Source organism: Psittacula echo (genome assembly GCF_963264785.1).
Source record: "Psittacula echo genome assembly, chromosome: 18".
NCBI classification, from domain to species: Eukaryota; Metazoa; Chordata; class Aves; order Psittaciformes; family Psittacidae; genus Psittacula; species Psittacula echo.
The window spans coordinates 2,058,958-2,198,349 of NC_137754.1; the positions used below are offsets into that span (position 1 = coordinate 2,058,958).

The 139,392-nt window shown below is 53.1% G+C and overlaps 7 protein-coding genes across 10 annotated transcripts; 2 read left to right on the top strand and 5 right to left on the bottom strand.

The window, feature by feature from the left end:
* Positions 1-4,054: 4,054 nt before the first annotated feature.
* CBL (Cbl proto-oncogene) lies at positions 4,055-42,365 on the top strand. 3 transcript variants are annotated; one of them, XM_080631771.1, is made up of 17 exons: positions 4,055-4,408; positions 11,305-11,552; positions 24,004-24,150; positions 25,415-25,571; positions 27,055-27,176; positions 28,140-28,277; positions 28,903-28,990; positions 29,451-29,582; positions 29,674-29,877; positions 31,171-31,302; positions 32,276-32,653; positions 33,498-33,592; positions 34,094-34,249; positions 34,661-34,764; positions 35,167-35,424; positions 36,019-36,139; positions 37,742-38,012. In XM_080631771.1, the coding sequence occupies exons 1-17, from the start codon at positions 4,262-4,264 to the stop codon at positions 37,878-37,880; spliced, it is 2,766 nt and encodes a 921-aa protein (XP_080487897.1). In that variant the 5' UTR covers positions 4,055-4,261; the 3' UTR covers positions 37,881-38,012. The 3 variants fall into 3 exon arrangements, with proteins under 3 accessions (XP_080487897.1, XP_080487896.1, XP_080487898.1); XM_080631770.1 differs by lacking the exon at positions 36,019-36,139 and having other exon boundaries at positions 37,742-42,365; XM_080631772.1 differs by lacking the exon at positions 36,019-36,139 and having other exon boundaries at positions 35,242-35,424; positions 37,742-42,365.
* A 4,574-nt stretch (positions 42,366-46,939) lies between these two features.
* On the bottom strand, positions 46,940-54,824 carry MCAM (melanoma cell adhesion molecule; the record flags this gene model as incomplete). Its single annotated transcript, XM_080631614.1, has 15 exons — positions 46,940-46,969; positions 47,515-47,632; positions 48,039-48,180; positions 48,918-49,053; positions 49,138-49,259; positions 49,351-49,489; positions 49,611-49,732; positions 49,822-49,984; positions 50,129-50,256; positions 50,337-50,516; positions 50,686-50,773; positions 50,885-50,955; positions 51,048-51,258; positions 51,348-51,475; positions 54,758-54,824. 15 exons carry the CDS (start codon positions 54,822-54,824, stop codon positions 46,940-46,942), a joined length of 1,845 nt encoding a protein of 614 aa, XP_080487740.1.
* An 8,332-nt stretch (positions 54,825-63,156) lies between these two features.
* On the top strand, positions 63,157-66,818 carry RNF26 (ring finger protein 26). Its single transcript, XM_080631657.1, has one exon. The coding sequence runs from the start codon at positions 63,273-63,275 to the stop codon at positions 64,683-64,685; it is 1,413 nt and encodes a 470-aa protein (XP_080487783.1). The 5' UTR covers positions 63,157-63,272; the 3' UTR covers positions 64,686-66,818.
* Positions 66,819-71,047: 4,229 nt separating this feature from the next.
* C1QTNF5 (C1q and TNF related 5) lies at positions 71,048-72,134 on the bottom strand (the record flags this gene model as incomplete). Its single annotated transcript, XM_080631676.1, has 2 exons — positions 71,918-72,134; positions 71,048-71,565 (listed from the first exon to the last, which is right to left on the bottom strand). The coding sequence occupies exons 1-2, from the start codon at positions 72,129-72,131 to the stop codon at positions 71,048-71,050; spliced, it is 732 nt and encodes a 243-aa protein (XP_080487802.1). The 5' UTR covers positions 72,132-72,134.
* Positions 72,135-74,714: 2,580 nt separating this feature from the next.
* Positions 74,715-78,317, bottom strand: MFRP (membrane frizzled-related protein; the record flags this gene model as incomplete). The annotated part of the gene is made up of 13 exons (XM_080631635.1): positions 74,715-74,939; positions 75,017-75,144; positions 75,246-75,380; positions 75,748-75,878; positions 76,041-76,189; positions 76,313-76,389; positions 76,539-76,664; positions 76,788-76,918; positions 76,998-77,241; positions 77,322-77,483; positions 77,768-77,896; positions 78,067-78,178; positions 78,264-78,317. 13 exons carry the CDS (start codon positions 78,315-78,317, stop codon positions 74,715-74,717), a joined length of 1,803 nt encoding a protein of 600 aa, XP_080487761.1.
* Positions 78,318-80,532: 2,215 nt separating this feature from the next.
* USP2 (ubiquitin specific peptidase 2) lies at positions 80,533-89,941 on the bottom strand (the record flags this gene model as incomplete). Of its 2 annotated transcripts, none has more annotated exons than XM_080631698.1 (12): positions 80,533-80,620; positions 80,731-80,851; positions 80,977-81,084; positions 81,186-81,264; positions 81,410-81,490; positions 81,569-81,672; positions 81,755-81,819; positions 81,950-82,060; positions 82,143-82,254; positions 82,399-82,522; positions 82,804-82,854; positions 89,234-89,941. In XM_080631698.1, 12 exons carry the CDS (start codon positions 89,939-89,941, stop codon positions 80,533-80,535), a joined length of 1,752 nt encoding a protein of 583 aa, XP_080487824.1. The 2 variants fall into 2 exon arrangements, with proteins under 2 accessions (XP_080487824.1, XP_080487825.1); XM_080631699.1 differs by lacking the exon at positions 89,234-89,941 and adding an exon at positions 85,266-85,406.
* A 6,487-nt stretch (positions 89,942-96,428) lies between these two features.
* Positions 96,429-97,662, bottom strand: THY1 (Thy-1 cell surface antigen; the record flags this gene model as incomplete). Its single annotated transcript, XM_080631733.1, has 3 exons — positions 97,614-97,662; positions 97,153-97,488; positions 96,429-96,541 (listed from the first exon to the last, which is right to left on the bottom strand). Exons 1-3 carry the CDS (start codon positions 97,648-97,650, stop codon positions 96,429-96,431), a joined length of 486 nt encoding a protein of 161 aa, XP_080487859.1. The 5' UTR covers positions 97,651-97,662.
* Between the last annotated feature and the right edge of the window lie 41,730 nt (positions 97,663-139,392).

Consider the following 139,392-nt stretch of genomic DNA (forward strand, 5'->3'; position numbering starts at 1 on the left):
GCAACACAAAGAACAGTCTTACTGCAAGTCCCGTTCTGCTCCGAGTAGTAATTCTTTGCCTGACCCTATCTCCAGTGGTATGACAAGCAGCTATGTTGTTAAATAACACCCTTCTAAGTTGCCACAAGCTGTCTGCCTCTGAAATTGCCACTTCCCAGATTTCCAGCCAAGGTTCTCCCTAATGCATGCAGGTGACACTGGATTGTCACCTCTGCTTTAGAGCAGAGACTTTAGAGCAAGGGGGAGTGCAGATGTTGGGTAATGAGGACTTAGCCCCTATGAAGTCTTAAGTAAAGCATTAATGTCTCCCTTTTAAAGAGTCTTATCAGGTGAAATCTATATGCACAGACAAAACACAACTTTGTGCCTATGTCTTTCCAGAGGTCCTGGCTTTATGCTCATCTTTTGAAGGGGGGGTCAGTAAGGGTTGCACAGTGGTAGTAAGTTGCTGCACCAAACCAAAACCAACTTGAAAACCTGCTGTTCCTCTTTACCTCCAGAAAGGGACAGACCCTCATGTGTACTCTGGTCATCAGTACATTGACTGAAGCATTAGGAAATGTGGATGAGAACCTGTTTTGCTTCCCTTAGAGGCAGCTTAGGAGAGCAGCAATTTCCCCAGAGCCTCGTGCTGCAGATCCCTGATGGTGAAAGGCATGGTCTGGTCTCAACAGACATGAAACCTGTATGTGTGGAGCCTTGCCTCATCCGGTTGTGGGGAGGGAGGAGGAAAGGGTTGTTTTGCAGTTCATTTTCCTGCTGTAAAAGACTTGATTTTTCTTTCCCTGAGCCGCATGAGAGAAAAACCTCGCAGAAAGTCTTGGGTTCCCTTCACTTTAATTTATAGTGTCTTTTTTTGTGAACTGGTGTAAAATGTATATGCTGACAAGCTCCTGTATTTTTATGTAAATATTTTTTGTGGTTTCCCCCCTTGCCCTTCTCTGTAAATATTTAGAATTCTCATCTTCTTCTCACCTTGTATGATGCAGATGTGGTTTTGTTTCTGGTTTTTATTTGTACTGTAATGCAACAATCCAGACTGAGGTGTCTTGTGGTATTAAACAAAAGCAACAGTCCCACTGAGCTCACACTCAGATGTGCAACTTGACAGCATTAATCAAGCCAGGTTAAAAACTATTCCGTTGTGTTTGTGTCTCTTCTTGCCTCTGCCTCATCTGTTAATTGTATATCCTTAAAGAGTAGGAAAAACTGCTTCAGAGCCATGTTTAGGAGGCATCTCCAAAGACAAACAAGGAGGGAACTTTGTGCTCATCCACCAAAGCCATCACAAAACACCTTAAACCCTGCTCATCTCTGCAGTTGCTCCTATGGCCGTGGCATACTCTATACCCACAAATAAACCATCCTTGGGGTTTGAGCCTCCCTTTATTCCCACCCAGCGGGACAGTGCAAGGAGAAACAGCTTGGTGCTTGCACACAAGGCAGGTGGCAGATGAAGTGAGGACTAACAGATGGCACAGGCCACCTTAGAGCTGGCCAGGAGTTATTCTAGTCACCAGTGTAATGTTGTTCCTAGTTAATTACAGCAAAAGGATGATTAAAGGAAGCTGATTTCATACTTTTTTTAACATTGTAAAGGACTTCTGTCGGTCCTCAACAGAGGACTTGGGGTGTACAAGTAGCATTGAGAGCGTTTCTCAATCACACACCCTTTTGTGTCACCTTGGTGACACAGGAGAAGCAGTTATCTGCATCCTCTCCCTGCCTGGCAGGGCTGTGACGATGCCGGGGGCAGGGGGAAGCCCTGGAGGGAAAGTTTTACCTCTCTGTCGGGCGTGGGAGAGTGAAAATGAGCAGAGTTTTGCATGTGGCAAAGACCGCAAACCTCTGCCTGAGGTTTTACCTCTGCTGAAAGCAGCTCTTCTCGAGCACTAATGGAAATGGCAAGGGAATGCCTTTTGGAAGCAGGGGAATTTCTGCCTGTGTTGAATACAGGCATCTATATGAGTCTGTATGCAGAGCCTTCGCATGCTGAAAGCATAGGAGGCAGAAGGGCTAGCCAGCAGCAGGGTGGTTTGGGGCTGAGTGGTCAAGGCCGAAGGGAAAGGTGGGGTAAACTTGTCTGGCTTTGTGCCACTGCCCCCTTCCACTTCTGCCCTCACCTTCATGAGCATCTCGCTTGTCTCTGTGCCTGCTCCAGTGCCTCCTCCAGGTCCCACAGCCTGTGCCTGAGCCCTTCACTGTCAGCTTTTGCCTGCCAGGTCATGTCCCTCCAAGGAACAGCAAGCCAGAGACGCCCAGGACTGCCCTCGGGACAATGTGCTTCCTGCCAGGTGAGCCACACCACAACCTTGGCCTGAGCACAGGCAGGCAAAGGGCACCATCCACACCATACTGGGTGGCTATTCCCTGCCCAATACCTTCTTGGTGCATCAGACCAGCAGTGATTTGTTCCTAGCCTCTCTGCTCCCAAAGCCAAGGGGATGTGGACACTGCCTCAGCCCATACCTGGCTCCAAGCCTTGCCTGAACGAGAGTGAATCTCATAGCAAGAAACTTCCCCTTTGTCTCAGCCCAGCGCTGTGCTAAAGAAGCACTTCCAGGGGGGTTCCCCACCACAGCATCCCTTGCTTGGCCCGGCCCCTGGCTCCTTCCAGCCTTACTCAGGGGCTCTTTTTGGCACGTTAACCTCCAGTGCCATTTCGCAGTGCTTCTCTTTCTGCAGCCAGAGGGAAGAAGGAAGGGGCAGAGCCAAGAGCAGCTCTTGGCCCAGGGGAAGCCTGCCTTGGGACCTAAACGCTGCTCTTGCCCACAGCCATACATACATGAGATGCACATGGACAGCCAGAGGCACCAAGACACACTCGACCAGCACGATGTGGCTTTCCAGTGCAGCCGTGGCGAGGGATCACTGTGCTGACAATGGCCCCATCCCCATCATGGGCCTGAGGGATAAAAGCAAAGAGGTGCTTGGCTCTTCTGTCCTGCAGGGAGGGCACAGTCCCAGGCAGAAGCACCCTTTGCTTGAAGCCTCATATAGAAACACAGCTGTAACGAGGAGTGAATCATACCCAGGGAAGCAGATGGTTGGGAATGCAATTGCTCAAGCACGTTCCCTGATCTCTTTGGATTGGGGCCATGGTGATTTTTGCTCCACAAAGTTGGTGTTACCCTCCCCAGCCCTCTCGCCAGGTACTTGTGGTATTCCGGCACCCTCCGGTGGTCAATCCGGCTTGACTATTAGCCAGGATCCATTAGCACCTAATGGGAAAAGCCTCAGGAACACGGCCTCAATAAACATTGACATATTTGAGGTCGATATAATCCTGAGGAAAATTTGCCCAGGTAATTAAAACCAGACGAAGCTTTAAAGCCTGTCCCAGAAATATTTACCAAAGGCAGTAAAATCAAGACAGTTTAATAACTGATGTATGCAGGGCTCCTCTCCTGTACCTGGTGCTGCGTGCTGCAGCTGCTCTGCCCTGCTCATCCCATACCTCAGCACGCCTTGCGCTGTGCGAGAACTCACCAGGAGCCAACAGGCAGGAGGAAGGAGGCTGAAAAGAGGATCTGAAGGCAGCGAAGACCCAGAACTGAGCACACGCCATGATCTCTGCAGGTTTGGTGCTGTCAGCTCTAAAAGGTTTCGTTTCTCTCCCTGCTCTGCCTGCTCTCACCCTGTGTGCACACGGGCTTGCCTTCCCCTTTCGGCCCTTCGAACAAACGGGAACCTGCTCCTGGAAACGGGAACCGAACCCGTTCCGCACCCTCGGGAACGGAACCGCGACCGGTTCCCTCAGCCAGGCCCGGCTTTGCCCTCCCCAGGCGCGGCCCTCGCCGTTCCCATGGCGACCGCGCCCCGCCCCGCCCGCCCTCATCAAACATGGCGGCCGCACCGCCCTCGTCGCCGCCCTGCGCCTGTGCTACGGCAGCCGGGCGGGGCCTAGCGGACGGGCCGAGGCTCTCCCCGCTCCCCCTCCCTCGGCCGCGGGTACCGGCCAATCAGCGCCGGTTCGTCCCAGGCGGAGGGGGCAGTCCAGCCAATCAGAGCGCAGCGTGTCCGGGGAGGAGGGCGGAGCCACGCTGGAGCCGGGCGCCCCCGCTGCTGCTGCCGCTGCCGCCACCGCCCGCGGCTCCCGCTGCCGCCGCCTTGCTCTGCCCGGCCCGGTCTGGCCCGGCCCGCGGGAGCGGCCTCACGTCCGGTTGTCCTGCAGGGCCGAGGCCCGGTGCAGGACGGGGGGGACGGGCCGGGCGCGGGTGTGGGCCCGCTCGCGGCCGCCCCCCGCCCCCGCGCCGTCCTCATGTCGGCGCCGCTGAAGAAGGGCCCCGGGGGGCTGATCGGGCTCATGAAGGACGCGTTCCAGCCGCACCACCACCACCTCGGCCCGCACCAGCCCGGCGCCGTGGACAAGAAGATGGTGGAGAAGTGCTGGAAGCTCATGGACAAGGTGGGCCCGGAGGGGGTGTCGGGCCGTGGGGCGGCTCCGGGTGGTCGGGCTGGGGCGGAAGCGGGACTTGTCGGTTGAGGTAGGGCTGAGGAGAAGGGCTTTGGGCTGGGGAGGCGGGGTGGGGATTGGGGTAGGGCTGTCCTGGAGAGGCTGGGCTGGATCTGGGGACTGAGGTAAGCCTGGAACTGCAGGGGTTTGCAGGGTTGAATTGGGGGTAGAGAGCTGAGGGGCTGGGGTGAGAGCTGTATGGGCGCAGGAATGGGTGCAGTACTTTGGCGAGGGGAGGAAGTGGGAGCTGGTGGACAGGTATGCGGTGGAAGAGACGCCGGAAGCGGGATGGGAGTGGGATGTGGAGATCGGAAGGTGTGGACAGGGAAGAGCAGCTCTGTAAGGGATGAGGTGCGTGCAGGGCTGTGGAAGGGAGCAGGCTGGAAAAGGAAGGGAAGGTTTGAGATGGAGGATGCCGACCTGCTCAAGAGGATCAGGGGTTTGTACCTTGTAGGTGCTGGGGTATGGGCGAGGCGTGGTAGGGAGCTGCAGGTGTATCCTGGTGCCGGCAGCAATAGGAATTCCTACCTGGGTATAACTGCACGAGGGAGGAATCTAGGATTTGTTTGTCTGAAGGTGAGCTTTGGCCTGTGGCAGAGCCTGGTGTGTGGGTAAGGCTGAACATCTGCTTTGTGCCGGTTTGGGTTATTCTTAATCAATGGGGCCGTGTTACTGAGCTCAACACAAAACCTTTAACTGGGACTCTGATAAAAACCCCCATAAAAGTCTGAATAAAACCCTACCTGCAGTGAATGCGTGTAGTTATGCAAAGATAAATAGGTATGAAATCTAACGTTAAGTAATGAGAACCTGTGGTGCAGGGATTGGAAAGGCCATCTTACAGCCCTACACCTTTATGCAGGGCACTACGCTCTAGGGTCATTAAGACTCTCCCCTTCTCCACCTCTTATAATGCCAGGGAATGGCTACTGACAGGGGCAGGACACCAGACGGTTTGGCCCAGTGGTGTGATGGAGTGAGGCAAGTGATGTACTAGCCTGGCTGGGTGTGTTGGTAAATCCATTGTTTCAAGAATGATGAGATGTTAGTGAATGCTGGCATTGCTTATCAGAGGCCCAGAAAGTGAGCATCCAGAAGTGGGCATAAAATAAATATCCTCCAGTGTTTTTCCTGGGGTTTTGATTGATCCTTTCATGTTACTACTGTTCAGCCCTGAGAATTGAGGCTAAAACATGCAGTGCGTTCTATAATGCTGGGTTCAGGGCCCTAAAAGTAGTGCAGAGTAAAAACATTGGCAAAGATGCCTCCGGTCCTTAGGGAGTGTCACCTTGCTGCCTTCTTCCCCTCTGGGAGCAGAGCAAGCAGGGCTGATGGGCACACTTCATCCTGGTGCCCTACAGGCTTATGCATGTCAACTTTTCTTTCTCTTTTCCCTGCGTTGCTTATCCATGCAGCGTCTGAATCTCCTGCAGTAAATCCCGAAGCAGGCAGAGCAGGTGATGTTTTTAAGGACATACTAAATCGTGTTCATGCCAAGAAATCACTTTGTGTTGGCTGGCTCAACAGAAGACATGGTTTATAGTTGTGCCTTGCTGTGCTTGTGATGAGCTTTGATCACCTTCTACAGAGAGAGATTGGGATAAAGAAGAAAGTCTTTTGAGAGGTGCCAGTGGCTCTCTTACAAACATTGAGGGCAAACATAACTGCTACTGTGGGAAAGGTAGTTTGAGCATGGAAACGTGATCCTCAAGTTTAACTTGCAGGTACAACTTGTAAGAGTGCACATCTTCCTTCTCGTGCATGTGATATGGATGTGAATGTCAACCTGTGTTTGACCTCGTAACCTGGTCTGGTCAAAGGAAAAGGTTGGCCTGAAAACAGCCTCTTCCTTACCTTGGCATTTGGAATTGCAGTGGGATGCTTTAGTGTGGGGTGGGTACTTTCACAGCTTTAGATCTGCACAGCCAGCCTTTGGCTGTATACCCTCTCCGCCGTATCACTGACAGAAAAGCCAAGGCTACTGTTGTAGTTGTCACGAGTTAAAGAAAACTCTTTTAAATGTGCCCTGACAGGGCAGCATCTGAAAACATTGATGTATAGGCTTAATTTTTAAAGGCTTAAAGCGTTGGTTGTTCAGTCTGGTTTGTACAAGAGGAAAGATCTGGTTGTGAAAAGCCTTTCACATTTCAATTAGACTTCAGTTGTACTCATGCACACATCTGAATTAAACATCTTTTTAGTAGTGTAGCAAGTTGCCAGGCAGACATAGTCCTTGTGAAACCAGTGGTGAGAAAGGGTGAACGCATGGGAAGTATTGAAAATGGGTTGGTTTTCTGGGCCAAGAAATGAAATTATAAGTGCAAATCAAACAAATGCTTGTGAGCATGTTTAATAGATGATGTGTTTGCTTTTCAGAGCTGTATCTATGTGCGTACGGTACATTCATGACCTGATTCGTTAAGTCTGCATAATCAGCTGGTGCTGTCACAGCATTCGTGCATCTCTGTTTTCAGATGTGACTGATGAATTTCCTATGCAAGTTGATTCTTGTCCAGATATTTTCCCCATAATGTTCTCCATAAGCTGCCTGACATGGATTCCTTTTGCTTCAAGTTCTAGTGTTTGTCAGCCCTGACTGTTCCTGCCACAGTTGCATGTGGACACATAGAAAGCATGGGCATCAAGTAACCCATTTCATCCCTGTGCAGCAGGTTGTTCACCTTCAGTGATGTTTTTGTGGTTATCTATGGAATAGGGGTGAAGTGTGTCTTTGGAAGCTGAATGCATTGTCAGATACCTTGTGAGCCTGCAGTGACGAACAGCAGCATAGCAATTTCCTTGCAGTGTCCTGAACCTAGTCAAGAGTATAGATTAGTGCCGGTGGGAGGAGCTGCTATTAGTTTGGCTTTATTATGCTCATAATAGACTCATCTCCTCATTGTGTTTAGCAAATAAAACAGTGTTTAGTGTAAGAAACATACAATGTATTGGCTGGTGAAAACAATTCCTATTTTTTACACCAAAGGATGAAATTACAGATCAGTTCTTATGAATGTGATCTGGGCAGCAGATAATGCAAACCCTTTGAGTTCATTGCTGTGGATTCTATTTGAAGAATTGGTGGTGTGTACTTGTGAGCCACTCAGGATGAGGTATAAAGGATGTAGCAGAAAAGTGATAAGAGTACATGCAGCAAGACATGGAGGAGGAAAACAAGCTTTGAGATAAAGCTTCTCCAAACAGCGTACCGATACCATTCGGTTTCTAAAACTGATACAGAGAAATGCCACTGTAGGTCACCTTCATTGTAAGTAGAGGAGAGGCCAAATGCAAATTCAGCAGGAGATAAGAGACTTTTGAGTAGGTTTTCTTTTTGCTGCTGGCTTAAGATGAAATGGGATGTGATTTTAGTAAAGAAGGTACTTATTTAGATCTTAAAGGAAGGAAAGGACTATGGCTTTTCAGAACTGTGCTGAAGAAGGGGTCTGAGCTGGAAGGGGAAAACGATCATTCGGCACGGAAGTACATTGGGGGCCTATTAAGCACTGTTGCCTGTTTGAGGCAAGCAGGTAAGTGGTGTCTGTGCTGGGGGCTTTCTGCCTGAACAAGAAGTGGGGTGCTGTACCAATGGCTGCAGCAAGCAGGCTGGCACCGGCTTTTTCATGTGTGAGGCTGGGGATGAGCAAATGGGGAAAGAGGATGGGATGGGCAGAGAGGAAGCTGAGAGGGGGGGATTCAGGGTGTGTTGGAGGACAGCAGGTGAGTGACAATTTGTATAGGTTTGTTAAGCTGCATTCTCTGCCCTTCCTAACAAATACTGGGCATTGTTAAATGAGTGCATTTGCTTAGGTATCTTGTTCTTTCTCGAATGCTTCTTTCTTACTTCTACTAACATGCTCCTAATCCAGCTGCATAACTGGACTGCAGTGTTTAGATTAGCTGGTTCTTGCTGTGTTCTCTCAGGTTATGTACATGTTGTGCCTGTGACAGCGCTTGCTATCTAGTGTCACTGCTTCCATGCACTGGTTACCCAGTTCCTTTATTTGTGCAAGCCTAGTGAAGCAGTGCTGAATGGGAATGTTTTACATCCAGAGACAAGTCAAGGCAAGCTGAAGAGTCTTGAGGGAAAAGACTCAGTTCCAGGCCTAGAAAATCTGCTTGAGACTTTTTTCCTCGAGTGAGGAGATAACAGATTCTTGCCTCAAAACTGAGGGAGGAAATGGTTTGTTTCTAGTATTTTCTTCTCTTGAGGTTGGAAAATGAAAATCAGTCAATTTTAGGCTTCTTCACAGTCTCTTAGACTCTTTGTGCTGAGTTTGAAATGCTTTATTGGTGTTTCTAAAAACCAAAAAATATCTCCATAAAAGGCTTGTTCCTGAGCGAATAAAGTGTAAGCCAGGCAAACGCGGATGAGTTTGGATGGTAACGGATTGCTTGTGTGTGTTGCCATCCCACCTAACTGAAAGTACTTGCTGCTCTTTGCTCAATTCCCTTCCACGTTGCTGGTCCCTGTGCGAGGCAGGGTAGCTTACTGAGGGGCAGCTGTTCCCAGGGCTGGGAACATTCCTTTTGACGTTGTCATGATGCTGCAAGTGCACACTTTGAGAAACAAGCAGAATACAACTGGTTTTGTTGCTCCTGTTATGAAATGACCAAGTCTGCTCAAGAGGCAGCAGTTTCTGCTTCCGTAGCTTTATTTAAATGCTTCTCTGAGTAAATTTTGGCCTAGGTGGCAAATGAAGCAGCTCATTTGATAATAAAATCACAGCAGTTTTGGCCTTTCTGTTAACTATTTGAGGTATCTTCGCAAATCACTGCTTAGGAAACATTTCTATGGAGGCTATGAGGATGCGGAACTTGCTCCTGCTGTGGGGAAGTTTTTCCGCATTGCTACTGGTTTGTTACATGACAGCAACACAGTGGGTCTGCTGCTTCTGTAGCTGGGTATTTTCACGGGGTAACAGCCAAACTGTTTCCTATTACAGACGACAGGGAGACGTGTATGCTTGCTTAATGTGGCTGCTTCATCAGAGCTATGTTTCTGTTAAGGGTTTAAAATGTGTAATAACCGATTTCTGTTGGATAAAAAGAGAAATAAATTTCTGAAAACAAGGTTTTGCTGTGCACAGCACAACTCAGCTGTGTCTGAGGAGCAGATTTTGAACTTATTCATGCTGCACAGTGAAGCAGGTTCTATTCAGGGCACAAGTGTGTTGACTCAGTCTGTTGATGTTGTTTGTTGTGCAATGTTCACAGAAGTTCAGGCATCAGAATGAACTGGGTAAGTCAGTTGTCTGCCCATCCAGCTCCTTATCTAGACTGTGGCAGCCTCTTCAAAATGGGAGGAAAATTGTGGCAGGAGTTTTCCATGTGTTCTTGCAGAGGCTTTTTTAGGCACGTCATCCTTTTAATGGCAGTCAGATTTTTCTCTTTGACTTTTGATCCGCGTTCTCTGCACTGAGATTGAATCTTTCTCAGTGAGCTCTCATTAGAAGCACTACTGTAAGTCGGATATAATTGAAGATGTCACTTGACAAGGTTGCTTTTTGCATATACCCTGAATGGCAAAGTTAAATGCTAAAGCACTGTTTCAGAATAAATTACTTTGTTTGCCATCAGCATGTAAGTGTTTAAGGGAAGTAGGTATTTAAGTATGCGTTGTAGGGAACTAGTCGATTCCGCTTGAAGGTTTCACAACATGTTGTGGAAATGATGTACTGCAAAAGGACGTTAGATGGTTCTTTCACTTTTTCTTATCCACTTCCCTTAAGCTTTGCGTTCTGCAGCACCACACTGATACCTGCAATGCCCTTGTACCTTGCAGTGTCATTAGTTTAGACCTCATTCGTGTGCACTAAGACTATACCAGCTTCTGGTTCTCTGCCTGTAAACTCCATCTGAAACTGGCCTTGCGGCTCTAGAGTTTCAGCCCTTTTTATAACAGAAAGTGCACCACTAACTTTGCTGTTATCTCTATCATTCTCTGAGTCTAGATAATGGAAAATTTTGGCTATGGTGGATGATGAAGTGGTTTCCTTTATCCTCCCCTGTTACATAAACTTACTATCATGAGCTTTTGGCATGTAAGCTTCCTGTATGTTAAAGACTTGTATTCAGTTCAGCTTGCATCCTGATTTGAGTGTGTACAGGTAGGACTATTGTATTGCTTGTGAGTCCTGAACAGGAGTATTCTACTTGTTACTTGGGCCTTAAGTAAGGAATGCAAAAGTGCCTGAAATTATTTTGTCAATGATCCCATAAATTCACTGTAGAACACACAAAATGTGGGTTAATAGATTCCAGTTCTTAGCCTTGAGAATATGTGATCTTGCTGCTAAAATATAAATAGAGCACATGTGGCTTGGAAGGAGGAAAAGTAAGATGTTTAGTTGTATGCCAAGTGGAAGACAGGTTTAGGTCATTTAATAACTCTTTAATCTAATTCCTAGTATCACTGTGGATGTGTCATTAGAAAAATAAAACCAAGCAAACCCACAGAAATCACTGTGAAGAGTCTGGATTTGCTCTGAAATTCATCCAACAGAAGTTAGAAGCATAACTGATGTTCTAACAGTAGTTCTGATGTTCTAAATAACTGATGTTCTGAGTATGCTTCTGACAGCATAACATACGTTGATGCATAACTGTGGACATGAGTTCTTGCAAGCTAAACTTTTACCCAGACTTTTCTTACCACATCTACTATGCTGCAGCTTACTTCTCATTCTAGCACAGAAAAAATTCCTTTGAGTTAGTTCTTTCTTGCTGGTTTGTTGCAAGTGAACATTTCAGTGTGTTGTGTTTGTAACACTGAATTGTGTTTCAGTATCTGATCACTGCTTCCTATTCTCAAGTTTTCAAAATTGGTTTTTCTTCATTAACCGTAGGTGGTGCGTTTGTGTCAGAACCCAAAACTGGCGCTGAAGAACAGCCCACCCTATATCCTAGATCTGCTGCCTGACACCTACCAGCATCTCCGAACCATCCTGTCGCGCTATGAGGGGAAGATGGAGATCCTGGGAGAAAACGAGTATTTCCGCGTGTTCATGGAGAACTTGATGAAGAAAACCAAGCAGACCATCAGCCTTTTCAAGGAAGGGAAGGAGCGGATGTATGAGGAGAACTCTCAGCCTAGGTAATGGCGAGAAATGATTTCCAGTATTTATGATTTTAAGTAGAATTTGTCTTGAAAATGGTGTTGTGTGTTGCTCCCAAGCAGTAGAACTGGTGTTACTTTCCAGAACACTTACTGTTACCTCCCAAAGTAGGCTAAAATGGTATATAAACCCCTGTGGAATGTATCTGTGGTATTTGTTCTGATTAACTGTGTGTGTGTTGTGAACATCTGATGGGTAAGCGATAGCTATGTCAGTCCTAAGTCCAACATCTTGCCTCCAGTCCCTTGTTCTTTTCAGAGAGAAGCAAAGAGAAAGGATTCCAAAGAGTTAATCATCCTAGTCAGTTTGTAGTCAAACTAATTGATAAAAGGGGGTGGGTGAAATCCAAATCAATAGATAGGAACTTCAGAAGCAGAGTTCCAATAGAGGCTTGCTTTCTCACAGCAGTGATGGGAGTCTTTGGGGAATTGCTAATTGCACCACTTATGAATAAACAGCTTACCGGGGAAGCAGCTGTGGTGAGACTTGTAAACGTAAGAGTAAAAGCAGAATCACATTCTGGCTAGTTTCAGTAGATCTTCATTTGCTTTCCGCTCCGCCCAAGAAGCAGCAGTTACTGGTTTGTCACAAAGGGGAAATACCGGACAGCCTTTTCTGGATGCTGATAGTGAGCATCTTAACTTTCTTAAGTCCCTAGTTTGTCATACAGACAAATAGAAAAGTGGTTGGAGCCATCAGTGCGTATGATTCCAATACCAGTTCAAGAGATACCTGCACAAAGAATGGCCCTTTTGCCTCAGCTGGGGATTCTGTTCAGTGCCGCGCTTCCAGGATCAAACTCTGGTTGTGTGAGCTTTTGGAGCCTGATCACTCTAAGTGCAATTTGTTTCACCTGACATTTAGTTAACTGAACTGTTGCTATGAAGGCACCTTTACATTTAAAATGTGTGTAATAATTTAAGGTGAATAAATTCAGCAAAACCTCTCACCTTGTCAGGAATTGAATTAAAATAAGGGTTTTTTTCCTTTTGTAAGAATCAATGACTTCAAATATTCCAAGTGTGTCAGACACTTCAGGTATTCACAGTGTAGAGACAATCTTTCTCGAAGATTGTGGGCACCCTATAAAGCAAACAAATATAACCCGAACGTGGTATTCACTGAACATGTACTCATGGGAGTGTATGTATATATAAAATAATCTGGTTTGCTCTTGATCTCTTCCAAGGTGAAGCCAGTGTTAGTCTGCAGTGTTTTGAAGCCATGCCTTTAAACACCTAACCTGGTGTACTGAAGTGTCGCTTTGTCTTGACTTTTCCTGACCTTTTTTCCTTGTTGTCCTTGAAGCTTCTTTCTTCCTTTCCTCCAGATTTACCATTCATTTTGTTTCCTGTTGTCTGAGCTCTTATTTTCCTCCCCCAAATGTCTGCTGATGTAGAGCAAATGCACTACTTTGCTAGTAGCAAACACCTGCACACTCCACCTTCCACACTAGTTATGCAAATGCTAAACAAACCAGTAATTAGAAATGCCTGAAGTCTCTTTTAGACTATAGGATCAGAATTGTCTTGCTCACTTGATAAATTCAATATTTATTATTTCTATATTTATTATATTTATATTTACTATATTATTCTATAATTATTATTTCTATATTTATTGTATTTATGATCTTTATTATTCTGTATTTATTATTTCTATATTGCTCTTTGCGTATTTCCTCTCAAACTTTTTAGAGGCTCTCCAGTGTGTTCATCCAAGGTGGACTGAGGCACAGCTGTTGCGAGCACCGTGTCTTGTAGCTGCTTGTCCTGTTTTGAGAGTTCTGATAGCCACAAGATGTGCGTCGTCGAGCGTTGAGCAGTGTGGTACATTGTTGTCTGTGTGTATAGAATGTGTGGCAGTATAATCTGGATGCTGTTTGGTGTTTGCTGTAAGGCAGGCAGTTTATTCTCTGACTTTCAAAATACAGTTAGAGGAGCAAAGGTGCTGTGAACAGGGTGAGAAAAAGCTTGCGTGAGCATTCACTGTGCTTACGGATGTGGGTGAATGTTTGTTCCTTCAGTTTTTAACTAGTTGCAGTCATAAAGCTGGTAAAAGTGAATGTAGGTCTCCTGCGTCATACCTTAACCATCACGATGCTGAAGGCATCCTTCTGTTGTGGCTAACTCACAGTTAGGTGATACTCAATGCTGTGAACACTCAAACACTCCATGGCTTCCTTTTCTTAGGACTGTAACGGCTGTTTTGTCTCTGTAGCACTGATGTATAGACTTTCAGCTGAAATTGTTACTCTTGCATAAACTCATACTGCGATTTTTGTAAAGAGAACTCGCTTATTTTCTTAGGAGAGCGTTAAAGATGCTATTTAAATTCTGCTCCAAGTCACTTCCATATCTGTTTAAAAATTAATGCTGTCGAGTGTGCTTTTAAAGCTGTGTGTGCATTTCCTGACTCATAAGTACACACAATAACTTCTAGTTACTGTTTACAGGCTGAGTTTTAGCAAGCACATGAGCTTGGACTTGGTGACTTCTGAGTAAGGTGCGGGTTTTTTAGTGGAGATATATATTGCTTTTTTTTGAGTTTTAACACCTTAGGAGCTTATTTGGATTATCCTTGCTAATATATAGGTCTGTAAAAACAAATTATATATTTGAGGACCTGCTAAAACTAAAACACTGATAACATCTGCAGGCCTCAATACTGGAATCAAATCGTATTTGATGAGTTAGTAATTCTGGATATTGTCTATGCTTGCAGTAAGCTAAGTTAGTCAATAGTTAGTTGGCTTTGCTGCAGTAATTAGCAGGTATTGAGGCTATCCCCTTATCCAAAGCTGTTGTTTCCTGGTCTTTAACAGATCCACAGTGCTTTCTAATGCAAAAGGTATTTTAAGACTCATCACCTTAAGTTTTAAAACCAAAACAAAGACCCACCCAGAGGTCAAGTTTGTAGCCTTTATAGCTGAAACAGCGCAATAAAAGAAATCGTCTACAGGATCCTTAGCAGGTCTCTATGCAGAGCAGAAAGGTACAGGTGTTTAGCACTGAGTAGCTTGCTGTGCTGCTACAGTGGTAAATATGTGATTTCTCTGACCTTGTAAATATGGTGAATTTCTTGAGTTTACTTTTTAACCTGTGATAACAAAAACTGGTTAAACATGCATATTGTTTTTCCTGCAATGTGGTGCTTCCATTGATTGATAGTGCCATTGCTGCTAATGCCACGACTGCTCTGAGCATGCTGAACTTGCTTCAGCTCTTGATTACAGTTTAATTTAGAGGCACAGTGGTTATGCTGGAATAGTTCTCGTTTCTGTTGCAGAAAGCTTTTACTCCTCCAGACCTCTTACTTGCACAGGGGAGCTGTCATTTGTCAGCTTTCCCCACTTCATAAATTACTTCTTTGCAGCAGCTCTTTTGCACTTGTGTAAATATTCTTCACATGGCAGGACAGAAGAATAGCTTGCTGATCAGTAAACAGGGATAGGAATTGTCACATAGAAAAGAATGAATTAGGCTGAAGAGTCCCATTTTTCTCCAGTGAATCAAATTTACTGATTATGTGAAACCAGTCTATTAGGAGAGAAAATGGTTTTCTAAATCAAATCAGACCGTTGCAACTGTTTCCACATTAGAATGCAGTTATGTAAGCCAGAGGGTAGGGGTTAGGTGAAAGGCTGAGAAGAAGTAATTACTCAGGATGTGGACTGGATGTTTGAGAAATAGCACAAGTTATTGTACTCGTTCTGCGTGCATACTGTGGAAAACAAACTGTTAACAAAACGGGTTAACAAAGCTAACATATCTGTAGAGGAGAATGGGATTAGGTGGGGAATATGGGGAATATCATAAACCCTCTCCATAGGACATGAAGTTGCAAAAAAGCTTTGGGAAACTAGTCTGTATTTAACTGTCTTTGTGACAGAAGCCTTATGGGATGCTGGCTCAGCAGGATTTCATATTCTTCTCTAGCTCCAAAGTGAAGACGTACTAATTTGCACAGGAAAAAGCTACCAATATTTAATGTCTCCTGGAAATGACCGTGCCCTAAAGGGAGAGGAAATGCATGAAGAATGACTTGGGGAGGGGGGGGATGTTGGATTTTATAGAGGAAAAAGTTGGAAAGCACTTGTGCTAAGCCATGAACCAGTAAAGGCCTTTGGGGGGAGGGCGTCAGTGCTCTAATCTCATATTTTGGAGTGCTTGCACATATTGCTGTGCAGTGAAAAAGAGACGGTGTAAGATGTGGAACTCGAGCGGTGCGTAGTGTGCGAGTCCTCTTTCTGTCACTTCCTTCTGCTACAGCTAAGACTGTTTTTTTGGTAACAAAACCCACTAGTGTGAAGAAGTCTACATCTGCATTTAAATTAGAACATCTTAAAGAAAAGAACAGGCTCCAAAGCAGCCCACAAGAAAGGTTCCCTTGCCAAGCTTCAGCATATGAACACTAACTAACTGCTTATTGCCCGAGAAGAAATCCATTATCATTTAAATGTTGTTGGAGGTCAAAATGTGCTTATTTCTTTCTAATTTGGCTTTAAATTGCTAGTTTAGGTGGTAGTTGTGGAACTTAAGTAACACTTAGCATAGCTGGCATAAGCCTGCATTTAGTTTAGTTTTCTTTCTGACAAAAATTGATCACAGTCTTAAAAATCCACTTATGGCCAAATGTAAGCTTTCAAACTTGCATAATCAGGAAAGAAGATTGCTTTATTCTTTGTTCTTGGAGCCCATAACGTCACCGAGTTTAATGGAAGACTAACTCTGAGGACTTGATGATGTGGATGGCAGTGCAAGCATGTTACTTAGTTTGCAGTAATTACAATTTGAAGTGTGGTTAGGTTTCTTGATGCTGGCAAAACTGTGTTGCAGCTACTTGGCTACCGTAGCCTGTTTCTTGGGTGCTTGGCTTGTGTATTAGGGGCTGAGATACTATGTGTTGTATTTCCATACTGTTTAAATCCAGAAAAATAAGTGGATTTTTAGCCTCTTGACTTTGAAAGAGATCTAGCTTGTTAAAAATACAGCACTAGCATGTGTGCCTAGAGTAATAAAGCCAGATCCTCTAAGGGGTCAGTGGATTTGGTGCATCTGCTCTGCCTACTGGACTCTTGTCCTCTCTGCTTCAGATCATCCTTGTGCATAATCATACAGGTATACCAAAATTTGCTGGTATGTTTTGCATGACACTTTAAACTGATTGGCATTTTCTACTTGCAGGACTCAACGTATTTAAATACATATATATATGTGAGTTGAAAAGTGCCGGGATTCGGAAGACTATAAGGAAACATATGTTTCATGTAATAGCTCTGTCTTGTAGTATCTAAACCACTGATAAAGGAATTAGACCAAAATATTTCTTGCTTCTTTAAAGCTTCAACTGGTACCATTAAAAATATATACAGTATTTCTTCCCATTCTAAATAATACTAGTCACCTATTGCAATTCATGAGGGCCAGCTTAGGTGCAATGCCTTATGAAGTCTAACTTCCAGGTGCAGTTAGATGGGTGTTCTGTGCATGAGCTGATGTCCTTAGCCAGGCACGCTGGTGTTCATGGCATCCAGTAATGCAGACCAGCTCCATTGCAGAGGCAATAAGCACTGCGTTCAGGTTATTCCAGCCTGCTGTTGGGACTATGTAGTGGAGCTGGGATTAGACCTAGGAACGACAGAAATATCTACTCGTGTGGTTTATGTGTGCCCATTCCCATTTTGCTGTTTCAGTAAGCCAAGTCTTGAAGTTGCAGAATTAGTAACTGGTTTTATGGCTCTGCAAATAATGAAATGGTGAAGCCTATAGTTCTTGAAATGGAGAAGTGTTTCTGGAGCTGAACCTTGTATGAACAAGAGGTGATAAACATGTTGCATGTTAGTTTCCTGTTTTCCTAAGGGTGCTGGGATGAGCTGGTCCACCAAATCAGTGTAGCTTTAGCTGTCAAGTTTTACAGTACAAGCATTTAATCTGCTGATTCTGAAATGTTTGGTTTGCTGTTGGTCTGCTCTATTAATGGTCCTGTGTGAGCATTGGAAGTGTTGGAGCAGTGGCCCAGCATAACTTTGTAAGGTGACTTCTGTTGGGCCAGTAATAGTTAAATAGAATTTCATTCACTTCCTGTGTTGCAAGTTGTGTTGAAAGTAGTTCCGCTGCTTCTATTTTTAACACTGATTACTGTGTGTGGAGAGGACTGAAGCTGTCTCCGAGTTAGAAGAGGCATCTTGGGATCACTTGAAGTGTTTCCACTCACTGTTTATATGCATAGGCTGTTTCTGTTAACATGAAGAGCATGCAGAAAACTTCTTGCTGGTGTGGTAGGAGCATATAAGGTGCAGGTCTTGGAACCAGGCTCAGTCAGCTATCTGCTGAAATTGGGTCTAAATGCTCACGTCTGGTGCATATTTGGTAACGGCTGTGTTATGTGATAACCTCACACCTTTGTGGTTTCCAACAGGTACATTTTACTTGTTGGAGACTTGTGAAAAGAGCTGAATTTAGGGGGTTTGGTTGGGTTTTTAGCTCTTAAATCTTCACAATATCCAACTGTAAGATGTAAAATAGTCACAGGAAAAAATAACATGTGGCTGCTTGCAGGACCCAAGACCTGTGGTTCTTGCAGTAGTACTTAGTAAGGGGGTGACATTCTGCAATCATGAGCATGTGATAAGGAATTAGAGGTTCATAGAATGCATAGACATCGCATTTCTTACTGTGAGCTGCATTTTTGGGTTGTGCCTCTTGAAACAGCCAAGTTGATCTGTAGAAAGAGCCTTCTCTTGAGTTTTGAGCAGAACAGTTTTACAGTAACTGAGGTCCTCTGATTTTAATTCATTTTGCACATCAGCAGTGAAGATTCAAGAGGGAAATCTTAGCCACTTTGGCACTGATTTGATAAAATAAAGCATTTTCTCCAAAGTGTATGGAAATGAAGTCAATTTGAGCTTGATTTTATTTTGGGGCCAAGGTGAAGGTGTGGCTGTGCAGCCTGCTCTTAGCTGAACATTAGTGCTGTAAATCCAGTGTTCACAAGTGTAACTGAAGTCAGTGGCAGCGCAAATACGAAAATCCCCATGAAAATCTGGTCATAGATCCGAAATATGCACATTAACTGAGGAGAAATGAAGTGTTTTCTTCCAGCTCTGCATTCCTCTGCACAACAGTGTTTGTAGCACACTTTCAACAGCACAAGCTGTACAGACATGACAGTATGTGCATGTCAAATGATGGCATGTGAGCACAATATTGTGACTAAGTCATCCAGTGGAGCAGTCTCCCTGCTGTGTGTGAGGAGCAGAATTACACCATTGCAGTGTAAGCTGGGATGTAGTTGAGAAATAGTGGAGGAAAACGACTGAATTCTGCCTGGTAGTGGCAGAAGTGTTAGGACTACATTAGCATCACCTTGAGGTGAGAAAGGCGCTTTAGTCATGAAGCGCATTAGGTGCTGTATGACTTTGTGAGTTAATTTAACTAATGGTGTCAAGGTAGCTGAAAGAGGCAGCACTGATTTAAGCTGTCCTCTGCCCTTTAATGGCTTTGCGAGACTGAGCCTGGAAAAAGGCTTTTGTCCAGCCAACAGGAAGCTGGAAAAGCAGAACGTGCTGTAGGTCTGGGGGAGGCAGCAGCACCAGAACCCCCAGCTGGGGGCCAGCCTGCGACGCAGAACTGGTGTGAATGGAAGAGCCTGCTCGACCTTTTGACTTCCGCTAAGATGCGCGGAGCAAACACAGGCCTGAAGCAGGAAGGAAGTAGCACAACCACAGCGGAGGGGGCACTGAGGAGGGAGCAGGAAGGAACGTGCCTGCTCAGCCTGCGGACCCGGCCTTGGGGAGCCAGCTGATTGATAACCACAGGGTAACTGAAGGAAGAGTCTTGCTTCATGCTGGTTTTTGTTCCCCAAAACAGCCGCTTTCTGGAGTCCTGTCAGTGTCAAGGCAGTGCAGTTTTACAGGCGACTGTAACTGCAGATGTACAGGCTCTGGTGATGTTTCTGGGTTGTTGAAGAAGCTGTTTTGTTAACACTGTATGCGTGGAAGGAACTGCAGATGTCTGTTAGGAAAATATTTGGCTACTGTATGGAGTGGAAAAATGTTTGACTTTCTGAGCTTTCACCTTTTCTGTCCTGCCTTGTTTCACTGTCTAACAATAATACTCTGCATGGATGTGTGAAAGCACTGGCAAGGATGTGAAATCCCACCTAAACTGAAGCAGTTGCTCTGCATGGACGTTAACCACTGAACACAAACATGCTGTAGTTCTGTGTTTGAAGCTGGTGCAGGTGTTACCTTCAGCTCGGTTGCAAACAGCGAGAAGAGCCAACTGATACAGCCTGTGGTCCCTGGGTGATGTTTTCAAGAGTGCTTATATGACATGTTTAAATCCAGTGGGATTTAGGTGCCTAAATCAGTGATTCACAAACTGTGATTACCATACCTCAGCTGCAGCTCTTGGTAACAGTGTCTGTGTTCATTACTGTGTTCAGCTAAAGTCTGAAAGAGGGTCATCATGGGAAAACGCTGGAGTTCTGTGGCCAGAACTGTTTGGGAATCTCTGGTCTAAGTCACTTAAGTGTTCACTGAAAATAGTATGCTCTGTTTTTCTGGGAGAACACTTCCTTCTCTTTAGTTGAAGCAAAGGAGATGAGGACAATTGTTGATGTTGCTAAAACTAAAATACAATCACTGAACTTCAATATGCCAATAAAAACATTCACTGTCCTTGCAAGCACTTACTTGGTCTGTATTGACTTCCAATTGTGTAACTTGCCTGATTGAAATAAACGAGCACACTCTTGAAGGGGAATGTCCTTTTGGCATAGGATTGGTAACTGGTTGCTGGATGTCAAAGCTGGTTCCTGACATTAAACATTCACTTTCTGTGCTTTTGCTGTTGTTGATTTAAGGTACAGCCGAATATTTGTAACTGAACTGAAAATGTTCAGTTAATGGAAACTTCCTTGGAAACAGAGTCCCTTGCTGTGTGTCTGTGTAAAACGATTTGCTTATCGCCCTTGCAGCCTGTGCAAGTTCATTCTTCTCTGGCTGAACTGACATGCTCAGCTGAGTCCAAGTGCTTCCTGAAACTTGGCTAAGGGAAAAGGCTCTAAGGCAGAAGCCAATAAGCAACTCAACACAGGAAGATACCGCGTCGTCATGCAGTGCTGTTACTTTAAACCATGCACTTGTCCACTTAGCAGCTTGTTTGAGAGTCAGAAATGGGTTAGGGTGCTTGTTTTTCACACTCTGCTGGGCAGCAATAGGAAGAGTATATGCCTGAAATGACTTCACTTCCACCTACCAAATATTGCATACATTCGTTTCAAGCATGTTAAGAGTACCGTATAACTAAACAGCTTTAGGGCTGCTGACTTTGTAGTCACTTGGCCTTAATCGATTGCTGTGAGATGCCACGGTAGCTGCTAAGATGGCACACAAATATTGCATGCTGACCCTTCAAGGAACTAGTCGGAATGTAATTCTTACCAATGACTTCCATGTTAGTGTAACAAAGCCTCAATTTTTATCAACTTAGGAAAAAGCAATCTCTCTGTTCCCGAGTTGTGTGTGATTCATAATCCACAGCATTTGCTTTGTTCCCTTTCACTGCTATAACCTGTCATCTATTCTGCCGGCTTATGGAAGTGAGGACTTTCAGCAGCCAGCTTGGGGAACAAGCTCTGCAGCTGGAACCTCTGATTTGCCTCTTTTCTACTGGTTGTCAGCCAGAGGCACTGCAGGGACATGGTGGGAACCTACCCTCTACAGGGAGGGAGGGAGCCGGGCTGTGAGTTTGCACTGAGTCTTCTCTATAGCGTCAGCCAGTGGCTGTGCCTAGGGATCTGAGCCTTCCCGCTAACTGCACAGTTGCTTATCTGCTCCTAGGAAGAGGAATACACAGCCTTGAAATACTTAACATTACACAAGGGTGGGAAGATGCACAAACAGGCAACAGCCTGGTTTTGTGCTGCTTTGTCTTTGTGTATCTGTACATTCTAGGTCCTAACCAGTGATCTTCATAAATGCAATTGCGATCACATAGGAAGCCATTACTTTGCTGTTTTGATACAACTTAGTTTTCCCTACACACGCATCCTGTATAGTTTGTTTTAAGACATGTTGTATAAACCCTCCTAAGTACAGAAGGTGAGGAATTACTGTAGCACTCCAAAGGTGTAATAAACTGCAAAAGCAGATGACTTGCAATTGAGATGCACTAGTAAGGCAAGGGGACTTTCTGCCAGCCCCTCTCTGTGAGGGGGGCAGTTAACTCACCAAGAGTGGTAAACAGCAAAGCTTTTTGGTCTGTGTTTGTAGAATCAAACAAGCAAATCGTATAGCTGCTTTAAAACACACCCAGTTTGAATGCATAACGCATCCAGTAGAGAGGTGCTGAACAGAGCAGCTGACGGAAGAGCATCCGCATGCTTTTACTTTGTTAATCTTGAGCACCTGTTGTTATTGAGCATGTATGAAATGACAAAAACCAGAGCCCCTTGCTGTGTAGCTGACACCTTCTATAAACACTTGGAGCAAATGTCCTTGTTGAAACACAAAATGTAGTTGAATAAATGAGGGTAAGGGACGAGAGCTGCTGTCCAAGAAGATTTACAAGGTTGAGCCATGTATACCTCCTAGTCTACCCACACTCTGTCCCAGCACAGAGAAAGAACTCACATGGAGTGGAGTAATTAGCTGAATATATGTCAAGCAAAATGGGCCACTTCCAGTTGAGTTTAGACTGTGTGAAAGCATGGTATGGAGCCAGAAGACCTAAGCCCAAATGTCCAGAGACTCTTTGCAGAAAGTCTGGAGGCAGCTCCCTGTCTCTAGCTGGGGTCAGTTCTGCAGTCAGGCAGAGTAACAGGATCAGTGCTTCAAGTAGGAATGGCCTATCTGGAGTAAGAGGTATCTGAAAAATGGCCAAGATTAAGTAAATTGGACCCAATCCAATGGGAAGTTGTTGAAAAGCTGAAACCTGGGGGGAGCATAGTGTGCTGCCAAGCTCAGCTGTCTTAGGGGTGGTGGCACACTACAATAGTGACATATGCAGTGAGAGAATTTGGAATCAAAGCATTAAGAAAATGCTGTGTGACTGGGGATACTTTTAGCCCTGAGTGGTTCAGTCTTCTGCAGTCTGCAGCATAACTTGTTGCTCAATGTCATAACTGACTCCGTGCAGTGCCTTCCTTGGTGGTTGTGCAGTCTTCTGATCAGCTCCAGTCTGTTGGGTGTAACTTAGAAGTTATCCTTTCTCACATGATGCTAGTTCCTTCTTTTACCTTCAGGCATGTCACATGGGGGTGAAAAAAAAGCCTCTGGCCTAGAAATAGCCCTGTCTCTTTTCAGGAACTACATTTTCCTAGCATCTGGATAATGTAATGGAGTGGAAAAGAAGAGAATCATCCGTTATTTGGATAAACGAGTGATACAAATAGATGCCGCTAGTGATTTTTTTTTTTCCCCCATCTATGAATAGAAGACTACCTCTCTAGTGTGTAATAGTGCTATTGTTTGACTCTTAAATAGGAAGACTGTTATTCCTGTACTGCTATAGTAGAAGTATTCCTGTACTGCTATAGGCACTTTGAGGTACCCAAGCTAGCTCTATTTCTGCTTAGCAGAGTTACAACATAGAGCTTACCTCCTTGTGTAGTTGCTCCCAATGCTGCTGTGTGCTCTCTGCTAGGCAGGAGTCCTTCTGTCTTCTACTTCTGGACATCCTTTGCATGTTGACTAATTGTCTCCTCCAACTTTCCCTCTCCAGTTTAGAAAAGGTCCTAACCTGATGGACTAGAGCACTTCAGATATGTGTGTTTAGGCAGAGAAGGGATCCGTACCAATTTGTAATTAAATTGGATAATTACTCAGTACAATATGGTTGAGAAGGACTCTCAAGCTTTTGTATGTAAGTTATTCCCATTATAGATAAAAACTGCAAGTGTTTTGACCTTCCCTGGAGAGCTGGACCCGTTGTTATCACTTAGATGTTATCTGAGCAGACCTGCTCTGTTGAGACCCTTGGAGACTTGGAAGGACATTCAGCTTGCATGGTCTAAGGCAGTAGTAGTTTTATGTGCTGTCATAGGGAAGTCTTAGACCCAAGAGCAAAGGAGTCTGATGAGGTTTTGGTTATAGTATTATTGAAGGTAAGGTCTGAATACCAGTTTTGGACATCTTCTGTGCATGTGTTTTCCTGGGAGGCTTTGCCATGGAAATAACCTGCCCACCTCAAAGAGATTATGCAAGGTTAGTCTTGGTGGAAAATGTCTTCACAAACACAGACCTTGCTGATAACAGTGTTGTGGTGGATGTGTTCTGAATGCTGAGTAAACAGGATCCAAGCAAGAGGAGTTTTCTAGGCTGGGATGCTTGAATAGCAGTAGGCACCGTTTTTGTTTTGTTCAGTGCTAAACCACATCTGTCTTTTCTACAAGAGACCTTTGTCTTTTTGTGCTCCTTTGTAGGCGTAACCTGACAAAGTTATCCCTGATATTCAGCCATATGCTGGCCGAACTCAAAGGTATTTTCCCAAGCGGCCTTTTCCAGGGAGACACGTTCCGGATCACCAAGGCAGATGCTGCTGAATTTTGGAGAAAGGCTTTTGGTGAAAAGTAAGTTTCTAACTGTGATTAAAACTGGAATTGTGGAACAAATTGCACACACCAGTGTGTAGGTTTAAAAGCTGCTCAGAAGAGTCTTTGTAAGGTTCAAATGAACAATGGCAGAGACCTACAGTCATTTGATCCACTCTCTGGGGTGAGATACAGGATTGTTCCTCCGTTATATTTCCTGGTTCATTGTCCTGTCTGGTTTTAAATGTGTCGGGTGATGGGTCTTTCCTCACTTTCCCTAGGAAACTCGTGTACTGTCACAGAGTTTCCCTCTATTATTCAACTTCAATTTTCCCCTCCTTAATTTAATTCCTTAACTTGTAAGTAACTATGCAAACTAATCTGCTTTCTTCTTCCAAAGGTTACCATGCCCTCAGTATTAGTTGTCCTTTAGCTAAGCCATTTCGTCTTCCCTCCAATTATTTTATCTAATCACTCAGTCACCTTTCTTCTGGCTTCTCTGAACTTCTGTCAGTTTGCATAATGGCTTTGTTAAGGTAGAATGGAAGAGAAAGTGAAGCGCAAACGGTTGAAATCTCAGTTTTCACTTTTGTATCTATTGAAAGATGACTGAATGAACTGTAGACTTGTCAAAGCAATGTTTGAGGGTTAAAATGAATGGATTTGGCTACTGCTTTCTAGCTAAGGTAACTTCAGGTACTTCACATAAAGAGTTTAATTAGTAGCTGTCGGAACAGAAAGCAATCATATCTTTAGTCATGAGGAACATGCCTGAAGGTAGGCATGTTCTTTCTATGTTTGTATTCCACTGGATATTTTGAAAGAAGGAAAATATTCCTGTAAACAGGAGCCTTGGTTTTGGCTTGTGATTATCTTCTCCAGTTAATCCCTCCTTGTGCAGCTTCTTTTACTGTTTTTGAACTATATAGACCTCTACTAAAAGACTTACTGTGAACTCCTTCCCTACCAGCCACAACATTCTGAAACTCTTACCTAGTGATAGCGTGTTATGCTATCACAGGCAGGCATTGACATGGTCAGAGTGCAGAAAAAGGGAAAGGAGAAAGCAGAACTGGGCTTCAAACATTCTGCATATGCAGAGAAAACTGTTCATTTGGCTGCTAATTTACTGCAGTAACAAGAAATCTGTGCTTGGGCAACATGAACAAATCTCTTGTGGCTAATCCTGATTTTCTTCGCTTTCGTTATCATGAGGTGCATACTCACAATTAAAGTGTATAAGGTACGTACATGGTGGTGGTCTTGAGATACATCACATTTACAGATGGCTTGGTTTCCCCAGGACCATTGTTCCTTGGAAAAGCTTCCGTCAGGCCTTGCATGAAGTGCATCCAATCAGTTCAGGGCTGGAAGCCATGGCCCTGAAGTCAACGATCGACTTGACGTGCAATGACTACATTTCAGTATTTGAATTTGATATCTTCACACGACTTTTTCAGGTAAGAATTGAGGCTTGGCAGTCACTTGAGATGTGGCTCAGTGCTTCAATTTAGACCCCTTTCCCAGGACAAAGTGTCTTTTACACACTGAAATGATTTATGCTGTAAGGGATTTGGTTGTCTTGCCCTTCATCCCCTAAACAGCTGCAGTAATACTTAGGACCCTGTATTGCAGTAAAAGTGTGTGGTACTTCTGGTTGTAGAAGAAAAGGTTGTCTAAATATATACTGCAACTATAAGGCACATTCACTGTCCTGTGAATCAGTTTTTCCCTTTCAAAGGTCACTTTAAGACACAAGTTCTGTAAGCCAGGAAATGTGAAGCTTAGTTTATCACTTTGTCTTTCCTTGTCCTTTGCTTTCTTGTCAGATTTATTTTCCATGGAGGAGTTGTTCAGGATGGAGTACAAGCATGGAAGTTTGAGCTTCCTAGCTTTTGAACTGTCCCAGCCAGGATGTTGTGGACATGTCTGTGTTCTGTGCAGGAGAAATACCCTTATCGCTAGTAGCCAAAATTCTAACCCATAGTCTTTAATAGTGCTAAACTCAAAACCACAGCTTCTGATGGCACAATTGGGTATTTACAAGAACAAACACTTATTTCTTTAGCTCTGACTTGCCTTTTCCCATGTGATAGGGTGGGTTGTAATTAAGATATGTCTAGATGAAAAATGCCCATGTGCAGTGTTGCAATGTAGCTGATCTCATTCAGTCCTTTTTCCAGCTACAGTACATAAAGAGCAAGTTAAGAGCTGCTGCAGCTTCTCAGAAGTGCAAAGTTCTTAGGGAGAGCTAACATCTTTTAGATGAGTTGAGAAAATCGGAAGAATTGGATGAGATTGAGACACCCAAACCCTTCTCAGGATTGAAAGCTTCCAAACGGTTGTTACAGCTTTTTCTGCATCATTTTAAGGAATATTTAACATGGATGTGCTGGTTTATTTATTCAAATCTTAGAGTAGCCTGTATTCCTTAGCCACACCCAAGTGAGGTTAAGTGGCTAAGGAATAGTCACAAGCATCTTACACATAGTGAAACTGAGACAGAAAGGGGAGGTCACTTTCCTGAGGCCATATAGGAAGTCGGTGTTAGAGATTGGACCAGTCATGGTTTCTGGTCCTGTGCATAATCTTATTAAACTCCCATCTTTATCCCTGTCTCAGGAATGAGTCATTTTCTCTGCAGAAGCAGTACAAATTGGTCGCTATTGTTGAGCTGTCTTTATGTGACCTCAGTGGCTTCTCCTTTAGCATTTATTAAAGGAGTTTTGATTAAGGTCTCTCTTAAGTGATGTTTTTATCACCAACAAGAAACTCAAATGCTAAGGCTGCTGCCTGGGAATGTAGTGTTCAGTTCCTCCACTGGATTTATGGTGGATAAGAAACCTGCTGCTTTAACTCTGTATCCCTTTGATTAAGGAATATTGTATGTGTTCATACCTTTTAGAAGCGGATGGTTAATATACCTCTTTGTTGTTTCTATAGCCATGGTCCTCTTTGCTCAGGAACTGGAACAGTCTAGCGGTGACTCATCCTGGCTATATGGCATTCCTAACGTATGATGAGGTGAAAGCCCGGCTTCAGAAATTCATTCACAAACCTGGCAGGTTAGTGCTCGGCAGCAGTCGCTTTTCTGATCGTTCTTGCTAACGTCACTGATTACTGCACCAGCTGCGATTGGATTTGGTTTGTCTTTGTCCTCCTTTCTCAGAAACCTAGACTATGACAAACCCTAGCTTGCCCTGTATTCATGGGGTGACTTACCTCCTGCCCACCCCTCCCAGCTGTCACAACAGCTCCCTCAGGCATGAGCAGGACACAGAGGCGGACCCTGCCAGAGTGTGCCTAAACAATGGGCCATTTAGTACCATAAATAAGGGTGTGTATCTATAGGCCCCATAACTTTCTGATGTGTACACATAAAACCAGGAGAGCTGAGTGGATTGCAGCCCTCAGAGCAGTTTGTACCTTTGAAGCCAACTTTAGACAGACAAAGAAAGCAGCATGGTGGTAGGCAGAGCAGACTGCAAGGTGATGCTGCAGGATGGGCACACTTCAGAGGCTCCTGGGGGGGGGCAACAGTTTTGAGCTACCTAATGTCCCGAGTAGAACTTGGCCCAGTGCAACAAGGCTAACAGCCCTTCCTTTATGCCTTTATTTAGGCCTAGTGTTAATTTCTGGAGGCTATTACTATGTGATTAATTCTGTGCTGGTTTTAAGAGTGGAAACCTTGTGTCGTCTGTTGGGTTTGTTGTTTGTTGGGGGTTTTTTAAAGTTAATTTGAAACAAATGATTTTAAGGCTGCTAACACTTTTCTTGCTCTGGATTCTGGGTTTAATTTCACCTGGAGGCCAGGGCTTGGATGCTTTCCTCATTTTGTATCAGATTGCAAGGTTCTTTGATCTGCCTGGGGGATAATTAAGGAAAGCTGGTATAAATCATCAAGTTATCCCTACTAGGTTTTCGTTTGCCGTCTAGAGATAGCCAGGCAGAGGTTGCCTACTTGACATTCAATCTTCTCTGTCTGTTGCAGTCCAAACTGAAGTTTCCTTTCCTTTGTGTGTTCTTAGTTACATTTTCCGATTGAGTTGTACACGGCTCGGTCAGTGGGCCATTGGCTATGTCACTGCAGATGGGAACATTCTCCAGACAATCCCCCACAACAAACCTCTCTTTCAAGCACTGATTGATGGCTTCAGGGAAGGCTTGTAAGTAACTTTATCAAAATCAAGGTTTTCACCCCTTTTTCACTGTTTGTTCTATAAATGTTCATCCTGTGATGAGGGCTTGAAGTCAGTTGAATGGTAAAATGTACCTTCTGGGTTTATCACGAGAGAGTCAGCACATTGCAGAGGTCAAACAATCACTATTGGAATCACTGAGACCCTTTTGGACATCTCTTGGCTCTTCCTTTTAATTTAGCTGTTGATTCAGCAAAACAGTTCAATTGCCGAAAGTGCCTAATTTGAGCCACTGCGACTTACATTATGGTATCAGGATATTACAGTTTCACTACAGGCTGATTTAAGAAGAGTAGTCTGGGACCATAACATCCTGTTTGAAAGGAAGATTATTGTCAGGAAGGAAAAGAAGTTTTTATTTTGAAGAATGACATTTTGGGGTTTTGTTCCACAGTGAAATCCTTCCAAATCTCCTTTTGAGTTCAGAGTACCTTGAATTCCCACCCCTTGCTTCTTTCCCACCCTCATTCTTCTCTTTCCTCCACCATCCCCAAAAGACACCTTGTATGTGCATTTGTGTGTGTGTGTGTATGCACATGTGTATACGCACACACAGAGAAAGAGATCTGTTTTTTCCCCCAACTGCTTACAGTTATTTATTTCCCGATGGCCGGAATCAGAATCCTGACTTGACTGGCTTGTGTGAACCCACACCTCAGGACCACATTAAGGTTACACAGGTGAGCAAGGTATTCTGTCCCATCAAACTTGCTAACTTTCTTCCTAATTCCTAGTCTCCTTAGCTGTTTGTAAGATTCTGGCTTACTTGGTACCCCCAAGACTTTGTTTTTAAGGGTGATGTATTTTACAGGTGGGGATTTGAATGGTAGGGATGAGCAGAGGAGATCGCAGAGGTTCGGTAAAGCTTTATGCAGCGCTGACAGTTTTAAGATTTATTTGGGTTTAGAATGTTTCTGACAAATATTCATGCTTTTGTGCCATGCAGCATGTCTTGAGCCCTGCTTTTGGGACACCTAAATGAAAATCTGGCCTAGCTTGAAATCTATTCTTTTCAGACCTTGACAGATGTATTTCGTACATAAAACTGTAGTGAAATCTTTGCAGATCTCTGTTCTCCTTTGCACTGTGTTCTTGTGTTGGGTTTACAGCATTAACCATGTCTGTCTGTCTTGCCCCAAGGAACAATATGAATTGTATTGTGAGATGGGCTCCACGTTTCAGCTGTGTAAAATATGTGCTGAAAATGACAAGGATGTGAAGATTGAACCATGCGGCCATCTGATGTGCACGTCCTGTCTCACTGCGTGGCAGGTGAGGTGTTGCCTCTTGTTAATCCCTGTGAGTAAGGCTGGTTGCTCTTTTACAGGAGCGGTATATAACAGCTCTCCTCTCTTCCATGAAGGAATCAGAAGGCCAGGGGTGTCCTTTTTGCCGCTGTGAAATCAAAGGCACAGAGCCAATTGTAGTAGACCCATTTGACCCCAGAGGAGGAGGAGGATTGTCACGACAAGGGGCAGAAGGAACTCCCTCACCCAATTATGATGATGATGACGACGACAGAGCTGATGATTCCCTCTTCATGATGAAAGAACTCGCTGGTACCAAAGTAAGGTCACCAGAGCGTGTGCTAGTAGATGTGGGTACACAGACTGCGTGTTGTCCATCAGTTTTCTGTGGTCTTACTGATTTGTGTAGGTGAGGGTTGTCAGACCTTGTAACAGAAAAGATATCACACAGTATGGAAAACATGGATTTAGAATCAGTTTTGTCAGTTTAGTTCCCTCTGTCACTTCTATTAAGCAATGGTAATTGCAGTTGGAAATCTTTGATCTTTTGTGTGTTGTCTCGAAAGAAGGGTGAAAAGGCTGGTTTGACCTGTTGGAATGTAAGATCTATGTTTATAACACTTCTCTGTATACTTAGCAATGCTGCTTTTGATTTATTAGCCATAATTCACTCATATCAGCAAAAATTCATCCATTTTCCCCAGTGATTAATACAGCCAACTAGATAGAGTCTTACCAAGGTCCTCATGACTAATGGGGTAGAGGGCAGACTATTTTGCTCTGCAAGTCAATTTGACTGTCATTTTTTTATATGGTGTCTGATAAATCTGTATAATAAAGGTATGATAACTCTCTGCCATTAGTGCTGCTTCCTTCCAGGAGATGGGCACAAGACAGACATTCTGTATGGATTCCTGCATGGTTGTTGCAACAGTAGCTCGTTGCTGCTCTTGCACACCCGCACTTTGCATTGTTTCACTGCATAGGGAAGTGGGTTTGTACTTGGCTAATTTTTAGTAGTTGAATACACTAAAACAGATGCCTTTCCTGGTCAGAAAGAAGCCTTTACACTGGTTTGCCTGTGGACATATTCCTCTTTAGCTTCCACCATGTGAAATCGGGTACTAAACAGTAAAGCATATTCCCGGAGGTGGTTTTTTGTACCCATAACTTGAGAAGGCAAAGCAGTTTCTCAGTGTGCCATCCTGTCATGGTTTGCAGCAGCCTCTGTTGGCGCTAGTGAGCAGAGTGGCACCTGCAGTGGGTTTTGCAGCAGATCATGCCCTCTTGTGTTGGAAAGAAGCTTGCTCCTGCTCAGGGCCCAGTAAGGCAGCAAAACAGCTTTTCTGTTATTGCACCACTGCTAAGTGTGCATTTTCGATTGTGTGCCACAACTAAAGCCATTGGTGATCTTCAAGACTTGAAAGTCAAACGTAGTGCTGGGAAATTGCCTTCATTCACTGGTGTCTGGTGGTTACTGATACAGTAATTATTGTTAATTCAATAGCAGTATTGAAGCCAGTACAAATCACAGAGTGTGAAAGCCTCTCTAGAGGAAAGGAGCTCTGCTGGGGTTTGTCATTTGTTGACTTTCCCATTCTTTTCTTCCTCAGGTCGAGCGTCCTCCTTCTCCGTTCTCAGTAGCTCCACAGGCCACCCTTCCTCCCGTGCCACCGCGACTGGATCTCTTGCAGCAGCGAGTGTCCAACCCACCTGGGGCTTCCAGTCCTGGGACCACTTCAAAGGTCAAACACACTGTTTTCCCTTTCAGCTGTGATTTTGGTGGGGCAGGCAGGAAGAAGAGCATTCTAGTGAACCTTTCACACAAGACTTTTTCTTCTTCCTTTTCCTGTTAGGCCATTTTCCTTCCATTCCCCATGAGAGTCCAGTCTGTCCTGAAAGCAAATGCTTCCTTCTGGAATCCATGGTGGGAGAGCCCCTTTAGGCTGTTTAAAGGGCCTATCTTTTCTTCACATTTGCCCATGCAATTGGTAGAAAGAAGCCAGTCCTAAGGTGAAATGCTTGCTCACTTAGGGTGACTGGTGTCCTCCTGCTGAACTACTAAGTTATTGTGATTACCAGTATCTTCACTGAGTTTCAGCCTGTGCTCTTTGGAGCTGCATTTGTGGGCTTGTGTTTTGTTCTAGCTATCAGGGAAGGTGTCGTATTAACTGCTTTTCTGATTGACTAGCAGAAGGCAGTAGTATGGTCTTGGTGGCATCACTGAGCCATCAAGAGCCATCACTGGCTCTTGAGATACAGCAGCAGTTCAGCTAGTTTGGATGAAGTAGTGAAATTATGCTTGAAAATTCAGGCAGAAGAAAACACCCATTTCTATGACTATTCATGGCTGACTGATGAACGTTAACTTGTATAAATAACCCAGAGTTGCATCAGTTTTGTAAGTGATGGGTGTCCTTTGCAATCCAGTCTAGTGCTGATGTGAGCTTTTTTCCTTCTAGAAAAATCATCTGGGGTATTTAGTGCCTTGCTGTAGCTGCACGTAGGTACCCTGTTATCTCTTCAAGCCTGTAGAGAAGGTATCTCTGGAGGGTTAGCTTGTGGAGAGTTATCTCCACACCCTTTGAGATAATTTCATGTAAAAATAGATAAAACGAAAGCCAAAACTCACCCTTGTGCCGCCTGCCTCCCTCTTTTTGATGTTTTGTGGCTGAACTACCTTCGTTAAGCAATATTTTACATTCCTTTGCCCTGCAGGCTGCTCCTGGTGCTCTACACAAGGATAAACCTCTCCCAATCCCTCCCACGCTCAGAGATCTCCCACCACCGCCGCCTCCGGATAGGCCACATTCCATTGGGACTGAAGGTCGACCTCAGAGACGTCCCTTGCCCTGCACACCAGGAGACTGCCCTTCGAGAGACAAACCACCCCCTGTGCCCTCCAACCGCCAGGCAGATCTGTGGCCGTCCAGGCCCATTCCAAAAGCCCCCTCTGTAGCTCTCAGTCCCGGTGACCCTTGGGCTGGGAGAGAACTGTCAAACAGGCACTCCCTCCCTTTCTCCTTGCCCTCTCAGATAGAATCCAGGGCTGACAGCCATCGGCTTGGCAGCACGCTCAGCCTGGACAACCCAGTGGTGAGTAGGCCTATTGGAGGTGAAGGTAATCTGTAAGGAATTAAGTCTTCCAAGGTGACCTCATAATGAATAGAATATTCATTTGGATAGGGTGATCTTGCACCAAGGGAGAGATGGAAAGGAACTGGTGAATGATGGGCAAGGGAGAACAATGGGAGGACTTCTTAGGGAGGTGCTTTGGTGCCTGTTGGGAGCTAGGCTGAAATCCCAGTTTGAACAGTCCTGAGGCACAATTTCATGATCGTAGCTCACAGTTCTGAAAAACTGGGAATCTTACGTGCTGGGAGCTGGTATTACTATTACCAATGTCATGATGTTAACTTAATAGTCCAACATATTGTTCTCTAAAAGAAATCCCAGGCAGATTTGCTCTTTTTTGTCATTCCATTCCCCTTATCTTTCCTTTACAAACCTCCAGCTTTCTCCAGTTGAGAAGCAGTACATTTTGAGCCAGATTGTCCAAGAAAATAACACTTGGACATTTGTCATTCTGTCTTGGGATGTGTATGCTTGTCTGCATCCTTTTCCTCTTGTCCCCTGTTTTGGCCTTCTAGCCTATTTCAGCTGAATTTGCCAAAGCCATTGGAATCTCAAAAGATACGAAGTTCCTGCAGGTTTTGTGTAAACAAGCAGTTGGATACAGGAGGAAAACCCAGCTGGTACCCCCACTGAGGGAAAACTGTCACAGAACTCTGGGATTTCTAAGGCATTAGTAAATGCTTTGGCATAAATGAAGATATTTCATTCCCACACGGGATGTTTGGAATGGCTGGCTGACAGCTTGGCAGCTACGTTGTCAGTGTCTGTGGTGTTTCTGATTCCTGGTTGGAATTTTGTCTTGCAGAGCTTGAACAGTGGTCCCCCAACAACCTCAGAGTGTGAACACCCCAAGATTAAACCCTCCTCATCTGCCAATGCGATCTACTCCTTAGCTGCCAGGTCTGTTGTTTTCTAGCTCAAGTGCTCTTTTGTACCTTACAGAATGGTAACTGTAGGGCTCTCTCCGTGCTGGTGCCAGGGACAGGATTTGACACAACTCTGTCAGCCTTAATTTCAGCCTCTGACAGATTCAAAATACACAATCTAAACGAAGTAGATGCAATCAGAATCCCAAAGGTCTGTGGATAGTGGTAGTAGTTCCCCTTGGCTGTGGCAGTAGGAAACAGGCTACAGTTGCTATTAGCTCTTGTATGAATTCACTTTTGAGTTGGTATTTATGCGAAGTAGGTGATGTGTGATGTGTATGATTACATTATGAGCTTGTGTCAGTGTGACCGTGTACCTGGGCTGCTAAGAATACTGAAGGCCAGATTATTTCTGTAGACAGAATCACTCTGAGTGCTTGTTCTAGCCATGTGGATTTTAAAGGCCGCTTTGGTATTAATCAGATTTGGTGTAAATGTGTTTCTGATGTTTGTATCTTGTTTCTTCTGCCTCCAGACCACTGCCTGTACCAAAACTGCCTCCTGGGGAACAGTCTGAAAGTGATGAAGACACTGAATACATGTCACCATCCTCTCTGCCTGTAGTGCCTCCAGGTCCTGCTGTACAAAAACCAGAGATCAAAATGCCTTTGGAAATGGCTCAGAGTTTACGGTGAGGTTCTGTTTATACGTTCTGGGCTTTCTCCTCACAGCTCTGGGAAAGCTTTTGCTTATTTGTTAACTATGGGAGGAAATTTTGCTTGCTGAATTCCCCCAGTGATACTCACCAGATCTAGCCTAACACAGTAACTATACATTCTGCTTGATAGCAGAATCCTTACACAGTATTAAAGGAGTTAGATAACCATTCCCCTGTCTTTCTGATAGTAACCTTTGGAGAGCAGCAGCAACTGAAACTCTAAATTCTATTAAAAGGTGGTGTTCTGGTGGTATCAAACTCCTTTAAGCCAATACACTGCATTCCAATAGACGTTACTGAGCATTTTCTAGAGTCACGGAGACTCTGTATTGGTGGTTTACTGCTGCCACTTGTCTGAAGGGAAATACTTGTTCTCTCCCTCAGAGTTTTAGACTGTGACCAGCAGACGGATGGCTGTACGTATGAAGCAATGTACAACATCCACTCCCAAGCAGCATCATCAGCTTTCGAGACTGTCAACACTTGTGGTAAGTGGATGTGCTAAAAAAAAGCCCTGAGAAACTGGAGTACAATGGATTGGTCCCACTTGACAGTTGGAAAGGCAATTCAGGCTAAATTAAATGTTACGTGCTTTTGCTGCTAAAATAGCTAGGGTGCATGGGGAAACATCTGGGTCTCTGTACTGCAGGCTGCATAGCATGTGGGGATGTTGTTGAGGAGCCTGGTTGGAACGCGTTGTCAAAATAACAGTTGTTAAAAAAGTTGCTGTTTGGAAGATTCTTATGTTTTTTATGGGCAGCAGTTGTCAGCCCGCATTTATCATAAGGGTTTTTAATCTAATACTACCTTCTGGAAAGAGCTTCCGTTGAATGTGGGGTTTTGGCAGCAAAACCTTTGTTCTGTGTCCTGTCAATGTTTGTGGACTACAGGGGACCAGAGTCTGCCTCGAGAGACAGAAGCTCTGTTCAGTGCCAGAGCTCATCAGAATGTGCCTCTTATTCTAGACGAAGGGGATCTGGCAGCAGCCACTGCCAGCAACGGCCCTGAAGAGTCAGAAAATGAAGAGGATGGCTATGATGTCCCCAAACCACCACTACCAGTTGCCATTGCTCGTCGCACCCTGTCTGATATCTCCAATGCCACACCTGCCTTCAGCCGAATGTCTTTGGAAAATGACCCTGTGACAGGTCAGAGAACATGGTATTCTTCATGCTGTAGTGGGTACTGGTGGCTTGCTATGCACTGTCACTCACTCAAGGGTTTGTATGTAAGCTGTGAAGGTTTATGAAGCAAATTACACTGGTTTCTTAGGTGTTCAGTTGAATGCACTGCCTTGGTCATTTAATCACTGATCTAGCAAACAGCATTTAAATCGCTGTTAGGAAGACCTTTCCTCAGCTTCAAGGATATTCCTTAAGCCACTGTTTCCTACAGGGCATGGCATACCTTTTGTGCCAGGGTGTACCGGGGCATGTAACAGATCTTGAGAACATTAGTGCTTATGGCTGTTGCAAGTAAATGACGTTGCTGGCCTTGCACAGCTTGGCTCGGTCTCGCCTCCGTTTTCGGCCAGCAGATGGCACAAGTGAGCTGTTAGAGGCCGTCAGTTCCCTTGAGCAGGGACCTAGTGGCTCAGCAAGGTCAGCTTTTTGTCCCTGGGGGGTAGAGGACATCTTGTCCTTGTGGCTATGAGCGCATTCTCCGAAGGGAAAACTAAAGCCTCATCTCTCCAAGAGCCTTTCTGAATAATGCTCGACTTATTCCCTACAACTGCCCGGCAGCTCTAAAGGAAGCTCTGAAACGTTTCCTGTCGGGGGGCTTTCCGCATTGTCTACACACCCTGGTGATTTGCCAAGTAAGAGGAGTGAGTTTCTTGTTCCTTATGGAGGACCACTTGCCCCAGTGAGTGTTTTGTTCACCTCCTTCACCACTTCCCCTTCCCTGAGCTTGCCCTGCTTCAGCACAGAGAACGGTTTAGTAGTGCAGAGAAGTTTGTTAGCTTTTGCCACTCCTCCCTGCTCCCTGCCTCATTAAGTCTCCCTGTGCTGTAGAATGTTGCTGAGAGGGCTAAGAAAGGGCAGAGAGAGCTCACATCCTCCTCCCATGTGAAGTACTCCGCTTAAACATTGACTCTTCTTTGTTTTTACAGCACTGAAATAACAATGCTATTGTCCTGATATGTAGTGGTAGGAGATCTGCTAATGAGGAATGCTGATTGTTACTGCTCTGGGGAGCATATGCACTTCTGTGAAACACTGGGTATTGGTCCCTGCTGTAGTCTGGTGTGAAGCAAACGTGCCTAGTCTGGGATACATTTGGGCAGATTTATGTTCTCATGCATTGTGCCTTACAGTTTGGTTTCTTAATCATTTACCAGAAGAGCTTTGCTAGTGGTTGTCCTTTCAGATTGACCCACGGTCTCTGAAATCTGATCCAGTTCGAGCAGAAAGAGCCAATTCAAAAGGCACTTTAGGGGAGACAAGTGGGTAGTCCCTTTTCTCCACTCTACAAAAAGCTTTTTATGTGTCAGAAGCTTGGAGGTTGAAGAGCGGGGAGTTGAACTGCATTGTGGTTGGGGAGGAAGCTTCAATGAATTTGCTTCTCCATCTTAATGCTTTCAGTGCAAGTGTCTTCAGAAAGGCTCTGCAATGACTGCTTCTCTTCTGACCAGTGCTGCAGTGCCCACTCTTAACAAGGGCTTGTTTGGGCATTCTTAGCCTTATGGATTGTCTGTTGTACAGCTAGAAAGCTTTGTCTTGATTGCCTTGAGGAGGTTTTCCAGGAGATAATTACAACTTTAAGGTGGTGTCAAATATTCATGCAGGAAAGTTGCTTGTGATTTGCAGAGTAGGGAGAAATGCTCTCTGTGATGCTAGATGAGGTTAGAACTCAAAGATCTGTCGGATGTTGAATTAATGCATTAAGCAGCATTGGTTTTCCCTAAGGCCTTGGAGTGTTATGTCTCTCGTTTGGTTTATTGGCTATTCTTTTTCCTTCCCACGATGTGGCTACTGGCAAGTAACACGTCTGAATGACTAAGGGGAAAGGCAGAACAGGCTGAGCTTATTGATCTGCCATAGCTGCCAGCCATTGGGTAGGGTGAGCTTCAGCAGGAGCTCTTGTAGGTGGCTCTGGCCTGCAGAGGAAGAGGAGAGACCTTTCAGAGACCATAATTCAGTTGCCGGAGCAGTTATGGTGGATGAGTTGGAACTGATAGATCTGGTTTTGTGCATCCACTCCCTCAGCACGCTTCAATGTGGACAGCAATGTGAGGCAAGATCAGCATCTCGGCAGTTAAACTGGGGGTTGCTGTCTGATCCTAGGAGGAAATGGGATGTTTGGTGAAGTTGCATATCCTTACAGGCTGGGTTGGTTGGAGAAAGTGGCGTAGCTTTTAGTGGCGTTCTTTGCAGTGCCATTTATCAGTCTAATGTCATGGCTGCTTTGTTCCAAGCAAGAATTGCGTATCCTTTTTTGAAGCGATGCCTTTGGTTCTCCTTCCAGGTTTCTCCGATGGCTCCCAAGTTCCAGAAAGGCCGCCAAAGCCACTACCACGGAGAATCAATTCCGAGCGGAAAGCAGGGAGCTGCCAGCCAGGCGGAGCCAGCAGTGGGACCAGTGCATCACTGCAGCTCTCCAGTGAGATCGAGAACCTAATGAGCCAAGGCTATTCATATCAGGACATTCAGAAAGCACTGGTCATTGCACATAACAATATTGAAATGGCCAAGAATATTCTCCGGGAGTTTGTTTCCATTTCCTCCCCTGCGCATGTGGCCACATAGCACATTACCTCCACACCTACAACTTCTGTGGACCAACTGCCTGGGCAGCTGTAGCCCAGCTCCACACCAAAGGGGAAGGGGGTTTCTTTAGAGACTTCATGCTGAGGTCAGTCCTGCCTCTCAAGAGAATCAGTTATCAGGTTTTTGTGGTTCCAGATTTCAAAGCAGTGGGATGAAATGGAGCAGAATGATGTTTTATACAGTGTATGTTTTGGAGTCCTTTACCCCTACCTCTTGTTTGAGAGAACAGATTTCTTTCCAGGGTGTTTGTAGGGAAAGGTATCGCAACAAGGGATTCCCAAGCTGATGCCCTGGAGGATGAGGGGAGTGTTTTGTGCTGTGAATTCTAAGCGAATGCTCTGAAAAACCGAGTCTTGAGGTCGGCGTGGTGTGTCCTGTGGTTCATGGTACTAGGTTGGGATCTGTTCGCTGCTGTGTGTCTGGCTCAGGCTTTTTAGGCCAGCTGGGAGGTCACTTTCTGCTGGGAATAAATAGGAGACCTTGGAAGAATCTTTAGATTACTTCCTGTTTGCCATGGTGTTTCCCTCTTGCCTGTAACAATAGCATTAATTGCTCTGGATTCAAGTCCTCCCTTTTTGCCTGGAGATAGCTTGACGAGCTTCTGTCAGGCATTTGGAGCTCAACAGGGCAGGGAGTTAGATTTCTCTCCTATGTGTCCTCTTGCCGGCAGCACTGTCAGATCCCAGGCAGCTCTACCGGGTGCTGAAAAGGTTTGCATGTTTTTGAGGGGTGGGAAGAATTGGAGCCATGATCTGGCTGCTGCTTCTCCTTCTTTAGCCTTGAGCATTTTGAGCTTCGATGCTCAGACTTGATTGTGGCCCTGCTGGGCCTTGAGCAGCCGTCACTGGGCGCTCCCACACGCTCTTCGTCTGGGAATGGTGTACCTGGTAAATATGATGTTTTATTTATCTTAATTGCATGGTGACTCTGCAGAGTAGTGGCCTTCACGCACATTCCATCATCTCCCTCAGAGAGCTTTTGTGGGAGCCAGCTGTCTTCATGCCAGGCTGTGTCGTGGAATTGGTGAGTGCAGCTGATGTGTTCGTAGGTGTCTTTCCTGCTTTGCAGTATAAGAAGTGCAGCAGTTCTCTGCATGGCTGTCACATCAACATGGGGGGCTCTTCTTTCCATTGCCATTACTCTAAGGTATTGCCAGAGCCTGTGCTAAAACAGATCTGGGCATATTCTGTATTTGTAAAGTGATCACATGGCTTTAAAAGTCAGTACTCAGCTGTTACTTTGGAAAAACCTGACTTGCATACTTGGCTACTTGACTCTGTTCGTATGTGCTTGACGTGTGAGAAGTGTGCAGTTCCTTCTGAGAAGAGTTAAATCAAGCAGGCACGCACACATCGCAGCCTGACATGAACAAGTGCTCTGTGTACACTGAGAGGCTCTTAGCCTTTCGAAGCACGGCTAACATCACTGGCATCTCTCAGAGGGCAGCAGTAGTCACTCTAGGCAAAGGACTGCAGCTTGTAATACTGGTGGGGTGATTATTGGATGCAGGTTAGCCTTTTTAAGAGCCTCGTGGCTGGGCCCAGATCTCTGCTTGCAATTGGCAGAGAGGACTGACCGACTACTGGCAAAGGGAACTAAGCATGAAATGTGTGGTTTATGTAGAGTATAGGTTTCTCTCTGGGCCTACAGCTTTATAAACTGATGCAGCGAGTTCCAGGCAGTCTCAAAGCAGGAGCTGTCTCTCTTTACTCCTCTGCATTCTGTAGTAAGGAATATTTTCTCCCATGCTGTAAGGAGATCTCCTGCAGCACTTCCAGGCTATCACCGCCGTTGCTATTTCAGGGTGAGGGCCGAAGCTTGGAAATGCAGCACACTGGGGAGATTCATGTCAGCGGGCACGGCGCTCTGCTGTGGTGCACAGAGAGGTCAGGCGCAGGCAGGAGCAGGGTCTGAGCGCTTCCCCAGGTGCTGAGCTGAGTTGCAGAGGTGGTATCAGTGCATGTGGCACTTGGGGAGGAAGAGCTGTTCTTTTTCCCCTGCCCGTACATGCAGCATTGTGAACCAGTCGTGCTCTTGCTGTGTGCCCTGCTTTGCCGGTTGTGCATAGCAGCCTTGCTCAGTGCACTCAGCCCAGCACTGGTGCTGCTGAGGCAGGAGCATGGGGCAGCTCTGGTTGTTCCCTCTGTAGCTCTGCATGTTACACTTGTGAGCAGCTAGTCCTAGCGTGTGACAGTTACTTCCTTGGCTTTGTACTGGAGAACCAGGTAAAAACCCTTTTGTGAGGGAGCACTACTGTTTTATAGCCCTCTTTTTGTGTATCCTCTCCAGTGCTGCCACTTAGTCTCCGTTAGGTTTGGAGCCACTTTGTTCCCGATTTGCTGTGTTAACTCAGTGCAAGTGTGTTCAAGTGTGGTGTGTGACTCTTGCCACTGCCAAGGCTGCATAAGAGCCAAGTCCAGCCAGCTAGAAAGCCTTAATTCTCATCTTGCACAGTGTGTGTGATCAGACTAGTGATGCCCTGTCCCGTACAAGCCATTTATTACAGGCTTCTTGTCGTAATGTTAAATGAAATCATGCTTAGCAGAGCTGTTACGGGCCTGTCTTTGGGGTTTATGTGCCGAGAGATGTTTCTATGGGTATTGTTCCAGGTATTAGAGGTTAGAGAGAACAGTCTTTGTGGCATGTGTCACTGATTTTTCTGCATGTCCTTTCTGTGCGCTGTTTGTGTCCCAACCTGATTAAAGAAACTTAAATCTTGGCTTTTTGTCCTTAGACGTGTTGGCATTTGCTGGTACTGCTGAAGTGCAGCAGAGTCCTGACCATGTCCTATGGCTGTGCTCTGTGAAGTCAGTCTGGGCACTGTACAGTGTATTTTTCTTGTTCTTTCACAAAAGTAAGCCCAAGATTGATTTTTCTTTCTTCCCTTCACCTTCTTGATCTTTATTCTTAAGAAGTTAACGTTACGATGCTACTTTAAAAAGAAATAAACCCCCACGTCTGGTGCCTTTCTTAAGGGAATACTGCATCTCTAGGCTGGACCTGAGTACCCACCCCTCTGTGAAAATGAGGAGCCCAAAGCAGACAAGCTGTAAAGACAACCTTTGAGCATGAGGCTGCTTGGAAAGGGGTGAAAAGAAGGGGCAAAAAGAGGTGCAATTGTCACTTCAGCTCTGACACTATTTAGTAGCATTTCAGCTGTGGAGGTTCCTTACTTCACCTGTTACTAACAGTGACTTGTCTGGACTGGTGCTGTACTAAGCTTGGTTGTGAAGACAGTAGAGTTGTAGGACAGGATTTGTTTTGCTTGTAACACAGGATAAGTTCTGCTCATACAAGATGCTGGTTTCCCCCCTGCCTGTCAACCATGGACACACAGCAAGCAGAGAACAGCACAGTAAGAGCTGGGCACAAACCAGTACGAGTCCCTGCCCAGCGAGCAGCATGTAGCTGTGGAAAGCAGGCAAGTATCGACTGCTCTGAACAGGGTTTCTGACTGACTTCCAGTGCCACCATAGCTGAATGGGAATATGAAAGGAGACATATCCTGCCAGGGCTATGGGAGAACCCATCTGCAGCACTGCCCCTGTGTGTGTGCCTCTGCAAGTGCTGCAGCTTGAGGCTGCAGGGTCTCTGCTGAGAACCAGCGGCCTTGCTTTCACTATGAACAGCTTTTCTGCATGCCTTTCACTGAGCCCTTCCTTCGGGGGAGCCAGGTAGGCTCGGAGTGCAGCATGTTGCTTCCTGCACTAGGCTGATTCCATTACTGTAGCTAATCTTGAGGCAGGGTCATTACTGTAAATGGGTTTATTTCAGTTGAGCAAGAAAAAATGCAACTCCCAGGGCCCTTCCTTAAAGGTGCCCCTTTAAAAAGGAGTGGGGAATAAGGACACTTGGTTTTAAAGTTCCTAAGAGAAATGTTGCTTGGAATTTGGGGGGGGGGAGGAACAACAAGTTCTTCTTCCACTTGAATGACAAATAAATACCAATTTGTATAATATCAGTGTTAAAAGTGTTGAGATTTTCACAAACTATTTTAAGAAAGCTATAATAGTGTTGTTAATATAAAACTATGATAGCAGTATTTAATCCTTTCAGATCTGTAAAGAATAAGGAGAAACAGAAGGTAAATATTCTTACAGAGAGTAGCTGAGCTTTAAGGTTCACTCGGTTTAAAGGCCTCGTTTTGTTGGCGAGTGCACTGTTCCTGTTTAGAGGTTATACTAATGTTATTTATTAATTGTTTCCATTCTCGTCTGCTGCCCACTAAAGAGCTGCTTTCTTTGGGATTTCCTTCACCTGTGTCAGTACAAAAAAGAAAACAAAAAGGTTTATTTTTAAATAAAATCCCCTTTGTTGTAGCACATGGTCTGTGTCGTGTCACTTCTCTCCTGGAGGAAAGGGTCTCCTGCTCGTGCCTGCCTCAGTCACCTCCGTGAGGATAGGAGGTGTTCACATAGCCTCCTGCATCTCTTGCACATCACCGTTGTACCTATTTTAACTAACTCTGTATTGTAACAGTTATCTGCGAAATTCACATTCATGTCATGGATGCTAACAGAGGGCAGAATTGATTTATACTAAGTTGATACTAATAATTCTATTGATAGAGATATCTAGCACAGATAACTAGATAGATACAAATAACATAGATAGTAATTGATACTAATAATTCTATTGATAGAGTTCTCTATCATAGATAACTACATATCTAGATAACATAGATAGTCTATTCTAATCAAATCGATTAATAGAGTTCATAATCCAGCAGGACCTATTGGAGTCTGAGAGTGACATGAAGAGATTTGTTACCTCCCCTGAGGAGGGTCTAAGAGAGTCCGTGGAATTTGATGGAGCCTAATGCAGTGTCTGCTGGGGTCCAGTGGATCCTGAAGCTATCATCCCATGCTACTGGAGTCTGTTAGGCTCCATTTGCCTCACACAGAGTGGGTTAATACATTACTATAGACTCTTAAAGACTTGTCTAATTATTGCATAGCATCTCTGTCACTCCGTATATTGCACAGGTACACACTATGACTATATATGAAATATAAAGGAGATAGAATGACTCCAAAATGACATCTACACAGGCAGTAATATACACTTCTAACAGTGCGTGTTCTAGTGGGTGCTATACAACGATAAACACTGTTGGAGCCCAGCATCTCGGAGCCGGTGAGAGGCTGAGGTGTGAATCTGGTACCCAGGGACACTGTGATGTTGGATCCATGAAGCCTGGCGAGCCCTGAGCATCCAAAGAGGGGCCTGTTTTGGACCCCGTTAACACGGAAACACCTCAAGAAATGGAGCCAAGAGAAAGCAAACTGGTCCAGCTGAACCCCCCAGGGCATTTGGGGGGCAACTGAGAGTACATGGGGGCAAATAAGGACACACAAGTGGCAGGGGGTTGAGGGAACCCCCAAAACCAAGTCACATTGGGGTCAGATGAAGGCAAGGGGGTTACCTGGGGTCAAATAAACCCCCATACTCACACTGGGGGGGGGAGAGGGGGGTGGTGGTGTCAAATGAGAGCATAGGGGTCGAATGAGGACACAGAGCAGTCACCTCAGGTCAAATGAGCCCCTCAAAAGGTCATCTCGGGGTCATGTGGGGTTAATTTGGGGTCAAATGAGGTCACAGGGGTTACTTCAGGTCAAAGTACACCTCCAAACTTCTCCTGGGGTTACTTTAGGTCAAAGGAGGGGTTACTTTAGGTCAAATTCACCTCTCAAAAGGTCAACTTGGGGTCATCCGAGGTCAAATGAGGTCACAGATGGGTTACTACAGGTCAAATAGGTCCCAGAGGGGTCATTTCAGGTCAAATGACCCTCTCAAAAGGTTATCTTGGGTCGAATGATGGTAACTGGGCTCAAGTGGGGCTATGGGGGTGAAAGGAGGATAGGAGGGGCTAAAGACTTAAGTCCTCTGTTCATCCATTGCATTGGGCTGGCATATTCCAGCTATCAGCTAAGAGCTACTGGAGATCCTAACCATTAGGACCAATAATCCCAGGTTTCAATTCATTCTATTCAAAACAACGGTCTATGTGTAATTATTAGCATCTACAGCAGGGAGTAGCAAAGGGGGTTTTTATGGATCCTAATAACAGAACAATGTATTAGTACCTCCAGTAGGGAGTAACACAGATGGTAACTACTTCAACCTATACAGTAGCTACTAGAACCTAACAAGTTTTCTATGAAGAGTAGATGGTCCTAAACAGTAATTACCTTGACTTTTGTACCTATTTTATACATTAACCCTATATTCTAACAGTTATCTGTTAAATTCACATTCATGTCATGCATACTAACAGAGGGCAAAGTGATTTATACCAAGTTGATACTATTGATAGAGTTAATCCAATCAAATTGATTAACAAAGTCCATAATCCAGCAGTTGATTGATCAGAATCATAATCCTAATGGATCAGAATAGACTTGTAGACTTGTGGCTTTATTAGTGCCTACAATAGCTGGTGATAAGATTTGCTTGTATGACCTACCAGTACCTAATAACACTGTTATTCATATTGGAGATATTAGCATCTCTAATAGCTAGAAGCAGTCGAATCGATAGCAGAATCTACTTATCCAATTAACTATAGTAGTTATTAATGCAATTACCTATCACTATTGCTAGAATTCCTGAATTTCTTATGCTTAACAGCTAGCCATACAATTTTGCCTCATAAACTAGGAGACTCTTTTAACAGAATTATCTATTCTTACCTGTATTAATATCATTGCAACTGTTCATTTGCAATATTTTAATAATGGTAATAATTGATAAATAATAATAAATAAATAATAAATAATTACACATAATTACTAAATAACCATTTAATAAATCCCCTAGTTGTGTATATTATCTGGAGTTACTATTAATACAAATTAAAATGTATTAGAATATATCAATAAGAATGATCGATTAGGATCTAGAGTAGCTAGAGCATGAATAAGCTACACTTTATTGGTGTTCCTTAACAGAAAAAAGGCATTACTACCAGTTAGTGTCTATAGTAGCTATCAAAACAACTATCTACTATAATGTTAGTCATTAGAATCTAGTGCTAGACTTAACTATGAGTAGTTAGCAGTATATGTATTAGCTATGAATGCACCTAATAGATTCTACCATTGAGATCTATTAAATTCTATTGGCAGCATTCTTTCATTATCTACCATCGCTAGCAGTAAAAGTAAGTATTACAATCTAGTACTAGAGTTATCTATTAGAATACCTAGATTACCTATTAGAATATCTATAGAAGTATTAGTATTGGTAATTGTGTCTGTATCAGATGTCAATGCAATTACCTATTAGAATCTATAGACTTCTCTGTTACCAGGTACAAGGGATATATACACATTATCTGCCCTCTGTACCTCATCTGCCCGTTCGGTATCAGACTTACACCTGTAAATAGCATTCACCTATGGCCAGTGAACACAACCCATTTTCCTGCCCCAGCCCCGGTACAAAGGCAGGTTGAGCCCACAGTGTTCTGTCACCCATGTGCATGGTGCCACCACCCTTGGTAGGGTTGAAGAGCCCTGCAACGGAGGAGGGACAGGGCAGATGATAGGCAGTCCTTAGCACTCCAGTGGAGCTGGCATCAGCAGGAACACACACTCAGACCCCGGCTTGGAACTTGGTACTTTTATTTTCACATATATAAAAAAAACCTCGCAAGTATCAGACAAAACTTCTGGAAATGTACACACAACCCAACAAAAATATATATAAACCAAAGCTCCGGCTTTGACAACACTTGTAGCTCATGGGTATAGCTCGCTGCTTTGGTAGGGTGCTGGCTGTGGCTCCCCATCACCTGCAGAGAGCTACCCCAAGGGCTGGGGCTTGTGGACAGCATAGCACTGAGTACACTGCTTAGAAGAAAGGGGCTGCAGGGCGCTGATCTCTCTAGAGGAAGGCAGGAGAGAGCCATGTTGCAGGCAGAGGGCTGGGAAGGGCCAGGGCAGCAAAAACTGAAGGCAAGCTGCTTGCCCATCCATCTCCCCTCCCCACCATTCAAGCTGCCTGGTGCCACCGAAGCACAGAAACAAACCAGTTTAACCTGGGGCTGGTCACTGTTCAGCATGAAAAACATAAACCCTGAGACATGGCCAACTGGCTCTGGCCTAATATTCCTTAAGCTTTACATCTGGGGGGGTCTGGGACCTGCTGTTGCCAGCCCCTCTAAAAGTAATCCAATTCCTGGGGAATGGGGAGAGGGAAGCCCTCCCGCTTCTGTCAGCGAGGCCACACTGCAAACCAGAGACCCTAAGCCTTTAGTCTGGCATGTGCCTGAGAGATGGGCATCCCTGTCCTTGCTCCACTGCATCCTCGCCCTCCCCATAGGATCGCAGCTGCCCATCGTGGAGCTGTGCAGCACCACCAGGACACGCCGGGCTAAACCAAGAACAGGTCAATGGGAAAGCAAAGCACCAACACCTCCCCGCTCTCACAAACACTGCTCTAACCCTCCACTTCCATTCCTCACCTTGTCTAACCTGCACACCGCTACACCTAAGGTGCCTGGGACATCCCAAAAGCACAATTCCACCCGCTTTGCTAAGCAAGTCTGGGGTAAAACACATCAAAACCTTCCCAACATATGTACAGGAGAGATTTCCTGCAAACGCCTCCAATCCTGCCATCAGGCAGCTTAAATGGGGTATTTCTGTCTAATAGCGCTGTTGGCTTCCCTGCAGTAGTAAGCAAGTCCAGCTTTGCTGCTGCTAAGCCAACAACCTGCAAGCCCACGGTTGAGGTAACAGAGGTGAGTCAGGGAGGGGTCCTGAGCTCAGCACCGCGACGCAGTCATTGTCTCTGGCCGTGCTCCCCAGGTACTGGAGCAGGGGTGGGACATGGCAATCCAAGAGCAGGAAAGGTTTGAAGGAAGAAAGCACTTGGTAGCTTCAAGCCCTCTCTAGTTTCTCAGATCGATGTATTTCTCGCTCTTCAGTCCACCAAAAGAGAAAGAAAGGGAGGGGGAAAGGCAATTAGGGGTAATCCTCTACTGCAGGTGTCTGTGTGACAGACAGCAACGTGATGGGGTTGAGCCCAGGAGACTCATCCCATCCTGCACTGAGAGCTGTGGCTTAAAGATGCCAGAGCACAGCCCATTCCTGCAGCCTCTGACTCTTGGCCAGAGGTGTTTAAGCAGTTCCTCCTCCCAGAGCTCCTTAGGGAGCCCGGCTCCTGCTCCAGGGAGCACAGAAGGAGACGGAGCCAAGCAGGAGGTGCCAGGGGCTGGCACGGAGCAGAGCTGCACGTGCGCAGGGAAGCGCTGGTGCCACATCCTCAGAGCAGGAACCCATGCCGTTATCACCTCCCCTCCCTCCCACAGCCCCTCTGAGCGCGGATGATGATGGAGGCCCATGCAGGGTGGGGAGGAGCTTGCGGAGAGGAGGGAAGCGCAACCTCGATGCCCTCCCCGTACACTCCTCAGCTCTGTGCCCAGCCCTGGCCCTGGGTGCAGCACACGATGATGCTCTGTCCTACCTGGTCAGCGGCAGATCTCTTCTCGCCGTTGGCGCCCTGCAGGAGCCCCGCCTCTTCGGACACTTTATCTGACTTAACTTCTACTACAATCTTGTCTTTACGTGCCTCTGGCCTTGTGCTAGGGGAGGGAGGTGACAGCTGAGACAGGATCGCGATACCAAAGAGGGCAACGTGGCCGCTTGTGCTCGGCTCTATCTCAGGGGATGCTCTGGAGCGGGGCCGGGGTGAATGAGGCTCTGGCTCACAGGAAGCTTTGGGCTGCCCATCCCCTCTCCCCTGGCTGCTCTACCCCTCTGCTCTCCTCCTCATCGCCTCCCTGCAAGGACGGGGCAAGCAGTGCAGTCCCCAGGCTGTGGGAAGCTGGAAGCGCTGCCGAGACCCCAGCACAGTGCCCTCCGAGGCTGCACTATTGCCCCTCTCTGCGCTGGGCAGGGAGCAGCCGGTGCAATGAGATGGGAAGCATGAGTGATGGCAAGCACCTCTGTCCCCAAGGGCTCCCTGGTTGGGCAGGCAGCAATGCTTACATGTCCTGTTTCCCAGCACGGCCACATGGGATCTTGCCTTTCTTGTGCAGGAAGTAGATGACAGACCCCAGCACAGCCACCACGAGGATGCAGACGATGATGGCCACAATGATCACCCCTTTGCTCTCTGGTACCTTTTGATCTAAAGACAAGGCGAGAGGAAGAAGTTAATGCCTGACCCACCCCGAAGCTCTCCACCTTCTGCATTGCTGCACTCCCATGAGGGCAAGGAGAGAACGCGTGCCCTTAAGAAAACATCATGGAGAGCCTGGTTCCTGGTGCTTCTCCAGATCCCTGCAGGATGCAGATGTCAGTACAAAAGTGCAGGGTTTGTATTTCTTGTCCATTCTATTTCATCCATATATTCTGTATTTATACACAGATAGGGCAGTTTCTGTATAAATACACTTTGCATTCCACTCTGGGCTGCCATGCCATGGGATAATGGCACAGGCCTTCCTGCAGGCCATCAGGCCATCCCTTTGCTTCCAGCAGGCCTGTGCTGCAGGAAGCAGCACTTGATGGCCTCACTGGGCTACAAGCTGAGGACAAGCAGGCAGCTTCCACACCGCTGCAGGAACGGATGGAGACAGAGCCCCTGCTTCCCTCTCAGCTTGGCAGGGAAGAGAGGAGCAGCGAGAGATGCAGTGCAGGAGCCAGCAGCCAGAGGCGAGCATGACCCCCATTGATGCTGGGCTGAGGGACACATGCACCCAGCGCAGTCCAGGGACTGACCTTTTCTGATGGACTCCACTGGTAGAGCAGAAAGGGAAAGAGACAAAGCTCAGCCACACCACGGCCGCAGAGCACACACGGTGCCTGTGTGGAAAGCACTAATCCTGCGTTGGGTTCCCTTAGAGAGCAGTGCCCAGCACTCACCCAGCAGCTGGATGTGCTCCTCGCTGACACCCAGCGCATTGGACACCCTGCACATGGCTCCTGCCCGCAGCAGGTCGTGGCTCACACGCACTGTCAGGTTGCTGGTGATGTGCTGGTCTTCCACGTGCTCATGAGTCTGCGCACGGGGGGAACAGCAAAGGATTCAGTGCCCGGAGCAATGCGCAGCCCCTCCGAGACCAGGGTTTGAGGCAGCTCTCACCGTGCCATTGACGCTCCAGCGGACAGAGGGCTTGGGGAAAGCAATGGCCTTGCACGTCAGGTTCACCACGTCGTTCTGCCGCACGTACAGCGGGGAGCTGATGGACACAATCCGCGGCTTCCCTGTGGGGAGGCCATGGGGGGAATGGGGTTGATGCTGGGCAGGACAGGCTCCCTCTGGCACTGACAGGCCTGCACACGCACTGGGTCTTACCCTCAACAGCCACAGCCACCCGCTTGCTCTGCTCCAGCCCCGGCACGCTCGGTGCCATCACCTTGCAGCTGAAGTTCCTGGAGGTTTCGAAGGTGAGGTTTCTCAGGAAGAGCTGGTTCCCTTCCGCGACCTTCCTGTCCTGTTGGGAAGGGATGTCCCCCAATGCTGAGCCCCAAGCACTGCACCCTCCTGCTTCTGGCTCTGTATAGCCCCGGCTTGCCAAGCCCAAGCTTGGTAACAGCACCTGAACACCTGCTCACCTTCTCATCCCTCCACTGGTAGTCCAGGGACAAAGGGCTGTGGGCGTTGCAGCTCAGCCTCACGCTATCCCCTTCCCGAACAGGCGAGGATGGCTCCATCTTCACACGGACCCCTTCAATGTCTAGGAGAGGGATGGAGACCAGGGCAGGGTGAGCTGGAGGGATGAGACACCCAGCAGGAGGTCCACAGGGTCCCGTTCCCCTGCCTTACAGTTCACAACGAGCTCCACGTCCTTCTCCAGCTGTCTCATATCATCCAAGTCCAGGGTCTGGCATCTGTAGAGGCCACTGCTGTTCTTATTCACATCATGCAGATTCAGCACCCCACTGCTGGTGTCTGTCAGCGATGACAGGTCGTGCCAGACGTCATCCATCTGCAGGCAGCGGGAAGCAAGCAGAGCCCTTAGCCCCACACAAGCATCCCCCACCCCAGCCACTGCATCCTGCTCCCCAGGGCCCTCTGGAAGGGGACAAGGAGCCAGAACACGAGGAGGTGCCCAGGTCCCCTCTGGCCTTACCCCTCTCTTAAAGAAACTGAAGACAGGCGCCGGGTTCCCATCTGCCTCGCAGACCAGCTTCACATCATCCCCTTCCTTCACCAACGCCGAGGACGGCAGGACCTGCAGCTTCACGTGCTCTGCGGGGTCTGCGGGAGGAGGGAGCGGGAACGCTCGCTGTGCATCCATCCCTGCCCCACAGTGCCCACGGCCGCAGCCCCCGACTCACAGAACACGGTGATGTTGACTCGCCGCGACTCAGCCGTGCGCCGCTGGCCCCGCAGCCGGTAGTGCACGGAGCAGTGGTACAGGGAGTGCCGGTCCTCGCGGGTGACGTGGGCAAAGAGGGTGCTGCTCACCGTGTACAGCCCGCTCGACTCGCGTGTCAGCGTCGACTGCATCTTCACCGCTACGGGGGACACAGGCGCTGCTCACAGCCCATGGGAAAAGACCCAGGGCATGGGAGAGAGGAGGGCTCCCTTGGGAGCACAAGGCTCCTTTGGATGGCCACAGCCTGGATAGCGCCCCAGCCCCTCTCCCAGGCAGGCGGGCATCATCCCCATCCTCATCCAACTCACTGTTCTCCTCCGGCTGCAGCTGCTCCCCATTCTTGTGCCATGTAATATTGGGGGGTGGGAAGCTGTTCCTGCTCACACAGCGGGCAATCTGCAGGCACAGAGATCCCTGAGCACATGGGGTGCCCCCATGGGGATAGGGGAGCAGGGAGCTCGGCATAGCTTGGAGCCTCCCCCTTCCCCATATGGGGCATCCCCTCACCTCTGGGATTTCACTGCTCTGCACAGAGGCACCTCCTGAGCTGGCCACGATCTCAGGGGCCTCAGGAACCTCTGCAAAGAGAACCCACCCCACACGTGTTGGAATGCACAGAACGGGGTCCCCCACCAGCACGGCCATGCTGCCCTCCTGCCCCATCACTCACTGTACACATGAAGCCTGGTCTGGTTCTCGCCCAGGATGTGGCTGCCTTCCCCGACCTGGCACACGAAGGTCCTGGCATCTTGCACCGTCACCCTGCTGATGGACAGGGCTTGGTCCTCCCCCAGGGACAGCCGCCCCTTGTAGTCCACGTTCTCCTCCAGGAGCTCGCTGCCCGCGATGCGGCACAGCCTCACCCGGCTGTTGCGGTCCATCTGCAAGGTGAGGGCCCAAGGCTGTGCTGATGGGAACCCCGGGCTTGCTGCGGCCCCAGCCCACTGCTCCTCTCCCAGGCCACACTCACATAGAACCAGCTGATAGAGGTGGAGGAACCATTCTCAGGGGTGTAGAAGCTGCACTCGATCCTGGCCGTGCCCCCGGCCTCCACTTCAACCACTGCCGGCATGGAGACCTCCAGGCCGCTGGCTGCAGCTATGGGACAAGGTCCATCAGGAGTGGGAAGCCCAGGGAATCCCTCGTGTCTGAGCCCATCCCCACCTCCATCCCACAAACGGCATGGGGCAGAGCTGCATCCTTTGCTCCCTAAGCACCACGTCCCAAGTGCCAGCCAAGAGCACGGCATCACTCCTGCTGCCACGGTGCCTTCTGTGTGCACGAGGCAGGGCAGCACTCAGTAGGGGTGTTCCAAGCCTGCGGCTCCCTTTCCCCCTCCATGCCCTCAGCCACCATGGCCATGGCACAAACAGGACTCCCTGGGTCCCTTGGGACACATCCAAGGTGAGCCTCTAGTTGCTTCTCTGCTCCCTGCCCACCCATAGCGCAGGGGTGGCATCAGAGATCGGAGCAGAGCCTGCCCATCCCTGCACCATGCATTCCCTGCTTGCCCACACCAGTAATGGAGCTGCTGGCCACACTCCAGAGCAGCAGGGAAGGTAATGGCTATTGATCCAGGACAGCTTCCCAAGGGGCTGGGGGCTGCGTCACAAGGATGGGAGTTGCCATTGGCACTGCGGGAGCCAGGACAAGGGGGCTCCGCACGCCCCTGGCTGGCACACAGCCCTGCAGAGGGTCTCTGCCCCAGCACACAGGGCCAGCTGGCTCAGCACCCACAGCCCAGCCCAGGTATGGGAACCTGGGACAAGGGTACTGAAAGAAGGCAGCTGTGTCAACAGCTCCCTTGATAGTGCCGCTCGGTGACAGCCACTGAGCCCTGCAAGCGAGGGGACTTCAAAGGGCGATGCCGTGCTCACAAAACGCTCTTTGTCTGGACAGGGTATGCAGTGGCACGATGCCAATGCGCAGCCAGGAGCCCTTCTGCCACACCAAAGGCCCCGGCTCGCAGGATTAGGCACCTCAGGACATCCCAACAGGCAGCTTTTATCCCTTACCCATCCCGCTGGCGCTAAGCACAGAGGGAGAAGCAAAGCACTGAACAGGAAAGGAGGTGCTAGAAAAACAGGTGAAAACCCCAGAGACAGGCGCGCAGTGGGGCCAGGAAGCTACACCAAGCATGCATAGGAAAAGATAACTTTGTGCTGGAAGCACCTGCACCTCTACGGCCATTACTTGGCTGCCTGCTGCACCTCTGTGCCCTCACACTTCTGAGCTGCAGCCAGGCTTTGTGCCCCCCAGCATCCTTATAGACCTCCTGCATGGGCCCAGGGCAGGACCGGCCCCTGGGAGAGGGAGAGCTGGTGTCCAGCCCCACTGACCTGCTCGGCATGAGAGCCCTCGCCCAGGCAGCCGAAACATGAGCTCAGAACTGGGGAATGAGTGGCATCCAGGGCTGGCATGAGGCACACAGCCCTCCCAGCCACCCGCTGCCCTTGAGGAGGTGGACACGGTCCTGCAGCCCCCGCATGCCTGGAACAAGGGCTCATTGCTCCCCACCTCCTCCAGGGCAGGCTGGATACTCGCCTTCCCCAGCAACACAAGTGCTGGGGGACACTGCAGCCCCGAGACCCCACAGCTGGCTCTATGCACGGGCAGGCGGGAGAGCACCTTGGCTCTGAGGACATGGCAAACCTCGCTTGTGCCCAGCGCGGCTGCAGACTCAGTTTTGGTGCAGGGACACGGGCAGAGCTGAGCTCCATCCCTCACAACGCACCTCAAGCGCCTGGCACAGCTCCAGCGGTGGGGAGAGCACCGTCTGCAGCAAGCAAGGAAGCGGGGAAGGCAGGAGAGCCCCCCGGTGCCGTTCCATCTGGCCGGCGGACAGCCGGCCGGCAGCCAGGGCTCCGCAAGAACAAAGATCTGCTTTTAGAGCCGGGGAAAGGGGGTGGGGAGAGCACAGCCTCCTGCGGAACGAGGTGTGCGGGGAGACGGCAGAGCCCCCAGCGCGGAGCCCCCGGGGTGAGCACTCTTGAGGGGCGCCGCAGGGGTCTGGAGCCGCACATGGGATGCCTGAGGTTTCCGCGGGATCCTGTTGCCTGCGCAGGGAAACCAGCTGCGGCCAGATCCCGCCTGCTCCCGGCACAGGCACACACGATGCTCCCCTCTGTGCCTGGGCAGCAAAGACCCCTGAGCCACGGGGCCCAGCTCAAACGCAGCAGCATCACCTGCACCCCTTCTTCTCCTCACGGGGTGCAGAGCCAGGCCCTGCAGCAAGCGCCCCACAGCCTCCGCCCCAGCCCTTTCAGTGCTGGGGATGGAGCCCAAGCTCTCCTGCAGCAGGGATCAGCACCCCCGAACCAACCGCAGCACCCCACCAGGAGGGGAAAGGCTTGGCTGTGGCCCCTCAATGCTTCTGGGAAGCATCAAGGCTTTTAACAGTGGCTGGGCTTGCAAACACACCAGTGCCGCCAACCAATAAACTCGCTCGGCACATGTGCTGTGAGGAAGGGGATCGCTGGCTGCGAGCATGGGCCGGGGGTGGAAGCAGCCTGCTTTGACTTGGGGCTTCTGCGGAGCCAACGCCTTGGCCAGAGCAGCTTCCCCAGCGCCTGGGGCCACCTCCGCTGCACGGCTGGGCAGAGACAAGGCGAGAAGGCGGCAGGGAGTAGCCAGCGCACCGGGACCACTCCCTGGCCCCCGTGGAGGAGAGGGCATGCTGCAGGGAGCAGGGCAGGGCAGGAAACGCAACCTCCTCCCCCGCCCCGAGGGTGAAAATGGACTGGAAAGAGGATAAAAAAAGCAAGCGTGAAAAAAGCCAAGAGAAACAGAGAGCTCGGGGAAGAACTCCTTAGAAGGAATGGGGTGGATGTTTCTTGGTAACTCGACCAATTCAAGCTACTGTACACACGTGGGGGCACCTCCGGCAGTCCCCCCCTTAAGTCCTTTCCTCTGCCCCACGAAGCACGGACCCTGGAGCTCGCATCGCGCCGGCCAGCGCCCCCCGGGACAGCAGAGCCGCCTGCTGAGCATTAGCGGGGTAATGCAAAGGGGTCCCGAGAGCGGGATGGGCGCTCCCAGACCCGCTCCGGGGCCGTGCAGGCGAGGACGTGCGCCCGAGGGAGCTGCTCCCACCTGGGCTCTCCCGGCACTACAGTTTTAGCATTCCTGGCCCCAAGCCAGGCTGCTTCCGAAGGGCGTCAGCGCCGCTGGCTGCCTGCGGGGAGGCCCCCGCAGCCCCCTGTCCGCGGGCAGACCCCATCACGGCTGCAGCACGGAGCCCCCAGGGCGGCGGGGCCGGCGGCAGCACGGAGCGAAGCAGCCGCGCCCCGCAGGCGGCTGCACCGACCGACGGCCCCGCAGGTGCGCCCGCCGTTCCCGCGGCCCCGACCGTCCCGTCCCTTCCGTCCCGGTGGCACTCACCGCAGCAGAGCAGGAGGCAGCAGCCCCAGCGCAGGGCGAGCCCTGCCGCCCGTCGCCCCCCAGCCATGCCTGCCGCCACCGCCGGCCGCCCGCGACTGAGCGGGACCGCGGCCTGACGTCAGGCAGAGGAGGAGGAGGAGGAGGAGGAGGTGGAAGGCGCGGAGCCTGCCCACCGCCCGCGGCCGTTTACCACCCCCCAGCGGCAGCCGCCGGGGCGCCGGCACACCGAGCCCCGCACCGCCAGGCACGGCGGGGGGGTGCGGAGCCCCGGCCCCGCTCGGCCGCAGGCATCGCTCGGGTGCTGGCCGGTGCCCCCGCTGTCCCAGGCGGGTTCTAGCTCTGAGCCCCGAACAAATGCCCCCCTGCCTGGTGTCGGTAGGGGCCGTTTTCAGGCATTCCCAGCTCGGCTGGAGGGGCTCGTTCCAGCTTTGCTTGCAGACGCGCCGTCTGCCAGGTCCTGCCTGTCCAGGCGTGCACAGGCTGATCGCAGCAGACTGCAGGGCGCTGGAGGTGTAAATCACTGCAGACCCTGCGGCGGGGGCAGAGGTGTAGGTCGGGTTGTTTTCCACAGGGGCTCGGGGAATGAATGCTGGAAAGGGGAATCCGTCCCGACCCTCTCCACTGCTCAGCCCTGCCCCAAAGCCCAGCCACAGCAACCAACACAAACCTCAAAACCAGGGGGACCAAACCACTCTTCCTTATTTGCCTGGGCTCTAAGAGACACCTGAGGATAGCAGCAACAGGGACCCAAGGATGGGGCCATCCTAGGTGGGTTACCGAGGTCTGCAGGGTTTGTGCCCCATGCCCTGCTCCCCCTCGGCCTCCCTGCCCCATGGGGAAGCTCTGTTCAAAGCCCCTTGTCCCTGCAGCAGGGCCCCGGGCCCCGTTCCATGGAGCACACAGCCATGGCACAAGCCCCACGCAGCTGTTGAACAGGGCGGCTGTGCAGAAGCCGTTGGTTGCGGTGGCCAGGGCAGCACGCCTGGACGGGGGCCAGCCCGGGGGCGATCAGCGCTGCACAAGGCCGCTATTATCCAGGAGTAATCACCCAGCCCAAACACAGCCCTGCAAGAGCACAGCAAACCTCCCCAGGTACCGCTGCGAGTTGTCTGCAGCCATCCATGCAGGACAAAGTCCAGGGTTCTGCCCCATCACAGCTTGGTTCTGAGCCTCAGCTTCCCCCTGGGTCAATCACAGCCAGAGGAGCTGTGTTGGAAGATGAAGCACTGGGGGTTTCTTGTCATTCAACACCCTTCTTCTGCCTCCCACACTCTTGCTCCCCATTCACAAAGGACTCCAAGTTGTGTTCACACCCTGAGGACAGGCTCAGGGCTGCCCCAGCATCTCTCAAGCACAACAAGAGCATTCTCCTCCAGCTCTCAGCCCCAAGGTTTCTGAACCTTTGCACATCCTCTTCTCTCCTCCACTTGCTTTTTCTGCATCACGATCTGTGCTCCAGACCCTGAGCCCCGCTGGGGCCAGCCTGCAGCTTCCTACAGCATTCCTCCCAGGCATGCCCAAGCACCTCTCATACCTCCAGCCCCAGCAACCCTGTGCTGGCCCCCAGCCCCACTCCCCACCGGTGCTATGCAGCGGCTCCTCCTGCCTCCTCTGCACGCCTGGCCAGCCCCACACACTGTGCCAGCCACATAGATGATTCATCGGAAATGATTAAGTTTTTCCCCATGAGATTAACTGCTTCGAATGGCAACACTGGGCAGTGATAAGGCTCCGAGCCCTTGTGCTGTCAGTGCAGAGGGGACGCTTCCTCCAGTGGAAGGAGGCAGTGGAAGGAACACGTGGAAGGAAGCTGTGCCATCATGTGCAAGCTCCTCACGAGGTGCTCTCCAGCCCCGTGACTGCAGTGCTGGGATGCTCCCTGCTCCCTGTCTGCGGCTGGTACAGCCACCCCCCAAGAGGATGCCTTGGGGACCCCCTGACAACGTGCTCACACTTTCCTCTCCCTCCATGCAGCACCAGAGGAGCCTCAGGCTTTGCTCCCCTTAGAGAAGGGAAAAGGACGTTCCATTTGGTACAAAACACCACTCAAATGCCACCCTGCAAGGAGAGAGGACCCGAGGGGTCCCACTTTCCTTTGGGAAAGCACCCTCCAAGTCAAACAAACAAGTGGGAGAACTGGTTTGGTTCATTTTGTTCTGGTGCTGACTTCTATCTTGTGTTAAAAATAAAGCAAACTGTTGCTAATAAAACCTCCACAGAAAATTCCCAGCTCTTGGAAAGGACAATGCCCCTCTCCGGGGAAAACAGGCTGGCCAACTGCTGCGGCAGGAAGCGTGCCACCCTCAAACAGCCTCCCGCTGTTACTGCAGTGCCCATGCCTCCAGTTGCTTGGGCTTTTGCCTTTCGGACTGCTTCTCTTGGAAGCTAACTTGGTTTTCCCCTACTGAAGTAATGGTTCTGGGGAAGACGGGCAGGGTTTGAAAGCAAGGCCCTGCCACCCTCCCGTCTGCCATGAAACCTCGTTGCCACGCTGTGTGTGGCACCCAGTGGGCTCAGGGTGTCTCTGCGTGGGGAGCGCAGCAGGCTGGCCACCTTCATCTTCCCTTCCCTGTCGCCTTACCACATGCCTTCTGATTTATTTGCTTGCTTAACGGATTTGGCTTCGGCTCCCATTCACTGCTATGCAAATAAACAGTGTGGATCAGGCTCCCGTGTCACAGTCCCACGCACACAGCCGGGGTGGGAAGGTCAGGGCACATGAGTCCATCCCCAGCTGAGCTCTCCGGCAGCATAGGGAATACAGGTATCCAGACCTCCCAGCACTCTCCTCCAACCCTCCTGACACCACTGGGATGAGAGGCACATACCTCAGCCCCTTATGCCTTTCCTTGCCTTCCCTGCGAGACCCCTGGGGCTCCGCTGGGTCCTGCCCATGCTGGCCCAAGGGAGCTGGCCCCAGTGCGGGCTGTGCTGGCAGGCAGCACGCTGCACTCCCCTTGTGCATGTCCTTACACGCTGCTCAGCGTGCATCAGGTAGGGATGAGGGGCCTCACACCTTCCCCAGCCCCTGCAGCGGCTGACCATGCCAACGGTGCCCAGAGCAGCCTGGGTGTCTCCGGAGAGCTCTCCGTGCACCAGCAAGCCCCCATCAGTGCCGGTGAGCCACGAGCTGTCGGCTGGCGCTGGCTCCCTGCGCTGCTCCAGGCTGGATGAAGGGCAGCCGTGCCAGGCAGAAGCCAGCTGCAGAGTCCGCCCAGGCCTGCACCTCTTCACACAACACCAGCAGGGCCGACAGGGGCCCCATTCCCTAGGGAAGGGATGGGATGCGGGCCAGTGCTGTGCTTTCCCACACCACCCGGGAACAGCCCTGCTGATGGGGCATGGCAGTGCTGAGGCTCATTACATTGGGGCACCTTCACTCCAGCCCCTAGGGCCGCATTCAGCTCCCCATTCCCTGGAAGACCATGAAGCATTGGGTGTCAGATGTGCCACTTCCACCCTCTCTCTGTCCACCTTTGGGAGCCCTGTTTGACGCCCCTGTCTTACAGCTCAGGAAAGCGCCTTCTTCCACCCCCCTTGGCTGGGCTCCCAGCAGCTTCTTTGTGTCTCCCCTCTCTTTCCTTTCCTCTTCTGCAGGGCCTTTATGTAGGGATTATTAACCATGGCTACGGGGCCTTTGTTTAGGAGGGGCCAGGAGCCGGGCAAGGGGCTGGGCAGGCAGAGGAAGGAAGGACGTGAGCGGAAGCGGGGAAGGAAGGTGACATCTGGATTTCTGTGCTGGAGGAGCACAGCCTCCCAGAGCAGCTGTGCAGAGCTGGCCCCAAAGAGGAGCCAAGCTGGGTCACCCGGCCCCACGCCATCCCAAGCACAGCCCTCTGGTGATGGTGCCATGGTCATAGCACAGACCCATAAGCCCAGGGCTGCAAGGGCTGGCTCGTGGCATGCAAGTGATGTGGCTTGGCTGTATCAGAGGGATGGTGGGGTAGGCTGTGGAGCCATGCAGCCTCTTGTGCCCTGCCTTGAGGACCTGAACCTTGCTGTGTGTGGGGTGGATGGACAAAGATAGCTGGGGAGTGAGCGTTGACTGAGACCAAGCCATTAGGCCTAGCCGTCCCTAGCAGGGACATCCCTCATGGTAAGATAGGATAACAATTTGAACGAAGAACTAAGCACATAGCTCACAGGTATCAGCTGTTGAAAGCTAAAAGGTAACCAATAGACTGTCGTTGTAGCCCTAACCCAAGTATGAAGGAGGATAAGAGGACTACAGTTCTATAACTTACCCAATTGTATCTGTGGACACTTCAGATAAAATTATATCAAGGTGAGAATGTAAAGTATAAAACCCCCTGAAATTCCCTGTGCTTTGGAGACGTGGATGGAGGTTTGAACCCCCACGTGCTCCTGGCGCCTATAAAGGTCTGTGCATCCTGTGAAGTGGTTTCTTTGAATCGTGATGGCCACTGCCAAGGCACAGGGGGAAGGAGCCCTGCACCTTCCAGGGGTCACTCCACACCCCAGGGGTACAGGCTCCCCGTGGCCTGGGGCAGGTGCAGCCCTGGGACAGCGGGCAAACATCCACACAGTGCCCCAGGCTCCTCTCCCAGCCCTTGTGCATTGCTTTGGGGCTGGGGCTGGGTGGGCTGGGGGCTGATGGGGCAGCAGGGGGAAGCTAGAAGCGTAGGGATGGCTATTTATAAACCGGCCTTTTCCTTCGGAAGACTTCCGAGTTCATCTCCCCCCACCCTGGCCGGAAAAAGGCCCCATTGTCTTGGCGCCAGATGGGCCGGGGCTGGGCACTCACCCGCACAATGGGGTGGATTATGCACCCGGATGGTGGGAGTCCGGCACTGGGATGCCCGGGAGGAGCAGCTGCCATCAACACCCGTGCAGCAGCCCCATGGCTGGGCAGGCAGGGGCCTGGACACGCTTATTCCTCACCCTGCTAATGAATGGCACAGCTCTTGTGCCACAGCTCCCTGGAGCAGCATGGAGGAGGAACACCCCTACCCTGTGCTCATTGCACTGTGTTGTGCTTCCCACTACCAAAGAAGGGAGGAGAAGCCAGCATAGGGGACCAGCATCATTCCCTGTGCTTACCCTGCTGCCCCCAGGCACTGACGTCTTCATCCTGGCTTTGTCTGCAAGGTTTGGCACTCCCCCAGGACAGCTCATTAGGAGTCACTACAATAAAGCATAATGAGAAATCAGCCCCAGGCAGGTGGCGAGGGCAGCCCCAGCTTTGGGGAGCCCCTCTCATACCCAAGGGCTGTGGAGGATCCCTTTGGAGGGCTTTGGGGAAGGCTCCCTGCTGCTGCGAGGACACACGGAGTAGAGGCAAGGGCAGATGGGAGAAGGCAGTGAGCCGGGCACAGTCCCCATGGCACCTCCCTGTGCCACTGGCCCCGCACTCTGCTCGGCCCCGCAGCACTGGGGACATGCCAGAGCACCAGGGCCCCGGGGAGCTGTGTGGCCAGCCGGGCCAAGCAGGGACTTCTCCTTGCGGGACTTTCCCATGGAAGAGGACTTGCTTTTCCCAGGGCTGTCTGGCCGGGCTCCAGGAGGAGAGAGATATCCCAGCTCCCTCTGTGGGGATCCGCACAGCCCTCCAGAAACACGGCGGGCAGCCCTCGTGCTACCACTCTGCAGGGCAAACAAAGGCAGGGAGGGTGTCTGCTGCTGGGAACACAGCGGGAGATGGGCACCTCCAGCTCCTATGGGCTCTCCCCGGCAGCCTCAGCCATGCGGCACACAGGGTGGATGCCAGCTGCCATTCCCTGCCAGCAGGGATGCGTGCAGTGCGGGACACCATCACCTGCGCCTCCAAGGCTAGGTGAAGGCCAGAGGAAGAGTGAGCCACATCATCCTGGAGCTGAGCCCAAGTGGGGACGGGGACTTCCCTGGAGCGGATGCACCGGAATGAACCATTGTTCCAGCCTGGCCTGCGAGCATGGGGCTGCAGGCGCCTGCTAAGGCATCTGCCCAGTCCTTGTCAAGGGCATCTTGAAGGGAGCTGAGGTAAGGATGCTGGCAGGAGGACCATGCTGACTGCCTTCCCCTAGGCACTGGGGCTGCTGCATGGCCAGGGGTGTGCGATGGTCCCAGCTGCCTGGCCATTTGTGAGCATGCTGGGAGCACTGGTGTGATGCCAACAGGACCCACATCCCAGAAACACCCTTCCTGCCTCAGAGCAGGAAGAGCCCATGCAACGAGAGCCTAGGAAGGCTGGGTAAGATGCTGGGCAAGATGCTGGGCCTGGGGAAGCTGCACATCCCCCCTATGGAGGCAGGCCTGGAGGGAGCCACTGTGGTCCCCAGCACCATCTCCCAGCTCTGTGGCTGCAGGCTGTGTTGCCAGCCCTTTGTCTGCCTCATTCTTCCCATTCCTTTGCCACCCACAGTCTGTTCCCAAGATACAAGGCAGCCCCTGCACTGCTAGCATGGTCCCAGGCTCCACACAGCCTGGACGCCAGAGCACAGGGTCCTGATCCCCCCTCAAGCATGTCAGGCTCCAGAAAGCTCCTCAAGCACTGTAACACCCAGCCCTGGGGCTGCTCCCTGTCCTTCCAGCTAAAAGCTCTATAGCTGGCTTCCTCCTGGTGCTCTGTTTTCCAGAAATGAGGATCAGCTGCCTGGCTGCAGTGAGCTCAGCACCGGGAAGGCAGCTCAGAGGCATGATGCAGCAGCAGCTCTGTGGTCGGGCTCAGTGCCAGCACAGCCAGGCAAGGTACATGCAGGGCAGGCAGGGATGAACACATCCTGGGTTCCTTCACCCCCAGAGTGGGCTGTGGTGGCCTCGCTTAGCACCAGTGCAGCCCAGTTTATGGTAGAGCCCTGTCTATATATGAGCACTGAGGAGCTGATGAGGAGAGGGGGCTCACAAGCCTGTCCTGCTGCTGGCAGCTGCCACTGGCACAACTGGGAGCTGGTGGCATCATGCCTGGACCTCCAGCAAGTGCAAGGACAGCTGGGGGGACCCTCCTCGTCCACACACCCTGCCAGGGACCTCTGTCCCCAAAGCAGGGCCCCAGGAAGGTGTTTCCCCTACCTCACACCCCGTCCCTCCACGAGGAGCCCTGCTCTACTCTGCTCCAATGTTCCAACCTGAACCGATGCCCGGGTGCTCCCAGCCCCTGCAGCTCTCCTCGCCCAATGCCGGGCTGCCTGAGCGCTGTCCCTGTCTCCGACAGGTCTGGAGGCTGCGGAGCCGCACACCCTACAGCCGGGAAGCACAGGCTCCCCTCTGCTCCCCAGAGCAATGACGGAGAAGCCCCTGCTACGGAGCCATGACCCTGCAGCCGCTACATCTTCCCGGCCCCGCAGCGAGGACCCTGCAGGGATGCAGGTGCGCTGTCGGCGGCAGGGAAGGAGCGAACCGCGCCCAGCTCTCGGCTCTTCGCTTTCCTGCTCCCTTTCGGTGAAGCGCTGAGAAATCCAAACATTACCATAAATGCCGAAAGCATCCTGGCTCGGTGACGCGGGCGCGCACACCGCCGGGGGACCAGGAAGGGTCAGGCAGGGAGGGGACGGGGCTGGAGGGGAGCCAGCCGGCAGGACACACAGCCCAGCAGGGGACGGACGGACGGACACGGAGCTGCCATCCCGGCTCGGGTGGCACCGCGCAGCATCAGGGTGCCCCTGCCCCGGCTCCTGCTCTGAGTGCTGCGCTGCAGGAAGGGGACCCCAGCGTCCTGCTCCCTCGGGGCTCCTGCCTTGCTACCCCGGAGGGACAGAGCCGGTGCCTCCCCGGGCTGCATATGTCTTTGCCATGGGTCATGCGCTCTGCTCGCTCTCCCCTTCCTTAAAAAGCCTTGGGCTCCAGAGCTGGGTTTCCCAGATCTTGCCATTGCCCTCGCAGCGCTGGCAGCCCCACGCCTTGCCCGGGAGCCGACGGGGAGGGCAGGAGCTGCTCTAGGACAGTAACCTTGGGCAGGGTCACGGCCACAAGTTTATTCTTAGACCTCCTGCAGGAAACTGCCTGGTGGTGTGAGAGCAGCGCTGACCCGGGCTGACCCTGCCCCAGACACTCCCGCCCCTGGGACCTCGATAGCGAGAGCAAAACCTTCCCCGTGCCAGGGCTGAGGCTGTCACAAACTCATCACACGTGCGGCCTCAGGCACCCTGTGGGTTGTGGTACCCACCCGCGCTGCTTGGAAACAGGGTGAGGGGGGCTCACTCGTGTCCCGGACACCGCGTGCTCGGACCCCCCTACTCTGGCCCTCTCCCCTTCGCTGGGAGCGGGACCGCACTGCCCCGAGCTCAGCTGCGCCGCACGGTTAAACGAGGGACACTGACCCTTTAAAGGCGCGCCAGTGGGCGTGGTCTTCGGGACACGCCCCCTTCGCGTCCTCCGAACCGACCAATGGGCAGCGGGGAGAGGCGCTGCCCTCGCCGCCGATTGGTTCGGCGCCGCGCGGCAGCGCGAGCGAAGATGGCGGCGCCCAGTGCCGGGGGTCCCCGAGCAGAGCGCTGTTAACGGCCCCGTACGGGCCCCGCCGGGGCTCCCGGCGCCTCACGCCGCGCCCCGGGCCCGCTCCCGGCTGCTCCCCGCCGCCATGGACTTGCTGTTCGTGCTGCTCCGCGGCCTGCGGCTGGCGCTGGACCTGCTGCTCCTGCTGCTGGACGTCAACTTCTTCCTGGTGTCCTCGCTCGTGTCCGCGCTGCTCTGGCTGCTCGCCGCCATCTGGAACCTGCCCGCGGCCGCCACGTCCGGTGCGCTGGCCTGCTGGGACGGGCTGCTGCTGTCGCTGGCCTCTGTGGAGCGGGCGGCGCTGGGCGCCCTGCAGGGGCTGGCCGCCGCGCTGCGAGGCTGCTGCTGCGTCCTGGAGGGGCTCAAGGTGCTGGGGCACCTCCTGTCGCACCTGGCGCTGCGGGGCAAGGAGCTGCTGCACCGGGAGCTCTGCGGGCTGCTGGGCTGCGGGCAGGCCCTGGCTAGGCAGGTGTGCGAGGGCCTGGCCATCGGCACCAGCCTGCTGGCTTACCTGGTCAACAGCCTGGTCAACGTGTGCCTCATCGGCACGCAGAACCTCTTCACCCTGGCCGTGGCGCTGTGGGATTCCTTCGCCAGCCCCTTCCTCAGGGTCACCGACCTGCTGGCCGCTTTCCTTGCGCACATCTCCAGCGGTGCCATCGCCGTGTCCATCCTGCTGTGGTCACCGTGCCAAATGGCCTTCGAGCTCCTGGCTTCCATCGCCCAGCTCTTTGTCACCACCTTCTTTGTGAATATCTACGGCCTGGGCTTGCTGGTCCTCATTATTGTTGTCGGCACCTTTGTCTTCAACCCAGGGCTGCTGTGGACGCTGACGGACTGCGTGCTGGGTTACTTCAACACGCTGCCTTCCTACCACCGCCTGCAGCGGGATGTATGGCGTCTCTATCAGGTGGCAGTACTGACGCTGGGTATGGCCATGACCTCGCAGACCTGGCGCAGGTTGGTGGACTGGAGCCTGCAGGTGACCAACTGGAGCCGAGGAGGAAGAATGATGAACAGGGAAAGCAACCAGCGAGGGGCAGCTGAGCCTGCCCTGAGATACGCAGCTCCTGGCAGGCCGATGCTGGCAGGGGTTGCCCAGCTGCCCGCAGAGCATGAGGACGATGAGGATGCTGAGCAGGTACCACAAGCACGTCCTGCTCTGGGTCAAAGCGTGTCAGGACAGCGTCTGCAGCCACACAGGGAGGAGCCAGGTACCTCCTGGGGGAAAGCTCAGAGGAGGCAGCAGCTGAACGCAGAGGCTAGGGATACTGAGGGCACTGTGGATAACGACCCCTGGATGCTCCTGAAAGAACAAGAGGAACGCAAGAAATGCGTCATCTGTCAAGACCAAACTAAGACCGTCCTGCTTCTGCCCTGCAGGCACCTGTGCCTGTGTCAGGAGTGCACAGAAGTCCTCCTGCAGCAGGCCATCTACCAGCGCAACTGCCCGCTGTGCCGCCAGATGATCCTCCAGACGCTTAATGTGTACTTGTGAGCCCAAGGGCTGGGTGGCTTGGGTCACTTTGCCAGGCGGTCAAGGGCACCTCACCCCTGTCTGCGTCTTGCCAGGAAGCAGAACTTCCCAGGGCTGCCTTGAGCAGCTTACAAAGAACTAAGGATGGTGCTGAAAGGGCACAAGGCTTTCAGGGGTGTCTGCTAGCCACGTTTGCTACGTAACTAGACTGTAGCTCTTGCTAGCAAGCGCCATAACTGATCTCTGCAGTGGGCTGAGTTATCTTTTCTTTTGTTGACAACTTCTGCTGTTCCAGGGCCTGTTGCCTCGAGCCTGCAGCAATCTCATATTCAAAGCAGAGTGCGAGAAGGATGCTGTGGTTCCTTCTAGCCAAAGGTGATGGCAGGTTTAAATGCTGTGCCCTCCTGGGCATCAGAGGAGCTGGTACAAGGTAAGGGAGGATTTTTTCCCAAGGCCTGCCCAGGAAAACTACCTGGCAGACTGCATTCAGGTCTCTGTTACCTCCTCCCACCATGTAAGTTTGGGAGCTCACTGAGAAGTGTGCTCCCTTTGCAAGGCCCTAGGAGAGCAATGAGCACACTCAAGTTTAAGCTTTACTACCAGGGGGCTGAGCCTGGCTTTCAGCTAGAGAAGAGCAGGGTTTGTGGTGTTCACCGTGGCTTTGGTTTTTGAGCTTCCTATTCCACTAGCCAGAACAAGGAGGAGCTGTGACCATTGCAGGCTCCCTGCAGGCCATAATTGACCGCAGAGCCCAGTGTTGCTGCTGCTTCCATGCATCACCTATGCAAGACTAGCAAGCACACAATCAGGTTGCTCATGTGGGGAGGCCAGAGGGAGTTACTTGTTCTGCAGGGATGGTGCTGCTGCTGGGGAAGCCTGAGGGCCCTGGCAGCACACATCTGAGCCAATGCTGGAGAATCTTCTCTAGATAACACATCTTCTTCAGGCTCTTGGGACTGGGTAGTGCACACCAGTGCTTGCTTGCTGTCTCCCAGGCTGAGCTTAGAGGGAGTAATGTTCTGGGAGAAGATTGGGACACCCCAAAGCTCCTGGGAGCCCATTGAGACATTCCCGCTCCAGGCACAAGTTCTGCCTATCCATTCTGTGGATCTGCATTCGTGTGCACGGAGCAGTAGCAGGACCATGGGGTATCACTGATGAGGGCAGGGTTCCTCTGTTACACTGCTGTTCTGTCTTCCTTGTCTGTCCAAAATGTAGCTAGTTTGATTGAAGTGGCTCCTGAAGGCATCGAATCCCAGCTGGGAAGCCTGAGGTGGCTCATCCCAGCCTGGTCAACCAGCACCATTCCAATTACTGGGCTGCAGGAGAGCCTTGCACTTGAAAGCTTTTCCTTTTCCAGCAGCTTGCCTGAGGTCAGCTACGCGCCACAGCCAACTTTGGCTGGAGCCAGACTGGAAAGAGCCTTGACTCCTGCACTGCAAGCCAAGAGCCCGAGGGTGGCTGGCATGGTCTTCCTTCTCTCTTCTCCTTGATTAGTGATTTAAGCCAAAGCAGGCAGCAGAGAGGCCAGGCCATGCTGGGAGATACCTCTGGGCTGTAAACCTGAGCTGCACCAAGATGCTATCTTGTTGGAGAGTGGCTTTGCTCTGGGGGGGCACTGCAGGGGCTGGTTTACCCCACTGTGATGGGGTCTGGAGGCATTCCCTGGGCTCCAGAGTAAGTATGAGCACGGCCTGGTCCCAGGGCTGTCAGCTGCTTCCACCTCACTTTGCAGAGATACAAAACTCCCTGCCCAAGCCCTGTTGCTCAACCTCTTGTCCCTGTGCCTCCCCAGACACAGAGCACCCATGTTAATGTTTGCTCACCCCAACCACCTCCCCTGTGGCTGCAGCCAGTGATGCTTTGCAGTTGAGTAGCCAAGCCTTTGCCAGAGCAGCGAGTACAACCCCACCACATTCCTGCATTCACAGGCATTGCAGAGGTCATCCTTCAGGTGTGCCTGTGGAGACACCCAGGAGCAGGAATGTGGCCATGCTGCAGGCTGTGGTGTTTGGTCAGGGACCACCTCATGGTGCAATGTTTTCTATGTGAATTACAGGGAGGAAAGGCCGCCTCCCCAGGACTGCAGTTTCTCCCATTAAACCCTTTTTCTATTGTAATACTTAAGCTGTTTGGTTTAGGGCCTGTTTGTTTGCTGCCTGTTTATAAAGGAAAAAGAGAGAGCTTTGCCTTAAGTTTAACTCTTTGCACTATGGACTAGACACTGAGCAGATTAAAATCTCCTTTACCAAAAGCTGTTTGATGCCTCGTTCTTGGAAAGGGTTCTCTGGAGGGATGGGGTCTCACCCCTGGGCTCCCCAGCAGGCCTAGCACTCCCCAAGGGTCACAGCTGGAGGGGTGACACCACCAGCAAGCTATGGGGTGCTTGCATCTCAAAAGGCAGAGCTGGGTGGAGCTCCCCAGAGCCTGAGCAGCCCAAAGCTGAGGGGCTGTTATTTCCCAGGCAGACAGGAACTCGACATGGACATAAAATCCCTGCTTCTGCATGTCCTCATCACCTTGGTGTCCTGCTGCTTGTGATGAAGGGTGATGCAAACCTGACTGTACCAGGAATGGAGGCAGCACCCAAAGCATCAGGAGCTGTGGAACAGCAAGCAGCACAGGGCTCTGTCTGGCCTTGCTGTGGCAGGCTCAGCCACTGTGCTACTGATGAGCAGATGCATTTGCTGCACGATGGGTTACTCCTTGGCTGCGGTCTGAGCTCTTGGCAGGTTGCTGTGTGCTTTTAAGCACCCCCTGCTTCTCCAGCATCCTTGTAAATTGCTTGGAAAAATGCTTCAGGACCCCGATGGGCAGAGACACCAGGAGCTCTGGCTCACCCTGCCCTCAGCTCACCTGCCTTGGCAGGGCCAAGCCAGCCAATTTGAACCTGGATGAGAACCATAGCAGGGAGAGGAGGGGCTGCTGAGAGGCCAGAGATGGATATGGGCTGCAGGAACACAGCCCTGTCCAGCACAAGGAAGAGCCCGTTGAGCCCTATGGGGGTTTGGCTGTGGATGGGTGACAACTGAGGCTGAGGCTGCAGGGCTACCCCAGGGCAGGAGGTTGGAGCCACCAGGGCCATGCCTGTCATCCCCTGCATCAATAGGGTGATCCCAGCCCATCGCTCCCCAGCCAGCCCCAGTGGGGAACACAGAGGGTGCTCAGCCACCTCAGACCACTGCAGCTGAGCAAGGACAGGATGTGAAGGACAGTGCCTTCCCCTGGGAGCCATGCTGCACGCACTTGGCTCAGCCCCTGGCCAAGCAGTAAGCAATTACAGGAGGAAAATGCAATCACCTCCCGGCTAATGGGCTGTGCATAGGGTCCTTGAGACTGATGCTAGACCTGCCTTCTCCAGCACTGTGGCTTTTGGTGTAGAGCTGCACTGCCTGGGGAGGGTACCCAGCAGCAATAGCACTCACAGACCAGGGCGTGAGATCTGGAGTCCCAGGGTCCTCCCTCCTCCAGAGCTTGCTAGAGAGCCTCGTACATGAGCTGAGCGGGCTGGTCTTAGCCCATCACAATGCTAAGACCCCTCCCTAGGGAGGGAGGAGCAGGATGCTGCTGGGTTATTGCAGTTCAGGAGCAGTGGGGGCTGACAGCTTGCTGAAAGCAAGGCCCCGCAGGCTCTGGGAACATCCCGGGGATCCCTTTGTTAGCCCAGCTGCACCAGCCCATCCCTAATGAGCCGCTACTGCAGCCTGGGGACAAGAGCCGTCGCCTGCCTGACAGCAGGGAGCGGGCTCGACAGACGCTCGCTGCAGATGCACAGCTCATGATACCAAGCCAGCAGGGAGGGAGCAGGTGATGCTCAGCAGCCGAACCATGGGGGGCCTTTGGGCTGCTCCCGGGCACCAGCTTTGCGCCTTCATTATCAGCTCAGCGCAGGGAGCCTCACCAGCTCCCCAGACACTGTGGCAATCGCCATGTAAAGCTCTCCTTACCACGTCAGCTGGCTGAGGTCACCTGGAGATGACTGAGGGTGGTCCCTGCATCTCCTCAGTGATGAGGGCACCGAAGCTATGCCATAACCACAAGCTTTTGGGTGGAGCAGCATCCATCCTTCTACTGTCAGGAGTCATCAGGGCAACCTTCACCATCAAGGGCATTTCCACTTTCAAACCTGTCAGGAGGATGCTCTGTTACCATAGTCAAAGGATTGGGCTCAGAGAGATGCAGCTGATCTCCTTAATGCCCTCTTTGACACCGTATAGCACTGTGACCTTCTCCACTTGCCAGCACAGCTCTGAGATGCACAAACCACACACCTCTTGTGGGATGCACCCTCAGCAGCTCAGGAATGGCCAGGCTGTGTCCTCCAGCATTGCAGGAATTGCTGCTCCAGTGGCTGCTGGGGCTGTGACCTTGGTGTGCTGGAACTTTAAAACCCCCAAACAACAAAGGAAACAAAAAAGGGGAAAAAAATAACTCCAAAGGAACCCACCTTTCTACCCAATCTGCTGCCTCCATCTACAGCACTTCATGGGCTGAGCCTGCCTCTTTTATAGGCTTCCGCCCTGCGCTGGCTAAGGAATGCTGGCCTCTCCCTAACCTGGGCTCAGCTGGAACAGGGGCTTCAAGCACTCCTTCCTCAGGTGCAGCTTCTAGAGCTCATAAGAAGCAGCTAAACCATACTAGAAATGTGCCAGAAGTCAAGGTCTCCTGTGGCTCTCCTTCCTGTACTGTTATCCTTCACTTATCCTCTTCCTCCCCAGGCAGCAGCAGACATCCCTGTGTTCCTCAGACGCTTCCCAACAGCCCCACAATGATCCCAGACAAAGTGTCCCAGAGACCAAGAGCATCTCCAAGGAAGCAGAGCCCAGAAACTGCTGTGCCTATGGCTGCCTCTGTTAGCTGTGCTCCCCCACATTGCAATAGGGACCAGAGGATGCTCCCAGCCCCCCCACACCTTCCCCTGGCCTGGTCTCAAGTCATTTTCCTCCTCCCAGAATAGATCCCATGCCATCGATCTGCTCTGCGGCGCTGCGTGCCCCTGGGCAGCTCCACTTACAGAAAAGGCCATCCTCAACCCAAACAGACACTTCCGCTGCAACCCAATCCTGGCGCTGGGAAGAGGAGCCTGCAGGATGGCTCCAGCGCCCTTCTGTTAGCTTCTCCCTTGGTCACAGCACCTCCACAGGCCCCTATGGGTTAAGGGTGGCCCTTGGGATGCTGGTGCATCCGCCCTAGTTGCACACAGCCTGACAGACTGCAGTGACATGCCCTTGGCCCCAGGTCCCTGCGTGGTCCCCAGTCCCATGGTGGGGAGCTGTGGGTCTATGGGCAGCCCCTGTTGGAGGTGGTGCTGGCTCTCACACAGGGGCACAGGAGCCCCAGCTCCCAGCTAGGTTTGTTCATCCCGGATGGGCATGGCCATAGCCCCGGGGGCTGCCGTGCACTTGTGGGGCAGGAGGGGAGCTGGCCCGAAGGAGAGGTGGCTGTCCCGTTGTGTAGATCCTGCTGGCATGGCAGGAGAAGAGCCCAGCCCAGCTGCCACCCCACGGCCGGGCAGAGCAAGCCGTCCCCAGCCTGCTCCGGCAGCACGGCCCATTAAGGACTTGGGCCGCTGTCCAAAAGCCCCCTCCCTGGCTGGAACCCGCAGGGACCCATTTTGGGCAGGAATGAGGAAGCTCTTCATTCCCCTGCTAAAAATAGGGACCTTTCTCAGCGGCGGGTCACAGCGTTCACACTGGAGTGCGGGGCAGGAAGGGGGGCCCCATCCCGGGCACCTCCCGCGGCGCTGGGGCAACCGGTCCGCGCTCAGGGATGCCGGTGCCTCCATCTAGTGGCTCCCGCTGGCTCTGCCGCTGCAGGCGGCAGCCCAGGACCGTTCCCTCCGGTCTCCCGTCGCTGCACCCCGTCGGCAGGACCCGGCACAAGCGTGGAGAAGGAGCCCTTTATTGGAGGTGAAGGAGGAAGGGGAGATTGAGGGCAGGGAGCCGGGGTGATGGGCAGGGTAGCTGCCAGCCCTATGGACCGTGCCCTATGGACCGTGCCGGCCCTATGGACCGGGCTGGCTGTGTGTGTGAGGAGAAGCTGGCAGCACCAGGGCATCGTGCCCGTGACGACTGCGTGTCGAAGTGGCTATGGTGAGTTGCATACAACAGTCAGGTTATTGCGGCTCTCCAGCACGGGTGTCCTGCCCCAGAGCCGGGTGCCTGGGATAATACTTAGCTCTTATACAGTGCTGCTGAAGGGATGCTCCCCACCACACCCGGGGTGGCAGAGGGGCTGTATCCCTGCCCTGTGCTGGGCAGCTGCAGCAGAGCACGGCAGGGGTCCTGGTTCCTACGTGGCCAGACCCCGGCATTGCCCTCCCCAGGGCACCAGTGGCTGGGAAGGGGCAGGTACCCAGGTCCCGGCCCCCGCCAAGGACAGGCTTAGGCGAAGACAGCGGAGTTTTGCCAGTAAGAGTAGACGAGGAAGCCAGTGAAGGTGCTGTCCGTCTTGACGCTGGCATAGAAGCCGATATAGTCCCCGACACCGACCTGCACCCACACCTCATCCTCAGGCTCCAGGCGGACCAGGGCACCCCCAGAGAGTGAGGTGGGCTTGGGCCAGTTCCCATAGTACTGGAAGAAGGAGGCAATGGACTGGCCGTTCTTCATGATATCGAACTGGAGGCTGGCGCGGTACACTGTGGCATGGACGGCGAAGTAGTAGAGGCCGGGCACCTCGCAGGTGAATTTGCCCGTGGTGGGGTCATAGTGGCCCTGCTCATTGATGAGCACCACATCGAAGCGGATGGGCTGGTCAGCCAGGGGAGGGCTGCGTGACTCGGAGCGCTTGGCGCTGAAGGCTGAGCGGGGGGCCACTGCACACTCACCCTGCGCCCCCTTCTCACCGTGCATGCCATCCATACCGGGGCTGCCCACATCTCCGCGGGGACCAGGCACTCCTGAGGCAAGCAGGAGGGGAACAGGGTTACCTCTAAGCCACCAGCCAGTTCCAACCCCACCAAGGTTTCAAGCCTCCTGTAGGATGCGGGTGGTGCATCACAAGCAGCACAAGCAGGAAGGGATAAGTGGAAGAGAGGGATGGCAGTTGGGGATGGGGAGAAAAGCAGCTTTGTTAGTGACAGGGACCTGCTGCCTGTTGCAGGACCAGAGGGGCAGTGGTGCCAGGATTTGCTCTCAGTTTGGTAAAGTGGGGCTGTGCCAGCATCTAGGGCTCTCCCCTGGCTTGAAGGCATTCCCCACAGGCAGTGCAGAGGAGGTCCCCATCCCCAGCCAGCAAGTCTCCTTTCTTACCCGGAGGGCCCATCTCGCCCTTCTCCCCTGGCATCCCCATCATCCCATCCCGGCCGTCTCGTCCATCTCTGCCTGGCAGACCCTGGCCCCCATGCAGGCCCGGGGTCCCTGGAATGCCCGGCTGCCCTGAGCACAGCCCAGGGATCTTGTTGTCTTCAATCTGCAAGGAGCTGGTGATGAACCCCAGGAAGAAGAGGAGGAAGAGCTGCTCCATCGCGTCTGCTGTGGAGGGGCTGGAAGGGGCAGAGAAGGGGAACTGCTCTGGGGACGTCAGTGAAGAGGGCTGGGAAACTGACTTGCAGTGCTCAGCAGGGGGTGAGTACAGGAGGTTGATGAGGGATTGTTCCTCCCTTCTTTCCTCTTTGCCTTTCTGGCTGCTCTTCACAGGGGCTGCACCTGCCACAGCATCCCCATCCATCAGCAGTGCCACCACATCATCCTGCATCATGCACTAGTGTATCCCACCATGGAAGTGCCAGGGCCAGGAGACATGTGTGGGGGGCAATAGCTCCGTGCGTGTGGTTGGGGCTCTATGGGGTGGGAGCTGCCCCATGCCCGGCTATGGGTGTACATGGGGGTGCCGACAGGGCTGCGGCGGGTGAGCCGCCGTGCACGGGGTGCGGTTGTTGCCTCCGGGACGGCAGCTCTCCACCGGGAGCGCGGAGCTGCCTCACGGCCCAGCCCTTGGCAGCATCCCTGCTGCCGGCGGCTCGCTCCACGCTTGGCCGGCTCCCTGGGGCATGGCTGGGGCTGCAGCATCCCCGGCCGTGCCGGACCACCCCGCTGCCGGGACCACCCGATCCCATCCCACACCAGCGCAGCGAGAGCGGAGCCCCACGGCCCCTTCCCCGTGGCCTTCCCCGGAGATCGCTGCTCTCTTCCCCCTCCTGGACGCGACGGATGCAACAAAGAGGAAAAGGAGGAGGAAAGAGCCTGTCCTCCGCCCCGACGCTGGAGCCAGGACCCCGGCGAGTGCCTGCTGCCCCTGGCGCGGAGCAGACAGAGCTGCTCATCCCCACTCACTGCGATCCCACGGCTCCTGCCCCGGTGCCTCGCTGCTGTCCGGTGTGGAACGGCTGCGGATCTTTCTGACCGCTTCACTCTGACGAAGGACCGGGGAAAGGCAGCCTCTCCCCCCCCCCCTCCTCCTCCTCACGTCTCTCCTCCCAAACTCCAAAGGAAATCAAGGGCCTTGGGAGCCAAAAGCTACAAGACAAGGGGAAAAGAAAAATAATCCCATGGTGTCAGAAGTGCTGTAAGCAGGGGGAAGGGAGAGTGAGGCAAAGAGCCTGGCAAAGGGAGAGGAGGCATGGGCTGCAAACCACCTCGGCTGGACACAGCTGAGCAGTGGAACAGAGGGAAGGGAAACGAGAGAAAACAGGCAGCAAAGTGAGGGTGGAACAGGAGGAAGGCCAAGGGAGGGAAACCCAGCAAAGGCAGGCAGGGATGGAGCAGCAGAAGGAAGACTGAGCTCTTGGGGCATGCAGGTCCACCAGCCTTAGGGCAGGATGCACTCAGGCTGCAGTGCCAGCACTGGAAGCTGCAGCCAGCCGGGGGGGCAAGGGAGCAAAGCGTGGGGCTGAGCAGGCAGGGATGTGCCAGGCAGCAGCAGCGTTGGAAGCGCAGGCAGAGCAGCGCTGCGGCCATTCCAGGAAGCAGGATTAGCCCTAGGGGACCACGGAGCACGAGGCGAAGCTTTCGAGGACATTCCCAGCTTGCCTTTAACTCGTTCCAGCACTGAGTGCGTCCAAGGGACACCACCAGGCTCCAGCGGTGGGGAAGTCCTATGGCGGGGGGGTCCCTGTGCCCTGCAGCCGGCAAAGCCTTCCTCCTGCATGCCCAGCGCTAGGCTGGTGCTGGCAGGGAGCCACACGGCTCCTCCCTCCTGAAGTGTGAAGGGGTTGTTGGTTTTGGCCAACGTGGAGCTGGTTTGTGGCCACTGAGTGTTGCCAGGCTTGTGGCCATCAGGGCGGCCTGGAGCTGGCACAACCAGCTCAGATAGCAGAGACACAGAATCCCCTCCCTGCACCATGGGACCACCATCCTGAGACCCATCCATCTCCCCAGGGCCCTGCAAGGCTCTCAACCCATCAAGGGCACAGCCAGCAGACAGGCAGCAACCCCTGTGCCCCTTCATTCCTGCCCAGACCCCCCACCTCGGGCCTGGCTTCCCTCCTCTGGCCCATGCCTCAGTTTCCCCAGGATCTGCAGGCAGACCCTCCCCAAATGAGCCACCTCCTCCATCGGGTTTGTCAGCTGCTCATGCTGTTTATTCTGCTAGCTGCGTGATATGGGCAGTCCTGGGCTCTTCTTCTGCCTGCTCCATTTGCAGAGCATTAAACCCTTCCCCTTTTAGGCTAGCAGCTGCCTGAGGGCTGTGGGAAAGAGGCCTGGAGATGCTGAAAGAGAGAAATGGGCTGGGAACCATGCACAACCCCAACACGGGGCTGGCTGAGGATGGGGAAGCGGTGCCCAACTCTTGCCACTGTCCTGCTGCTCAGCAAGGGGACTTTGCATAGTGCCACCAGCACAGCTCCAACCTGTGGGCACAACCCCTTCAGCACAAGCCTTTCCCTGTAGCAAGGCTGGGAAGGGGCACTTGCTCTCCATGGCACCCTTGAACAGAGCTGGCCCTGAGCAAAGGCGCTGACCCCAGGGCAGGCGAGGAGCCAGGCAATGGGGTGCTGTTGATGGGGGACACCCCATTAGCTGGGTATTTGCAGGAGGAGGAGGATGGGAGGGACATTTGGAGCAGGGCAGCGGCTGCTTCAGCCCTGGCTCATCTTTTCTTGCTGGATCAGGGCTGGAAGCACTCTATGGGGTCATTGGAGTCAGGCAGGATGTTGCAGTTGATGGGCCAGAGGATGCCGAGGAGGCCGAGGGACTGCTGGCACCGCAGCTCGGCAGCCAGGCACACGGCTCGACAGGGCTGCAGGACCCCCCCGTCCGGGGTGCACTTGGGCACGAAGAGGCTGCAGATGAGGAGTCGGAGGTGCTGGTAGCAGGCGAGCTCCATCAGTGTCTGCGGGAGAGCGGCAGTGATTGTGCACACCACGGTGTGGTGCGGGCAGCCCTGCGGGCAGGCCCCGGGAAGCTCACCTGATAGTCCTGGAGCACCTCAGCGGCTCCCTGCTGGTCCGGGATGGCCAGCCAGATGTTGGGAAAGGAGGTGGCGTTGTAGCCCAGCCCCAGGCACATCTCCACTTGCACAGGCTCACAGACAGACCCTGCCCCAGGGCACTTCACTTCTTATAGCAGCAGTGATGCTCACCGAGTGCCATGGTGCTGCCAGCACGTCTGCTGGGCCAGGACGAGGGGTGGCACTCACCAAAGGCTGGATAGGAGACCCCCGTGCAGTTCAGCTCATCGGTGCCATCGGGGCAGTCGTGCCACCCATCACATACAGATTCCAGTACCCGGCACTCACCATTCCCACAGGAGAACTCTGTGGGGCTGCAGGTCTCTGTAAGAGCAACATGGGCTTGGGCAGAGAGCAGGCCTGCCATGGCTGGGGCTCAGCCTGTTCCCATGCTGACCACCCCTGCCTTCACTCTTCTTGGTCACTGGCCAATAGGTGACCATTGGCTCATCTTAGGAGCATCCCAAATTCCCTGTGTTATCCCTGGGCAGCCCTCGGGTGATAGATCGTGATGTGTGCAGGTGAGCAATGCATGTTCCAATGGCTGGGATCAATAGGGCAATCCTGTAGCCTAAATTCCTGCTCCAAGCAGATAAGTGCAGGTTTTCCCAGGGTCTTACCCAGTCTGGGTTTGAAGGACAGTGACTGCATAGCCCCTCTGGGCAGCCTGTGCCCCTGCTTGGCTACTTACTCTCTGTGCCATTGCGGGCTTGGTAGGTGGCAAAGAACCCATCATCGGCAACTCCCTCGTCTGCCACGAAGAGGACAGTCATGACGTGGCGTGAGGAGGTCAGGATGGGTGGCAGCTGGTGGCCACAGAACCTGCCGACGTGGTGGGGTGAGAGATGGGGTCAGGGTGGGCAGCACCTCGCCAGCCCTGTCCTCCGGTGCCTTCTCCTCACCAGCCTGCCCAGTGCAGCGAAGCCACAGGAGCCCAGTGCACTGAGGCTGGTGCAGCAGGACCAGAGACACCATGGCCTGTACCTGCCCATGAGGCTGGCAGCCCCCGTGCCGGCACTGTCATGCACCTCCACGAAGTCAAAGCTGCAGTCCTCATGTGTCTCCAGGCTGAAGTTGTGGAAGTGCAGGTCGATGACGTGCCCCACGGGCACCGAGATCTGCCACAGGCACAGCTGCAGGGCAGGGGGCAGCCGTGACACCCATGAAACCAGGCTCTTCCCAATGGCAGGTTGCCTTCCTCCCTGCCCACCCTCACCCTGCACCTGCCTCCATCCCACCAGCATCCCTTCTCTCACCTGCTGGTGCGGGTATGGCTGGGGATGGTTTGGGGTGGAGAAGTGCCCCTCCAAGGCGGTTAGTGGCCCCCCGCACTCTGGAGGGACACACACACACATACACATGCAGCTTTACCCCCTGCTCCTCTCCCTTTGCTCTGTCTCCTTACTCCCGTGCCTCCCGCCACCCATCACTGTGCCCTCTGGCCGGGCGCTGCAGCAGCTACGGGCAGGGGTAACCACTGACCTTTGTGTTTGAGGCTGCAGTTGGCCTCATCGCTCTTGTCCGTGCAGTCGTGGAAGCCATCGCAGACAAAGCCCAGGTGGAGACACAGCCCCTGGTCACACAAGTGCTCATCCCAGGCACAGCTCTCTGGCAGAGACAGCCAGGCTGGTGGTGGCACCCCACTGGGCACCCTGCCATACCCTGGTACCCCAGTGCTACCCAGTGCCCGCAGTGAGGAGTCCGAGTGATGCCCAGGGAAGGGATACTCACTGTCACTGGGGGCCACAGCACGGTAGCGGGCACTGAAGCCTGGGGCACCCACGCTGCTGTCGGAGACGAAGGTGACACGCAGGTGGTTGGAGTTGGTGTTGAAGGTCGGGGGTACCACATTGCCACAAAACCTGGGGGCACAACAAGGGGTGACACCCCTCACCCCGTCCCCACTGCATTGCCACGCTCCCCTGGTGCGAGGGGCCCTACCTGGTCGGACCCCCCCTAAGTGGGGCAGGGTCCACGCTGCCAGCACCCTGCTCTTCATAGAGCTCCACACGGTCAAAGAGGCAGGAGGCAGTGCCCTCCACACTGAACGTCTCCATCTTCAGCTGGATGGCGAGGCCGGGGCTCACCTCGATGCGCCAGATGCAGAGTGAATCAGGAGGGTATGGGCTGGGGTAGTTGGGAGAGCTGAAGGAGCCCTCGGGGCTCCGCAGGGTCCCACCGCAGGCTGCATGGGGCAGTAGCGTGGGTATGAGATGGTGCTGCAGGGCACCGCTGTCCCAGCGCACTGCCCCACATGGGACTTACCTGGTGCTGCGGTGCCGGCGGTGGGCAGCCAGCTCTGGGTTGGGGTGGCAGCAGTTCTGGGGGCCGGGGGGGCCCGTCGGGTGGGTGCTACAGCGGTGGCAGCAGCTCCATGGGCAGGCAGGGCTGCGGCTGGGGCGCTGGGTGGCTGCAGGGATGTCAGCTCTGTGCCCAGGGAAGAGCAGGCCCAGGTCAGCCCCAGCAGGGAGAAGGGGCTGCAGTGCAGGGAAGGGGCTTAGGAAGCCCACCCAGCCCCGTGTCCTGTGGTCCCACGTGTGTGCGGGTCCCACAGTGACCATCCCCATCCCAGGGAGGTGGAGATCCCGCTTGCTCCTGTGCATGGTGGCACTCTCCCCACAGGCAGGACCTGCGAGGTGCTGTACAGGATGGATGCCCCCCCTGTGCTCCTTTCCCCCCTCCGAGCTGGTTCTGCGTGCTCATGCACTCACGGTGGATAACGATGCCCAGCAGGAGGGCGATGAGGAAGATGAGGACTGTGCTCATCAGAGCCACGCAGAGCCAGGTGAACTTGAAGTCAGCACGGAACCGCCAGCCTGCCTGCCCCCAGAGCTGCTGGCCTGTGGAAGGCAAGGGAAGAGGGCAGAGCAGCAGCGCTGCGAGCAGCCCCACGCTGACATGGCTGGGCACAGCCCCAGGGTGATAACGGGTCCCTAAATGCTCCCTGGGGGGAGCTTGCCCATCACCCTGCTCCCCAGCTTGTGCCTGTGTGCAAACCCCAGGCTGGTACCGAGGCCATCCCGCTGCGATGTGGGGCTGCTCCCATCCTCATCTGCTGGGCACCCTGTGCTTGGCGCTGCCCGGGGCTCCTCGCCCTCGAAGACGGGGTTGTAGAACTCGGTCTGCAGGAGAGTGAGCATGGGTGGCACCATGAGGAGCACGCAGCAGGGACCCCTCAGTGCCACCCCCCCACCCCCCAAGCCCTACCTTGCTGTGGTCCAGAGCCTCTGGGCAAAGCACGATCTCAGTGAAGTCCTTCATGGCAGCAGGCGGTTCCCAGTACAGCTTGGCTAAAAGCCTCCCCAGCACACCCTGCCCCACAGCACAGCCCCCTGCCTCACTGCCTGCTCCTCCCCAGCTGCCCCCATTGGCCCTGGGGTGGTGTGGGACCCCCGCTCCACCATGCACCAAGGCAGAGGTGGTGGCAGTGCCGGCTGTGCCTACATGTGCTGCCCCAGCACCGGATCCCTTGGAACCCCAAAGGCCATTCCCACTGTGCAGTGAGTGTGGGAAGCACAGCCCCAGCCCCCTCAGCAGGCCCCTTGCCCTGTTAATCCAGCTCAGCTGAGGATGCCGAGGTCAGGCTCTGGCACAGAGAACCAGCGTCTTAAAGGGGAATGTGTGCTTGCACCCACTCTGCTGGGAGCCCATCCAGCTGGGGACCTTGCTTTTGGGTGCATGGAGGCAGCATTGGTTTGCCTGCTGTTTCCAGGTCCCCATCAGGGCAGGGCAGCACTGAAGGGGCTGTGTTGGGGACATTGAACACATCCCTCCTTGCCTTGTGCCTCCCCAGCACTGAATGCTTGAGCCCTGCCACCTGCATTCCCACTGCCCCTTAATGCCTCGGTGCCCGTCCCCGTTCCTAAGAAGGGGAAAAAGGGGCTATTGTTCAGGGGCTTTAGGGGAAGAGCACGGGCACGGAGGAGCTCCACAGGGCTGGAGCAGGAGGAAAGGCTCCCTCTGCCTCTGCAGGTGGCTGGAGGAGAGGGGCTGCTGCCTGCATCCATCGCTCCAGGCACACCTTGGGGCATGGCTGCTCCTGGGGCTGTGGGGCTGAGCACTGGCAGGCTCTGGCAGTGGTTTCCCTCTGGCTGCTGGAGCCACAGTCCTCCATGTGCCCGCGCAGCGACAAGCACAGGCACACAGCGCTCTGTTCAAGCTCAAATTTATTCCTGCACGAGTCTCCCTTGTATGAGACACTTCCTGCCCATCTTGCTTACACAGTAAACAAGCCACCTGCCAAGCAGCATTGCTGCCCCAGTCCGGTACCTGCCGCGGGCAGCCCCTCCATCCTGCCTGCCCTCCCCTCCATCCGAGCCCCACTGGGATGCCCCCGGGCTGGGTGGGATGCTCATGGCACCAGAGCGCTCAGTGTGTGCCCGCAGCGCCAGCGAGGGCAAAGGAGAATGGGTTTGCTGGGCTGGATGTAGCTGCCTTGCGGGCTGGGGCTGGGATTGGGCTGGGTCAGGCCCATCTCTCCTCCAGCTGCACCTTAGGCAAGGCAGGATGGGGAGGAGAATAAATTAAAGGCTTAAAAGGCCACTGGCATTTGCTAGCTGGAGGACAGAGCAGCAGGGCTGGGGGAGACACGCATCCCCGGGCACCCAGTGGGGCTCCTGATCGCAGGGACAAGAAAGCCCCAATCGCAGATGGTCCCGGAAAGCCACTGCCCTTCCCTCCCTCTCCTCCACAGGATGGATGTTTCTGTGCAACCCCAATGGCCTCTCGCTCCCCTGAAGGGTTTAAGGCACCGTCGTATGAGGATGCAGGTAAAAACCTACCTGAAGCATCCCCCGGCACAAGTCCCTGGAGAGCCAGGAAGCAGCGGGGTGCTCCAGGTTGAGCAAAGTCCACTATAAATACATAGAAATCCCACAAAACGGTTTCCTCCTTCCTGTCCATGAGTCTTGCTTCGAGGAGCATGCGTGGGGCAGCTGGTGAGGATGTGCTGCCTGAGATGGGACGGAGGCGACCAAAGGGCTCAGCTCCTTTGCCAGGAGGTTCGGAAGTGCTGGGAGGAGGCCGGGAGCAGTTCATAGATCCTCCGGGATGGCCAAGCAGAATGGGAGCGCCAAAGAGGCCAGGAGGGATGCGGGAGGCTCTCCTGGGTGCTCCCCCGGGGGGGCAGAGGTCCTGGCTGAGTCAATGGGGCTGGCAGCCCCATGCCCGCAATGTCCCTTGCTCAGTATTTTTATTACACACCAACCAAAAAGAAAAGGAGAAAGAAACTAAAACGTACCCCAAGGTAAAAAACAAACGCCAGCGACCAGGAGGTGCCTGAGCTGCCGGGGCCCTGCCCTGCTGCCGCTGCCCTCCTCGGCTTGGAGCTGCGGTGTTCCTTGCTCGGGGTCTGCTCCTTGGCTGCCTCCAGCCTCCCCCTGCAGCCACCTCGGGGTCCCTCCTCTTCACCTCCTCCTGCACTTGTGGGGCTGGTAGTGAGGGGTGTCGCAGGGGATCCCCAGGCAGGCAGGGCTGGCTACATGCGGGAGGACGGGCTGGCCAGTTCGTAGAAGAGCAGGTAGGCATCGCTGCTGCGGACGTGGCTGGATGACATCGGGGTAACTCTGCGGACACGGGGAGATGCGCTGTGAGCCATGGGGACAATGCACCAGGATGATGCTCTGGGCACGGGGTCCCCGCTTGCCCTGACCCTGCATCCCATGCTCTGCCTCACCGTGAGTCATTGAAACTGTGCCACTCGCTGGAGATGGGGCTCTTGCAGTAGGCAGTGTAGTGTCCCCCCATGGTGGTGCCCGAGTGGTTGGAGACAGCATAGAGGTTGTAAACGGCATGGTCTGTGGGGAGCAAAGGGGTGCTCAGCCATGCAGGCTACTCCCCTGCTGTCCCCCAGTGCACCAGCATGGAGCTGGGGCCAGGAGGGACCAGTACCCATGGCTCTGCCCCCCAGCCCTGCACTCACTGCAGCTCTGCGAGGCGAACTCCCGGAGGTCCAGGTCCTTCAGCTGGAAGTTGATGAAGGTTGTGAGCTTGCTGGTTCGTATTCTAGCCTCTGAGAAGCGCTTCAGGTCTGGGCATCAGGTCAAGGAGGCAAGAGATAAAGGGGAGCCTGCAAGGAACTGCCTGCCCCCACCCAGCACCCCTGGCCCCATCCCTCTGCCTGAAGGATACGGAGCACCAGGATCTTGGGGAACTTCTGGATGCTGAATTTCTTTGTGCACCTTGTCCTGGCTTTGCAGCGACAACATGTCTGTGGGAGACAAACAGCATGAGAAGGAGGGTGAGAGCAGAGGCCAGCCCCATGGGGCTCTGAGCCCACAGTGCTGGCAACACAGGCACGGAGGGAAAGGGGCTCAGCCTGCACCAAGGCAAGCCCCATGCCCCCCACTCCATACCGGTTTCTCATCCCCATCCAGCACATCCTCTTTGGTGAAGAGCCGTAGGCAGTCCATGAGGGTCACCTCCCCATAGCTTTTCTGTTGGAGCATAGTGTGGATTAGGGACAGCGTGTGCAGGGCGGAGTGCTGGAGGTAGGGACTGAGAGCACCCCTTACCTTGGGGATGGGCAGGGACAGGTCCCAGAAGGGATCGAAGGCTGTGGAGCAGTATCCGCACTCATTGCAGGTCAGTGAACTCTTCAGCTGCCCAACGAAGAGGTCTGGTGGGACAAAGCCAGGTGAGACCCCGCGTTTCCAGCCCTGCTCCCAGCCCTGCCCTCCTCTCCCCACAGCCCTGCTCACCACTGATGCGGCTGTCCTCCCTCTCCTGGTACCTCCTCCACATCTGGCGGCTCTTCTCATCGTCACTGCAGGAGATGGGCAGACACAGTGGTACCAAGTGTGGCTGAGGGACAGCAGCCCCCGTGACAAGCCCAGAGGGACCCATGTCATCACCCTCCCGAGGCCGAGCCTGCCTCTGCCCCGGCCGGCACTTACGGGAGGTGGTCCAGGGTGTCCGTGCTTGCCCGTGGCCGCACCAGCACACGGTTCACCTCACTGTGCAGGCCATCCAGGAGGAACCGCAGGAACTCCTGTGCATCCTGCTGGCTGCAAGACACAGGGCACGGCCAGTGAGCAGTGGCGGGAGCTCAGCACCCCCCAGGACGACCGCTGCACCGACACCACTTACTTGTAGCCGACAAAGCGGGGGGCATATCTCTGGATCTGGATCTTGAACTCGGAGGGGCTCACGCTCTCATTGGGGGACGAGGTCCAGAGCAGCTGAAGCAGCTTTGCAAACTCTGTGTGCACAGAGGCAGGTCTTCAGCACAGGTCCTGGTGATGGGCCCCACAGCACAGCACCAAGGCCGGGGGCCATGGGGTGTCCCAGGGGAGCAAGGACACGGTGCAGGGTGCGGAGGCAGGGGCTGGTGACCGGCGGTTACCTGACATGAGCGCAGTGCGCATGCGGCTGTTGTTGTTGAGGTCCCGCAGGTACTGGTTCTGCAGGCAGTAATCCCGCAGCTCCTTGGTGTTGCTCAGGCACTGCAGGATGGAGTTCATGAAGCACTGGGGGAGGCAGAAGAGAAAACCATGGCAACGAGAGGCAGAGGGAGGCAGGCGGTGGAAGGGGGACATGCGGGGCGGGTGGGCAGAGGATAGGGACGAAGCAGGGAAGCTCTTCCTCAGCTAGCTCCATTGGGATTGGGACGCAGGGAGACACCAGGGTGAGAGTGCGGGTGCTGGGGGGTGAGGCAAAGGGACAGGGCTCCCCTCTGCCCCATAGATGTGCCAGCAGAAGGCCTGGTGTGAGATGGGGCGCCCAGCTGGGTGCCTGGGTTAGCACTCACCGTGTTGCCGAGGTTTCGCAGGCCAGTCAGCCCCTGCACCACCTTGGAGCTCTGCAGAGAGAAGGAACAGGGCTGAGACAGTGTCCAGCACAGGCTGGCCGTGCTGTGGGCAGCACAGTGAGGCCATGGTGCCATGGAGCAGACCCTCAAGTGCAAGTAGAGGCCCTATCTCCCTATGGGAATCATAGGCAGCACCGCAATTGCTCTGTGCTCTGGATGCACACAGGACCGTAGCCAAGGACCCAGAGAGAAGCCATGGCTGGCCTGCCCCATCCTGCCTGCCCGGCTGCTGCTGCTTGGCTCCCTGGCCCAGGACAACGTGCAGTGTTCAAAGGTCTCCCTGCCTGGTGCCACTGCTGCCCCATGCCCTGGGCTGCAGGCCAGACCAAGCACCTCTTCTTCCTCCCCTTGCCAGCCCTGTGCCCTGGGAAGCTGTGGGGTGGAAGCGCCCTGTGCCTGCCCCACGGCTGCAGGAGGTGCACAGTGCCCCACTGCCGCCTGCCTTGTCCACACCGGGTGTCCCCCCCTGCACAAGCACACCCAGACTGTGGCACAGGATAAAGTCCATCTGGGAAAGTGCAAGCCCAGCCCTGCAGCAGTGAGCCCAGGAATGGGGCAGCATGTCCAGCAGTGCCCTCCCAACCACTCGCTGGCCTGGCTGGGCTATGCCTGTGTTATGGGTCAGTTCTAGGTCCACCGGTATTCCCTGAGCCAGGCAGGATCATGCCAAGCAGAGACAGCCACAGGCAGCGGGGTGATGGGGCCAGGAGGCATGGCCACTCTTTGCTGGAGAGACCGAGAGTGCAAAGAGGCTTTGGGAGCCACAGGGTTGCCTGTGTTGCATGGAGGGCTATGGTGTTGGTGGGACGGAGCAGGGGTCCTGCTCCCAGCCCTGCACAGAGGGCAGTGGTGGGATGAACCTCCCCGGAGCCATGCCCAGAGCAGGGTGCTGGGACAATGAGGCTTGCAGGGCCAGGCTGCTCATCCTGCTCCCTCAGATGACCAGGTTTTAAGGATCCTCAGGCACCCCCCCAGCTGCCCACCCCAGCGTGAGGAGCGGGAGGAGAGCAGGGGAGGGGGCCCAGCAGCTCTGAAATAGCAGCATCTGGTGTGTGTGTGGGAGGTGCTGAGCACCCAGCCCTGACAGCAGCCCAAAATAACCCAGATCCGCTTACACGTGCTCCTTAGCGACGGCGCAGGCATCACCCACCGCAGCACCAGCGGCCACTTGGCTGCCCTTTGTGGGTGCACATGGCACGGCCGGACCCATCACTTATCCCTGTGCAGGGACCCACAGGCCATAGGGCAGGCTCAGCTGGCTGTGGTGGGTCAGTGTGACACACCATGGTGGGAGGAGCTGGCCTGGCTCTGCAGGCAGCAGGAGAAGTGGGTCTGTGCCCTAACAGCCTACATCCCTTGAAGGGGCTGACCCTTGCTGCTTGCATCCTCATGCCTATTGCAGGCAAGGTCACAGTCCCGGGGGGGGGGGGGGTAACTGCATCTCCTGGGAGCTGCCTCAATGTGCCCCAGCCATCCCAAACAGGACTCTGCTCATCTGATTGCCCTGGTCCGGCACCTCCCTCCATGTACCCAGAGGAACCAGAGTGACCCATCAATGTGGGTGCAAACCTCCCCATAGACACAGCATTCGCTGCTGCCCAGCCAGGCCAGAGGCTGAAGCACCAGAGGCCCAGGTGCTCCCATACCATGGCACAAGCCCTGTGTGCACCCAGGTCTTATCTCCCTCCCTGGTTTTCCCTCCCGTGGCTGACTCAACTCCAGCTAATCCCCCTCGCCCGTCCAGGGCTTTATCTAGGACACGGCACTGCTCGGAGGCGGCCAAGGAGAGCTGGCTCACGCGGTGGCAGCTGGGGAGTCCCTGAGGCTGCACTGCAGGAGGGGGACAAGAGGCAGGGGATGGGGACAAGGGACAAGACCTGGACCGTGCTGTCCCATCCGGGTCCGCATGCCAAGGGCCTGTTGGGGCAGCAGGAGAGCCGGAACAGGCAGACTTACATAAGTGCCCAGGTCTGCCCTCCCTGCCCCTTCCCTCTGCCGTCCCTGCAGGGGAAGATCTGCCCCTGCACTGCCGCCCTGGGGACAGCCAAGCTCAGCACAGTGACACTGCCAAGGGGCTAGCATGGCCAGCAGCCCCTTCCTTGCACTGGGCAGGCTGGGGCATGGGAACGTGGCCAAGGTCACCACAAGGGCAGGGCTGGGAGAGTGACCCAGGCGTCCTGACACGTGCCTTCACCTGCTCCTTGTCCCTCCTGCAGGACACCGGGGCACCCGGGCCCCATGGCCCGCCAGGATGGGCACCCACTCCCAGGCACTCCATCCTCCAGCAAGGGGGATGCCGTGGGATACCCCATGCTCCCCAGTGAGGGCAGGGGCCACTCCATCCCCACACCCCCTCCCGTGCCCCCAAGCCGGAGGGCAGGGGCTGCAGGCAGAGCTCATACCTTGGTCTTATTGAGGACGAGCCCGACGAAGGTAGAGACCAGCAGGGACCCTGGCATGGAGGTGCGGGGCCGCAGGTCCTTGTGAAGGTCGGGGAGAGCGGGGGGCTCCTCGGGCAGCGTCACCGTGTACGAGTCCCTCATGATGGCCCCCTCGGGCACGGCACGGTGAGGACCAGCGGTGGGCTCAGGGGGATGCCGGCGGGTGCCGGGCGGGCACCTCTTGCCTGCGGCCAAGCTATCGCCCTGGGTACGGGGTCAGGCGCCCGGCTCCAGCGCAGCGCCAGCAGCGGAGCCGGTGCCGGCTCTGGGGCTGACGGCACCTGAGCAGCTCTGACATCAAATGGGTGGAGAGGCGGCAGCGGCTCGGTGACGGCCGGCCCCCGCCGCACCGCGTGGTACAGCCGAGCCCAGCCCGCAGCCAAGGGGGCCCTCGAGGGGCGGCGGGGCCCGTGGGACGCGCTCCCAGCACCATGGGGGCTCTGCGGAGGGTGCTAGCGCCCCACTGCATCCCTGTACCCCCTCCAACCGCCGCAGCACAGCTCCGGCAGCGCTGCTCCCCACGCACAAGCTTGTCCGCCTCGCAACACCGGCACCGCGCCAGCATCATAAGGGCAATAGGGCGAGGAGGCAGCCGGAAGAGCGCCTGCTCCCCTGTGCTCCCAGCTCCTGGGGCTGACTGATGGGACCGGCTTCCCATCGTTGCCAGCACGGTGCTGGCCTGAGAGCTGGGCAGGCACTCGGCAGAGCGGGTCTGTCCCAGCCGGGAGTCACTCACCAGAGCTCGGTCAAACTGGGACACTCGCACAGCATTGGGTGCATGGGGTGCCCAGAGGGGGGATAAGAGCTGTCTGAGAGGGGCTCCCAGGCATGTGCCTTCCCTGCAGTGCTGTGCTGGGCTCCCATTTGGGGGTACTGAGCAACAGGAGACAGTGCATGCTCCTCTCTATGGAGGATGCATTGACACTGATCTCAGAGGGTATTTCAGTGCCTTGCTTCATCTGCTGAGGAAAAACTCCCCCCCAGATCCTGTGTGAAGCACAGATCCCATCTGGTGCCTCCCCTCTGGGTACTGGGTAAACTGAGGCACGGAGCAGGCAGCGCTCAGTCTCTTCTCCTGCAGCAAGGGCAGATGAGGAGGCTGGCAGGAAGCCCAGCTATCCCGTGTCCCAGTCCTGCGTCTCCCCTCTGACCACAGCAGGGTGAGCAACAGAGGCTTGCGACTGCTGCGTGTGCCCAGGTGTCCTTCCTGCCTGCTCAGGGAAATTTCCATGGGCAGTGGAGACAGGGAGAGCGGCCCGGCTGCTCCGAGCACATCCAGAGCCTTCAGCATCACTGACCAGGCTGGAGGCACCGAGTAGAGCCTGCTTTCCTCCCAATACACCCCAGCCAGAGCCAGTGGCTGCTGTCTGAATCCCAATTGCTGCAGATGCAGCCTCCCCTTGTCCGCGGCGCAAGCTCGGCACAGCCAGTGGAGGGGCTGATGGGGGGGGGGGGGGGAGACTATTTTTGGCATCAGCAAAAATATCTGAGGAGGCATCTTGCAGCGTTATTCATCTGCAGGGCCAGGGCTTTTTGCATCACAACAGGATGCTTGTCGTAATCCCTGCTTGCGTGTGCGCACATGTGTATATATATACACACCCCACCGTGTGTACACCGTACACACACAGGGACACAACGTTCACATGGGGCTGCGCACCCTGTCAGCATCACGAAGGCTGCGTGGCTCTCACAGCCCCTCCATGTCCCATTCTGGGCCCCAGGACCATGGCACAGCTCCCCAGTGTGTCCGCTGCTGTACCAGTGCTGCCCACACCAGCCAGGGTTCCACCACCCTGCCCTGCATCCCGGTGGGTAGCTTGGGGACAGGATTTGTCCCAGTGCACAGCTTGCCCCAAGCTCCATGCAGGGTGCTCCCTGCCCTCAGCAGTGGTGACCTTCTGCCATGGGCAGAGGTTGCCACAGGCCTGGTTGGCACCGCAAAGGCAGGCAGGACCAGCAGTGGCCTTAGGCCAGAGACGTCAGCTGCTCAGGATGGGGCTGCGGAGAGCTGCCGGTGCTTGTGCGGGTGGCTCTGGCCTTCTGACCCTATGTTCACCCAGGGTGGTTAATGGGGCGGCACAGCCGTGGTCCTGCCCCCCCCACCTGCCTGCCCTTCCTGGGAGCCAGTCTGGCATGGAGCCGGCAGGCACAGCCACTCGCTGCAGCTGCACACACCTCCCTTTGCCCTGCGGGATGGTAAACTGAGGCACGGAGCGATGGTGTGGGTAGGGACAAATGCAGGCATCCTTGCCTCCTGCTCTGGATCATGGTTCACATGGCGCAGAGGCAGGAGGTGCATGGGGAAGAAGGGATGGAAGTAGGCACTGAGCCAGCCTCACTGCCCTGGCTGTGGTGGGTGCTGCTGGCACTGCCCACAGGGCTGGGTAATGGGGCAGAACCAATGGCGTTTGTTTCCGGCGCCTGGCATGACCGCGGTCGTTTTACGATGGGTACATTTGCTTCCTGGCTTGGGAAACGGAGGGAAAAACCCCACAGGAATGGAAAATAGCCCATCAAAGCACCAAGGAAACCTAAGCCAATGTCACTGACCCATCCTCCCCGCCTGCCCCAGCACCCTGTGCCAGCTGCACCATCAGCCCCAGCTGGAAAGCCCCTGGCTGTGTCCGCATACAACCGCAAGGTGAGCTTTGGGAGTAGCTGCCCCATGGCCACCCCATGGGGCACTCACATCACAGTGGTGTGTGAGCACCTGGTGGTGGGGACCCCAGCCCAAGCAGTGGTGGTGAGGGCTTCAGTGAGAAGCAGCAGCTTCTGGGTCCCCCCTCGGTCCCCCCCCACCAGGGCCTGTTGTGGGAGGCAGGAATTCCCTTCAACAGCATCATTCCTCCACTCACCCAGCCCTCCAACCTGCTCCTGCACCCCAGGGCTGGGGACCAGGGACCAGACAGGTTGGGCACAGGGTGTCCCACACCAGGGCAGGGGACTGCATGTGAGCCACAGGTCAGACCCTGTGCCAGGGCAGCCTGGTCCCTCCAGCATGGGTGAATGAAGGCCGACTGGAAAGAGAGCGGGAGACAGCGCGTGCAGAGCCTGACACAGGAGCTTGGAAGGAAACCGGCGTGGAAAATTACCAGGCTGCTCCCCTCCGCGCCTGAGCCCGGCTGCGCGTGTGATGCCGGCTCCTGGCCTGGGCTGAGGCCCTGGGGATGGTGCAGCACCGACTGATACCTGGGGCACCAAGTGCCTGCCACCACGTATGATGCTGAGCAGAGCAGCCACTGCCATGGAGAAACTGGTGCTTCCCTGGCTGCCATGGCCTATGTTAGGAGCCGGGGCACAGGGCCCTGGGATGGCAGCAATAGGCCATTCCAGTGATCAGGCATCACCGGGTATCAGTGCAAAACCTGACCAGCAGCTGGGTACCAAGTCATTGTGCCAAAGCACCAGCCAAACCAGCCTCCCCAGCTGGGTGTCACAGCAAGGTGAGTGCCCAACCCGGTCATGTCACCCTCTCTAGCTGGGGTGAAGCAGCAGGAAACCCATCTGGGCTGGGATGGAGCAGAGGCAAGGGGTGTGGGCACAGTCAGCTCTGTGTGTCAGCATCCAACCTGATGACAGATGGGGCAGCCACAGCTTCTCTGGGCACCCTGTGCCAGCGCCTCAGCACCCTCACAGGGAAGAACTGCCTTATTATCTACCATGGGCACCCTTAGCTGCAAGGCACCCATGGGGAGCCTTGTGAGCACAGCCTCTCAGAGGACACCCTCACATGGCTGTGCCAGCAGCTCTAGCCCAGCACTGCTGCGACAGCAAGGGCGGCTCAGGGGGTCAGCAGCAGAAACAGAGGCACAGAGCAATGCACCCAGATCCCCAGCTGAGAGCACACAAGGTGTCCCAGGCTCCCTATCCTAGCGCAAGCAGGCACGGATGACATACCCCAACACATCCCACCAGGAGCCCCTTACCATGGTGTTCCGTGCGGACGTGTCACAGCACCCATCATCACTCCTCTCATAGGACTGAGTGGTGCCACGGGTGCCTGAGGGTGGCAGGGCCTGGGAGGGGATGAGGGGGCCCATGGGGAAGCTGCTGTGGCCGCTCTTCCTCCCGTAGCTCTCCACGTAGTTGCGGACGTAGTCGGAGCGCGCAGCAGCCTGGTAGAGACCTGGCAGGGCACCGAGTTCTTGCTGTCCCTCCTGCGCGCTGGTGCTTGCATAGGCGCTGTCCGAGGCGTGCAGCCCGGAGAACTCCTGCGCCAGGTCCGAGTGGCTGATGGATTTGCGACGGCTGAGAGATGCTGTGGGGGGCAGGTAGCCTGGGGGGCTGCTGGGGGTCCCTGCGAAGGTGTAACAGGCACCCCCGTTCAGCCCACCGCCGGGCGGCCGGGGCTGGCTGCGGATGTACGTGGGGCTGAGGCGGATGCTGGAGTCTGGATACAGAAGCAGCCGGCTGCTGTCATAGCCGCTGGTTGGGGACAGCCCCATATGGTGGTAGCGAGGGGAGGGCAGGTAGCTGCTTTTGAAGCCGATTTTGTCACTGTTTGCATAGGATGTGGACAAGGTGGATCCATACGAGGTGTAGGAGCTGTAGCCGCTGGGCACCTTGCTGTAGGTGGTCTCAGCATAGCGGGATGAGTCAACGTACCGCTTCAGGGTGGAGGAGAGCTGGGACATGATGGAGACTGGGGTTCTGCAGGCTCTCCTGGAGTCATCGACTGCAAGAGAAGAGTCCAGGGGTCAGCTCCCATGGGCCATGGGCACCCAGCACTCACCCAGTAGCTCACTGCCTCACCTGGAGATCCTGGGGCAGGCAACAGCAGGATCCCAGGGGATGAAGGGTGCAGGGAGGGCTATGGGGTGCAGTGTGGCTGTGACTTCTGGAGAGCCTGGTACATCAAGACCTAGCTGGCACTGCCACCCATGTGCCTCCGGGTACCTTGTACCACACTGAGCCCCAGGGCACAGCCAGAAGCACCCAGCATCCTAGTACCCACAGTCACCAAAGCCAAAGGACTGCAGTAGTCACCTCTGCCCCAGCCCTGGCATCCATCCATCCTGTGACTATTCCATTCGTGGGGCTGCAGAGGTGTCCCCAGTGCCCCCTCCACATGGGAGGCAGTTGCCTGGTCACATTCATGATGCTTAGCCCCAACTCTGGCTGAGATAGGCAAATGGGATGGACTGATTCAGCCTGTCCAGCACCTCCCCTGGTTATTCAGAGTGAGCACCAGGGCTTGGCAGGGGGCTGGCGTTTCCAGCTCACTAAAACACTCCCCATCTCCCTGCTGCTGCTGTGCCCTGCTAGCCTCCCAGCAGTAATTCAAGCTGATGCAGGTCCTCCTGCGAGGTGGTTGCTGTGCCCCCACCAGCCAGGCAGAGCCAGCCCATAGGGGTGGTTGACACCCCAGCACCTGATCCCCACAGGGAGCTGGTGGCTTCTGCCCCATGGCACCCACATGGGGCAGGAGTATAGAGGAACAAAAGCACCCAGAGCACGCGTGAAGCTGGGACAGGGCAGACCCCAGTGCCTGCAAACGCTGTCTGGATCTACAGGGAAGTTTGCTCTCAGCACCCATGGCTGGTCCCCTACCTGTCCAGGGTTGCAGGACCCCAACCGAGCTCTTCTGTCCCTGTGTAGCTGGTGCTCAGCTCCCTGGGAGCCTGGCGTCCCTTCCCTGGCAGGACAGTGGCTCATGTGGCTCCGAGTCTCCAGTCACCCAGGAGATGACCCTGATTCAAAGGCTTTTCCCAGCCCAGCAAGGGCGGGCTCTGGCCAGGCTCCAAGCCAGGAGGTGATGGAGATGGTGCCTGGCCCAGCCCTGCCACAGCCCTTGCAGCACACAGGGAGCGTCCAGGCTTGGGGATGGTCACTGGATCCCCAGCAACAGGAGCCTCCACAGCATCACTCCCTGCCTGACCCTGGGGGGACCCAGCTCCTGCTTGGAGCCCCAGGCATGCCACCCATAGTGGGACCCCCTCCCCAGAGGAGACAGTAGCCACCCCCTTAGCTCCACAGACCATGGGGTGGTGGGTACCAGCTCCCACAGCCACCCCTGCCCATCTAACCCTGCTGTGGAAATGCCCCAGGACTGCTTTGCTTTTAGGAGATGGTGTCAGAGGTGGCATCCAGCCACCTCCTGGAGAGCAGCCCAGCTGCATCCTGGCTACTGTTGTTATTGCCCACGGAATAACCATCCCACAGCAGAGAGGGAACTATTTACAAGCAAGAGCAAGGTGGAGCCAACAGACCTGTTTGGGAATGGAGGCTGAGGGCTGAATAATCGGCTCGCAGACAGGGACTCCACCAAGCACCCAGCTCTTCCAGGCCAGGCTGCGGCCACCCTCATCAGCACTGGGAGGACCCAGGAGTGGTTCTGCCAGCTGGGATTTGACAGGAACAATGGGGATCCCAGGCAAGGGACTGGCACCCTCTACTGATGCTGGACTCAGAGCCCCTTAGCTTCCAGAGAGCACACGCTTGTGTGCCTTAACGTGACACAGAGGCTCTCTCTGGGCCGCCCCTTTTCCCCATCCCCTAGCCAGAACAGATGATCAGTGCCAGGACAGCCCCATGCCATTGTCCCACTGTGCCATGCCACCGCTGGCACCAGCAGCATCTCTTCTTTGCTCTCAGGGCAGCCACCGGCTTGGGAGCGGGAGGGCATCAAGGCAGCAGGACACGTCTCCATAGGGCAGCATGTGTCCTAGGGATGTGCAGGAGCTGATGGTGGGATGCGGGGCCCGGGAAGGGGAACCTGCCCCAGACACAGCAGCTAACCCATTGGCATTGCGGGAAGAGGGCTCTTACCACGGAGGAGTGCCGCATCTGCTAGGACCGCCTGCGCTGCGGAGTCCCCGTGTCACATCAGAGCAGAGCCCAGCGCTGTGGGGCAGCGGAGCACGGCAGGACCCGGAGGAGCTCACGGGGTGTGAGAACACACAGGTTCCTCCCATCACTTCCTGGCCTGCCTGGCCCCTCCCTGCCCATAATAGTGCTGAGCTTTCCTGCTGCCTGGCAAAGCCCTGGGGCTGGCATGGCTGAGTCAGGGCTCCTGCACCCTCATCATCCTCGTGGGGTGTCAGGGGAAGCTGATGCACTGGAATGTCCGGTCTGCCTTCACGTGGCCAGCGCCAGGGACCCACGGGGAGTCTTCCCATAGGAAGCTCAGCCTGAAGCTGGGAGGCAGAGGCTCCCTTTCCAGCCATTCCTCTGCCGGTGGCCCTGCGGTGGCTGTTGCCCTCGGAGCCCCAGGGCAGGCTCAGCTTACGCAGCACTGGCTCCATCCAAGGTGTTATGGCACAGCTGCTCCTCGCTTACGCAGGCTTGGAGCTGTATCCCCTGTCCCTTGAGACACAATGTCCCAGCTGGAGGTGACACGAGAGCTCCCAGATCCCTCTGGGAATCTGCATTTCCCTCTAGGAAGGGTGGCCCCAGGCAGCCCTGGAGGGGGATGTGCTGTGGTGTTTGCTCCCCGCATTGAGCCCAAGTCATCGAGGGGTGATAGAAATCCAGCGCCCAACGGGACCTGCCCAAGGTCATGCGTGCAGCTTGGGCCAGCCTGAGAGCGCTGGAGCTCACAGCACAGCGCTGAGCAGGAGTCATCACCTTGGACCCGCTCCGTGCTGCTGACACATACCCAGCTGCCTGCGGAGCCTGCTGCTTCCCGCTCTGGGGACACCCCCAGGCAATAGAACCCCAACCTCACAGGGAACCTTGACGTAAAGACCCAGGCCGTGTGTTACTGCTCTGAGGTCTGCGAGTGGAAGAATGGACCCCAGGGAGGCTCTGCTCGTGCCAGGGGACAAGGATGGTGCTGGGGAGATGTTTTCAGAGGAGAGCTTGGGCTCTATGGAGATAGAGAGACCACAAACCTCTCCCCCGTGGCTTTACCAAGTCGAAGGGCTGAGTCCTTGATGCCAGGCCCCCCGGTGCCCCCATGGCACCCCCTCCACTCACCTGCGTGCAGGGCAGCGGTGCGGGCGGCTGGTGGCTGCTCAGGGGCACGAGGCCGGCGCGGTGGGAGGCAGGCGGCTGGTCATGGGGCTGAGCGAGGGGGCCCGATCCTGCCTCCTCGGGGCATCTCCCTTGGGGCAGGATGAGAGTGAGAGATGCAGAGCGGGCTGGCAGCACCCCGAGCCCTTAGCGGGGGACCGGGCACCCTGTGGCTCGGCTCCTCCACCCTGCACTGAGAGGACAGAGGGGGCCGAGCCGGAGGGCTGTGGGGCCGCATAAAAACACCAGGGCAGAAATTCACAGCTCAGGTTACCGGGTAGATAAATATAGAGCCTTTATCTGACCTCACAGGGCGCTGAAATGCTCCTCTCGCATTCCAGCTTCGGGGAGGCTTAAAGGGGACGTGAACCCAGCAGGGCTGGTGGCCCATGGGAAGGGGATGCTGAGGGGGAAGGTGACAGAGGTAAGGGGGAATTGTTGTGGGAATGAAGAAGCATGTCTGAAGGTATGGGGAGGGGAGAGATCTGGGGAGGGAGATGGAGGTCCGGGCAGGAAAGGGTGGATGGAGCATTAAGGGAGGGAGCAGGGTGGGACACAGCTTGGTGTGGGAGTCAAGAAGGCAGAAAGCCCATGGCTCCCACTAAGGACTGGAGTAGAGCATCAAGGTGAGGGGAGGAGATGCTCCCTTGCTGCAAAACATAGGGAGAAGAGTCCCATAAGCCTGCGTCAAAGGCAGGCACGGGGTGGGTGGTGTGGCGGTGATGCACAGGAGCACCCGTTCCTCATAGCTCCATGGAGACACTGGGGCACCCACCCAGCACCGCTCCCCAACGCCTGACCCGCCCAGGGCGCTGTGGTGCCGGCACCCCAGCGGCCGTGACTCAATAAGCACCTCTCAAGGGTAATTAGCAGGGATGTAATTATGGTGGCATTTCGGGCCCTCCTGCCTGGCTCCAGCCCTTAAACAGGGAGGGATGCGTCTGGGCGTCACTCTGGGAGGCTGCTATAGGGTCACCAGTGGGGTCAGTGGGCAGTGTCGGGCCCCACTCCCAAACGTGAGGGTGAGGATAGCCCCTGGTCCCGGGGTGGCATCGTGACCCTGGGCAGGGAGCCATGTGTGGCTGCTCTAGATGTGGGGGCCCTTGGCATCCCCACAGGCAGCGTGTGCAGGAAGGACCCTGGCATGACAGACGCAGCTCTAGCGCATGCATCCACACCCAGCCCTGCTCCCACACGCACTCCCAGCTCCGACAATTCCCTCCCCAGAGGATGGTTGGGCCGGGATGTATCCCGGGGTACCCAGTTGTACCTACCCTGCTTCGCCTCCCTGCCGGCACGGTGGAATGCCCTGGCCCTGAGCTCACAATGGGGCCAGGAGGGTTGGGGTTCCAGAACGGAGTACGGGGCATAGGGACCGGGGTAGGACAATGGGATGGGGCAAAGGGACTGGGTGCAGGGGTCTGTGCTCTGGGTTCATAGGAGGGGATCACCCCAGGGAAGGCAAGACTTGTCCCTGCCTGCTTCTATCCCCCCCGCTGGAGGCCTGGGGGAGGCAGGATGCGGGTTGCCCAGGAAACGCATCCCCCCCAATGGGAAGCTGAAAGCACAGGCTGGATCCCAGCCCTTCGCCCCATCACCGCACACACAGGTGGCCCCGGCTCCAACACACAACCTAGGGTTTTATTGTGCAGACAGAGGAACACTCCTGCAGGATGAGGTGGTTTTTTTTGTTGTTGCTTTTCGTAGGGTTCTTTTTTTCCCCCCCTTGACAGAGTTTGGTTTACGACAAGCTGTGGAAACAACTACAAATGGTCACCAAAAAATGAGACTCGAGACGCATCCGCACTCTGCTGGCTGGGCTCTGCGCCTGCCCCAGCGCTCACCAGCAAGCCCAGGGAGCTGGGCGCAGCCAGACCTCAGCTATACACGGCTTCAGCAGCACTAGACAGCAAGCAAGCAGGCAGGGATGGGCAGGGAACGGGCATAGGGGTAGGTAGAGGCAGCTCACAAGGCATGGGGAGCAGCTGCTGTGGGTTGCTCTCAGCCGTGGTGGCACAGCTCAGGCTGCATGGGTAGCTCAGCGGGGCTGGGGTTCACCCCATGGACCAGGATGCTCCTGCCTGCATCTTCCCCTGCTCCTGTGCCCTATCCTGGGTGAGGGTACAGCAGGACCAGCCATTTGGTCTCTCTCCCCATGGCCAGCTGGGCTGCCCTTACACCCTTTTCTGTTCTTAAATGGAGACAGGGAAATGATGAAATGGAGGAGGGAGAAGGGAAGGGGTACATGGGGTCCTCCCAGCGGCATGGTGGGGCTGGAGGAAGACTGCTAAGCCTAGCTGTGGCCAGGCATTGGGATGTGCCCTCCCCACCAGCCTGACTGGGTCCAGCTCTGGGGACCACAGGGAGAGGAGTAGGAGCAATGCGGGGCTGTGGCTAGCTCAGAGAGGCTCTGCTTGCCTCCACTGGTGCTGGCAGCAATTCTCTCGTCACAGCTAAGGGCTGGTCTCAGGGGAGAGCAAGTGGTGTCTGTGGCTTGGGCAGCCCAAAGGTACCAGATGATGCCTGGAGGAGGCCTCACTTCCAGCTCGGCTGTAAAAGACAGATTAGGAAATACTTGTTGCCAAAGCACATTTGCAGTGAGCCCCTTCTCCAGTGCCCCAAAAGAGCCCTAAGGAGGCAGGGTCATTTGATGGTGTCTCCTAAACTGTTCCCCTCTCTTCTCCCAGCCTGGCCAGGCTGGGGATGCACAGCCCCGTCTCCAGTCAGGGCACAGCACCCAGCATGGGGACCCCTCTGCATGCTCTCGCATCACCTCCCTCTCTTACCTGCCAATCCAGCTGTGTTTCCCCAGTTGAGAACAGGCAAACCCCAAAAGCCAAAGGGATAGGAGAAGCGGGCTGTGTGGGGCTGAGGCTCCAGTGCTCCCAACCAGCCAGCCTACTGAGCGGGGAGGTGTGATGGGAGAAGCAATGCTGCCTAGCAGAGCCACCATGCTTCGGAGCAGGGCATGTGTGCGTGTGACGGCGGGCCTTGGCACCGGATGGTGGGTAGCGTTATATACGGCTATATAGAGATAACAGAGAGAGGTTTCACTGGTTCCAAACGGTTCAGCTTCTCTTTCCAAGGGCTGCGTTCTGGCGGGGGAGGCGGGTTTGCTGGGGTACTTGGTGTGTGCGTGCATGTGTGTGTGTGCATGTGCTTTTCCTTTCACAGGGACACAAAGTCCACGGCTTGCAGGAGAGGCAGGGAAAGGAGAAGGAGCAGGAGCCACGAAGTGTTCTGGATCAAGAGGCTGAAGCCGGCGCACTTCTCCAGTTTGTCTGTGAGGGGAGGGGATGGGGAGGGAGAGAAGAGCCACAATGAAATCCCTCAGGAACAGGCATCAGGTGTTATAAGGGGTGTTGGGACTCAGCTTCCCACCTTTGGCCACAGAAATGCACCAAGTCTCATCCTGGCCCCTTGCCTATTTCCCCTCCCACCTTGTGCCCTTCAAAGCTTTGGGGGGCACACAGAGACCTGGGGAAGCATAACCCTGCTTTTGCCTGACTGAGGTGACAAGGGGATGGGCACCAGAGCAGATGAAGGACTCTGCAGATGGAGGACTGCTCCTGCACAACCTAAGTGTGGAAAAGCCACATCCCTCTTCAGTCCTTCCCTGGCAGACTTGTCCCCTCTGCTGGGACTGATCATGAAGCATCACCTACGGGAGGACGCCTGAGACACATGAGGCCCAGGAGAGACAGGGTTAAGCAGTCAAGGCAGAGCAAGTGGGGCTGACGGCTCTGCCTGCAGTATGAAGGGCTTGTAAGGGCTGGGAAACAGCTCAAGGAGGGTTTGGGGACACCATGGGGGGTTCTGGTTGTCTCTGCTGGTCCTGCCAAGCCAAGGAGCAAGTGTGAAAGAGGGACTGAGGCCAGGCTGCCCATCTCACCTTTGATGACGGTGATGTTCTTTATCTGGTTCCCGGTGTAGTCGTTGGTGGCCTTCAGCTCACACATGTAGACACCCTCATCGCTGGTGGTGAAGCTCTGCAGGTAGAGGCACACCAGGTTCTTGTGCATGGTGACGTTGGCTCGGCTGCGGTAGATGTTCTCCGAGACACTGATGGTGCTGTGGATGACGTGCTTCCTGTTGTCCTTGGTGATGCTGAACTCATAGGTCAGGGGGTTGCTGGTTTTGTTCTCATAGCGGCAGTCCACCCGGAGGCTCTGGCCCAGCAGGCAGGCACTCAGGTCCTTGATCATCTGGCAGTGGGCAGCCTGGAGGACTGGGAGAGGCAAGCAGGGGTTGGACAAGGAATACAAGCACTGGGGATGCCCATATAGCCTCTGGCTCTTGCCTGCCTGCTCTGGGCTGAGCTCGTTACAAAGAAGGGAGGGGATGTGTGTCTACCTGTCAGGATGACAGCGATGCCGATGGTGGGGTTCATCTCTCCGCTGAGGTGCCCAGCACTGGCTGCCACTGGAAGGGGAGCCTGGGCAGAGAGAAGGAGAGGAGGTTAGCCATTGAACCCAGCACACAGACAGGGGCACACATGGCACAGGTAGGCAGGCAATCCTCTATGATGCTCTATAGGCTACTCCTCATCATGGTGGCTGATTGACTGTGCAGGGACTGGCTGGCCCTGCAGCCAGCTAGGAAATGAGGGATTATGTGTCTGGCCAGCATCACTTTCCCATATCCCCAGGCAACACCAGCCGCACTCTTTTCCCTGTCTGTATCCCCACACCAGACATTGAACAAGCATGGCACAGACCTGCGGCATGGCCTACGTGCGCTACCTTCGCTTTCTGCTGCCCCGAGCCCAGGATGGGACCAGGCAGGAGGAATCAATGCCTGCCCATGATGTCCATAGGGCTGCCAGGTGAGGGACCCTCCATTGGTGCCGGCGGGCGCCAGGCCGCCAGCCCTCCTGCGGCTCCAGCGGGTGAGCTCAGTACAGATGAGTCACTGCGATGCAGCGAGGGAAAGGGGCCAACAGCAGCAAGAAGGAGGGACACGGCAGCTGGACACAGAGCCAAGGCTGCCAAAGGATGGCACCGAGTCTCCAAGGGCTGAGCCGAGCCTGCCCAGCTCGGGTGGAAGGGCTTTGGGGTGGCAGAGCCCATCCTCTGGGTCCCCAGCCCATGTCTCTTCAGGGCGAGGGGCCCGTGGATGTGCTGTCAAAACCGCAGGGTTGCCGAGAGCCCAATGTGGCTGAAAGGAATCAATTAAAGGTTTGCAGCCCAGCCAAGCAGCCGCATGGGGAATCCAGCCGCAGACATGCGGAATGGAGGCAGAGGGTGGGGGAGCAGCAAAGCAGAGACCGGGGCTGAAGGACACAACATCCTGCAGCTGGTTCTCCGGGCTGGGGATGCGGAGCCAGGTCAAGAGGAGGAGGTGAATTACCACCCTTTGGGACTCCAGGCTGGCAGAGGGGACAGTGGGCCATCAGTTTGTTCCCTCTGAGCCTGACTAAGCATTCAGGGAAGAGCTGGGAGCTGCCTGCCAGCTGGATTATTCTTCTTAGCATATTTTCAGTCTTTCATATAATGTTCTAGGAGGAAATACCAAACCATTTGCTCACTGTGGAGCTGTGAAAGATCTCTGTATCTGCAACCCCAGACCCTGGCCAGGAAGAAAAATTCCCTTCTGCTTGGTCTCAACAACCAAGAGGGTGCAAATGGGGGCAAAGGCATGATGGAGGAGACCACTTGAGTCTCCTCTGGGTGCTGGAAAGTGGCCCCTGTCCTTTCCTTTGCTATTTCTCAGCTCTGACCCACTCCTCTTTGAATGTCCTGGGACACTATCTAGGTCACAGCCAGGCTTTCTTCCAGAAAATCAGTGCGAATAAGCTCCCACAGAAAGGGGCTTCCTCCCATCTATGTGCAAAAGCACTCAGATATTCCAGGCTCTGGATTCACGACCCCTTGGATCCTTTGTACCTCTCCTTCTGACAGTGGTGCCAGGTAACCCTTGCCCCTGCAGAGTCCCAGGGTCTTTGCACAGGGACAGATCTCACAACAATGGTAGCATTAGAATGACCCCAGCTCTTGCAGAGCACAGCTTTCTAACGTGGTCTCTACCACCTACGTGGGGCCACGCCATGATGGTGGTACCTCCATACCCACCACCACGACAAACGAGCTGGGATGGCAAAGCCATCGGGGCAGAAGAGATCCGGGCTGGGATAAACCACGGGAACCTGCCTGCAAACCTGGGAACAAGGGTACCTGGGGGCTCCCTTTACGCCGTGTGGATGCTCAAGGAAGAGTGAAGCGGGCAACACCTCTGCCGGGCCCTGGAGGGGCAGGAGGGCTCCGTGCGAGCTCCCCACCCCGCAGGCAGCGTGCGTGCGCGCCGCCGTGCCCGTGGAGGAATGCCGCAGTCCCGAGCCTTTGCAGGGGAGGGAGGGACGGAAGGGAAGGGAAGAAGGGGGAGCGCCGCCCTGCAGCAGCATCCCGGTACCCAGTCTCCCCGGCGGGCAGCGCATCCCTCCCGGGCAGGGACAAGCGGCTCCCGCTTTGGGGCCCCGACCCTCCCCGCGCCCTCCCGCCGCCGCCGCTCCCCTTTCCCCGCCCCATAGAGGGGCATCGTAGCGGCGGGTCCGGCCGGTGCGGCGGGGCCGAGCCTTACCTGCCGGCGCTGTCCGGTGCTGGCCGCGCTGCCGCCCGCGGGGCTGCCGGCGCTGTCCGGTGCTGCCCGGCGGGGCTGTGGGCGGCGCGGCGCTCCCCGCAGTTTGGGCCGGGCCGGGCGGGCGGCCCCAGCAAATCAGTGCCGGGCGGCGTCACGCAGGCTCGGCCCCCGGCCCTGCGGCGCGGTGCGGGGGGGGGCTCGGCTCTGCGGACCGGCCCCGGCCCAGCCCCCGCCCCGAGCTGCGGCCGAACCGGCCCCGGGGGGCGCGGGGCATCGGGGGTGACCGGGGAGGAAGGAAGCCCCCGGGCGGCCCCTCATTGGGACACAGGAGGGTCCTGTTCGGCCCCGTCCCCACCCATCCCTTCCCCGTTTCTCTCTCTGCGCAAACCGGGAGGGTGGCACATCCCCATCGCCATGGGAACACCACGTTCTGCGGAGGAGCCGCCAGCCCTCATCATTCCCGGCAATACGGGTGTTGCTTTGCTGGGGAAGGAGGGTGCTTTGGAAGTGGACAGAAGAGTGTGGCTTGAGCTCTGCTGAGGAGGGGGGACGTATTCCCCCTCCCCAAATGGGTATAGCTCAGGTGCGCAATGAGCAGCAGACACCAAGTCACCAGAGACCCGTGCACCATGCAGGCTACAGTGGTGGAAACACCACGGGACACAGCTGAAGCTCTGTGATGCCACTGGCCACAAGCCTTAAGCTTTAGGCCCAGGGCGGGTGGCAGTGAGGATGCAAACAAGGGCTTGCTCCCCACAAGCTCCCACCACTGCATGGTTGGGAAGGGGATAAGCAGAGCTGCTTCTGTGCAAAACGCCTTTGAACCCAGTAAACAGCCTGGCAGAAGAGCTCTTCTCCGCTCTAGGGCCAAGTGGAAGCGACAGAAGAGGATGGCAGCATCGTGGAGCTGCTCTTCCCAGGAGTCTGTGCTCCAAAGCATCCCAGCAAGGAGCACAGGCCTGCTCTGTCCTCACCTCTGCCTGCAGCCCTTGGCTCTGCAGAAAAGGGCTGGCACTGTGAAAGTTGAGAGGAGAAGTCATATTCTGCTCCAGCAGAACCTGATCCCCGGTGTCATCCGAGTGCTGAGCTGGCTGTGCAGCGGGGTTTTGCTAATTGTACAGAATCTTGGCTCCGGCTATGCTGCCCCAATGGGGCTGGACACCAGCCCGTGATGCCCAGGAAGGGTTCCCAGTGTGCTGCCATGAGGAAGGCAACGGCCTGTCCCTATCTGGGTACTGAATGGACCCAGGATGTGGTCACTATCACATGTGCATAGCAGCACAACTAGGATGGCAACCCAGGATACACAAAACTGACAGTGTTGGCTGAGGATGGGATTAAAAGCCCAGCAAACTGACACAGAAAGCCATCACTAACAATGACTGGAAGCAGATTGATGCAACGCAAACAGACAAGAACAAGAGGCGTGTTGCCACGTTGTTAGGGTGCAAAAAACATGCAGGCATGAGGGCTGCATCCAAACACAGCTGTGATGTAACCATGCACACACACATGTCCCTTTCATATCTAGCTCCACATCCCCACCCTCACTCCCAGCTATGCAAGCACAGGCAACCAGGGAATTCAGGCTTGAGGGACTGGCTTTTGGAGGCAAGCAGTTGCCCAAGCCCCACTGCACTGCAAGAGACTTCAGCTCCCTTCAGATCCCTGGCTGGTGGTGCTGTGGAGGCAGGCATGATCGTGCAGTTTCTGGGCAGTGCTGGCAGCGAAGGTCCTGCCTAGGTGCTTGCAGGAGGCTCCTTGCAGAGGTTCTCTCACTGGGTACTCCCTTCACTGCAGATTGCAGGCTGGCTGCTATCCATACACCAGAGAAGATCAGTCCCCAAGTCACACCTAATGCGGAGGCGTCCAGATCGTGCTCCAAGGCAAAGAAAAGGATGGGTGGGGAGGGGAAAACCTAATCATGACAGAGAAATGGAGAGGGTGCAGGCAGCGCTTGAGGGCAGGAGACAGGCAGAGACAGACAGACATAACAGGGGCAAGGAGGGAGCCAGGCACAGTGCAGGTACCAGCAGGCACAGGTGGATGTGGCAGGACAGACAAACAGGCAGAGGCAGGGCACAGCTCTCATAAGAGGTCAAATCAATTGAACTGCCCCTATCTCCTCTCTGGAGAGAAAGCCAGGGCATGTGGGGAGTCCTTCTGCTATGATGGAGTGTGCCAGGGGCATCACTGCTCCGAGTCGCCCTAGGACCATCCCCAGTAGCTGCAGGGGGTAGGCTGGAAGCTGAGGCACTGATTGAGGACTGTGACTCGAGTGTCTGGTGCTGCTGCAGCAATTAAAACCTGGCCTTGTCCCAAGGACATGCTGCTGCAGGGGATGCCCTTCTAGGACAGAGGTGTGCATCCTTCCCGAGAGGAACATCTCCTCCCTGCCCTCAGCCTACCCCCAAAGACAGGAGGAAAGGGAGCGTCTCTCCCTCCTGCTCATCAATCATGGCACAGCATCACACTGGGTCCTGCTCAAAACGTGACAGCAGGATGCCCACGCAGCAGCCAGTCCCTACCAGCAATCATTTGCTCCCCAGCTGCTAATTGCAGGGGACGAGAGACTTTAGGTCCCAGCCAACAGGATTCTGGGGCAGCACTCCTGGGGAGAAACCGCTGGCATCCTCTCCCAGGCCATTACAGCTGGGGAGTTACAGGATGGAGGAGTAAGGGAGGGCATCTGAGAATCAGTGCTATTGATCTGGCAGAGATTGTAGCTCTAGGCTTGACTGATGGGTACGCTCACCAGCTTCACAGCGCAGTGCCTGCCCCTGCATGTCCTGCCTGGCCCCAGAGCTCCAGCTGACAGGAGGGAGCAAAGACTTCATGCTTTTCACTGCACAAAGCCAAACCCAGGCCCTTCCCACCCCATCTTTGAGGCTGCAGAAGAGCTTTGCCCTTGGTTGGAGAGACAGGAAGGCCCTTGGGAGCCCAGCGAAGCCCCACGGATGCTATATGTAGCATGGCCCAGATACAAAGCCCTTGGGCTTTGTGGCAACACCGCACAGAGCAGGGGTGGAGGAGACTGTGCTCCCCTCCTTCCTGCATGCAGCACACAGCCATGGAAAACAGGGGCAAGCAGGGCTGCTGCTGCAGCACGGTCCTGGCCTCTGCTGTGCTTGGAGCAGCCACATTAGCCCAGCAAAGGAGACGGCTGGCACAACACCCCAGCACTGCCAGGGTGGCTTGCCTGCAGTGTGCAGGGCTCCTCCGTGGTACCTCTGCCTGCTTTATGGCTGCATCCTGGGTATGGAGAAGCCCCAGAGACTGAAGACCTAACAAAGATCAGCTGCTAGAGAAATCAGCTCCAGTCCCTGCACTGACACACCTGACAGCAGGAATGTCCCTCCCTTCCCTCTGTGCCTCCCTGTTTGCCTGCAGGGTCTGGATACCTAAGTCCTGGCTCCATGCTGACATGCAGTCATCCAAGAGTGCCCAGTGGGGATGCTGCACCCTCCTGCTTGTCGTGGTGGCTTGTCTTGAAGAGAGACCCTGCTGGGAGGCTGCCAGCAATGAGCATGCACTGCAGTGCAGGATGCTCCATAGTAAACCCCTGCTTCACCTGACATTGCTATCGGGGTCTGGGAGCCACCAGGCAAGGTCCCAGCAGTGCAGCTCTCCTGCGCAACCATTGCAGAGCAATTCCTTGCAGTCTGATATCCATCTGGAGGATGGGTGACCATCTCTGCTTCTAGCCCTTTATTCCCAGAGCCGCTACACTATTCCTGTAAGAGACTTGGAAATCCTGGTGGGAGCCAACTCAGCCTGCAAGAGGGGTTGACTGAGGCACAAAGCTCTCAGCTTGCTCCATCTGCTCCTCGGAGTGAGTGGGAATGGTGCTTGGCTGCCTGCTCAGACTCCTCGCTGCCTCCCATTGCAACCAGCAATGCATCCTGGTGGGATAGGAAAGCTGGTTTCTGGACCATGCCCTGCAAACCTGGCCTCTGCTGAGCTCAGGGGCAGACTCATCCCTGGGGGAAGGAGAAACATCCCTGCCAACTGAGCCAGGCAGATAACTTGGTTCCTAGCTCAGAGTCTGGAGGCCTGGGTCTCTTACCTGCAGGGTGAGTGGTCAGAGGGCCTGTTCAGCCTCTTTGCAAGGGTGCCACATCCCACGGGCTCTTCATATGGGAGCTGACATGAACAGAGAGCTGGAACTGGGAAAAGATGCCACTTTGGATGCTGGAACCCCCCTCTTCAACCTGCTGAACACCCTCCCCTGTGACACACCATCACCCCGTCCTGCAGCAGGATGGCAATTGATGGGAAGACCCCACTGATGCCAGGTTGTGCAGCATTAGAAGCTCTAGACGTGCAACTAATTGATTGCCAGAGCAACTTAAAACCCCTTTGTCCTGGGGAAATTTACCTGTATGGGAAAGGAGAAGCTCTTAGGGCCCTCCTAGGGTGATGCTGGATGGAGAAAGATGCATAGAGCACAGCACTGCTGCTCTCCATCACCAGCCTAGCTTTCTCCTCTGTGTCTCAGGAGGCATGAATAATGCAAGCTACAGAAAATAGAAGCAGCTTCCCTGAATTTTCTCCTCCTACCTGCTGGGCCTTAAGGAATGGAAACTGTTTATTGGCATTCCTTATTTATGAAGGAACCATCGGGGCAGGGTGGTCAGCTCTCACCACACTGGTTCCTGGGGATGATTCCCAGCCAGCGAGGAAGCTCCTCAGGCTGGAGAGAGGCAGGTTAAGTACAGGCAGGTTAAATACAGGCACAGAACAGAGCTCTCGGTTCTGCTGTTGGGAGGCCTGGCTCTCACCCTGGCAGTGCTGGACAGGCAGGGGCTGTCCCTGCAGCACGCACAGTGCTTCCCTTTAGCATCCAGCCAGCTGCTCGCCGCACTTGGGTTTGTGTCATCAGCTCCAGCACTCGCTTGTCTCTCCTATTGTTAGTAGGGACAATGGGATCGTGTACCCAAGCTGGGCAGAAGGGCTTCCCCTGCTCCCTGCAGCTGATAGGAGCCAGCCAGTCTGTGCTGCAAGGACCAGAGGGGCAGACAGCACTGCCTGATGTCAGCTCTCCCTGGAGGCACTGGGCAAGCCCTGCTCTGGTCCTTACCCTTTCTCCTCTGCACCAAGCCACAAACACCAGCATCCTCCCAGCCACATCTGGCCATGCAACACATCTGCCAGCCCTGTGCTGCACTGAGTCACTCACTGATTCCTCCCAGCCCATATGACAAATGGTTTGGAGCAGAGGGAGATTTTCAAGCATTGCCCAAGCAGCTTTTTACCCATTGTTGTCTGCTTCTGATTGCTTAGGAGGCTGGAGAACCTTGTGTTTCCCCAGGCTCTTGCAGAGAGTTAGGAAGCCCGAGTCTCCATCTCTTCTACAGTCCCCTTCAGGGACAGGAAGTGGGTCACTTCATACCTCCGTGCATCAGTTTTGCCACAGAGAACCACGTCCTGAAGAAATTCCTTCCTTTTTCATCCAGGCCGACCTTCTGATTTGAAACACTTGTCTCTAGGAAACAGATTGCAGATGAAGACAGCACCATCAGAAAGAATCACTGCGCTTCCATCAAGAGACACCCAAAGCCATAGGTCAAAGTTAGCAATGAAAGAGAAAGAAAGAGTCACCCAGTGAAGAACTACACTGGTCCCTCAAGGGAGTCCCACTTCCCACACCCACCCAGACAGGGTGCCCATTGGGCCTGCACTCCACTTGGGAAGGGGCCAAAGCACCTCAGGAGCACAGCCCCGTAAGGTGCCTGCTTAAGGGGCACAAAGTATGGCAATGCCACCTCATGGTACACGAAATTCCACTTGGGAGTACCCGGAACAAATACGCAACCACCTTGTGACAGCAATAACTGCAACTGCTGTTGAAAAGGTGCAATTGTATGAGCTTAAGAAACAGGAAAAATGGCTGTGAAAATGGCTACGAGTATAATGCAGAGATTGAAAAATTACTTTATGGAGGAACCAGAACACTGAGTGATGGGACAGGGGAAAAGGGCAGCCGCAGATGCTGCACCTGCACAGGAAGAACATTGATTTTCCAGATGTTGAGGTCCAAAGTTGTTTCCAACACAAATATGCTGCAAGAAACCCAAAAATAAGTGAGACAAACCCACCACAATATACCTCTAACCTAAAGGACGGCAAAGCAGCCTAAAAGAACAGAGAAAAGGCTCCATCATACAAGGACACCCCATTTCGCACAGCTGACATGACAAAACACCGCAAAAGGAAGCTCTAAGCAGGTCCTGCATTGGAGTAGCTGGTGACAATCCCCACCATCACAGAAAACCCTCTTACTTCAGCTTGTCTCACCAAAGCGATGCGCAGCAGGGTTCTGGATGGTGCTGGATGTGCAAAGGTGCAGCTGCCCTGCTTGAAGAGAGCTGCAAGGCAACTGGGACTCCAGGGTGCTCCAGCAGCCCACAGGCTGCTCTAGAGCTCAGCTGAACACAAGAGGCCCTTTATTATAGGTAGTTGGAGATCAGCACTGTGTGCTCTGATTTGGCTTCCCCAAGTTCCCCACCACACGCACTCCCTGAAGTGGCTTCGTACATAAACACATCTGGTTTAATCTCTTCCACATTTGTGCTGCTGTTTTCCCAGAACAAGCGCTTCGGCGTTTGGAACAATTCCAAAGGGAGCAGGCTAGTCTGCGCTGGAACGCGTGGTCAGAAAGAGCTATAAAAGTTAAGGAAATAAGGCTGGTTCCTTATGCATTTTTAAGCGTTTCTTTTCTGCTGCTCTTTGCACACAGATTCTTGTGGTTAGCAGGAAAATGTACATTTCTGGTAACCAACATCCTGGATCAGATTGCTGCCTTGTGTCCATAGGACTTCAAGCTTCAGTTTCCAACCCTCAAGAGCCTCAAAAAGAACCCCTAAGCAATGCAAAATAGGACCCCCAAAGCCAATTCATGAATTAACCTTCTCTAGAGAGTCTTGGCACTCTTGCAAGTCAAAGAAATTATATTTACTGGAACTAGAAGCTCACATCCAGGCCTTGAATACCCGCTTCCCGACTGGAGATACTGTGCCAACATAAAATGCTGAACCAGTGCAAATTCAGTGTGCTGATTCAGGTGTTCCAGCGCTATTACTCTGAAGGAGGAAGCTTTGTCCCAGCAGGTTGATGCCAGATAGGCTATCAGCTGTGCTCCTGCAGATGACACAGCCAGCACAAACAGCTCTGCATGTGCCAGCAAATGGGGCTAAAATCTGCCTGTGCATTGGTCTGGGCACTGCTTTCATTGCCAGGTGATGCACAGATATGTGGATCCAGTACTAATCAATGCAAAACAGCAACCTGCGACAGCTATGCTCTAAAAAGGGACTAGACATTTGGAAGGGAAAGAGAACAGTCTCAAGGCAGGGAACAGTAGATGCCAGCACTGACACACAGTTCCGGGTCTGGCAGAGCAGCAGCCTCTCCGCTTGTTTTTCTAGGCTTTTCAAGGCATTATTGATGTTTCTGCAAGCATTTATATCCAATCTCCAGCCAAATACCTGTATCTGCCTGGGTTCCTCTGCAGCTTTAATGCAGATCATACTGAGGACCCTTCCAGCACCTCAGACCAGCACAAACAGCAGCTCCAAGCTGCTGCTGGGAAAGGTACTTATAGTGATCCCAGCTGCATTCCTGGGGTGATGGGGGCAGGAGCCCTCATTGGCAGCACCTGAGGGGCAGTTAACATCAAATCCATTAACCCTTGCATTTACGTCAGTCAGGAGCTGAATTCTAAACATGATGGTTTAGGCCCTTTACATGCAAAGATGCTGTCACTGTATAGAATATGAGCAGGAAGTTATTGCTGTTTTGCAGTGCTCCCTTGGTTTTTTTATACAACAACCTATCAAGAAGTTGTTATCTATCTTTCCTGTGCAATGCTAGGAAACAAATGTGGAAATGAAGGTTTATGTTCTCTCTTTCTAGTGATGCTTCTCATGCCTGCATCCTTCCTCTCTCTGCAGCTGGATTTGTACTTGCCATTGCCTTGAAATGCCTGGATACAGAGCACTGGCCAGTCTGAATATCACACTGTTCTCCTGAGCCTTCTGAGGTATTCAAAGACCCAAAACATGACTAAACCCCATGATATTATGAATCTTATAAAACAAACTTAGAAGTTTGTATGTTGGCTTAGAACCCCTTTGAATGAGTCTGTTTCTCGGTCTCTGTTTGCTATGGTTTCTTACATTGCTTATTTACACACTGTGTTTCTTGACATACACACAGAGACTGCATTTATTGACATAGTTCTTTATATTGCAAGCAGCGGAGGGTGTTTGTGATTAGTCAGTTGTAACCCGAGGTGTTACACATGTTTCACTCTTGCCATGGGATAGATGCCTTTTAATGCCGTGAATCTCTGTTCTGAAGAGATTCAGCCAAGAAGTGCATTGGGACAGATACTTCAAACCCCAATGTCTGGTATATAACCAGAATCTAGGCTAAGGCTAGGAAATGGTAGAGAAGACAACCCTCACAATGGAATCTCTGCAGCTGTAACCAAGGGGAAAAGCGCATCTTTCCATGCATCTTCCTCAGTAAGATCCCTTTTCTTTCTGGTGATCTCTTAACTTGAAGGAAGCTCTCAGAGGTATTTCTGAAGCCACATGAGTAAGCTCAAAAGAATCCTCAGAGCAAGTTACTGGCAACCAAAGGAAGGTTTTGTTGGTGAAAATCAGAGGCAGGGCCAAACAGATGGAAAAAATGAGGAAGGTAGGGAAAGAATGAGATGAAAAACAAGTACTGTCAGAGGAAAACATGGCTATTATAATCATGCATGCACACAGGCACAGGGGAAAGCTCCACTTAAATACAAACACACACTTAACAAAAAGGGGATTTACGAAGCATCGCAAACAATGTAATCTGCTGTTTACCACAGGAATGGTAAATCATCCCTAGGAACCCTATTTTAATGCGAGTCCTGCCTGTGCTGGCAGGCCAGGGCTCCATTTCTGGGAGCGTATTAGAAATGAATGACAGAAAGCTCCATGCCAGTGAAGAAAAGCCTTGGAAATGTGAGTTAATCAAGTGTGAAGGGCCAACAAAGACTGCCATGAAGTCTCCATGTGCCCTCCTCATGCAAAGCAATGACTTGGTAAGAGTTAGCTTCTTCCTCCATTCCCTTTAATGCTACATTAATTATTTCTCCTGTGGAGGTACAGGAGGGAATTTATCCTGAAACCACTGATAAGAGTCAGAAACAGCTTTAACAAGGGGAGGGAAAGGAAACAGCTCCATTGCCTGCACAGATGAGTGTGAGCACAGCCCCTTGCGCCTTGCTGTGTGCATTTAATGGTTTTCCATGGTGAAGGTGGTTTGGGGTGAGCCAGTCAGCATCGTTGGACATCTCTTTCCAGTGCAGTGTTTTAGGGAACCTGGGGAACTATGGCACTCTCAGAGACAAAGCTGCCTCATACACATAGACTGGCTTGTCTGGAGGGGTATGAGGAAGCAGTATGATAGCATCCCTGCCATGCAGGCCCTGTGTTAGCTCTTGGACAGTGGGCAGGCTGGTTATTCTGCTAGGAAGCACCAGAGGGTAGCATTGCCTTTTGATGGAGTATGCTTGTGGCAACCACTGTCGTGCTGCTGTTATCCCTAGTGTGAGGATTGTTGTGATGGAGCAGGCTGGATCCTAAGGTCTTACAGTGGTCTGTGCTTACATGTGAAAAGGAATACATTGTAAGAGCCTAAAGTCCCATCTTTTGTTTATGGGATGAAATAATAGGGATGAAAGTGAGCTTTATGGAGTCATCTAGTCATGAGTCGTAAGCTCACGTATATGCTAAGTTACTGTGGCAGGGCTTTAGTGGAGAAACACTGATTTCAGTGCTGATCTTCTAGAAGCTTACCAGCTGAAATGGTGAAAAGCAATAGCAGGACAGCTTCTGGATGCCTTGTGGAACCCATTGGGAGCTCTTCTGGATTGCCTTTCCAGATCTAATGTGTCTTTCTCCTGCAGGTATGCACCAGGATGAGGAAGGACTCTGAAGCTGCCCTGATGACTCCAGAGCTCAGAGTTGCACTGTGCTGTGTGCAGCTCAAGCTACCTTGACTTATGAAAGGCAACCGGAGGCTCAGAGCTTCTCTGTGCTATGGGGTAAGTGACAGTGTCCTGCTTCAGAGGTAGCTGCATCATCTTCTACCTACAGCAGAGCTTGGGTTCCTTAGTAAGAAGCATTAATGAAAAGTAAGCCAGAGCTTAACAAAGTGTTGGGACACTGATTTCCCATGCGGTTTATGGGATGCAATGGCCTACCTTCACCCAAGTGATGCTGGAGTGTGGTGAACATCTTGGTTTGCCTCCTACTTGAGGCAAACATATATATATCTCATGGAAATAAAGCAGTTTTCAAGGTCACTCAGCAATCCTGGCCCAGTGACATCTCTAGACAAGGTTCACCCCACTCTCCACATTGTGCCAGGTGCCAGTGTTCAGTCAGTGGTGTCACAGGACCTTCAAACACCCCTTCGTATTCCCTGTGCCCTCTGTCTGATGCGCTTTCTTCTGCAGCCTTCGGTTCTTCCTCATCGTAAATCCTGTAGGATTTAACTTCTAGCTACTGATCCTTTTGACAGTAATGGACCATTAACTAACTAGACATAAAATTGAAAGTGTAAATCCCTCTCCCTTGGGGAATTAGAAAGAAGGTTTAGGATGCAGGCCATGAAACGCAAGAGTTCACTGTAATCACAAACAAGGCCTGATTAACTCTGCCTGCCCAGCATTCCCAGGTCTGTGCCAGCTCATAAACAAGAAAGCAGAAGCTGGGGCTAGTACAGCAGAACCATTTGCATCTGCCAGGGAAAAGCCTTTAGCCTCTGTGTTTGAGCTTGTTCATCCCATTGCCAGGGTCTGCCCTGTAAGAGCCTGGGCCATGAAGGAGTTATATCCAGAGACTGATGCTGTCTCTGACCGCAAGCTCGGTGTGTTCCCCTTTCCTGGGACAGGGTGAAAGGGAAGACCGGGAACTTTGCTCACTTCAAAGGTGAGGAGGAGGGAAAGCACAAGCTGCCCCAGGGGAATAACGCCGACTGCTCCCACCAGGGAGAAGGATAGGATGATACAGCATCCTCGGTGGGTACCAAGTCCAATACCAGCACTTCCCCTGGGCTCTCCAGTAATGTGGCAGCACTCCACTATGTATCTGTGGGATTGAGTTTGCTGCTGACTCTGGTCTATAGACCTTGAGATCAGTGCCCGCTGCTTAAAGTTAATTATCTTCCTCTTGCAGGAGGGACTCTACTTTCAAGGTCTTGTGGGTCCTTAACCAAGCACCTGCCTTTGAAAGAGATACTGATTGAACTGCAATACACAATTAGAGCCAGGATGGCCAGGACAGAGGAGGATGGGTCCAGAGACCAAACCGGGCTGTCTGTATCGCTGCTCTCCTGTGAAGTGCCAGGTCACTGCTGGCCAGCACCCCCTGCACACCTCAGGGTATGCTCCAGCTATTCCCTCCTTTCCTTGCTCCACGCTCCTGCAGCCAAGCCGTGTGCCGGTGCCTGTGCCATCCATCATGCCAGCAGCACAAGAGCAACTGCAGAAAGTGCTTGGGATTTATCACCCGTGGCAGGAGCTTTTGTCTATAATAAACCCCACTTTTCCCCTCCCCTCTTGTAGAGCTTTCCCCCTTTCCCTTCTCTCATTATTATTATTATTATATTTAAGAAGCTTAATGCCACATGCCTTGCTGTGTCATAAATAACCCCTGTAATCAAACAGCACCGGGTAAATGTAGTATTCCAGCTTATGCAATTTGTTTGACAAAATGAATCCAGAAGAATATAAGTCTGTGGTGGAAAGACAAATAGAGCAGCTTGGATGAATGTGTTAACCAAGGGAAAAATGGCTTGGCAGAGGGGTTGATGCTATATTTATCCATGCAAATGGAGCTCAGGGCTAATTTATTATAAATAGAGTGCCGAGCTTGCCAGAATGGGCAGTGTCTCCTGAGAGGGACAGCAAGAAACACAGCCCTGCCAGGGTCATGGAGGGGAGCTGGGCTCAGGCTTGGCATGGGGCTGTTAGGTCTTTGTGCACTGTGTGGAGACAGGCAGTGTGGAGGGGCTAAAGGGACTCTGCTCAGCTGATGGACACATGGGATGCAGCAGTGCTAGTGTGTGCTGGCAATGCAAGTAGCCCTTGCCTAGGTGCTGGCTATACCCAAAGACAGACATTGCTGCAAGGAGCACACAGTCCAGTAACAATAATCAGCAGGTGCCTGTTGACTCTCTCATCTTCTGGGCTTTCTTTATGCCTGTCCTTTGAATCTCTCTCTGAAGGTGCTCAGTAGATTTACGTTGAGCATCAGCCCTTCCCTGGCCTTATTGGTGAGTTTGAATTGCTTGTGGGGAAACCAGGAGTCCCTACTCCCTGTTTTGGGGCTAAGCAGGTCAGAGCTGGCTACTGGCAGAAATTTTCCAGCTCGAACACCCCTGGTTCCAGATGGGAGACACAGGCCAAGCGTGGCTCTTTGCCCTCTGCTGGCAAATGGGTTGTGGCTGGCCATGGGATGATGCTGCCTGGCTGGGGACAGGCAAAAGGGGAGCCAAATTCTAGTCCCTGTGAGCTGGGAAAGCCCCTGAGCTGCATGGAAGCTGAAGGGGACTCCCAATCTCTGCAGTTGCTGCATTGCTGGGCCCGATGAGCTTTATTGAGTTGTTTCCTGCTAGAGCTTGGGTGCGATCCTGGTAACATCACAGGTAACATGGGGTAGCCAAGATCTGAAGCTGCAGCCCTTTCCATGAGCTCTGTCTGCCCCTGGGCTGTGTTCCCTTTCTTAAAATTGATCTTTGTCTTTCTCCTCTGGCAAGGTCCAGACTGCTTGCCTTCTACTCACTACCAGCTAGGCTGGGTGTTCCTAAAGCTACCCTCAAGGTGAAGGCTGTGGGTCAGGCTCCCCATAGTGCTGCTACAATGCAGTGCAGGTGATGGTGTTTCTGGGTACCCTGCCTGCAACTGCCTTGTTTCCTGGCAGAGGAAACAGATAAACAGTGAGCACTGAGCACATAGCCTTTTGTCTTCCTGAGAACTCTTCCAGTGCTTGCACACAAAGAGCTGAGCAGCCTTTGCTGTGTCTGGGTTTGCTGGGAGATCTGTGCCTTCCTGAGCATCTCTCTGCAACCGGACTGCTGCTACCTGTAACCCGCTGCAAGACGTACCTGAGCCTATGAGTGAAATTCTGGGGGCAGGAGAAGCTGAGGTGTGCCTTTAGGCATCTCCTGTGAAGTTGTGTCTCTTCACCAATGCTGTGTGTAGTCTCTTCCATGTGAAATCCACCCCAGAAGATGGTGAGAGCCTGCCTTAGCCTAGGGAAGTGCTGCAACCTAGAGGAGAAATCCCTTTATACTGCAGCAGAGCCCTTTCTCCTCTTCACCATCAGGCGGCATTGCAGGCTCTGGTGGCTGGCAGGGTTGGGATGCGCCCAGAGCAGAGATGAAGGGCATTTCTCATTGATCAGGAATACCTCAGCTCCTGCTCCCTGCTTTTCACCTTTTACACACTTGGCTTGGCCATGTCGGCTGAAGAGCTGAATTTTTCATCAAAGCAATGATTGTGCTTTTAGATAAGGGGAACGGTGTGTGTGTAGAGCGGGATGTTTTCCTACCTTTTCACCTCCTTCCTGCCCTCAGAGCTCCTGATCTGTCTCTGTGAGCACAACTCTGCCCTGCAGGCTCGAAGGGAAGCCTAGGGGATGACCCACACATGGGATGCAGGCTGGGAAAAGCAGAGGCTGTTGCTCCTGCAGACCTTCGCTGGCCTGGGCTGTGTACCGGAGGGAGAGGCAGGCAAAGCTGCAGTGCAGGTGGCTCACGTGTCGGACTGCACATCCAGCGGGAGGGATGCTGGCTCATTAGTCCAGGAAACACCTCCTCCAAGTGGGAACGCAGCCCCCCCTCCCCACCCTTCTTCCCATTCCTGATGTGTATGAGTATTCTTTTTTAAGTGGCAAGCTGAATATTTTAAACAAACACTGCTTAAAATCTATAATTTATGGGCAAAGCTTCAGAAGAGGAGATCAGTCGTCTCTCGGTGCTGAGGGTGGCTCTCCATCAGCAGCAGCCCCCACTGCTCTGTTTCCAGTCAACTGGCGCAGGCATAAGGGATTAGCCTTGGGCAGGGCAGCCACCAGAAAATTCCCAGCTCTGAATGAAGGGAAACCGGATTGTCTTCTCTTGCAGGCAGGAGCAACTTGGAGCCCTTCCCCAGCACATGCGCCCATTGAGAGCCCTGGGAGCAGCTGGCTGGGCCCCGGGGTTTGGGGCTGTTTCAGCTCTCAGTGTAGGGTTAGGAATGTGCTGCCTTCCTTCAGCCCCTCTTGGTGCAGTGTGCTGGTTCCTGCTTGCGGTGACACAGGGGAGGAAGCCAAGATGCTGAACTCCCAAAGCTGACAGGCTAGACACGATGAGGAGCTGCACCAGGACCTGAGCTAACGGGCACTGCTGGGTAGTGGTAGACCCCAGGACACTGGGAGAAGACCCTGTCTTTGCTGTCATTCTCCCCATTATGCCCTGGATGTTCCCCAAGCTGAGCTGAGGGAAGATTCCAGGCTTGTTCGTTAATGGGAGCAGAGAGACTTTTGCTTCGATCAATTAATTTGCTGCTCTTCCCCATTTTCAGGACCATCTTTTATTCATAGCCAAGTGGTGCAGACACCGCTGCTTGCTGCCTTCTCAGAATGCTCGCATTAATATTTCATCCTGGAGCCTGCTCGTGCTGAAGAGAGTTCATGTCCCATGTACCTTCCTCCTCCCACTGATCTCCTGCCCTAGGCCAGCTCATGTTCCTCCCCTCCAAACCCAGGCTGGGTCTCCCTGTCTCTTCCCTGGCTATAAAGAGCTCATATTCTCTGGCTATTAAGTGTGGCACACTTAGAAATGGAGCTTGCAGCTCACTTTGTGTCTTGTGTGATGCTGGGTAACCAGCCCTGTGCACTGACTGCCATGATTACTAAGGCGGTTAACAGGTTCTGGGAGCAACTTACTTGGGTATAAGGCAGTAAGGAAGGGAACTGACCTGTATTCTTCTGTCTTTCTGCCCTGTGCTAGGAAATCAGGGAACAGAGGTGCCAGAGGAGCAGTTCAGTGCTGTGGCTGCAAACTGGGAGGAAAGAAGGCTGAAGAAGAAACCCCTGTCTATACCTGGCAGAGGAGCAGCAGCAAAGGAGCTCTCCTGCTTCTTCCCCCCTCTCCTGGCTCCTGTGCATGCGTTCTCAAGCATCACTTCGTTCTGCAGAGCTCCAAGGCCAGGAGCAGCCTTTGCCTGCAGCCCCAGCAAAGCTCTGTCTCTGAAGACAGGCAGGCCACAGTGCAGCCGTTTGGAGTGGCACTTCATTTACTGAATGGCAGCTCCATAATCCTCTTCAAATAAAAAGACTGTGAAGTTTCTGCGCTGGGAGCGGGTGGAAGCCTTCGCATTCAGGCAGGTTGCACAAAGGAGGATCTCCTTGCTGTAAGAGCGCGCCTGGGTTTTGCTTGGGCTTTGTGATTTCATTATTTGTTTTCTTTTGCACTGGGAGTGCTAAGGATTTATCAGAGGGCCTCATAGCTTATTCCTGGTTGCCCTCTTCAGGAGCAGTGTATCCTGTGCACATTGTATTTGAGGCTCTCAGCAATACACTGATCCCTGGCTGTTGCAGTTGAGGAGGCAGATTAATTATGGCTCAGCTCTAGTTTCCAGCGGCGCCTTTCATATCAGGGTGAGCCTGTGGATCAGAGGCGATATGTTTGTCCTCCTTTCCCACCTTGCAGTGGATGGGATACACCCTCCCTGACTCAAGGGCTTGTGCTGGCAGGGTAATGCTCGCAAGGTGTGATCTCTGCCCTTGCCTCCTCACCCCAGCTCTCAGCAGAGCTGACTCCTGGTGCATTATCCATCTCTTCAAGAGCAGGCGACTGCCACCCACCCTTACCTGCTACTCTCCGCCCCAAACATCTTGCCATTTGGCTTTTGTCCATTAAAAGCCTTCACACCTTTGTGGACAGCAGCAACTTGCATTTCTTGACATGAACCTTTCCAGCTTTTGCTCCAGCTGCCAGGGAGCAGCTTATACCAGTCTGCTCCAAAGAGCATCCGAACTGTAGAAGTGCTGCTCCAACCCACTGGATATCCCAGAGATTCGTTTAAAGCAGACTTGGACAGGAAAGCAGCCAAATGGACAAGAGACGGGTGGAAAAAGCACTTTACTGGGTGCCAGCCGCACTGTATAGCTGGGAAAAGGGCAGCGACAAAAGCTGTTGCAGCACACAAAGGAAGAGCAGGAACCGCAAGGAGACAGGGACGTGCTCCAGAGGCACAAGCATCATCCCCAAAGGGCCAGGGTGCTCCAGGAACCCGCAGCCCGCGGCCAGGGAGATCCTTGCCCAGGAGCGCCCTCCCCTCGCCCCTCCTTCCCGCTCTGCCGCTCCTCTTCTCGCTCTCGCCCCGCGGCTCCTTCCACACCCGAGGGACTCCTCCGCGTTCTCCTCTACCGGCAGCCGCTGCAGAGGCCAGAGGACGCGGTCAAGACGGAGCAGCCCGCGCTGCTCCCCGCTGCTTCGCCGGGCGGGCAAAGACACGCGGGCCCGGCCCCGGAACGAGAGCTGCGCAGCGCTACCGGCCCCGCCCGTCCACTCGCACCCACCCCCTACGCCCCCCAACCCCTCTACCCCCCCCCCCCCCCCCCGGAAAACACTTCGGCAATCGCCTTTTCTCACCGGAGCGGGGTTCCGGGGCTCCGCCGGCGCTGGAGGCGCGCTCGGAGGCGGCACCCTGGGCACACGCTGCTGGGCGTGCAAAGCAGCGGCTGGAGGGGGGGGCCCTGGTCCCCAAGGCCCTCGGAGGCTCCCTCTCTCCCATTCAGGGGCACCCTGACCCGCACCCCGCTAGCGGGGCGGTCACCCCACACAGGCTGCCAGCTGCGCGCTCTGTAGAGTGCGGGGCAGTTCCTGCCCTAGGGGCAGCGGAATCTCTGGAAGCTCTGGCAAGGGCATTTCCCGGGATGTTTTGGGGGCTTGGGCAGAACTTCCTGAGGTGGGTCCCTACCCCTCGGGAGAAGCTGTCGCTTTAACGCCGAGCAGCTGGTTGCAAACTGGATGATGTTTGAGGGGGGCAAGCGCCGCTGGCCACCCTCAACTTGCTCCCATCCCACCCTCCTCGCCGTGCCCTGGTCCGCTCCGTCTCTGCTCTCAGACCCAGGAGTCTGGGGAGAGAAAACCACCGTTTGGGAAGGCGGGGGGCGAGGGGGAAAGGGCCTGTTCAGGGTTCAAGTCCTGCCGGGGCACCCCTTTTAACGCTGACGGCTGGACCAGCGCCCCAGAAGCAGAGACGGGGCCCCTGCTCTGTTAAGTCCGGGCTGCTGGGCACCACAGCACAGAGAAAAGCGGGCCCGAGGCAGCGCACGGGGGAATGACGGCCGTGGGTCAGTAAGCGCCGCAGGGAGGTTCCTCCGGGGCGGGCGCCCCCCGGTCCGCCGGGTGGAGGAGTTGGCAAAGGCTCCCCTGTTCCTTGGCAGCAGACCCTGGAGGAGAAAGTTAAACAGAGGCATCCCTCGCGTGTGGAACTGCAAGGCAAGAGTGAGCCAGAGAAGCAGCAGGCTGAAGGGCCCAGGGAAACGCACTCTGGGCAAAGGGATGTCCCTGTCACCGGGGCTGCAGTCACACTACAGCATCCTTAGTGCTTTTGGGAGGGTCTTTATAGGTCTGGGGAAGGTACTTGGCTCAGAGCCGTTCCCTGGATTTTTAGAAGCCATTCCAGTTCTGCCATGAGAAGACACATCTGAATTGTTGCCCCTGCAAGGTTGGGGCCAGGGACACCCGCCTGCTTACAGGGGGGCCCTCCCAGCACTCCCACTGGGAGCAGGGGACACACAGCCCTCCTTACAGGGCAGCTCCCCTTGCCTCAGTGCTCCCAAAAAGCCCCATGGAGCCTGAGGCTCCGACCTGCACCCAAGTTATGGGTGGGCCATCCTGGCTGCAGCACATGACCACCATCACCATCATCATCATCATCATGTACTTCTTCAGGAGCCCAGTGAGTGCCCTCAACCCCAACGAGGGGGAGGTCACTTCAGCCAAAGGTGGGCCTGTGCCCTTCTGCACAGCACTTCCTCAACCTGCACCCTCTAAAGGGCCAGGGGGGGCTCACTCCTGTGGGCTGGCTAAAGCAGCCTCCCAAGCCCTGCTTAAAGCGGGCTGGGGATGCTCCTGGGGATAGAGGGCTCCACGGACTGTGACACATGCCCTGACAACAGGGAGTCACGCTGGCAGGTCACCAGCAGGACAGGTGGCCACGCAGGCAGAGACCCAGGTCCTGACTACAGGCAGGTCGCGTTGCCTGTACCAAGACTTAGTGGCTTGGCGCTGTCCCTGGAAAGGGGCAAGTCCAGACCGTCCCTCTGCTCGCGTACTCAGAGGGAACCCCCCTGTTACTGCACAGAGCCCTGCTCTCCTGGGAAGTTCAGCTAAGTACGCTGCAGTTATTTTAACAAGGGCCTAAACAAACTCATTCTCCTGCTCATGCACACACACACAGACACACATACAGATACAGACACAAACAGAGGGAAACAGAAGTTCCGCAAAGAGAGCTGGGGCTCCATTCAGCCAGTGTCTGGGGAGTCACCCTACTCGCGAGCAGGAGAGGAGAGCCTCAGACCAGGCCTCTGGGCTGCGTGGAAGCCGGAGAGCCTCAACACGCCAAGGGGCAAATGCTGTGACACGCCCCAACAATGGAGGGTCATGCTGGGCAGGCCACCAGCAGGCAGAAAGCTGCCGGGGCAGAGGAGTGGTGCAGGGAAATGGCCCTCCCCTGCTTACAGGGTGGCCTGGGGGTCCAGAGAGCTCCATTTCCCCCTTGGGTGTGGGGACGGTGACTCTCACCCTCCTTACAGGGGTGCCAAGCTCTCTGGGCAGCCAAATCATGGGGCATCATGGCAAAAGGCCAAAGACCGGACCCCTGTTTACAGGGAGGTCACCAGTTGGCAGTGCTCTTATGTTCAGCCTGCTGCCCCTCGTCTAGCTTGCCCATCGTGCTCACTGGCACCGTTCCACAATGTCCTTCTTGTCCAGGAGCTGCTGCCAAGGAAGGGGGGGGCACAGTCAAGAGCCAGGTCCTCCGCCCAGAGGAGTGAGGGACTTCAGCCTCAGAGGAAGGTCCCAAACAGCGCGCCCTGGCCCCCGGTCCCCCTTCCACCCACACCTCCCACCCTCCCATAATCAGCTGCGTTAGGCCAACCTTTCTCACCTCCATGATGCTCAGCGGTCCGGAGGGAAGCAAACCAGCCAAGAGAGGCCCCAGCCCTGCTTCTGGGGCACGAGCCCAGCTCAAGGCTAGGACTGCCCAGGCATGAGCTGGACCCCACTTGCAGGCACAACACAATAACACAATACCCACAGGGGATTCAGTTCCCCCCGGCCTCCCACCTTCCCCAGTAGTCCACTCCCTCCTAAACTGCCCCTAGGGCTGAGAACAGAGAGAAAGAGGCCTAGGGCAGGGCATGCCCAACCCCACAAATCTCAGCCCCACGCCTCTGAAAGGCCGGGACCAGAGACACCGGTGTGATTACAGGGGCTCCCTCCCAGCACTTGCCGCCTAGTGCAGGGGCCATGCACAGCCCTCCTTACAGGGCAGTCCTCCTTGGCTCTGCTCTCCCAACAAGCCCCATGGAGCCCAGGTTACAGGCTGGCCGCCCTGGCTGCAGCATGATCCCCCATCTTCAGGAGCTCCACTTCCCCCAGCCCAGGAATGTGTAGACGGTGGCTTTCACCCTGCTTACAGGGTTGCCTGTCTGTCCGGGCAGCCAAACCGTGGGGCAACATGGCGAAAGGCCAAAGACTTGAGCCCTGGTTACAGGGAAGGCACCCAGCTCAAAGCCAGCCAGGGCACCCCAAAGATGGTGGTGACGCCCTGGTGTGGACACAGCCCTGGTGATAGGGAGGTCCCTGTGCCCAGAGTGCCTTTCTCTTTCCTCCTCTTCAGCCTCCCGGGCTTCCCCTGCTCTGCTCTGCTCCTCTTCAGCCTCCTGGGCTTCCCTCTCTGTGCTCCGCTCCTCTTCTGGCTCGTTCTCGTCTCACACTGCCACACGACGAACGCCTCTTTTGCCTGCTCTGCAGGCAGGTGCGAAGGCAGGAGGATGCGGTCAGGGACGAGAGGGACCGGGAGCTCCCCACAGTCCCGCCCGGCCCCAGCGGGAGTTGTCCCCAGCACCAGCGGCCCCGCCGTCCTCCCGCACCTACTCCAGACCCCCCGCCTTCTGCCCCCCCCCCACCTCTCACCCGGTAAAAGCTCACCATCGGCATCGGCTGCTCTCACGGGATGGATGCTCCGGGGCTCCCTGCAGGGACGAGGGCGAAGAACGCTCTGCTGCTCCGGGCTGCTCCTGGCCGAAGCTGAATCCTTCGTGGTCCTGCTGCACCCTTTCGGCGATGCCTGACCGCGCCTCCCAGGTAGGCGCAGAGCCCAGCCCGGCCCGCGGAGCTCGCAGACCCCCGATGGCGGTGACCGACCCCCGCCAGCCCCGAGGCAATTGCAGGTCCCCCCCTCTAAGGCGACGGCACCGGCTCCCTCGCATCCTGAAGCAATTACAGACCCTTCCCCACCAAGGCGACGGCACCGGCCCCTATCTGCCCTGAGGCAATTACGGACCCTTCCCCATCAAGGCGACGGCACCGGTTCACCCCTATCCTGAGGCAATTACGGACCCTTCCCCATCAAGGCGACGGCACCGGTTCACCCCTATCCTGAGGCAATTACGGACCCTTCCCCATCAAGGCGACGGCACCGGTTCCCCCCCCGTCCTGAAGCAATTACGGACCCTTCCCCACCAAGGCAACGGCACCGACCCCTTCCCGCCCTGAGGCAATTACGGACCCTTCCCCACCAAGGCGACGGCACCGGTTCCCCCCCCGTCCTGAAGCAATTACAGACCCTTCCCCACCAAGGCGACGGCACCGGCCCCTATCTGCCCTGAGGCAATTACGGACCCTTCCCCACCAAGGCGATGGCACCGGTTCACCCCTATCCTGAGGCAATTACAGACCCTTCCCCACCAAGGCGACGGCACCGGTTCCCCCCCCCGTCCTGAGGCAATTACAGACCCTTCCCCACCAAGGCGACGGCACCGGTTCCCCCCCCCCGTCCTGAGGCAATTACAGACCCTTCCCCACCAAGGCAACGGCACCGACTCCTTCCCGCCCCGAGGCAATCACAGACCCTTCCCCACCAAGACGACGGCACCGATTCCCTCCCGTCCCGAGGCTATCACAACCCTTTCCCCGGCGGCACCGGCTCCCGCCCCGTCCCCCGGCGGGTCCCGCTCCCGTCTGCCTCAGGCGCCCCCTCAGCCCCGCGCGCGACCCCTGAGGTAAATGCGCGCGGCCCCGCTCTTCCCGCCCACCCGCGAGGCGCCCCTGAGGTGAGGGGCACGAGCCCGGCGCGTGCACCCCCGCTGCAGGCAACTGGCGCGGGCGGGAGCCTCGAGGGCTGCGGCACGCGCTTGGGCTCGCGCCCCGCCCCGAGGGCGGGAACAGCCTTCGGGTGGGTTCGGCTGTTTCCGTCGCCGGGGCCGGGGGTGTGGTCTCCGAGCGCCTTCTGCCGGGCTGGGCTCTGCGGCGTCCCTGGGACCATCCCGTGGTGCTGGGGACAGCTCCCGCAGGTCCCCGGCTCCTGGCGGGTCCTTCTCTGTGTCCTGCAGCAGGTTCTGTCGCTGCCCTTTGCCCAGCTATTCAGTGCGGTGGGTACCCAATGAAGCGCCTTCTCCAACCGTCTCTTGTCCATTTGGCCCCTTTCCTGTCCAAATCTGCTTTAAGTGATGCAGCGCAACTGCACAGCACATGTGAAATGTAAACCCCAGCTGTCTGGCTCAGAACGGAGAGGCCTGCCCTGTGGCAGAGCCAAGTGCTTTAAAAGTCATCACACCAAAACACCATTTGAATAGAGGTCCCAAAACTGGGGTGTGAAAAGCTGAGATTTTGGAAGGGCCAGATGTGGTTAATGGAGAGCCACAAGCCCTACATTTGCCTTATGGCCTTGGGAGCCTGGGAGGAGGCAGGAACAGAGAGGGGAGCTGGGAGCAACTGTTCTGCAAAGGGTGAATGGTGCTGGAGTGCACGTGCACATGAATGTGCATTCACACATGTGTAGCGAGGATGTGTTTGATTAAGGGAATGTGAGCGGAGGTTGCAGGATGTGGAGGCTGCGAGAGGCAGAATCTCCACAGCCTCATTAAACTCTCATGTCCAAATTAAATGTCAGATTTGCATACTGGGTCTGTGTTTTCAGGCCCGTGATGCAGCAGCCAGGAAGAAGCGCATGGGTGGGGAATGCTGTGGGTGTCCAGCAGGGAATGAGAGCCCTGATGTTTGCTTGCTGGTTTTGCTTTTCAAAGCAATTTACCAAGGAGGACAGTGGCCCAGACCAGTTTGCCCATCAATGCCTCATTTATAGTTGAGGAAACTGAGGCACGGGGAAAGATTCACCTACCAATGCCTTTTCACCTCCAGGAAGCCCTTTGCAATGTCCCCCAGGCTGGATTCCATGAAGATCTTGTTTTAATCCAGATTTAATTATCCATAAAGACAGACAAGCCTCTTCCTTGCCCCTTGGGAAGCACAGCCAGCAGGGTAGCTTCAGGTATTGGTACAAAGCCAAACTGCAGCTCAGGTTGGTGGGCCCCTGAAGTGCACAGGGATTTCCCATGTGAATGGAAATGTGCAATGTAGCAGGAGAAGAGCAAAAGCCATCCTCTTCACCTCCTCTCCTCAGACAGGACCAGACTAGTGATTAGCACGAAGATTAGAGCATCTCATTTGGGAGAGGGGGAAGGTGAGACAGTGTTCATTCTTTCAGGAGAGGAATCATGGTGAGCTGGGTACACTGTTGTGCATTGCTACTGGGACTTGAAGGAGCCAGGCAGACTGTGTCTTCAGTCCCTGGAAAGCAAGAATGAGGAATGAGGTCCCTATTACTCTGCAAAGCCTGAGCCTGCTGTCCTGCACATCTGTGTAGCATGTCACATCCCTAATGGGCCAGATGCTGAAAGATGCTGAACATCCTTAGAAGGTCAAACTCAGATGGCAGAAAGCCCTCCTGGCTAATTCTGAGACATGGAAGTGACAGGGCCTACATGACAGGAGATGACTGGGAGGCAGAGAAGCATCTGAGTCAGCCTCCAGGGAAAGATTTGTCAACGGATGGGCTAGTTTTCACCAGCTCCACAGCTGGTGGCAGTTTCTGCACTTCATGCAAGAAGCATCTTGTGTGGCTGACATGCTGGTGCCTGGAGGGGAGCCAGGCAATGGGACCACTCCTTTCTCACTGGGGGTTGATGCCTGTGGACTTTATCCAAGCACCCTTTGCACTGCAGTACCATTTCCCCAGGAAGAAAAGGGGCCCAGCATCAGGAAAGAGCCTGCGGGCTCAGGGCTGGAAGACTGTGAAGAGATTGAAGTGTCTTCTCTTCCTAACTCATGCCTGCCTATGAGGCCATGCTATGAGAACAGCCCCACAGCCAACACCTTATAGCAGGCTGCTAGGCAGGTAAGGATAGCATACTCCCAGGGGAGTTGCTCCAGATTTGCACGATTGTAAAGGGAAGGGATGCAGCTTTCATTAAACCTAGGAGGAGTCCTGGCAGGGGCAAAGTGATGGATGACTGGGATAAAACTCTGAGATCTGCCATAGCCTCCCTATAATTCCTCCTAGTCGCAATTCTCCTATCCATAAAAGGTGGGATACCTCCTGCCTTGGCTATGAGGAATACAAACCTTTCAGGTCTGAGAGTGCTCCTGCCAACCATCACAACACCCAGGAGGGTAATGGAGTTCCATGTGCTGCTCTGCCCACTGCTTCAACCCGATTCTGGGTTGGCAAAACTCACTATGGAGTAAAGCTCACACCAGGGCAGCAGAAAGGCCCGTGTGCTCACTGAGCAGTGGAAGACAGCATCCTTCATGGCACAATGGAAGCAGTGAGCCTTGGGCTTCTGCAGGCAGAAGAGCGAGGCGTGCAGGATGGCTGAGGTTACGGGGCTCTGAACAGGAGCAGCACTGAGCTTTTATGCACATGCCCTTTCATGTTTGCCTCTATTCATGCTGGCAAGGCAACTGCTTTCTCTATATCCATCTTTCTGTCAGGAAATCCTTAGCCTCTGGATAGATTTACTCTCTGATCTGTAAGCTGTTTGGCAGCAATGTCTAATGGAAGGGGGTGAATGTGTCTGGAAGGCTTTATTGGCAGGATAGTGCTCTGGAGGGGAGGTTGGCTCACTTGTTATTGATGGAACCCTTCAGTGATTGAGATAGCCTTGAGGATGGGGAGTTGGGCAATGGTGGTTAGCCCAAGACTGGAAACTTGGCTATAGGTTTGATCCTAATGTCTGCCACTGCTCTGTAGCCGTGGGCAAATCCCTAATATTTGCTTTACTTCTGTAACAGTTGCCCTTCTGTAAAACACCGTGAAGTGTCCCTCTCACCATGGATGGTGAAGCAGAAGTCTCCTCTTGTATTTAAGACCCAGAGCTAAATAAGGGAGTTTGTGAAAAGGACACCCCATGGAGTGCTCGCTTAGGCTCTGCTTTCTGTCATTGCAATGATGGTGCAGACAAATCCTTGCTCCTTTGGCTGGATTCCCCAGAGGCAGTTGTTAATGCTGCTTCCCCAGCTCCTCCACTGAGCTGTCTTTGCTTACTGCACTCATATAATCAGAAGTTGTAAAACCACTGACAAGTCCATAGACCAGAATGGAGATTACATGCAACATTAACATTAAAAATGGGCCAGACTTACCAAGTTGTCTTCATTAGGCAGCTGTGTTTTATTTGTGGCTTTTACTGCCAAATAAATAATCTTTCAGGTGAGTTAGTTAAGCTGCTCTCAGGAGCAAGGGAAGGTGGGGAAGGAGAGAAGGTTCTGCATGGCCGCTGGGAATTCTATCACAAATGAGCCAGCCTGGAGAATGCAGAACTGGTGTAAAATCGGGATTCTCATCACTTTAAAACCCCACCAGCACTCCCTGAGTGCTCAATGTGACCCCAGGGATCAAAATGCAGGATGAGAGAAGTGATGCTGCTACCACTGCCAGCAGAGGAGCGTCAGTGTGAAAAGAGCTATCTTTTGCTTCCTGGCTGTTCTAGGCTGGGGTTCTGCCTCCCTGATTACTCCTTGACTCCCTGACACGGTCCAGGATCACGGTTATCACAGAAATCCAGCCCTACCACTTCTGCAACTGTAAGGCTGTGTCAGAAGAGCTCCTCAGTACTAATGGGGGAAGATGAGATATGACTCAGGCAGGTCAGTTATCCTCTGATTATCTGTTTCCTCATCAGAAGGCTGCTTTAATGAAACTGAAATTCTTTGCAGAAAGTGCTTTCATAAATAAGTCAATTTTCCCAAGCAACACAATAACAGATTAATCTAAGGGAAAAAATGAAAGATAGAGGCGAATCATCCCATTTCAACACGTCCAAAATTGACAAAATCTTCCACTTTACATTAGAAGACACCATTTTGTTCAGAAATGAAAGTTAACTGATATTACAAAAAAAGATCACAAAGGCTGAGCTTGTATGAGTGTAGATAGGGAAGGAGCCCTTGTCTTCTTCCTGCTCAGGGAGTTCAGACCGAGCTCAGCTGAATGAACTTCATCCTTTTAATACAAAGCAGGTGTTTTTCCAATCCACCTTTATACTTTTAAGTACCGTTTGCTGCAAGGCCAGTGCTGTGAGCAGGCACATTATACACTTTGCACATTACACCACATATTAGGTTGAAAATAAACAGTATGGGAAGTGGGGCCTTAGTTGTGAGACACCTTACGAGCAGCATGGGGACCTTTCCCTTTGTGGATGTCTTTGGGTAGGGGCAGAGCATCCCATGCGGGATGCAACCCCAGTCAGGCTGCTGGTGTGGAGTACAGTCATGGAGCATCACATTTGGATGCAGATGTTGGCACTGGTGCAGACTTGTTTCTTGGCCCTAGTTTTGTCATTTAGATTTCTCTGAGTGTCTCATCTCAGAGGCTGTTTGGAAAAAAGGGAGAAAAGCAACTCATGACTTCTCTCCCTTAGACGTGTGATAAGGATGTGTGAAACTAGTGAGGAGATCCTATACAATAGCCAAAGAAGTTATTTAAGCCTTGGAGATGGGTATGTTTTCACTGGCACAGATGTTGGACAGTAATCCATTCTCCATGTCAGGCAGGCCAGAGCCCTCGGCTGTGCTCGGCAGTGTGCCTCTGCTCCCTGTGCAGCCGGGCTCCATCCTGCCTGCGCTGCCATGGCGTGAGCTGCTGCAAACGGCCTGTGTTGAGCACGAAGAGAAAACTCCCCCAGCCCTCAGCGAGAGCAATTGCTGCGAGCTCCAGCGCTCCCCAGGGAGGCAGCGGGAGAGCGTTCCTGCTGTTTGTCTCTGTGTGTCTATGTGTGGGTTTTCCCTGGCAAAAAAGAAACCTTGGCTCATCTGGAGGGCATGATGGAGCTCCTGCCTTTGTTGCACTGCCTCGCTGTGAAAGCCTTGTCACCCCATGGCTCTGGAGGGGCACAGCACGAATAACTGTACTTGGTCCCCAGCTGTGCTCTTAAGGAGGCAGTACTCGTTTGTATAATGCCCTATTGTTATGGGATTTAATTAGCTGTGGTTTGTTCGCTCAGCAGACACAAATGAGGTTTTAATTTTTTGTGTACAGTTGCGAGGTGGTTTTTATTCATCGCATCAGGAGCTCTCAGAGGCCTCCCACGTCAGAAGCTGCCTCTTTAAAAGGATGGAAAGAGCCAGACAAAACTGGGATGCTAGTCCAGAAGTGGCAGGATGAGATTGAGGCTTTAATATCAGCTGGGGCTATTTGTCACAAAGACGAGACACTAGAGTGTGCCCCTCCTAGCACCTAGGAAATGTCCTGGTTGCACCAAACCACAACATACTGCTGGGCAATAAGGACAACTTGTCCTCGGCAATAGTGCCAAAGCAATGCAAGGTTCCTAGGATCATCCACCATGCAAGTACTGGTAGGAAACTCTCTCAGCTCAGCAGAGGTGTTGAAAGCACGGAAGGAGGTGTTCAGCATGGGAGAACTTCTTCTGGAAATTGGACAGTTGGCTTCATCCATGCTGAGAACCAGTCAGCAATGTTGGAAGAGACTTGCAAAAAGCCAGTCAAGAAAGATGGGATGTTAGACACAACCATGGAAACATTTATTTTGGCATGACTTTTGTCCTTTTCTCTGCCTGCTTTCTACCTTTGCCACCTTTCTCAGCATGCTCTGTCTTGCTGCCTCCATCAGAAAGCCTAAGTCACTCTTTCTCCCATCTACACCTCTCAGTGTAGATGCTGAAAGGGGCTGGGAGCAGACCTGGGTCTCTCTAAAACTTTCCAGAGCCTCATTTCTTTCTGCTCTACATTGTCTCTCCTTTTCATTCCCTCCAAGCACCTAGAAGCAAAGTGGCATTTGCTTTCTTATTTAATGTCAATATTTGCTTTCCTTTGGTTCTTTCTGTTTAATAATAACTCTCAAGAACAGAGAAGAGGTGAGGCCTCTGGGACCAGCTCTGTGAGCTCAGATTGGGGAAGGTGGTCCTGGCACTCCTCTTTTCTCTTCCTCTGGGAGACAATCTCCTGGGGTTGGAGCAGTGAAGGGAAAATGCCTGGGCTCCAGAATCCTCACATGTGCTTGCAGATAGACATTTGACTTCAGTGGGGTGCCAATATACATGGTTCCTACTCCTGTACGATTCTCTTCACTCCCCTTCCCTCTGTGATGAATGCTGTCTATGAGACAGGCAGCTGCAGAGGGAGATGCAATTTTTCTTAGCTTGCCAGCCATCAATCTCCTGAACAATACTCAGCTAATGAAATGGCAATGTTATCACAAGCCTGTCACCAGCAGTAATGGGGCGATTGTTAGAAACTCAGACCAGACGGAGAGAAGGCGAGAAAGGCTTCAGAGCTTGTCTTCAGAGTGCAACTCCTGGTGAACTCTGGCCATCCTTTAGTGCAGAACCAGGAGCCCTGGTTTGCTGTCCATCTTCTCCCACTTTGAAAGCGACACATTCCTCTTGTACCGGGAGAGGACAGAAGTGTCCGCACATGAACAGCCACTGTCCTTTACACAACACTGTTTTAATCTGAGTTCACAGAATGGACACCTGTAGAGATCTAAGAAGGCATTTTCTCCTGTTCCTTTGGGAACTGATATTGCCAAGTGAGCAAGAAAGGTTTTGATGCTTCTTCCTTTGAAAACCAAGTGGGTTTAAAGTGAGCAAGCTGTGCCCAGAGCTGTTGCTATTCCACTCCTTGCTTTCCACACTTGGCATTCTTTAGATTAGGCAGAAAAGAGTTCATTGAACAATACTTTGTCCCTGAGGCCCTTCTGTCCATCTTCTTAGTGAATCCTAAGGCACAAAGCACAGTGAGAGAACAGTGCTTTGCCTCCTGATAGCTCTCTGCTCTGCATGGCTTGTTTTTGTTCTGAGTGATTAAATGCAGACTGGTGATCTGTTTTCCTTGCGAGGAGATGGAGCTCATGGCAGATGGAGACACACTTGGAACCTGCAGGAGACATTAATCAAAGCAGAGGTGTTGCTTGGGCCATGCTGCATAGACAATGGGGCGGACTCCTTTAACGGTGAAGAATTTCCAGTTACAACAAAACTCCTGTATGTGTCAACAGATGGAAGGAGCAACTGGGAGGAAATAAGAGACAAAGGGAAGATACCAAAGGAACAATCCTTCCCTTAGCCAGGACTTTGGGCTGCCTCCAGCCAGGAAAGATGGGCTAGTTTTTAGGTCTCATCCTGCTGATATGGACAAGCATCTGGCGCAACGAACACTGGGGAAGCTGGTAACACCTCCAAACAGTGAAGAAGTGATAAAAATATAGGTGTTATGTGCTCACTCTTTCTTAGTAGCTTTGGTGTATAACAGGTACAAGTAGGAAAGTACTGGGGGTGTCAGGGGGTGCAGAAGTTAAACAACACAAGATCTCTTCAGCAAATCTGCTTAGTGCACCCAAGGTCACTTGGGCTCTCAGAGTTTATGGAACTGGCGGGTCCAGCCACATTGCTTCCTCCTTTATGAGCTGTGGTTTACATGACTGTTCTCATTCTAGGTCTTGTATGGAAAAAATGTGTTGGTTTTTTTTTTTTTTGTAATAATTGTCACTGAAAACTGAAAAAAAAAAAAAGAGAAATGATCAGAAAATAACCTCCTGAGAGTGCTGTGACAAAATATTGGTGTTTATTTACTTTGGGAGAAAGAAAAATCAAAGAGAAGAGTCATAAGGAAAAGACTCTGCAATGAGAGAAAAATGCAATTTTCCTTTTAAAGATCTTTCTGATTCTAAAGTGACATATGGAGAAGTATAAATGGTTCTAAAAACCTGCACCAAAGCAAAACCCCAACCCAAAACAGAGAAGAGAAAACAACTACAAGGAAGGGCACTATATCAAGGGTCGTATCTGCCTTCATCTCCTGTAAAACAACATTTGCTGCAACGAAGGCATGGATATTTTTGTTATAACAACAGTGTTCTGTGTTACCACGTAACCGGTGGCATCATCTTGTAAAAATGATGATGGAAAAGACAGTTGTGATGTGCCTTGCCCATCCTGAAAACTGCTAGACTGAGTGAGCCACTGGGCGTTCCATGCAAGAACCCCCAACACCAGAGAAAGATAGGCAAGCTGTGAATAGTGCTGCAGACAGCCAGAGGGAGCAATGCCATTTGTGCATGGCTCACTTGGCTTTTCAAAGCACAGTTAAGAGCCTGTTGAGCTGAAAAGAAGCAGAAACGTTTCCTCCCACCTTCGCTGGGCTTTAGTTCAAGTCTTTCTTGAGCTTGTCCCTTCTTGTTGTATCTTGGAAACAGATGAGATGTCCAAGATGTGATCTTGGTGTTAGATCCCATCCACCAAGGTGATCAGGACAGGAAAATATGGCTTTGTTGCAAGCTGGAGCAACGGAGAGAAGGCAGAGAGCAATTTGTCTGCAGCTTTCCAGAAGTGGGATTCTCCTCTGGCATCGGTCACAATAGTCAAAGAGCAACATGGCTGGGTGTAGGTAGAGGTGTGGGGCCCTTTCCCTTGCAGCAAGAGTGTGTGGGAGCCAGGAAGAGCTCCAGGAGGATGAGAATGAGGATGAGGATGAGCAGGAGGGTCTGTCTGATTGAGCCTGCCTGGTGGCACATCTCAGCATCTTGACAGCTCCCGGGGCAGCGTCGCCTCCATCATCCTGGTACCTGTGCCAAGGGGGAAGCCGCAGTGCTGGTAGCCTGGGGGTCCCAGTGCTGGTAACCTGGGGTCCCAGCTGCCCCCAGGTGTGGTAATGGCACTCTAGAGGTGCATGGTCACTACAGTGAAGTTCATAGGGATCTGAAGGTGACATGAGTGCAAGGAAGAAGAGGTCTTGCAGAACAGGTAAAGAGGCAGACAACGCCTGTGAGGAGAGGGCTGCACTCCTTCAGGCACAATCACACCACAGATAGACACTAATAAGCAACATTTAAAAGTGCCAGAAACCCACCACCTTTTTCAAGCGAGCATGATGTCAGCTCTTCCTCATCCCAGTTTGTGGACTGAGTGTACAGAGTCTCTTTCAATCCAGCCCACAAATCATCTTGTCCCTTTTATGTCTTCTCTTCAGGCAGTTGGTATTTGTCATTAACACATTTTAGTAATCCTTGTTCCCCACCCCCAGTAAAAAAACCCCACAAGTCTTAATAAAATGCCAGCACACATACTGAGCAGAAGAACAAATTGTTAATGCGTTCATTAAACAAATTCACTTCTCCTCCAGTCTTTGAATGGAAATTAATTACCCTCCTGGAACTTAAACCTGGATGTGTGCTCTGATTGACAGCTGGAGGTTGCATCTGAATCCTTTTTATAGGGGCTGAAGTGAGAACTGGCTTGACAGCACTGCAGAGCGCAGTCCAACAGCTTGCTGGGTGTAATCACCCCAGTATGGTTTCTGATACGCCTCAGCCCTGCCCCAGAAAGCAACACGCCAAGGCAAAAGCCACATTGGCCCATTTACAGCGATGGAGCTTGGCTGTTAATTGTGACACTTTCAGTCTTGAGGTCAGGTATTGGCAGGGCTCTAAGAAGGGCTCTGGGAAGGGGGTGAGACAACAGTTCACAGAAGGTGGCTTCATTGGGTGCTGAAAAAGACAGGAGCAAGAAGCTTGCTAAGCTCTTCCAGCAGCTTGCAGGCTTTCTCATTGGCTTGTGGCCCAGCTAGAGGCAAAATCCTGGGCTAGATGAGCCTTTTGTCATACTTGTGTAACTTTCCTCTTCCTGCCCCCCATTGCCAGAGCCATAGGAAGGTAGGATTCCTCTTTATCCTAGCAAAAATGTGCGCTTAGATGCAGCCAGATGCATAACCCCATGCAGCACATCTCTGCCACACCAGTGAAAACAGTTCCAAAGTCCAGACCCAGCATCTCCTGCAAGGCCAGACTGGCCTCCTGCTGCCAGCCTAGGTTAGTTTTGTTTCTAGGACATGTAATTGAGCTCCCCCATGATATGGGTGCATTATTAGTCCATGGGCATGCGATAATGAACATTTTGTCTGAGATTAGAGAGGGGGGAAAAGAAAGAGAATGAATGAGCTAGGAAAGAGAGAATGACTGAGGATTCAGTTAGTTAATAAAGGGATTGCAGAAAGCAAGGTGAAGAGACAGTGGTAATTTTATGCACTGCCAGTCAGGCCCATTTGTCCTGGGAGCAGCTCCAATTTCTCACTGAGCTGTTCTTTTACTTTAGAAATGTAGCTGTGAAAAGGAAGGAAAAAACCAAGAACCAAACCCTGATTAAAATCAGTACCCTAAGTTATAAGGAAAAAAGGCATTTCCATCTCTGCCTCCGTAGATGTATCTTCTCCCAAATAGCGAAACAAAGGCGAATTTGGAATATTGGCCAGTCATACAGATCAGAGGCTGAAATAATGCAGACTTTGATGGTAGCCTTGTTATATCCCAGTTCTAACCACAAGAGAAAGCCAAATTTTATCTTTACAACTATTAATTCCCACACATATACGCATCTATCCACTCCGCCCTCATTCACTCCCCATTCATTCATGAGCAAGCCTCCCTTAAAACCCTTATTAGCACTCTCTTTAATGCCTTATCTCTACAACTGGTTCAATCTTCTTCACATTATTAAATATGCTTAATGCTGCATCATAACTCATATAAATCATATAAATCATAACCCCTGCCCTAACCTGAGCTGAACTCAGAGGAAGAGACAGTTACTGCTCTGCCAGCACCACACACTGGGCTTCTATTGCTTTTAAACTAACCTCTTGCAGACCCGTGAGCATCAAGGAGGAGGGAGATGTACTCGATGATGTTGCATAAAGCTGCAGTTTCTAATTGAGAAGAGAATAAGTTATTTGGGGAAAGGCATTCCTGTGTTTAAAAGCAGGCATGGATTTTCTGCTGCAGTCAGTGGGAGCTCATTGTGAAAAGGCTGGTTATACTTTAAGACCACAGGATGAGGATATAAATACGAACCTGTAAGTATTCAATTCTGGCTGAGTGGTGTTTGGAAGAGAATGGATGAGACTGTTTTGTGTCAGGTCTTTGGGCAGATGGATGTGTTTGCCTGTAAGTCCCCCTTCACTACAAACAATTCCTTGCAAGCAGATCCAGGTTCTGGGCTCCTGAGCAGTTAATGCGCACCAAGGTCATGCTTTTGCCTTTGACATAGATGCTCTGACCAACTGTGGCAGTGGCTTGGTACAAGGATGAATGGGATTGAGCACATGAAGCACAAATTGTACATCTGCAGGTGCAGACTGCTAGTATAGGAGCATTCCTGTTGCAGAAGGCAATGCTTTGTTTTATCCTGTCCTGTCCATCCTCAGCTTGGCTTAGACAAAGCCAAGGCCTGGCCACAGTAGATGTTAGCTAAGGCAGCAAATGCAACCACTCAGGGCTGTAAGAGAAGCTTTCAGGGCTTGTCTCCAAGGGAACACACAGAAAGGTTTAGGAGCAAAGCCAGTGCATTTCTTAAAGAGGTTTAAATCTAACAGGTATTGCCTGTAAGCACAGCATCTTGCACAAAAGGCTGAAAGTCCTCATATGTCTGTTTAACCTCTTTTAACTTCTCTGCCTTTACCCCTTTAACTGAGTGAGCACAATTGCCTTGTTCTTGTCTTGATGACTTGAGTGCAAAAAAGTGTGTGGGATTCTTTTCAGCTGAAGCACCAATAGCGCGTGCCCTTTCCTCAGGCACACAGAGGATATAAACCACTCATCAGAGAGCTGAGGGTGTTTTACTTTAGTCTTGTTACCCATGGAGATGAGATGGGGGGGGTGTGTGTGTTATGAAATGAAGGCAAGTAGCCTTGCTGAGCTTTGATCTAAAGGAGGATGCTGTGGGTATTAATGCAAGGGGCAGTGTTGGGGCTCAGTGAAATAAGGTGGTTTGTGTGGTGCAGCTCAAGCTTGAGGGGTCTGTCCTGCTCTTTTGTTGCCTATGGTGCTCTTTGGTTGGGGCTGTAGTTCAGCACAGTTCAGCTCTAGCACAGAGGCCCTGCTCCAACTGATGTAATCACGTTACAGGGAATTATCAGGTGGTTGCACCTGGCTCAGAGAGCTCCAAGAAGGCACAGGGTGCAAAAGGGAAGGAAAAGCACCGGTGGCTTATGAAATTGGAAAGTTCATGGCTGCCAAGTCCATGTGCTAGAGACGAGCTGAGAGATGGAAGGTTTCAGGAGCTTTTATCAGGAGGTAGGACAAGGAGATTGGAATTGAAAGCACTGATTCGCTATCTTTTCTCTGCACCTTGGCTGCAAGTTCTGCCTTTAGGGGTTTGTTAGGTACCTTGGGTGAGAAATATTTCTATATGTATTCAGAGGGCTCTGCTTGCGGAGGCATAGCATGCCTAAGGTAGAAAAACTCTGCCTGGAGAGATCAGATCGAATGTCTCTTGTACCCTACTATGAATAAAAATGGAATAGGGAAAAGGGCAAAAAATCTAACATGGGCTTCAAGTGGATCCTAAGGCTTGAACTGCTTATGATGCTCTTGGAACTGGGAGTGCCTGGCAAGGGAGTTTTGGCAGAGGAGAAAGCTAGAGAGCTATGTGCAAAGCATATAGGACATCTGTGTAACAGGCCATGGTGTTTGGGCCTCAAGTGATAGAGAGCTGACCTCCTGCTGTGGTCTCTGAGAGCAGAATAGGGCAGGACAGCCTAGATGTTACAGTGGTGGAAGAGGTGTCAGAGCTGCTGTGCTTTCCACACATTGCCCAAACAGTGGCTGCCTGGCCAAAGGCCTTTTGTAAAGAGAAGAGATTCACAGGGAGATCTGTTTTTGTGAGAGCTCCCATAAAGGGGAGCAGAGCCTCCACCACCATGGACAGCATCTGGCTTGATATGGTTCCCAATGTCTTTTTGGAGATGAATGATCCAGCGTGCTTCCCCCTAAGCCTGCTATGCTTGCAAACAGAATTGATATTTGCATTGTAAATGTTATTGGGTTGAGCTATTCTTATTGTGCTCAAGGCAGTGCTTGGCTAACATGCTGCTGTCTTGAGGTAAGAGAGGTTATGCATGGGGCAGAGCAGGGGTTTTCTTGTGTGACATGCCTGCTGGATGGGAGTGTGTGGAGGAGGAGAAGGAGAGATCAGTATTCCTCTGCAGTATAAGACCTTGCTCTTTTTGAAAGAAGGGGACAAAATGCTCAGACAGACATCTTGTAAAGCTCATGCTTGGGAGACTTGTTTTCTGTTGCTGCTGAAGGAGAGAAGGGGACTCGTAGGCAGCCTTGTAGTTAGCTGAGAAGGAAGTTCACAGAATCAAACAGGTCTGTGCAGTGCAATGAGTGCCTGTAGTTAGTTTGGGGATATCAGCAGATCAGGAGACCTGCTGGCCCGGAGCTCAGCTGGTATTAATGTAGGAAAGTCTGAAGAAGTTAAAGGCCTTAAATGCTGCTGCCAGAGGGACTAAGACTTTACTTTCTCTCTATAAAGATGGGGCAGTTGGCTCATTTTGCCTTGACAGTGTTCTGCCAATTGAAAACTGGATCTTGAGAGTGGATAAGATTCTCCTTTGCTCTTAGAGTCTACTGTTTCATCTCTACTCTTTCCTCAAAGGAAAAATCTCCATTCAGGGCTGGAAACCTTGATACCCCTGGGCACTTGTGTATTGTCAGATGCTGGTTGCCAGTGCAATGTAGGTCTGGTCCTGTAGATGTTGGTGCTGATTGGAGATGCTTAGTAATAATATCACGACTTGCTGGCAGTGGCACAACAGGAAATTGGAGTAGTAAAATATTTCCCTCCTCACTGCATCCCATTTACATGCTTATAATGGAGGGTTTTAAGACCCTAATGAGGAAGAATGCTCATTGCTGTGAGATGATTAAAGCAGAGACAGAAGGGATTTCAGACAATAACAAAGGGATGTTAATTACATCAAAGGAACCAGGGGGGCGTGCAGATGGAGTGGCTGCTGTTTGCCACCTTGTGATTGGGGCTGACCTTGTCCCCCTGATCCCAGCACAGATGTGCTTGCCCACAGACTCCAAAAGCAGCTGAGGTGCAGCTATGGGCAGATAGGGACAAAGCAGACAAAAAAGCCCCAAGCAAAATAGAAGTCTCCTTCCAGCTGCAGCTTCCAATAGAAAGAGGGATCTGAATAGGTGCATGGAAAGCAAAGCTTGCCTCTGTCTGCCTGTGGGGAAGTAAGCAGTATTCACAGCAAGAATGAAGATGCTCAGGAGAAGCAAAGAGAGAGAGGAAGGGCCCTGGAGACATGGCTGAGAGCACAGCCTGTTAGGTGAGGTGGGCTGGGTAGGGAATTGATGGGGTGCAGATTAAGGAGCTTCTGTTGGGTGCATATAAATCAGAGCCAGCCTTTGAAGCTACGTCGAGGATGCTGTGGTTGTTTCTTCTTTGCCAGCCAAGTTCTCTCAGAATTCTGATTTCTGCTGCCTTGCTGGTGGAGCAATGCCCCAGGGAGGTATCTTCTTGGATAGAAAACTCAAACTGCTTTCCCATGAGAGTATAGGGCACGGTGCTGTGCTAGAAAAGGTGTTTGAGGAGATGTACTTTTGGTGACAGAAGAGAGACAGAAAGGAAGGGATAAAAGAAAGTGCATGCACATAATTCAGCATAATCAAAAATAGCTGGGAAAGAGTGAATTAATGGAAGAGTGCATGAATGAGTGAAAGAACAAATGAAAAAGAGGTCTTCAACAAATGCATAGAGCCTAATTTAAGCAGAATAATCCAGCTAATTTCTCTTCAAATAAATATATCAGCAGAGCCCAAAGTGTTTGAGTTGGTCCCAGTCAAAGCCTCAGCGTCAAACTTTCATCTCTTCTTGACAGAGCAATTAAAGGGAGGGATACAGGCTCGGAAATGTAGCCAAGAGTAGGCTGAATATTTAATACAGTTCCAGGCTTTGAAAGTCCCAACAAACCAGTGGGATGGGGAAGCTGATGACAGCTTTATCTTAATAAGGAAACAGGGGGGGAAAATCCAGGTGGCACGTGTTCTGCAGAGAGGGAAGGCCTCATTAGAAGGAATGGAAGCGCAGCACTGGCAGCAGTGTTACTCCAAGCTGTAGCTGGGAGCATAAGCACCTGTAAGAGGGATGTGCTGACTGTCATAGGGCTGTTCCTGTGGAGCAAAGGGGAAGCAGGTAGAATTGCATTGTGAGGCTTTTAGTTAAGTGTGGGTAGTGCCTATCTCCCTCTAAAATCCAGAGGAGGAGAAACAAAGCATCAGACCTTGTAGGTAGGCTTCCTACTCCCAGACACTGCAGCAGGGCTATGACCAGAGCCTAGAGGGGAGGATGTTCAATCAGTGTGGTTGCTTGTAGCCTCCTTTCTCAGCATTTGAATCTGATTTGGCCTGGTCCCTGGGAAAGCAATTAAAGCTGCCAATGTGGGGCAGTCAGAGGCTCCTGCAGCAGTAATCTCCCCTCATTTATGCCTGATTTACCCTGTTTCTTTGCATCAGTGCAAAATAGCCAAGAACAGCCGTAAAGGCTGGATGAGGCCACTGTGATGTGTTCTGCCATGCATTATCCATGCAGAGAAATTTTGCCTTGAGACCCAATCAAGAATGTATCCCTATCATCCTTACTGGCTGGGTAGGAAACAGGCAGCACCTTTCCAGACTGTCTCCTTTTCCCAAGCTGTGTTCAGTGAAAAGCGAAGTGGATCTTCCCACCTCTCCTGTCCTATCTCAACATGGGTGCTGGGGGTGGATAGATGGGCTTTCTGTTTGCGCAGTACTGAATGACTGTGAGCAGTGATTAATAGCAGGTTATCGAGGACTCTGGCCGTGGGGTCTGCACCCTTCAGAGGCAGCAGAAGTGTGTACCTTGCCTCCCTGGGGGATGCAGTTGGGGAAGCTCTGCTCTCTTTACACTGGTTGGAAGCCTTTCCCAGCCCAGCAGGTGCTTGTTGTAGTGAAGGAAGTGTCATTAGCTCCAGTGAGCCTTGGGAATGAATGGCTGAGAGTGAATCAATGGGAGGTTTTAGCCCTTGCACAAAGCCTAATTTAGAGCGAGCAGTTCAGCCTAATGTGCATGAATAGCCCAGGGTGATCCCACTCCTGTTGCTGTTTGCAGGGAAGATTCTGCTTGCCAGAGAAGTCGCCTTGCCCGGGAGCACAGCCTGTGTGCTCTGTGTGATCTGAGACTGGGCCCTGAGACACCCGGGGGGGAGCCCAGCACCGGAAGGAGGTGAAGGTGAGCTTGTATGGGAGGAGAGGAATGCTGGTGAGTTAGCATACAGCTTAGCTCAGCTGCCAGAGCTAAAGCAACTCATTAAAGGGATTAGGCACCATCCCTGACTGGATTTAGGATGGTGGCTGTTGCTATCAATAAGTAATCCTATCTCCAGTCCTCTCTATTGGTTTGGGGAAGACAGACAAGAGAGGAAGGATGGGAGGGGAGGAGGGAGAGTAAGAAATGAGAGGGATAAATTAAGGGCAGCAAGTTCAAAATCAACCCCGAGAGAGGCTGGCTTGCCAAGGAGCAAACTATTCCAGCTCCCTGGGCTGGGGAGAGGGCTCTGTGCTCTCGCTGAAGAGCCAGGGAATGATCAGCTTGCAAGTTACTGGAACCTCCGACTGTTTCACCCTTTTCTCCTTCCCCAGAGCTGGAGGTGCTTCATTCTTGAAAGGATGGCATTGCAAAAGCAAGCTCTGGCATGGGACCCCCCTTTGGCATTACTGTACAGGGCTTGCAGCCCTCCAAGTTAAACTCGCTGGAAGCGGATTGTGTTGTGCAGTGGCTGGGGGATTGAGTTTTGATTAGTTCTGACACAGTCACTTATAACCTTTTCATTAGAAAATTATGTTTAATAGCAATTGTGCTGTCACCTCAGCAGTGTTTTCTGCTAATTCATTACAGGCTTACACGGTGAGAAGGGATGGCAGATAAACTGAAAGGTATCTGTTCAGGCGGTTGCTGTTTGGTGACAATACTTACGCTAATCAGGCTGTGGTGTGAAGTGACTGGAGAGCAGGAGGTGGCGGTGGGGGTGGAAGGAGCAGGAGCACAAAGGAGAAACGCTAGTGAGAATGGTTTCCTTGAACCCTGAGGGAGAAGAGGTGCATCAACCCAGTGCACGCAGCAGGGAAATATAAACCAGCAAATAACAGATCATCAAGGAACAGGGAGCTGCTGCTTGTGCTGGTTCCGCAAGGGTGGTGGGTACCAACAGCAAATGCTGCATTGCAGGTACTTAAAGCCCAAGAAGCATCCCCAAGAAACTACCTGCTGCTGACCTTGCAAGTTGTGTGTCCAGCATTCCACTCATGAGTGCTGTATGTTCACTCTGCATCCCTTCACACGAATTCATCCACCTGCTTACCGCTGTATCTTCTAGCTACACATTTATCCATACATTTACAGTAGCCATGCATCTCTTGTTTACCTGCTCACCTATTTGCTAAGTTGCCTATCTATTCCTCCTTCTGCAATATCCATCCAAACGGGGGGCGAATGTGTCTGCTTTCTGTTCTGAATTAGAATCCAATGTTACTCTTTTCTGTGGAACACAATTTTTTGCAAGCAACATTGTTTTGGGCCAACTGCAATATTTCTTTTCAACTGTGCCTTGAAAAGATAATAATATAAAAGCTGTGTTCTGAAATGGCAGGTCTTAAAATGAGAAATGAAGGTGTTCCTTTCTAACAGTGTCAAAGCTGTTTCTGCTTTGTCAAAAGGGATCTCTACCTGGCTTTTAATCAAAATTTCTTCCCAATTGCTTGGTGTATGGGTGGTGGAAGAAAAAACAGCAGAGCAAGCATAGGAAATGTCTTCGTGTCCTCATCTGCATGATGCAGCCTAGTATCGAAATGCTAAGGCTTGCACTTGGGTGTGAAGGATGTATTTGTTTGTGGATGCTGATGTGTCTAAACTAAAATGGTGCTCCAGGTAAGTGCCGTGTGGGAGAGCATGTGGTACGTCTGCATGTTTTGGGTTTCATAGAGGAGAGATAAGGCTTGGCAGAGAATTTGTTGGTGGCAGCAGTGACACTGCATTGGTCACATCGGTAATACAAGGTGCTGCAGTGTGATTATTTGCATTAGCTGACTTCAGGCTTGGGGGATCGTGCCTGA

Coding starts and splice junctions, on each gene's coding strand:
- CBL (XM_080631770.1), top strand. CDS start 4,262: ATGTCGGCGCCGCTGAAGAAGGGCCCCGGGGGGCTGATCGGGCTCATG. Junction 27,177..28,139: donor TTCATTCACAAACCTGGCAG/GTTAGTGCTCGG, acceptor GTGTGTTCTTAG/TTACATTTTCCGATTGAGTT. Junction 34,250..34,660: donor GAAATGGCTCAGAGTTTACG/GTGAGGTTCTGT, acceptor TCTCTCCCTCAG/AGTTTTAGACTGTGACCAGC.
- RNF26 (XM_080631657.1), top strand. CDS start 63,273: ATGGACTTGCTGTTCGTGCTGCTCCGCGGCCTGCGGCTGGCGCTGGAC.